At 40.6% G+C, this 102,723-nt stretch overlaps 1 protein-coding gene across 11 annotated transcripts; it reads left to right on the top strand.

Moving 5' to 3' along the window:
* The first annotated feature begins 29,178 nt into the window (after positions 1–29,178).
* Positions 29,179–102,481, top strand: TRAF3 (TNF receptor associated factor 3). Of its 11 annotated transcripts, none has more exons than XM_075753492.1 (14): positions 29,179–29,336; positions 29,624–29,755; positions 30,461–30,516; positions 45,758–45,900; positions 67,422–67,678; positions 70,777–70,828; positions 73,134–73,238; positions 74,146–74,313; positions 78,726–78,806; positions 81,565–81,639; positions 83,439–83,531; positions 88,001–88,141; positions 93,204–93,378; positions 94,600–102,481. In XM_075753492.1, exons 5-14 carry the CDS (start codon positions 67,437–67,439, stop codon positions 95,169–95,171), a joined length of 1,704 nt encoding a protein of 567 aa, XP_075609607.1. In that variant the 5' UTR covers positions 29,179–29,336; positions 29,624–29,755; positions 30,461–30,516; positions 45,758–45,900; positions 67,422–67,436; the 3' UTR covers positions 95,172–102,481. The 11 variants fall into 11 exon arrangements, with proteins under 11 accessions (XP_075609607.1, XP_075609608.1, XP_075609606.1 ...); XM_075753493.1 differs by lacking the exon at positions 45,758–45,900 and adding an exon at positions 33,934–34,091; XM_075753491.1 differs by lacking the exon at positions 45,758–45,900.
* The last annotated feature ends 242 nt before the right edge of the window (positions 102,482–102,723 follow it).

Here is a 102,723-nt window from a genome sequence, read left to right as displayed (position 1 = left end):
TGGCTTTTTACCCTTTTCTTGCCAAAAAATAGCTGTGCTGGCAAACGTCCCAGTGCTGATGCAGTCGTATCACTCGAAAAGGGCTTTGCTGGCATTATTTGCTCTCTCTCAAGAGCCAGTCTGAGATATTCCAGCCGAAGGACGTTGCAATAAGCTGCATTTCCGAAAGGGTGTTTGCTGGGAGATGTGATTTGTAGCTGGGGAAGGTGGGGATGCTCAGGAAGGAAAAGATATCCTTTTAAAAAACATGAATCAGCCACTTGCAATTTTACACGCATTTCTGTTACCAAAAAAAAAAGAAGAAACAAACCCCAGGTTTTTGGGGTGTTCCCCCACATACTTTTTGAGCCTCTGCAGTTACTGAGAGAGCCAGACAAGCGCAAGCAGGAGAGAGGGAGTAGTTTCATCTTCATGAGAATGGCTAAGTCACAGAGAGCAAGGGCTTTGTCAGAGGAGCTCCAGGAGGTCCCATGGTGGCAGTTTGGAGTCTGCTTGTCTTTATCTGACTGCCCCAGTCTTTGCTGGATGTTAGTGCTTGTGTAGCAGTGAATGGGAGTCCCTATCTCGGTTGTGAACAGCCCCCCTGGCATTAGTGGGACAGCAGGAAAAAATAGCAATGGTTACTCACCCACTTAGAGGTGTTCCATTTGAGGTGTGTGACACACACACATTTTGATGTGCTGTGCTCTTGTCCAGCACGCCAGAGTTGAGAACCTCCCACAGTAAGGAAGTCTGGGCAGCACATGTCCTGCTGCCCTGCCCTCAGCTCCTGCAGAGGGACAGCTGCAGGAAAGGGGGATGTGACTTGGGCTAATGGTTCCCGTGAGAGTGAGATTATGTGCTCATATTATCACTCTGTCTGCCTCTGATTTTAAACTCATGTGACCAAATTAGGCAAAATTTCAGGGACCTCAGAAGTATCAATCTCCTTCAGTTCCATGAATACGTAGACCTGTTATCACTCCTAGGACAGGGAAGGGGCAGCAACTCATCTTTCCCTGGGCATCTGGGAAGAATCCAGCCTTACCTTTAAGATGTTGTTTGTAGAAAACAAAACTTAATTTATTTTTCTGCGCACGGTTTTACTTGTTTCTTTGATTGATTGCACTTGTCTGTTTTACTGTATGAAGATCCCAAGTAGGGCTCCATGAGGCTGAGACTCAGGGTTTGTTTAAAGCCTGAGGGCAGGACAGCCAAGCCGACATCTGTGTTGGACTTCATCATGGCATGGCGTGTTGGGAGGTGAGGGGTGAACAGTGGAGCAGCTGCTCTTCAGATGTCCCCTATGGACAAGTCTTTCAAGAGAGCCCGTGGTGTAGCCTGAAGATGCTGACCAGCACTGATGGCCTGCAGCATGAACAGTCAGGTGACAAGTCCATTAAGTAGAAAGGTAACAACAACCTGGATGTGCCTGGGGAAGGACCCTAACAAGGTCAAATTTGGATGATGACAGGTTGGTGGAGATGGGGCTGTACTTTCCTTCTTGCATCTCAGAAGGAGGATGGGTGCGAGAGCTTGAGACATGGTTCATGCCAAGGTACCAAGATACCTCAGGATTGTTCTCAATCCAGCTACAAACCAGCATTGGCACTGACACAGTTTCACTGGTGCTGATGGTGCTCAGCAGGTATTTCAGGGCTGTGACACGAGCGTGAGGCAGGGCAGCGCGGACCGAGTCTCACGCAGACACATGTACTTCTGGCACGGAGCGGACGTGCCTCTGAGGCTGGCAGGGCTGGCACGGGTCTTCCAGGATCAGCTGCTTACTGAATCACAGGGACCAAGGCTGGGAAGGGATTTTTGAAATCCATCTGCCTGCCATCAGTGATACCAATGGTGCTATCGCTAGCAGCAGTGGTGTAGGATAGTGCTTTCTTTGTGGCCAGACGATCACAGGATATTCCAAGCCCCTCTATTACTGGTATAATGAAAAAAATGTGTGCCAAACTCTCTGGACTCTGAGCTCTCTATGGACTTTAGATCCTATTTCTGATCTGGGTCAGCCATCAATGTGTAGCACCTGGTAAGTGCTTCTGCTTGGAGCAAAGTCTGATCCCCATGAGCTGAAACAGTCCAGAGCATGTGTGTGCTACATGGAGCGTAACCACATTTACCTGAGCGCACTTCTGCAGGCTCTGAAGGTAGAACTCGTTTCTCTCCTTGCTTCAGGATATAGACAAAGGAGAGAGGGGCCAGGTCCATGGCCTCTGGATCCTGGAGGAATTGCTTGGCAGATGAGCAATGGACAAGGTACTCACATGGGAGCACCACTTCTGAGCTCTTGGCAACAGAGAGAAGGTGAGGGAGAAGTGGGGAGCTCTTTCCCCATGGTCTCAGGGAGCCATAGGGGAGGCCTCACCCTGAGGATGCTGGTATGGGCAATCGCCTAGGCATGGGCTCTTACCCCACCACAGGGCTTCACCCAAGCAAGAAGGATGAATTCCTTTTTAGATGCTGAAATTAAGAAAAAAAAACAAAAACAAAAAACAAATCCCTAAAGGTATTTTTTACATAGGAACTTTAAAGTAAGAAAAAAACCTCCATTCAAAAAAACAAATCCAGACATAAGCCCCAAGGTGGAAGTTACAATAGAAACTATTTTCCTTTAGTAACATTCATGGCAGAATTCACTTTACTGCAGTGTAATGTCACAGCACACAGTACATTGGCACAAATGATGTATTTTAGACAGAAATAAAACTTGTAGTTTGAATGCCTTATAAAGTCATCCCTTGTTTTTGTGCCAGTGGTTTTCTAATTTTTTATTTCATCTCCTACTTTCCTGAACAGAAATAGAAAAAAACCCAGCTTGATGGCAGAGGGAGGTGTATGTACCTTCATTCAAAGAGAAAACCCCATTACGTAGAGATAAAGAACACTCTGACCACCTGTGCAAAGTGGCAGCCTTTGCTAATGCTGAAAGGATGCTACCAATTTCAGCATCACACTACTTTTACTCCAAATAATTAAAATGTCTCTATTTTTCTCCTGTTTTCACTGGATATGTTAAAAGATACGCTCTGCATAAGTGGTTTTGCTGCTACTCTCATGTAAAAATCAGCTATTTTGTTTCCCTTGTAGCTCTGGGTGACTTACTCTTTTCTAGAGTAAGCAGGAAGCTTGAAAGGAAACTGTAATTATATATCCAGAAAAACATTCAGTGGAGAGAAAAGGGTCAGGTGTAGCATGTGAAATTGTCTGTATTTTTTACCACTTTCCCAACATCAGGCTGAAAATATGCCATGAAATTCACAGGCATTTTAAAATAAAAGGAAAAAAACCCCCATGACATGAAGATTTTTCTTGCCTTTGTTCAGACTCCGGTCAGGTCAGAGAACTGCCTATTTGCACTATTCATGCTAATTATTTTCCCTGAAACAAAACCCCCAGAAAACAATGTTGGGAATTTTTTTTTTCCTTTGGGCTGGCTTTTGTGGTGAGCATTGTGTGTGCCTCTACAGCACATTTTTCCATTTGTTTTCATGTATTTTCATAACTCCTACCAAAAAATAACTTTTGAAGGATAACTTTGAAAAAAACCCTACTTACTCCAACAGTATTTTTCACAGTACGAGTAATATGCACAACTCACCCACCGATGCAGTCCTGTGGCTCGAAAGGTGTTTGTTGTATTATCTCACTTAGATAATTATGTAGGCACTGGTGAACATTGCTTTGAAACAGTCAATAAAGTAAGGTGAAAACATGAATTATCTTTGTTTTCACACATTTTGGAATGCTGATAGAAAACTCAAGTAGCAGCGCCAAGAGAAGTGTTGTACGTGCGCATTTAGCCCTAAAGAGTCATCTCAGTTCAGCTCCGCGGAGCCTGTAGAAGGGGTTATGAGACCAGATGTTTTTCTCGTTCGTTAGATGGCACTGGCCGGCGTGAATTTCTGTGCAGAAAAATGTTGGGGTTGATGTAGCTACGAGACCGGTTTGTGATCTGAGCTCTGACCTTACCCCTGATGGTGCTGTGCGTGTGTCTGCGGGGCTGCAGAGCAGACCCTCGGGGTGCGAGCTGTAGAGAAGCCACAAAGCCAGGCGGCACAACGGCACATACCCATTAGCTGCCAGGAGAAGGGTGAATTCCTGGTCCCACTGAAGTTGGTAGGAGTTTTCTCATCAACTTCAGTGTGTTTTACTCTGACTGTCTGGTCCTTTGGCTCCAAAACACACATTTTTATCTCTTGAGCAAAAAGAGAGTTCCTGCAGCTGTCAGTAGTAATAAGCCTCTTCAAGTCAGTCACCGGGACGCGACTTCACTCATTTGTACACACAAAGCTGGTGTAATGCGGGGATGTCAGAAAGCGACCATGGCCAGCACCTGCAGACAGGCTGAAAAAGTCAATTCTCATTGACTTCAGAGCAGCAGTTCTGTATTGACTTCCAAAGAGTTTTCCCTGCATGAGAACGGTGGGGTTTCACTTGGAAAATGCTAGAGCCAGCTAAAGGAAAGTGCAATTATAGCTGCTGATTATAGATGAGGAGTGTCTGTCGGGATCCCCCTTCCTTTCCTCTCCAGCCCAGAGGAGTTGCTTGGACTGGAAAGCAACCAGCACGTAGTCCATGACATGGCTTTACACTTCAAGTGTCTTTTAAAGGTGGCCAGTTGTAACACTTCATAGAGAGATGCCACAAGATCTATTCTTTTTTATTATTATTATTTAAAAATAAGGCGAACGTGATTTTTCTTGGAACAATTGAGTATGGTGGCTTTTTAAGGAAATTAAACCCAGATTCTCTTTCTGCATTTTTGAATGATAACTAAACTAATGATGCTGGCAGTGAGAGAGCTGCTACTGAGTCAAAGGACGGCAAAGGTTCCTGTGCTTGCCAGCAAAGCTCCCCTGGGCTGGCTTGGCAAAAAGAGTTCCATATGGTCTCATACATCTATATGTATGTATGTGTGTGCACATATACACACACACACACACACATATACATAGATACATTCTTCATGTGTGTGCGTATATACCTATATGTAGACAGATGTTTTTCAAAACAAAAAACTTAAGGAAATAAATGGCTTATCAGATCCCAAAGGGCTCCGCTCATTCAAAAATATATTTATTTTGAAATATCTTTGTTATTTAAAAACATATTTCCTATGAGGTTAAGATTCAGAAGTATCGTCTCAATAGACTGTACTTTTAAGGAGTGTGGAGGGGATGGAGGGCAAGGTTAAGCTATCAGACATATCAATGATAGGCTATGTGAGCATCACGGCAAATATTTGAAGAGCGCATTGACTTTTATGCGGGGTGTCTGGTTTGGTGAAGGGTTACACCAGTATATTTGCACTGGTGCTATGATGAAAACCTGCCCCTCTGCCCATATTTTGAATGTGGGACAGAAAGAGGTCTATGAGCGTTTCTTGTCAATAGAGATGAATTCTGGTCTGAGAACAGGGATTTTTTTTCTAGCATGTGATGTTGGAGGGGGAGATTAGTTTACTAGTTATGTGCACTGTGGCCCTTTTACACTGGTTTGATGATAGTTTAAGGATAGTATTAGGATCATCTGTTAGTCAGACTTCAAGTTAATTAACCAGCCAACCCGCTCACACTGGAAGGTGCTCATGTATGATTATGAGTCACCCACTTGGGTAACTGATATTTGTTTATTTTTAGGCAGACTACGAGGCACCCAGACGCTACGGCAATGGGTTCCAGATCAGTACTTTAAATATATGAAATATACTGGTGATTTGGACCTTGCAGATGAGAGGAGTGTCTGCTTGCTCACAACCTCTCCCTTTGTAGATGATGAGGTCAGGCTCATCACATGAAGGCAAATTCCTTACCCTAAGTATAGTTAAGGCTCATTCCTGAAATATACAGAAAGCATTATTTTGGGATGGATCTGTATGTGCTCTTGCAACCCTTGATTGGCCCTATATTCCTAAGTGAAAAAGTTGGTCTTATCCATGTAAGAGTATAAATATGTATGGCGCTACATTAATAGCTTCTAAATTTGTTTTGTGCCTTTGTCCTTTATTCTTGAAGTGTGGTGCTGCTGGGTCCAGGAAAGCAGGAGAGCTTGGCAAAAGTGAGGTGCAGAAAGCGCAGTGGGATTTGGGAATAGAGACGGGGGGTCTTTGGGACTGTTGAAACAAGTTGCGTGTTTTTGCAGGTGATCGCACTATATAATTCCTTTAGTGAATCCATCAAGCTCCATTTCATGCTGAATTAAGCTCCTGCCCTTTGCCGCCCTAGAGCCACGCTTCTTGCTGCCACCTTTAAACACATTCATGGCCAGTTCAGACCCATTGATTCTTGTGCCAGTGCTGAATTTGCTTCAGGAACTTTTGTTATAGGGCATGTCCCAACTTGTTTCGTCAAGAGCAGGAGGAAAATTTTTCTCGTCCATGTTTCTGTATGAGGAATTTGGAAACAAAAGGAGGGCTTTGTCTAACTAGGAGTCTTCCAGGGTCCAGTGCCTCCTCCTCAAATGAAGTAAGTACCTTCCTTCATTTCACCTTCCTTTCCTCAATTTTTCTTCCTCCATCCTTTCCTCTTTCACACATTTCTCCCACTGTCCTCCTGTTTTGCTTCCTTTGGCACCTGGCATGTGCATCCCCTGTCACTTCCATCCCCATTCTTCTCCCTTTCCTCTCCACCATTGCTTTGATGCCCAGGCCTCCTGGATACTAGCTCCTTTGCCCACGGTGCTTCAGGTTCCCTTTGCGGCTCAGGTTGGGCTCCCTCGCCTCCTGGCCAGGCACTACTCTGCCAAGGGCCAGGCACAGCTTCACTAGTGCTGGTAGCTCAGGCCAGTGCTCAGCCCTCAACAGGGGCAAGATGTCACCCATCATGGCTCTTCAACTCCGTTTCAGTGAAACCATGGTGCTTGGGGTCCTTGGCTCACCCCTTCTTACTTGTTTCTCTCTTCAGGGTTTCCCTGACACTGTTGTGGTGCATCTCCCATGGGTGCCCTCAAGCCTTGCAGAGGGACCAGTGTCCATGTGGCTTTCCATCTCAGCCGTGAACCTCTGCTGTGGGTGGGCAAGGAGGAGCACCTGGGAGAGGGGGCTGAGAGACGAGCCCCCCGTCTTCTCCCTGTGGAAGGGCAGCAGCGGAACAAAAGGTGACACAATTTCTGTTGCTTGTTATTTGCTTTTGGTTTTGGGGGGATCGTGGGGTAGCGGGGCATAAATGTCACCGATTCCCCTGCAGAAGTGACTTTGGACTCTGGAGGGTGACGGGAAGAGACACAGCGGTAGTGAAATGCAGTCCTGGTAGCTTGTTCGTATTGCTGCATGCCTCGAGTCCCACGCATTTATAGGTGAATGTGAGAGGTGGAGCACATCTTACTCCATGGCCTGGTACACAGAAAGAAAATATGCTGGGAATAAGGTATCTTTCTCAAAAAGTGTCATTTTAATAAGAATTGCATTAAGCAAAGAGTTGACTTAATTTAGAATTCCCCTTTTGTGGATTTACGTCTCAATACTGTAATTTTAACATTGTTTTTGTTTAGTGTGTTTTGTGTAAGCAGTCACTTAATTCACAATGATTTTATCTCATTATTACGAAGCTGATTTTTACGAAGCTGATTTCCATATGTTCTGGTATTTGTTTAAGCATTGTAAGTACATAATCACAGTCTTCCCTTCGGTTTCCAGAGTGAAACCCCTGCATTTCGTTTTCCTGAAATGGGATCTTTTAAGATTTTTCCTTGAAATCATTTTGCTGTATACAAAGCAATGGTCACTTCTGCAATGAAATTTAATGGGCTTTCATGGTAATAGTTTCCAGCGCAATAGTACTGCGGCATGACTCCTGTGATTTTGGTAAATGCAGCGAGGAGAGAATATTTTTACATGGACTCTTTCTATATTGTGGTTACAATAGGATTTGGAAAAGAATTTTTGGCAATTATGGTGAAATTAAAGAGGGATCCTTTGTGCATGAGTTCAGACTCTGAGATAACTTCCCACAGCAGTTTTATCCCAGTTGTTGGTGGTGGGGAATGACATTAAGGAGGTTTAGTACTGGGTGATCGGAAAGGGATTTTCTGCAAGCCATGGAGGCCTGGCAGCGGCAGCGTGATGGGGGAAGTTTTTCTGCATGCCTCCTGGCTCTTGGCTCAAGCCAATGGCACAGATCTTATGCTATTACAAACACTCAATTAAATCACCACTGTATTTAATAAACAATTTAAAAATATCAAATGTAGCAAAACAAACATGGAGATGACAGAATCGGTTTTGTTTTTAGAGGTGGCGGAGAACAGAATGTCCTTTTCTTGGAAACGCTACACATCCAGGAGGAAAGCTGCTCCTTTGCAGCATGTGTCTTAGCTTCTCCAGACATTGCAAAGTCTCAGGCAACACTGGCCCACAGAAACCCGTGTGCCAATGTTTGTACCAGCGTGGGCTCCCCAGCTCTCCCAGGGATGTTCGTTCTATCTGTCACCTAAATAAAAACCACGCTTGCAATTCTTGCATATGAGGACTAAAAAGATTTGCTTAGAACCTAGGAAATAAGTAATTTGGATAGAGACAAAAAAAAAAAAAAAGTGCTTTTACTGACCTAGAAGCAGCTGTCCATTTTGAAAAGCAGGGCAAAAATCACACCTGGGCTTTGTCTTGAAATCTGTTACTTTAAACTTACCACCAAGAAGTAGTGTCCACCTAGACAACTGCAGCTAGGGGCTGGGTTTGGCTGGCTCTGTGAGAAAGGAAGACCAGCCTCCCCCTCCAGGTCTCAGGTTGCATTGATGTTTGGGTAGTTTGAAAACCTACTAATGACTTCTTATTTAATAAGGGAATAGACTGAACCTCACTTCAACATCCCAACCATCCCAAATACAGCAGAGTATTAAATAATTTCTCCAAAGTTAAGCTGCAGATGAGTCCTCCTTTGTTTCAGTGTCCTAATAAACCTGAAATTCTTAGAGAGTTGCCTGATTTTTGTTCTTTTTGGGCTGACAGATGTGTTTCTGAGCAGGCTTGAAGGCTTTCATGCGGGTTGCCCTATTGCCCTCATTTCATGCTCGTCTATCAGGTACTGGGGAGCCACCCTGCTGCTGTCTGTCCCCATTTGTTGGTGTGCTGGTAGAAATGCTGGTGCAAGGTGAGAAGCTTACAACAGAGATCCTGAGGGTCCATTTAGCATGCAGCATGGATGCAGCAACTCTGGAAAGCTGCCTTAACTTGCATGGGTGCTGTATCCCCAAAGGGTGTTGCAACAGCAGAGAAATTACGGGATGCCTCACTATATTTGTATTTGCTCCTTATTCTTTCTATGTTTGGCTCTAGCAGCTCTCTTGGGGGTACAGATTTTCTCTGCTAGAGTCATCCTCCAGGAAAGCTTTACAATTCTTCCACCCTGGCTTAGCAACTAAACATCTTGCAGTCTGGGAGAGTCCTGAGGTTTTTACATCTGTAAGGTAGAGCAGATCCTCCTGAATGGACTAGATAACCAGATGGATTAGATGAGCTCTCAAGGGACCTTCAGTCCCTTTTTTCTGTCATCACAGTCCTCAAAGAGATCCTCCAAGTGCTGGGACTTGTTGGACTGAGGGCTGCCTGAGGGGTTGGAAGCAAAGACACTTAAAATGGGTATTTCCACAGAAGGGCAAGAAATGACCCTGAGGACTAAATTACACTAGTGTCCATCTCTGTTTGCACTTAAACTCCCAGTATCACATGTGTCATCTCTGGGGGCGTGGGGAGAATCTAGAGAGACCAGTACACTTTGCCTTTAGATAGCACCCATTTAATTCTTGGGCTCTATACATTAAAAAAAATTGCATTAAAAAAATCTGTTAAGATTAGGTTCTATTTCAGTAATGATCTATTTTCATCAATGACTACTGGTTTCATTCTTGGGCCAATGTGCTCTTTGGCTACCTGCGTTCCTCAGTTTTAACAGTCCTTCAGCTCCCGAGGCTTCTCTTGAAGCAACACATGGGTTATTCAACAACATGACAGACTCAAAGCAAAAGCAAGGACCAAACGGATTCAGCTTATGAAAGTTTATGGGGAGTGGAGGCAAATATCTGTTTATCTCTGTTTCAGTTTTGTTGGCATAAAGTTAAGATGTATAAGATGTGCTGGAGTTTAAGATGTCAGTCCTTCAGGTGACTTCATGCAGGTGGGTCACTGCGTGATGCAGAAAGCCTGTCTGGCTTTTATTGCTCCTGTCCCTTCTCCCCCACCAGACCCAGCAGCACCCTCAGATGTCAGCTCCCTCGCCTGGACCCTGGGCCCAGGTCTGAATAGGACCCTCCTGCCAACCCAGGGAGGTGTTTTATCCTCCTTCCTTCACGGGGAAGGAAAGGGAGCAGTGGCAAGAGTAGAATAAAATTCAAATCTCTTCACTGGGATCTGGGCAAATAGTTGGTTCTCCAGCATCTCCAAGTTATTTTTGTTTAATAAAGTGCAGCAGAGGAGGCTTTCTCAGGAGGCTCTCTCGGCTTCACTCTGTACTTCAGGGTCAATATTTTAACAACTTATTTTTCCTCACATTTGTACTTTTACAGCAAGTATTTCTGCTGGCATGGCTGACGTGGCACTGGTCCCATTAAAATGCAGGGAGAGAGGAATTAACAGCTGGGACCCTCAGCCTGTCATGCAACACAATGAACAGAATGCCATAAACACGCGCACCAGGCACGGGCGGTGGGAGCTTCCTGGGGTGCTGCTACACCCACTGTGCACAGAGCACACGGGCAGCGAGGGGCAGCTCCAGACCCAGGTAAGTGGAAATCCACAATCTTGAAAATCCCTCCTTAGCTAAAACCTTACCAAAAGAAGCACCTTGGCTTTTGAAATGAAACTCCGCTGGATTGTTTGCGCGTGTGTGTGGGGGGGGGAGGTGTGCACTGGAGGCCTAAAGCCAAAGCCACGATGCTAGGACCGTGCCCATGTGTCTCCCTGCAGGGACGCCAGATGACAGGATTCAACCCACCTCCAACGTATAGGCAGCCATGCTCTCTTTCAAAGCAAGGTGAGGGGACCCCCTCGCTCTGCAACGTCTCTCCTGTCCCCCATTGTGCTGGGCTAAGGCTCTGCTCCGGCACAGCCACAACGGCCTTGCGAGCAGCCCAGTTGCTCAGACCCTCTCCAGGGGCTGGGAGAGACAGGGCTGGTTTCTCTCCTGCGTTAGTGCCTGGAGCACCGCGCTGCGGGACACAGTGGGCAGGGGGCTGCAGGGGGGCTGCTGCTGCCATGCTGGCAGAGGGAGGGTCTGCCTGCCCGCTGTCTGTCCGGGACAGCTGGCAGTACCAGCCTGCTTTTTTCCCTGGGGCCCTGCAATCCCTTCCCCAGTGTTTGAGGGGTAGACATTTGCTCATGCATCGAGCGGGGGCTGGGGATGGCCGTGGTGCCAGCCAGAGCAATAACTCCGCGGGGTCCCTGCCTGAGCCCCCGCAAAAGTGCAGAAGCAGGATACGTGTGGTGCTTGCTCCCTCCCAGCACCGGCCACAGGGGCTCTGCCACGGCCGAGCCCGGCACAAGGAGAGCTTGTCCTACAAGAGGTGACCATTCTCTGGGAGCTTGCACGCTGCGGCGGATTAGAGTGTGACGGCTGAATCAGCTTCCCAGCAGCGCTGTGCCCACCCTCCCTGGCATCCCTACAGCGGGGACGGAAGCTGAGGATGTGCGAGAGCTCCTCAATTGCGGCAGTTTTGACAGTCTGCTTCACTAAATTAAAGCAGGGCTGATTTGGGTGTAATAAAGCAGGATGAGAATGTGGAAATCAACACTTTAAGGTATTTGGGGTTACACAGGGTTGAACTGAGTCCCTCACACAAGATTTTTTAAAAAATAGAAGTGATGAAAGTATTAAAAATACATGGAATTGATTGGAACAAAAGGCCTATCGTCACAGGCTCCGGGTTCTGTTAAATTCACATGGCAAAGGAGGTCATTAATGAAGGATAAAATGATGAGTGAGTGGGGTTTCTGCCCAGTTGGCAGTAGGCGAGGCGGACAGACCTCTGGGGAAACCGTGACCATCAGGGGTGCCCTGCCCAGGCTCTTCTCAAATCCCAGAAATCACTAAGTTACTAAGATAGGTGTGTTCTACTTGATCTTGGAAAAATTATGTAGCCAGGGAAACTGAAGGAAAGGATCTGGCTGAAATTTTACTTTCCACTCGGTTGGGCTTCTACTTCTTATTTTCTTTCTTCCCTGTCCCTGTTTCCTCTTCTCTCCTCTGTATGCTTGTGCCCCTATTTCAAAGTCTGGATTAGGCAGCCAAGATTGCATTTTTGTCAGAGTACTGGGAGGGTGCTCAGAAAGGCTGAGAGGTGCCCTGAACAGCTGAATGCTGGTACAAATCATCTCAGAGGAAATGATAAGAGCGTGCGCTGTGCCCTTTCTTTCACAATGAGATGGAGAGGAAGAGTCAGCACCACAACAGCCGCTGTGTTTTCTGTCTCTGCGGCTCTTCCCTCTCGCTCTCCATTTGTGTGCTCGTCTTTTTTTTTTTTTTTCTCTGGAGGAACAAAAGAAAACAACATCTGCTCCAGCCCATTTAAAATAACCTTTTCCCTTTTTGCCAAAATGGACAGTTGTTGTCACCTCCAGTACCTTACAAGAGCCAGGCAAAGAGTGGCTTTCCCTGATAGCAGGTCATTCTGTAGGCAGGAAAAATAATGAAGCCTGTTTCTCTGCAGATCTATGTTCCTATCACGTAAAGGGCAGTATTGACTTTTAAGTTAATTATACTCAGATCTACTGTTATCTCTGCATAAAGCATAAATGATATCATGCTCTGCAACTTCCATGTTCTTCAGCCACTCTGCCTCCCTCGCCTCCCCACGACTGCTCCGCTGGCTTTAGCTGGCTGGCTTTCCTTCTCCTTTCCATCTTCCCTGCACATTACAGCTTCCCTGCTTTTCTGCTGCTCCAGGTTTCTCTTGAGATTGTCTTGTCATTTCCTCCTCCTTTTTAACCCATCCCTTCCCCTGACGTGACCGTTCTCTTTGCAGGGCCGTGCGAGCCACCGCTGTAACCGTGAATAACAGGAGGGCTGTGGTCAAGCAGTAACAACTCCCGGTACACAAGGAGCACCAGGGGAAGCGGGGCAACTCCTCACCCCACTCTCTCACAATTGGTGATCTCTCAAGGTCTTTCATATCCCCATTAGCCACAACAAACCCCCCAGAACTAGCTGTGCTCTGGAGATGGGACCCATCAGTGGTCCTCCACTGTTGACCATTTAGCCACTGGCCATAATCCAGCTAGGGAAGCTCTTTTTGCTGCTGCCTGCCATTGCACTGCAGGGACTACAGCTCTTTCACACAGCTCTGGACAGCACAGGGTTCATCCCAGCTCTCGATACAGGGGTGGGACAGTAGCTCTAACGCTGGAACCAGGGCCCATGCGGCACAGCAATCAAAGGTAGAAGTAGCTACAGCTACTCCTCCCTGGTACTCAATCAGCCCTCTGCACTGTGCAGTGCACTTCCTCGGTGGCTGCTATCTCCCATTATACATTTTTAATTGATTAATTTTTCATCCTTATCCTAAGGTCGCACATTCTTGGCAGTCATTGTCAGCACCCCGTGTTCATTTCATGTAAAGCTATATTTAGACATTTCCCGGATGACATATCCCTTATGTCCCATATCCTTATACGGCTCATGTTAAGTCAGACTTCAGACCTTTAGGCTAGGATTTGGTTAGTCCTTGTCTGGACCATAAGCTGTGCTGCTCAGGAGAAGCTTCTCAGTCGCACCAGCATGACTGCAGTTACACAGCTACGGGAGGTTTCCTGGGTTTTTTCACACTTTTTTTGGCATTGCATTAGCCTGCCCTCTTCCCTTTGCTGCCTGCCCTTGGCACACTATCCATGTGCGGCCAGGAGGGCTCCTGTGTTTGGCCTTTACCACAATGGCACCTGTACTTGGTCTGTGCAGCCAGGTTTTGGTAGCAGGGCGCTACAGGGGTGGCTTCTGTGAGAAGCTGCTAGAAGCTTATGTCCAACAGAGCCAATGCCAGCCTGCTCCAAGACGGACCCGCCGCAGGCCAAGAACGAGCCCATCAGCGATGGTGGTAGCGCCTCTGGGATAACATAGTTAAGAAAGAGGGGAAGAAACCACCTATACAATGGCAAACAGCAGCAGAAAGAGGAGTGAGATGTGAGAAGAACAACTCTGCAGACACCAAGGTCAGTGCAGAAGGAGGGGGAGGAGGTGCTCCAGGTGCCAGAGCAGAGATTCCCCTGCAGCCCGTGGTGAAGACCATGGTGAGGCAGGCTGTCCCCCTGCAGCCCATGGAAGATGGTGGTGGAGCAGATATCCACCTGCAGCCCCTGTAGGACCCCATGCCAGAGCAGGTGGATGCCCAAAGGAGGCTGTGACCCCACAGGAAGCCCACACTGGAGCAGGCTCCTGGCAGGACCTGTGGACCTGTGGAGAGAAGAGCCCATGCCAGAGCAGGTTTGCTGGCAGAGCTTGTGACCCTGTGGGGGACCCACGCTGGAGCAGTTGGTGAAGAACTGCAGCCCGTGGGAAGGACTCACGTTGGAGAAGTTGGTGGAGGACTGTGTCCCGTGGGAGGGACCCCAGGCTGGAGCAGGGGCAGAGTGTGAGGAGTCCTCCCCCTGAGGAGGAAGGAGCGGCAGAGACAACGTGTGATGAACTGGCCACAACACCCTGTGCCGAGGGGGAGGAGGGAGAGAATTTGGGAGTGAAGTTGAGCCCAGGAAGAAGGGAGGGGTGGGGGAAAGGTGTTTTTAAGATTTGGGTTTATTTCTCATTATCCTACTCTGATTTGATTGGTAATATATTAAATGATTTTTCCCAACTGGAGTCTGTTTTGCCCGTGATGGTAACTGGTGAGTGATCTCTCCCTGTCCTTATCTCGATCCAGGAGCCTTTCATTATATTTTCTCCCCCCTGTCCAGCTGAGGAAGGCAGTGACAGAGCAGCTTTGGGGTGCACCTGGCCTCCAGCCCGGGTCAACCCACCACAGCACCGCAGTGGCTGTTGCGTACTCACCGCATGTACACGCCAAAGCACTACGCTTCGTTTCCCTTACAACATTGCCCCCCCCTCCCCCGAGTATTTTAAAGCCAAATGATATTCTAGAAATTGGGTAACAGGAGCAAAAACATCTGAGGTCAACTTGGGAAGGTCCAAACCATGCTCTCTGCTTTCTGGCCACTAGTTTTTATAAATCTTGTAAGAATTTAATGAAGTTTGAAGAACTTTTCTGTTGAGATTGGCTAATGGGGGAAAGAAGATGGGGCAGGGAGAGATGTGCATTGCCCAGCTGATCTCCTAAGCCTTATTTCTATAGGAAATTGGGATACAATGGGAAAGGGAATAAGGAGTGTTAAAAATAACAGCCTTACTGAATCCTTTGCATATCCGATGCTTTTAGTATTTTCTCTCTTTTTCAGTACACTAAGAGGGATACGCAGGGCTGAGATACTCTGTCTGAAGCCTCGGACTTCATTTACCCAGTTGAAGTTGAGTTAGCACCTCCGAGCCTCTGGGGCTGTGTCTTGCATCAGAAACAACGCAGCTCGTTATCATCCCTGAACTCTGCTCCTATCAGTCGCTGTGCTAGGTGATGCTAGGTGACACGTGGAAGAAAACAGGATCTCTTCCAGAATATGTGAAAAGGTAGGTTTGACATAAGATTAAATCAATAAGAGGAAGATGGATGAGCATTCATTACCTGTATTTATCGAGGAGACCGTTTTAAGAGAAGGGAAAGTTTACCTTAGGACATTTGTTCCCCTCCCTTTTGTTGTACAGCTGCTTGTCAATCAGCTCTTTGGCTGCCACAGCTGGGAGCGTGTGCTTCAAGGTGAACTGTTGCTTATTTCAGTTTGCCTTAAAATGTTGCTTGGCAAACCAAGGTAGTTCAGGAGATGATTGATGAGCAATGAGACAAGCATGCAGCAGGGACAGGCTGGACAGCTGGGATGACTTCAGCCACAGTCCAGAGCTGATCCTATCATTTAAAGGGCAGGATTGGGTCGAAAGGAAAAAGGATGCTAAGGGAGAAAGGATGAATAAGGGAGAGAGAGAGACAGTTTCAAAGGCTAGGAAACAGGCTGTGATACGGTAGTCACCATAGTGATGATGAGGGAGGGAGGCAGCAGACAGGGCAAAACGAAAATCAGTCAATAGTAAAAACATTCAAGTTTCAAAAGGCAGCCTGCTGGCTTTGTGCATGTCTGGGGATCCTGAGGACTGGGCCAGCACCAGCTGGCTTCTCCATGCCTTTCTGCTGCTATCGGTTTTATTTTGCTAAGGGTACATTTAAAGTTATTATTTGGACCATCATGTAACAATGACAATGTTTTAGCTAAAGGATATTTTCTTTTGATACAAGTGACTCTTGGCTAAGCTTGACTAACTTTGTGGCAAGATTGATATGGGAAAAAATTCTCTGTGGCCCCTGCCCTGTCTTTTACTAGTTCCTTTGAATCGTGAGTGCATTTATTCGCTGGGAAGGGAGGACTGCCCTGCTGATGGGGTGATCAGAACACAGCTGTTGGAGTTGGTCATGTCTCTTGTCACAGCAGAATGGTTCACCTGAGCGGTCTTCATCTGCTCCAGTGCAATGTCTGACCCGTTAGTTCTTGCACTGAAGCAGATGAGTTATGCCACCAGCAACCCTGCCAGCCTTGCTAAGGGAAAGCAACAGTTTTCACCCCAGGAGTAGCTGAAGGACAAGGACCTAATTCCTTGCACCGCCACAGTTACAGTTGCGAGCAGTCATCTGAGCACAGCTTTAAATCCATCCCTTCCCATGGCACAGGCATCCTACTGCACGCTACCAGGCAGTGCCCTTCTCCTTTCAGAATTCAAACTGGAGCTAGATGCCTGAAACTTTGCCTTATTGTTTAGTCTGTTGTTGTTTTTGTTGTTTCTGTGTCAGCTGCTGGAGATGACACAAGAGGCAGGGGTTAGAGCGCTTGACAAAGAGACCCATTCACCTCCTGTCTATCAGCAGAGCATGCAGGCATAGCTGGAACTATGCTGGAAGAGAAGACTCTGCAGACCTTTCAAAGCTTTTCTCTGCTGCATGAAATAATTAGAGATTCTTAAGGGAGGAGAAAGGCGGAGAATAACTCGGTTCCAGATATTACAGCATCTATCTGTGTGTCTCAGCATCCCAGGCCATCCCTAATAATTTAGCTAGTCATGACTAGTCTTGTTCTGTCTTCGTCCCCTTAAAACTTTATTCCAGACAGCAAGGTTTCTCTGAACTATGGGAAAAGAGAAACATAAGCTTAGAGACAAAAATCAGTCTCATTCCAGTTATTACTGGAATACACCAAGGACATAAAAATTTGACACCGGTATATTAAGTGTGTTATTGCTATCACTTTGAAGGCTTCAGGATATGCTGTATTTACTCTGATCCTTTTACTTGCAAGTGTGTCTCTTATTAATGCTTAATGGTAAAATCATATGTAGGGGTTGTTTTGGATTTTTTTTCTTTCTTCAGAAATTACATGAATTTTAGATTTCCAAACCTGTTTTCCTTGACCTTCTTCAATGAGGAAAGGCCTCTGACTACGCTGTGAGAAGTTTAGGGATTTTGTGATTTTTGCCTAATTTTTTAAGGGCATAGGATGGATTTATTTCACATTCAATAAATATCCTCAGCAGACTACTCCTCCCATTCATTTGGGTTGTAAAACCAAGTCTAGCCTTGCAGGAAAGAGGGTGTCAAGCCTAATTAGCCCCCTTCCTTTGATATCTTTAGCAGACCAGAGCACATGTTAAAGTTCTTGATTCTTGGACCCTGCAGTTCTAGACAGCTTGCAGGTTTCTGGGCCCTCCTATAACTATTTAAAAATGTGCACATTCTGTGAAGTGTACTGTGTGATGGACAACCGAAATTCTGAATCTGAATTACGGACAAACATCCTGACCCTTACTTCTGCATTTATTTTTATGGTATTTCAATACTTTGTGTTATATGGCCCTTGTAGTGTTCAAGCACCAACAAGAGCTCAGATTGCAGCATGGCAGTCTTCAATAACCTGCCTTTTTGTTTGTTTGGTTGGTTGTTTTTTGGCAAATGTTTCACAATTATACTCCGGCATGGGGCACAGGCCTAGAGGTGAGAGGGAGAGAAAGGCAAAGGGAATTGTATAAGCAATAAGGAGGAGAAAGAGGAATTAACATGATTAAAAGATGGCTGGTCTTTGGTGCGAAGGCATTGACAGTGTATAAAGAGAACAGTACTTGGACGGAGAATCCAGAGATGGAGGTTATAGAGAGGCCATCAGAGAGACTGGGATGAGGATGAGATCCCTGAGCGATGGAGAGTGAAGTTAGAACAACGGGACAAATGAACAGCGTGAGAGGAAGCAGGGATGTGGAAAAGACTGAGACGCAAAAAGGTCCATTTTAAGGGGATGCCCATCAACATGTGCGATGATACCCCCATCAGTGCATGGAAAGGCAATCAGGCTGCTGAGCCTCCCTGTTCCGCTGACAATAAATAGCAGTGAAGCTGTGATGGCAGCAGATGTGCTCTCTGCTCCAGAGTACGTGGCGTTGTAGTACCGTGAGCAGATCCTCCATTAGGTCAAGCGGTAGAAGTCTGTGGAGTGAATATCGATAACACCCTCAGATTATAGATCAGAAGACTGCAAGTATGATTCCTGAATTGTTTTTCTTTTGCAGGCCACATGTTTTTCGCTTTTCATTCAAGGTGTTTGAAGCAGAGCATGGTAAACTCTCTTTGCATTCTGGGATTCCTTACCAGCTGAGTGTGCGAATACCCCATTTTCACCTACTTTCTATAGGATGTGGTTTGCGTAGCTCCAAGTACCTCTGTAAGGCTAAACTGAAATAGTGGTCTGGAAGGCAGGAGTCTCTGTTACTGCACACTTCACATTTAAACCCCAACGGTGATCCGTTACTCAGAGAGGTAGGAGATCCGGTGGAGAAAATGTGATCACATCATTAAAGGCTTCAGAATTAACATTCAGAAGCAGGGCAGAAGGGATATCAGTCAAACTGAAGTTGCACACACGGGCTTAATTTTAGTACTTTCTCAATTGCCCCATCACATTGTTCTTACTAGATTTTGATATAAATGCTGGAACTAGAAATGGAATGACAACTACGCTTAGCAGAACTCATATCAATTCACTGCAAAATATATTAGTTGTGACCAATAAAGTCACATTATTTCACTGGATTTACTCTGGGTTTACCCTAGTGTAACCCAGAACAGACTGTGGTCCAGTGGGTATGGGAAAAGTTATACTTTAAAGAAATAAACCTCACCTATTCCAAGTTTTATTAGCTTCTGTTTCTGTTGTGCCTTTCAGTTTTTATATTTGTCATATACTGGGGCTTGGCTAGATGAAAGTTTTAGTCTTCATTGTGTTATAGAGTTCTTGTAAAGAGTAGATGATATTCTTAAAAAGCCAAGAATAGACAATACGAGTAATTGTTTACAATTAACTTACTCCTGGCTCAATTTAGCCTTTAGCGTGACAAAGAATTTTATCCAAGAGCCTAGTGAATCTATATGATATTGCCAAATTGAATCATTTAGAAATCATGAGTCAGATCTTAAAAAAAAATATTATGACATGGACTTCTAATTATAATGTTTAGGAGTGAATACATGTTCAACTCATTTTGCTTTGCCTTCTGATTCCTGAGTCTTTGCAGGGTGCTCAGGTTATATATTTAAGCTTTCTATCTACAACCATGAGAGCAAGAAAATTACTGCTTTTTTGTTTAAATGAAAGAAAAATGAGTGTTTCTTGCATAATCACATCACTCTAAGAGCTGGTACTTTGAGGAAAAAGCCTCAAGTATCACAAAACTTATAAAAATTGTGAGAATTGGCAATTTGTAGCTCCTCAAAGGTGTGTGAGTTTTAGGTATGCCCTTCTTACAAATAGAGAACTTCCTTAAGTATATAAAAGATGCAAAGCTATACTTTAGTGGCAATACCATTAGAAATAACTTCTCCTTCTCCAGGGAAAGATGCAGATTGCCACCTTCTCTCCACAACCGCTGAAATGGGAGGCCCAGCTAAAGAAAAAAAAAGTTCTGATCTCAGCTGAGTCGACGATCTGTTACCACAGTACGGATTGGGAGTAACTCCAGGAAAGTTAGTGCAAATACCACAGCTTTCCACTTTGGATCTAAGATCAGAATGTTTCCTGATACCTCAGGGAAACTGGAGGAGGGAGGGATACTAGGTTTTGGGTTTATGACTGTGTATTATCTCTAACCACCCAGGAGAGGTCTGGGGCCTCCTTCTGCTCTAGATTATGTTGGTTTAATTCTGCAGCGATTGCACAAAGACAAATTAGCATACCTCAGATAAGTCTGAGGTCAAAGAACAATTTAGCTCTTTGCAACTTTTAGTTCAGTACAGAGATGACATTAGATTTTGTGCTGCATTTTAACTCACATCTGTCTGCAACAGGGGAGCCTTTAATTCAGGACGTGGAAGCACTTTTCTCAATGGCTGGAGCAGACACTGGAGACTGACCTCAGGGAAGTGGTACAGGATCAGATATGGGCTCTTATCTCTCTGGGATATAATCTAGGAAGAACAAAAAAGTGAAGAACCTGGGAACTGCTGTGGCATGACCTACTGAATGGTGAAGTCCCATTGTCCTATCTCCCTAGGGATCCTGAGAATTCAGCTATTCCATTTGAGAATGGACATGGCAGCCCCTTGTCCTCAACCCCAGCAATGACATTTGTCTGCTATTATTAAAGTGAGATGGTTGCACTCAGAATGTTCTGGGGTTTCTTTGGCTACATCTGCTAAAATTACAACAGTGCCTGGGCCTGCCCGCAGTTTGCCAACAGGTTCTGTTCTATTATTATCTCTTTTTATGAGCAAATATATGCTCATCTCTTTCTGCTTTGCAAAAAGTCCTTGTTTTCCACACTGCCAGCAGATTACTAGGTGTGTCCTGTAAGATGACCAGATGACTTCTCTGTACATCTTCCGGTGCTCCAGGGGTTCTTTATGGAGTTGCAGGCTAAGCATCTGAGTTTCAAAGGAGGTCTTTTTTGTCATGAGGGCAAAGTGTTACCACCTTCTGTCCACCTTTCTGCAGGAGGATGCCTGTGACTGATATACCATCCCATGGCTATGGGTGATGACCACCAGTGATAGCAGTAGCTCACTCATTTATTGTGGAAAATATTCAAACCAGTTTTGTCAGACACACTTCTTTCCAATCATCTGAAGGCTCCAAAGGAACTTTTCTAACACTTCTAGCTCAGATCTTTGCAGGGTCTGAGCTCATATTTCACCACTTCCACCATTCAGCATCTGGAAGAGCAGGAGGGGCTTCTTATACAGTGGACATGGCTCTTGTGTAGGTTGGTGCCAAGTGAACTTGTTTGTTATCTCCCCAGTATCAAAACAGCAGCCTCTACAGCAGAATAGTTGAAGACCCAATGTCCGACAGGTCTGTTTGGCTTCCTCTTGCTCCTCAGGCTTTAGTGTGGGTCTGCACCAGAAGTACCACATGATTAAGCAACTCAGTGTAGAGGAAGGGTTACCAAGGTAGCTCTCTTCCAAATGCTGTACCTGGAAGATCCACAGCTCATTACAACTATTTGGCAGCTAACTAGCACCGGCCTTCCTCAGACCGGGAGGCCTCCTCCTTGTCCTAGCACGAGCAGTTCTGCCATCCTACAGCTCTCAGGTTCATTGGAAGTCTTATCCTGATAGCCAGCTCACCTTTTTCCTTCTCGGCTTTTCTCCCCAGTCTATGTGCTCTTGAGTCATTACTCCTTTATGCTAATCATTGGAGCTAGGTTCTTTCTAGCGCTCTTTAATTACTGTCTAGCTTATATATAACCCCCTCATACTGTAATCATAGAGATAGTAAAGATTATGCAAATGCTGATTAGGGTGTAATGTGGCTTGCAGAGTATTCATCATAACTGGTGAGAGGGGAGAAGAGAAGCTTGATTCTTATGGGCTAGGCGGAAGTTGTCCTGAGAGCACTTAGATTTTATTTTTTTACTTGAAAACTCACCATATTTGATACAGAGAATACCAAAGCTCAGCAAGGAAAATATTTGAATATAATCCTGCTTCCCTGAAGGTCTCACCTATGCAATATGTGAGGGTTGCTAAAACAGTCGGTTGTTTGCATCACAAGACTCATCCTGATACCACTTGGAGCACTTTCTGTCACTTTCTTCATATATATAGGGCAGAAACCTCCCCAAACCCTGTTCTAAAAAATTATAGGTGAAAGTGAAATTACCCTAAATATCAGTCAGTGAATATGCTGATCTTCTTTCCTCTCCTAACACTGAAGACTCAGGTGGATAAGTTGAATCCAGCTAAGAGATATCTTTAGACAAAGAGCTGGGTAATTATTTTTTCTCTAAAGTTACCACATTTTATGCATATTATCATGAGGCAGAATGAATGGTATCTGGGAACCTGTAAATCTGCATTACTGGTTGCTATACAAGGTGATAAAACTGCCAAGAATAGTGGAAAAAACCTGTTGAGTAACAAGAGGCAGACCAACAAGGCGTGCAAGCTTTATGGTAAAAGCCAGAGAGACAGGACATTATACCTTCGTATAGGTGCGCATATGTTTTGGATCCAACACTTGTGGATCCACTAGAGGGCTGGATATATGTTAGACAAAAGCTGACAGGGAATTGTTAATGCCATGAAGGAAGTCCCAAAACTGTCTGTAAGAACCAGATTCAGAATGGAACAGCCTTCGGTAGGACAATAGTATCTCGTCATGCACGTAGAGCAAGATCCACGTGATTTAACACAGGGAAACAGGGTTAGTTATATCAGCTATAGCTCCCAAGGGAACAGCATTGACAAGAGAAGTGTTGTTTTCGTCTAGGCTTCTAGAACAACTGTTCTTTAGATGGTGATTGCTAGACTGGATCCTCTCCAGGAATCTGCTGGCATTATTGCATAGCAAACATTGAGGTTCCATCTTGCGGCAGCCTCTTTGGTACTGAAGCCTGGTAGGTTTGCCTGGGTCAGACTGTGTGTAAAGTCAGGACAGAATATTTCAGGGTTTGGAAATGCATCTTTTGCAGATGGTTCACTTATAACAAAAGAACACCCAGAGGCTCAACTTTCAAGAGTACTCTGAAATCTCCCTTTAGAACTTGCTAGAGCAGTGTCAATAAAAGGGGGGAAAATAAAGCCTCTCAGCTGGCACAACTGGAAACAAATCTGTTATGATGCTCTGATGGCACTGGAAGTAAGGCACACAGCTAAGCTGGAAGCCAGGAAAGTGATGAGACTCAGTGACCACCTCCCAGTCACCTCAAATGCTCAAATTATTCCCAAGCCTGACTCTCACAGGTTGGTTTGTGTTCCCATGACTACATGCAGAAAAGGTGAAAGTAAAAATAGTTACGTCACCCTGAAGAAACAGAGCTATTGATTACTGTGAAGAGCCAATAACAATTTCTACAATAACGAACAATTCTCAGCATTGAAAGTATGCTCTTCTGGTCCTTCTGCCAATATCAGGTGAGGCTTTTTCCTCTTATATGATTAGATTCTGAGATTCTTGATGGAGAAAAGATCCTAAGGATATTTTCAGAGATAGATGTAGCATCCAGAAAATGAGGGCATCTGGATAAATCAATACAGCTGTTATACTCATGTCAGCCTTTTACTTTGCCAGGTATTCAACAGAATCCTTGCAGTTGTTAGTCACAAACTAGTATAATAAGTGGCATTTTATGTCTGGGGAAAACTTTTGGACCAAATCCTTGTTCCTGATAAAGCTGCTTTGTGAGGCTCAAAAGGCACAAAGCAGCCTTTAAGATGCTTTTACCGGTTATATTCAGATTCAGCTGTCACAGGGAAATCTCCATATGGTGGAGAGGCTGGTCTTGCTGAGTCTGCACTCTTCCCATCACAGCTCTGATTTTGGAGCCATACTGAGAGACAGACGTAGAGCTGAAGCATTGCTGTGCTCTAGTAATTCCCTGCTGTGGAACTGTATCTTGTCTCTTTTTCCAGGTACAGCTTAGAGTTCACGTGAACTACTTTACAGGCCTCTTTGGAAATCCAGCGACATGCGCTCAAAAATTTCATTTGACTCCAAAGTCAATTTGGCAAGGCACAATGGAAGTCTTGATGGAAGGGGAGCCTGGGGACCTCAATATATTTTTAATAGTCTCAACAAGAGAGTAAGAAGGCCTTAAGATTACGGAGACACAGTTGTGGTATGCCATACTAATGCTTCTTGTCAATTGTGAAGCAGAGCTATAAGCTGACTTGGGAATTACAATTAGCTTGAAAGAAAGGAAAAATGTCACATAGCATACTCATAAAAGCATGTATAACTAACTTCTAGAAGGCTTGGGGAATGTTTCACCTCAAATGCTTGTCATTTAGAAAGCCATCACTTTCTAGGAATTTCAAGTAGAAAATCACCGCTTGGGCAGGGGAAATCTTTTTGTTCCTTAAGCAAGTGGGCTATCACATTAGACATTATTGCTTAGTAGCAGTTGAAATAACCCCCAGGGAATTTTTATCTTGTGTATAGGATGCAATAAATGAATGTGTATTCCTACGATATAGGTCCTCTTGGGCTGTGCTTCAGCCATAAAAAGGAATATAAATTTAATGATTTTATTACTCTGTTAATAAGCATCTTCAGTCCAAAGCATGGGATGAGGAAGCTGCAAGTCAAGAAGCTGCCTCAGTGCCAGAAATGCAGAAACTAGGTTCTGCTAAGTCTTGCTCAGATCCATCGATAGGTATCGATGAGGAATGAAATGCAACCACCTTCTGCAGAAACTGTGGAGAGGGCACGCACAAAGCACATGAATCACAACACTTAGAGTTAGCATTATGTACAGAAGCAGTGCCAGACTGCACCTGAAACAGCCGGGCTAATAAGGATGTACTGTATCATTACCAATTACAATAGTTCAGCTGAATGACTGTTAATTGCGATAAGCCAATCCACAGAAGAAACAATGGTTTGCTGCCCTCCCTCCCTCTCTCCTCCTCTCTCAGGTTTACTTCCAGCACTAAAAACAACCTGTTGATGCTGCTTTTGGGAAGATAGGACTGGAAATGATCCCTCTCTACAACTACACAATGGCCATTTTCTTTAGGAGGTCTCAGACGACACCTTTGCTCCAGCCCCTCATCACTGAAGGTCACAAAACATTTTCCGTATCAGGTAATAAACATAAAAGCTGCGGTAAAAGACCAAACCTCTCAAGCACACTATCACAGAGGCCTATAACCGGTACCCCTGCAACAAGATATTTGCCAAATAAATCTCCCAGAAGATTCTGAGAAAGTGGCAGGGAAAACAAAGGCAAAACAGTCCTTTGCCAGGCTCACCTGAGGGAAAAGGTTTAGTTGTGACCCAAATCTGGCAATCAATTCAGCTGTACGCCTGTGAGCAAGATGCACCACAAACCACCTGATGATTTAATGTCACCAGTGTCCTTTCTACATCCTGTTTCTGACTAATTTCCAGTGCTTCAGAGGCAGTTGAAAAAACTCTCACAAGCCAAATGCAGATGGGTAGAGGACCAGAAGAAGCCCTGAAGCTTGGGAATGGTCAAAGTACAACGTCAAAGGTCAGCAGCTCAGTCCCCTTTAAATTCCCCTTGGACACATGAAAGCATCATGCCCCGATTTAACATCGTGTAGGTGCTTGTGCCTAGAGTACTGTGCATTTGCTCCTGGAATGGTTAGGAAGCTTTTCAGTCTAAGTGTACTCATGATCAATTTATAACCATACCTCCCTCTGCTAGTATAATTCTTTAATTTAAATAGTTATCCTTCCTTGATATTTACTGTTTGAATGTATTCACAGCAAATCATCATGCTATTTTGGCTTCATTTGGCTAGCTAAGGAAGCCAAGCTTGCCTGCTTGCAGCTCCCATTCAACCGGATCTCTGCTCCCCCATCACCCCAGTATTCCTCTTCTGCACCTGTGGCGACCTGAGTCAATCTTTTCTCATCGTAAGTCACCAGAACTGGACATAATTTTCCAAACGAGGGTCCTTAGCTGTGCTGTGTAAAGCCATATTAATACTTCCCTATCTTTACTAAAAATACCCTGCTTCGTGCATCATAGGCCCACATAAGCCTTTTCCACAGCTATTCCCACTGGCAGCTCACAGTCATTTTGTCATGGACGAATTCACCCATGTAGTAAGGTCAGAGGAGCAGGCCTGAGGTGACCAGCATCACCACCTTTTTCCTTTCACTACAGAGCGTTTTAGACACAGGGTACTACTTCTAACCTTCAACAAATCCTTGCGTTAGCAATTGTAATTTCTTTTCCCAGCTTCTCTCAATATTTCTGGGTAAAAATCATCTTTGGGTTCCTCTGTCCTGTCAACCTCATGAATTTCCTCCATTTAAGTTTGCTGTTCTGTGATCCCAAGCCTGAGGCAAAGATCTACATTTGTCCCTCTCGCAGTTTAACATAAGCTGGATTAGTCTGTGATCACTCAGTTCAAGAGTAGTTTCAATACTATGGCCTTCTACAAGGTCCTTGCTGCTTATTGCTGCTTGCTTAATACTAGGCCTAAACCAGCATCCTCTTTCATGGACTCACTGTTTGCTTGAGAAATCGAGTTTCTACAACACTCAAGAACATTTAAGCCCTACCATTTCCCAGTGGCATTTTCCAGCCTGTATCTGAGAAATTGTAGTTTCCCATAATCACATGATACTCGTTCCTCTGTTATCTTCCCCATAGTTTTTGGAGATAACTATCCCTGTCCAAGTTTGTAATGGATTACCACTCTTCTCTCTGTGGATTTTCCTCTTAATTCTTTGCTCTCATGTAATTTTCCAATGTAATGCCCTATTATTTTATTTCTTCAAACCGTTTTACGAAAATACAGAGTTACTTCGTGGTCTTTACCATTATTTCTGTTGTAAGTAGCTACCCCTCTAACAACTATATTCTGAACGTTACAGCTAAGCAGTGGTGTGCAGCATGTAGCAGCAGCATGAAAATATTTCCTGTAACATGAAATTCCAAACCAGTTAAAGACAAGACATTGGTGACATATCTCGCTGTCATAATTGTATTAGAAATCTTTAATATCTTGTAGATATGGAAAAAGAAAAAAACACCAATGCTCTTGAAATGGTGGATAATGCATTAGATCAACACTTTATCCCTTCAGCTACAGACATTTTTACATGTGGAAAAGCTTCTGACATATTTTAGATGCTATAAGAATTTGCTTTCTCTTTCTGGGGGAAGAATACACTAGTAGAGCTGCTAGAGCTACAGGCACTGGAATCCTATTATGTGTTTTTTTTCTTTTCTTTTTTTTTTTTAGGGCAAAACAAGAGGACACATATACAACAGCAAAAAGAGTGGCAAAGAAGGAAATTGCAGGTTTGTCTCTGACAGAAACTTATTTGCAGCCCCGCCGCTGGAGAAATCCAGACTCGGTGCACAGTTCTATCAGCCGGTCCAGAGCTAAGCCATCTTCAACAACTGATGGGAACATTTAAGACATCGGTCTTAGATTGTCCTTCTGATCGCAGGTTCACGGCATCATTTCAAAAGGCGCAGTTGTCTTGACAGCTAAGCCAGCCTCTTACTGAGGACAGCAGCAAAAGGCGGGGGGGAGCAGCGGAGAGAGAAAGGGAAGCAGAGAAGTGGGATGAGGAAAAAACCAGCACAAACGGAGGGAATTAGCATTGCGAGCCAAGCCTCGTGTTTTAGGGGCTGGTGAGGACACAGCCGGAGCTAGAGATGTTTGGTTTTGCAGGGCAGGTTGGCGTGGGCGTTACAGAGATCCGGGGGATGAAGACCGAAGAGGGTCAAGATGGATTTCGGGACGCGGGGAGACGCTGTAAGCGGCAACTATGACGCAAAGCTTGTCCGTTCAGGATCACGCATCCAACTGTTCCTCCCTAGTGATCCCTCGATAAACAACGTCCAAAAAGGATGGTGACCTCATCCCACTGAAATTAGCCAAACACCACACATTTCTCCGTGTTCAGCTCCGCACATTCCTTACAGCTCCGGCTCTCCCGGCCCCCTGACCTACCGGCCCCATCGCTGCACCCGGCGCTCCGAAGCCCCCTGTGCGGCAATTCCTCCAACCGACCCCGGCCCGAGCCGCTGGCTGAGCCTCCCCCGGGGAGCTGGCTGAGCCCCCCGCGCCGCTTCTGCGCCAGAGCCGCCTCTCCCCCTCCCCTCCCAGCAGCCCGGTGAGGCCGCCGGGAGAAGACAAGCCGCAGAGCGCTGCCCCGCGTTAGAAGCGAAGCCGCCGGTACCGGCCGGGCATCTACCCTAATCAGGACATGCCGCGATACAAGCGGAGCCCGATACAGGCATTCATTTAACCTGGCCGCCCGGAGCGACAGGTTCCATCGAGTGCCAGCGTCGCCCCCCTTCCCTCGTTGCCGGCTGAGCCGCCTGACGGAGGACGGGTGCCTCTCGCACCTCCGGGACGCCGGGGAAGGGAACACCCCCCGCCCCACCGGCCGGTGACTCGGGATTGCCACCTACGGTCGGCTGCTTCCCGCCTGCAGCCGGGCCGGGCCCGTCTGAGGCGATCGGCCTCTCCGGCGGCTCTTTTCTGATCTTTTCCAGACTCTTCTCCCACTCCCCTCCCTCCCCCTCGCGGTTATTCCTCCCTCCCCTTTTGCCCAATGGCTTTTTTTTAAATAAAGCCTATTGTGTTCGAGGCGACCCCTTTGTGCGGAGTTGCTCGCACGTCCCTCGGGGCGCAGAGGGGAAGCAAGCGGCCCTCCGCCGCGCCGATCCCTCTTTCCCGGCGCCCCACGTCCCGGCGCCATCTCCCGCGCCCTTCCCCTCCTCAGCGCTCCCGCCCTTCCCCCAGTGCCCCAACGGTCGGGCCGGCGCACCAACGCCCGCCTTCAGGCCGAGCCCCCGCAGCGGCGGGGCCAGCCTCAGCACGGCTCCCTCGGCACCGCCCCCCCGCCCCGACCGGGACGCGCCGTCTCCTCACAGCCCACCCCGCACCCCCTTCGGCGCTTGCGGAGGGCCGGCGGGAGGGGCTCCGTCTGCCGGGCGGGGAGCGCGGGGCCCCTTCTACCCGGGTTGTGCCAGCGGCGGCCGGGGGGGGGGACGGGGGACGGACGGGCGGGTAAGGGCGGCATCAGGTGCAGCCGGGGCAGGCGGGCAGGGCAGGCCCGGCCCCCGGCTGCCGCCTGCGCGCTGAGCGGCTCGGCTGGGCCCGCCCCTCCGTGTGTGTGAGGCGGAGCCGAGAGAGCAGCGGGCTTCGCCGGGGATTTCCAGCCTGAGCGGGCGGGAGAGGAAGTGCGGGGCGGGGGGAGACGGCGCAGAGCGGCAGGGACTTTCCGTCGGGCTGGCGGTCGCCTTCGCCAGGCTCCAGCTGCCGCCCGCCGCCCCGCTCCCCTCACACGCTCGCAGGTAGGGCGTCCGCGGGGCTCGGCGCGGCCCGGGGAGCGGCGCGGTGCGGCGGCGAAGGGGGAGGTGGGGAGCGCTTCACCACCGCCGTGGCGGCGGCTCCCGCTCAGGGCTCCGGCACCCGCTCAGGGCTCCGGCACCGGCCGGGCTCGCCTGCCCGCACTCGGGCTCCCTAGGAGAGGGACGGGGCTGGGCGGGTGGCGAGAGCCGGCGGGAAGGGGGGGTGCTCCCGCGGAGCTGGCGGGGGGCAAGGCGGCGGCGCGGCGCTGATACGAGGCATCTGCTACCAGGCAGGGGCCGAGCGCGCTTCACCCGCAGCCTGTTGCCGGGACCTTGGCGGCGGCTGGTGCCCGGGGATAGATCAGCCTCCGGCGGGGGCGGCGTGGACTCTGCCTGCCCGGACGCACTCCAGGGCTTTGCAGGTGCCCCCTTCTCACTTACTTATTTCTGCCTCCCCTCTTCCCTCTCCCTTTCCTCTTGCTTTCTGCCCCCTCCGCCCCGCGGTGTGTGTGTGCGTGCGTGTCGGGGAGGGAAGGAGAGGCGAGGCCGGCCGGCAGGCCGGAGCGGAGCCGTGCGGCGGCGCTTGCGGCGTTTGATGTGTCGTTTGAATGCAGAAGCCTCGCTCCACTCCTGGCTCCCTCCATATGCAGTGCTGGGGGCGGGCCGACGGCCTTTAAAGGGGCACTGCCGGCAGCCGCCGTGCCTGGGTGCCGAGCGCGGGGTCCCCCCGCAACTTCGCACCTCCCGCGGCTGCCCTCTGCGGCGGCCCCGGCCCCGGCTCCGCTCTGCGCCGCGGTGCCGGTGCCTGCGCCGGCGGCCGCCCGGCTCCCGTGCAATGGGGACATCGGCGGTCGCCGCCGGGGAAAATCCTCTGCCGTTGGTACGGAGCTGCCTCTGATCGGTGCGGAAGGAGTTATATTTTTATAAAGTCTATCTGCCTACAACAGCCCTGCGCTATAAGCCCGTCTGCCTGGCGTGAGCGGAAAGAAAAGTGTTTTGTTTTCACGCCATTCATTTTATGCACTGTTTCGCAGCACCGCGTTTCAATATGTTAAATTAATTACCGTGTTGTAGGTTAGAAAAAATAACGAGTGTTTAAAAGTTTATACTGAGTCATTCCTCTGCAGATGAACCTATGACTGACTCATAATCTGAGAACTGCAGTGGCTTGTAAAATAGGAAGGTAAGGCATTTACATCTTGATTTATTTGTATCTTCAAGTGTCTGAGATCTGAATTACCTGCAGAAAAACAGGAGAAATGGTCTTAGTGCTAAGAGGCATAATCTCATGTTCTGCCGATCTGAGCTTGTGTGTGACGTGAAAGACTGTATGTGCACCTCTGTGTGGATCTTTACCATGCGTTAGGACGTTTTTCATCTTTTTCTGTTTCTGTAGTAGTAAAATGTGGGAAGTTCCAATGATACAATTTGAAATTTGCAGTCTCCTTGGGTCAGTGACTTCTCTAGCTTATTGAGATCTAACCGAGCCTTGTATATTGTAATTTGCGCGGTTTTTATTTCTTCAGTAGAAATGTGTATTTTTCCTTGCAGATTTGTCCCGTAGAATGCACGTAGCATTATTGTGCACTAATTGGAACTTGCGTTCATAGACCGAAAAGGATTTTAGTGTATGATGTGGAGGTGTACTAGCAATGTTTAGCTTAGACAAATGAAATAGTATAATGTGAAATAGTTAGTAAAAATCCGTGTTTAACATAGCTACTGTCTAGCTTAGAAGCCTGGCTTTAAAGGCTACATTGATTGTTAGAGTTAAAACTAAAGACATCATAGCATGTACTGTATGTTGTCCTTTAAAATGAACCATTTGGCTAAAAGTGTTTATAAATGGCAATCCATACACACTGATGGATTAACATAGATTGAAATGTTATTTATCGTGATTACGGAGAGGGCTTTTGTTTTAAGATGAGCAATACTTTAACATTTGGACTGAATCAGAGTTTTTTTTAATGGCTGAACTGGGAAACCCCTTGTCATAAAGCTTGATAACGGAAACATTGATGTATCATGAGTTTGGGCATTGCAAGCAGACAGCACTATGAGGTTATAAAAGTTGCTTTGTTCCAACATGAAAATGGTAGGTGTTTTACTGAAATATGACTTTATGAGAAGCTTCCAATAATAGCTGGACTTAGAATATAGAAAGGTAAAGTGCATTCAGTAGCAAAGCAAATGAATTCTAATCAAAAGAGGGTGCTAAATGCCTCAGTCTTTACGCTTTTCTGAAGTCCTTCTGCAATTAAGTTTGATGATACCAATTTTGAGAAGCCATTCTTGTATGGATTCAGAGAATTTGATCATCGTGTAAGCATATTTACTGTTGGTACCTTGGAAAACTGTGTAAGATGGCAGTAGCTAGCATCAGTGACAGAAAATTCTTTGTGAAGTCTTACAGCCCGTGCTAATACAGATTGTCTTCTAAATGATTTCAAGATCTTGTATTTTAGATCTTTGCTTTGTTCTTGTCTGTAATGAAAAGCTTAAGTGAGAGAAGAGGAACATGTTTTTTCGATACTGAAGTCCAGCTGTTCTGTTGGTAGATACAGCAATGCTGAAAATACGAAAAGCCAGAAATCTTAATTTTTAACTTTTGTTGTTTAACCACTGGAACATAAATACATTCATAAGTAGATGATCATAGTTCTTCTGCAGATGAAAAGGCAATTTAAAAATAGGAAGGACTTAAATCTACTCCAGTATCCTAAACTGGCTTTGTATGAATACATATTGCAAGGATAACATGTTTTGATCTGTGATATCTTAGATGATGCAACAACTGGATTTCATTAGGTTTTTTTATAATAGTAGTGTTTCTTAATTGAAGGTGCCGAATCTTATGATGTTTGAAGACTGCTCATTACACATTGGTTTCAGATGTCTGTGCTCTAGTGCACAGTTCCTTTAAAGAAATGCCAAGGCTTTTTTTTTTTTTTTTTTAATGCCTGTGGGTGGGTACACTCTGAATATGATGCTTGTATTTGAAACCTCCTGGCATTTTTGGCGTGTGGCTCAGGAGCACACCAAAAGTGGTGGGAGAGAGTGAAACTGGAGATTTCAAGATGTGGTATGGGGAAAAGAAGCCAAGGGAGGGAGAGTTGTGTATTTTTGTGTAAGAGAATAAAGGTGCGATTGTAGCACAAGAGATAGTGCTGTAGTCATGCTAGTTTTTATCCTGTACTTTTTAACCTGTGATGATGAAGTGGTGATTCAGAAACTACAGTAGTAAAGGGCTGGTGGAGAGAATATAACTAGTCTCGCAGCTCTGCCTGCTGGAAGTCCATATCCTCATAAGTGGATAGTTTAAAGTCAGTATATGTTTGTTTTGACAAATCACAAACACATTTCACTTTTTCTATGCTTTTTATTTAAGATAGAAGGAGAAAGGACTAGAGAATTAGGAGGAAAGGGGAGGGCAACTTACAATGAAAGGTCATTAGGTGCCTGCATAGTAGAAAGACGTGCTGTCTTCTTCTAATGGGGAAGAAGAGAAAAGGAAATAAAGACAAACCCCTAGAAAATCAGTAAGGTAAGTATACAGTAGAAAAATCTTAGAACTTAGGGAGAAAATAAGGCAAAAGGTTATTTGGTATTGGGAATTGTGACTATATCTATATTTATGTAGTCTTTGACTGTGTTTTTGTTTTCTTCTTGGTGATCTTTTCTACTGGAGCACTGACAGCAAAATATCATTGCCACTGTGACTTCAATTGCTACTGACTGTTGGCTTTGTAACTAGGTTAACAGGGTGAACGTCTCTAAAATTATATACAACAACTGTAGGTCACTAATCCTCTCCACCCCGCAAGAAACGTTAAGCCTTTGATTTCCATGCTGTTGTTCTTCCCTGCTGCTTTACTCTGCATGTGTAAAATGTGATTTTAGTAGAATTCCAAGTTCCGCAGTTTGTCTAGTCAAGAGCAGCCTCGGAAGTGAAGTCTCAATGTGTTCGTGGATGCAGAAGTTCTGTACTGGCCATGTGTGATGGCCTCCATCCCTGGCTCCCTCCTTGCACTGAAAATTGGGGTGTTGTGTACTTTGACATCAAGATTGAATTTTTGCAAATTGCAGGCATTAGAACTGCCATGGGCATAGCAAGAGTGCTTTCAGTTGGAATGTTTCATAGTTCCAGTATTATTTTATATAGTACCGTAAAATGATCATTTATGACATAGGTTTATCTGATGTATAGAGGAAACGTTCTGTAGATTATTTACAATGATAAAAATTGCTAATAATCCTGTAGTGTAGTTTAAATGCTTTGAAGTGAATATATTCTTTCACATATAGTATACAGAGCAAATGCTTCAGTCAAAAACATTAGTGAAAGAAGTCACAAAACTTCTATTTTACATGCTTCAATGATGACTACATGGAAGCTCATAATTAGCAAAAAATAACATTTGGAGTAATATTGAACTCTTGTCTGACTTTATGGTTTCTGCATTAATATGAAAACCATATTTTTGTAAATAAAGTAAGATATGTCCACTCAAGACAAGCTTGAAATACCATGAGTCTTTACAGCTTTCTTAGACGTCCAGCAAAAAAGAGTTATTTTGATTTGGTCTGTCTTGAAAAGCATGTTGCAGATGCTACTGTAAGAGAAGAAGTGCCTTCCTGGCTGCCACTTCATTCCCACAAGCTTTGACATCTATCAAGAAAGAGAAGATGGTCCATTGAAGATACCAGCTTAAAATCTGGGAGACCTGGAGGCTGGTTTTTCTCATTCCTGTAGATGTATGTACTGTAAGTCGTTCAGCGGGGGCCAAACTGTTAAGGGGCTTTGATGTTGCAGCGCTGAGTGATGTGACATCATGCTTAAGTCCCAGGGGCAGAAGGGGGATTCCAATCCAAGTTTCCTACTTCCCTTGGGAGTATTCTCATCATCAAGCCACAGGCCAGTTAAGAGTAGTGTCACTTCCTCCTCTTGAAACTCATCGCTATGCCAGGAATAATCAAAACTCAGTGTGCCTGAGAAACAGAGCAAGAGGAAGCATGATGGCTCAGTCAAGTGGTTAGGACAATTACCAGGATGAGAAAAGACATAGAGTCTGCTGATGCTTCTTCCACTGATCTTTTGTTTATTGTTTTCCGGTGTATTTGAACTTGATGTTGAGATGCTTGTTGAGGTGATCAGCCTTGTCAAGACAGATATTTCCTTGAGCATAGAAGATGTGTTGGGGAAGAGAAGAGGACTGATAACTTGGGTGCCGCTCAGGTTAGGTGGTAGCTGACTGGGAGTTCTGAGAATAAGTTTGATGCAGCTAGTGGCTTAGGGGTGTCTGGTCTCTGGCTCCATATACAGACCATTTTATTGGTCTGTAATAACATGGGAATAGTGGCACTTTCCTGCAGTCTGAGGACGTAAAAATGATGAGGACTGAGACCCAGCAGGGCAGTACGAGCATCATCTATTGATAAATGAACTGAATTGCAAGTGCTGGGTAAAGGCATCCTGTTCTGTCTCCTCTGCAGTGCTGTACCATTCTGCACCGTCAGCATCATGGGACAGGAAACAGTATTTGCTTCACACTCTTCCATTGTTGCGTACAGCAAATGTGCAGTGCTGTATGAAGCTGAGGGTACATGACAGAATTTGTCAGTGGTGGCTGCTCTGGTGCTTGTACTTGTTCCTATTGGATATTCTAGAAAAGTAACAATTTTTTCTTATTCTATGGAACAAGCTTACATTATAAATGTGCCTAAAATAACTTTCTGAAAGCAAAGCCCAGCTCATAAACCAAATTTTGGCAATGTGAATGGATTTCATTTTGTAAGCTCATCCATATACTTGAGAGAGGGAGATAATTAGGACAATTATTAGAGGTTTTTATATAATGGAGATGCTGTGTACCGTACCAGTTTGACTATGTCCTCTCTCTGTCCTTCCACAGAGAGGAACCTTCTGAGAGTAGGTTTCCTTGAGTGTTGTGGCTTCTACCTCTTTATTTAATGGCTCATCGATAGAAGTCTTGATTTTGCATAGGAAGTATAGCCTTACTGTTTTCATTCAACTTTACCTTGTTTTAATCTGCTTTAAACCATCCCAAGCGACTCCTCTTTCTGTGTATTATGCTCTTCAGTTACTAATGGAATCCTCTTGTCCGTGCTGTGCTTCTCTTCCATCTGCAGTTGTTTGGCCAAACAGTGTAAATGCTCTTAATTTCTCAAGCTGGTTTCTTTGATTCGTAGAAGTCACTTATTTTGAACTGCTTTTAGTCAGATCTCTTGTAATTCTAATTTGTAAATGTATTACTTTTATTCCAAGGTGGTTTCATCCTTGCATTTGAGCAAAGTGACTGTATTTTTCCCCTTCCATTTACATCACTTTTCTCTTGAAATACTTCTTTCCAGGCTTGTGCTTAGTTTCACACTTCTGGCTAATAATTGTTTTTCTGCAACTCCACTTTTCTTTGATCTCTCCATAGCTACCTGCTTCTTTGATTCCCTCCCCACCCCACCTCCCACTCCAGGTGAATTAACAGGCTCTTCTCTTCCAGGTCACTAAAGATGGTCTACAATGTACCCTACTACTGTCTGAAGTACTTGTGTCTTTAAATTTACACTTGGTCTTTCATTCCCTCCTTTTCACTGTCTTCTTTTCTGTTCAGCACAACATCCTTGAGAGAGGAGCATTGTGCTTTTGCCTGGGAATGCTTTTTATTGTTATGATTGTTGTGGTTGAACCTGATTAGGATACCAGTTCTACATTCAATAGATGCCAAAGGTAAAGTATTTGCGGTTGTAAAATGACACGTTCTCAAAATGCTACCATTTGGCTGACAGTTTGAGTAGAAGAATGTTGGATACCTAAATCAATGAAGGCTGCTGATTTGCATATGTGCATCTCTAGCAGTTTTGGAACCCTTTGCAGTAATATTTTCATTGCCTTCTAAAACTCAGCATTTTGGGGGGTTAAGGATTTGAACTGACTTCATGTGAAGTTAATAATACATAGTATCACTTGAAGTCAGCAGTGTCTTCTCTGTCTGTTTTCTGTCAGGAGTTGAATCATGTTTCTATCTACAGAACCTGAGCATGCTGTATTTCAGATTGGCAAATATGTCTTACTAACCCATGGTGTCAATACATAATGGAAATAGCAATGTTGTGTTCAGCTAGTAGATATTGCTGTTGTGTTGCTCATACTACGGCAAGGTTTTTTGTATCTGTGTTATAGCAAGGTATTTTGACACTTTTTTTGGAGCATGTGCAGAAGAATGCTCTTGGCAATCTCTAGGAAGATAAAACAAGTTTATTGTTATTTGTGTGTTGTGCTTCATCAGCTATTTTTCAATACCTGGGACCATAAATTTCCCTTATTCCTCTTTCCGTCTTACAAATTCCTGGAAACTTCACTTTCATTTTGAAAAGGATCATTACTGCAACTTTCAGTATTTTGGCCAGTAAGATTTTGAGGGAGTTTTGGGGGATTTACTCTGTTGGTTGTTTGTGTGGGGGTTGTTTTTTGTTGGGTTTTTTTAAGAAAGATTTAACAAATAAATATCCACCCACTGCATTCTGTATATTTTTTGCTGAGGAGATTCTCTCAAAATAAATGAGGAAGAAGCTTGGAATTGTCCAGTTTCTGTAAATAAAGCTGTTAGTACATATAGCCAAACTATGGATGCTGTATTTTTGCAGAATTATTTACTAAGACTTTTGGTGTTGGGTTTTGGGGTTTGGGTTTGGTTTTTTTTTAATATGAACTCTCAGTGTACTAGTTGACTGTTCTGAGATGAGGTAGGGCAGACTTTGAAAGTCCTTTGATCTATACATAAAAAGACAGTTATTCCAGAACAAGAGTGTCCATATACTGAGGTAATTGGAAAAGTTCAAAGTAGTTGAACCCTTATTTTCAATATTGTGATTTATATAAAAGAACAAGGACAAAATGCAGTGAGGAAAAAATACAACTTCTTATAGATCCGTTTCATACGTAAGTTCAGTCATGTTTGTTTGCATGAGAAACTGTTAATGAGATAAATAGTGGAAGTTGACAAGAGTTGTCATGCTACACGCTCTATTGGTGCTTACGATAATTTGCTATCCCATAGTATGTTTTGTAGCAGAAGTGCAACCTGAAGATGTCTTGGAATGCTTAACTTCATCTTAAGCAGATGTGGGTAGTAACTTCTGTTGCTATGGTTAAGGTCCAGATTTGTCAATATTCCTTATACTTTCGAGGTACTGACATCTCTGCTTTGCTTTCAGAGGCAAAGTTTAAATATGCCTAAGGTAGCCGTATTTTTAAGCTGACATTACTGCTTCACAATTACTGTTTTTTTTATTTTTTAAAAAAAGTATTTTTAACTAAAATCTTGTCTCCTGGATGAACAAATGACCTGTTGTACTTAATAAATTTGTATGTGAATGTAATGTCTATAGGGAAAAAAGGACTGTCTGATTGTTGTCTATGGAGAGATGATTTGGCTTCTCTTGTAGCTACTCTGTTTTTATAGAGTATTAAATAGGCCATGTGTTAAAAGTATCAGGTGTTAACACCTCTAAAATAAAGTGACACCTCTAAAATAAAGTGATTGTCATATTGAAGAAGGGGAAAAAAATTGGTGAGCTCTCCATTAGATGGTGCTGCTGGGATTGAAATATTTATATACCTAATGGAAGCAGGCTTCTGCCTAGAACTGTTTTCATGGCTGTATTTTTTTTTTTTTTTTAAGGGACTTCTCTTTATTAAAATACTTTTCAAGGCAGGGATACTTGCTAAGATTTTTTTCAGTTTGAAATGAATAGATAAGATGTTAAAAAGACAGGCTCTCTTCATGGGAAGGAGGTATGGAAGAAATAAATCATATGCTTTTTGCATGAGTGATGTAGATTTTAGCAGCTACCTCTGTTGTAGCTCTCACATAGCTGTTTACAGGTTGATTCTCTGTTACATTCATGCCCTGCTATCATGTAGGTGGGGATACTGCAGTGTTAAATTCAGTGTAGAGAAATACTTGATTTAAAAATCCAGAAATTAACTAGACTGGCCATTACAGCACTAACACCTTCATGAGACTAATCTTTGAATTCCTGTCTTCTTACTGTCCCTTGTCCACTAGCATTTCTTTTTAAAGGGAGGTGTTCAAACTTAGACACGCAATGCTAGTATTTCTTTGCCTGAGCCCTGACTGACTAGTGGTTTTAGAAAAACTTAAGGGAACAAAGGTGGTGCCTACACACAGAGGCACTGAATACCACCTTAAATGCTGTATGTGATCCCAGATGGTCTCAAGTGGATGCTCCAAAAGTGTGCAGTCTTCTGTATGGCCAAACTCTTACCTGCCAGTCCTGCACACATCTTGGATATTTTGGGGCATATAAAATTGTGCTAAACAGCCATGATTGGATACCTGACTCACTCTGCCGTAGTTGGAGTTGAGATGTGTATTAATTTTTTTTTTTAAAAGTGCATTAGCAAGTGTAATTGTTATATACTCCTTGCTGTTAGGACTCCTTCAAAGTGCTCAGGCAGTTGGACTAGATGATTATTGTAGGTCCCTTCTAACTGAACTATTCTATTCTACTCTAAAGATAGCAAGACAAGGTTGCTGAGGTCTTTGAATTCTCCTACACCACAGGGCTATAAGTAGAAAAAAAACCCCTCATTTTTAGAAATAGTGTTGGTCAAGAGCAGTAGAAGTTAGTCAGGTTGGGATCGTGAAGCCACAGCCCTCTTCTCACTACTGGTGGAAGTATTTTTGTGGGATTTAAAGAATCAAGGTAATTGTGACCAGCTAGCAAAAAAGTTTAGTAGCATTAAATAGCACTGAGCAAGAAATGGAACAGACAAAATCTGTCTTGAGAAACACATTTTTTTTGTTTTTAAGAAGTAGCAGCTTAGCAAAAATCTACTTCTTGAGGTTGGAAAGTTTAAATAATTTCAGATCCAGCAGTGGGAAGCCTACCTTAACAGACTTGGCCTGACTTTAACAGCTGTTAAAAGTGGTGTGCAGCAGCCAGTGGACTTCACGTGTAATTTTCTGTTTTCAACAACAGAAATATGGAAGTTTTTGCAAAAATCTTTGTTGACTTTCTAACCTTGGCCAAGGTTAAAATGTGAGATTGCCAGGTGTTGTTAGTTACCCAGAATCCGACAGGTTGAAGTAATAGGCAGAGGGATGATTCTCTTTGGCCTTAATCATCCATTTTGCAATAACTCAAATAGGAAAAGTTATCAGTTATGTGATCACTGGAGAAATGGACAAGCTGTTGTGTGAGGGAACTTGGCCATTAGTATTTTATCAGCTTGCTGATAATAACTTACAGCTTGCTAATAATGACCCTTAAAAGGGCAATTAAAAGATAGTGGTTATGATGTCATCCAGCCGTACAACTTCACATCGAATATGAATTTGGTATTCCTCAGTTATGTGATTGGCTTGCTAAGCGAGGCCAAAACTGAAGGTGGAAATGAATCGGGCAGAAGCAAAGTTGTGCTTGGTCACCTTGAATAGAAAGCCTTGATTCTAACATTGCCCTAGGATAGTGTATAGGCAGAAGGGTGACAGTATTCTGGGCTCTGTTATTAGATACTTCAGTGTTAGCAAAACCTAGCCATGCTTCTTACCTCCTACGTTGACATTCAGCTGGTTAGGAGACTACCTGTGTGTTTACCAGCCAAGACTTGGCAATTAACAGGATTTGTCGTTGTATTTTGCTGTGCTTAGATTCCAGATCAAAGAGTAACTGTTGTTCCTATGGCCAAAATGGCATCAACAGCATATCCCACAGGAATGTTGATCAGAGAGGGCATAGTAAGGACTGTCAGGGAAGAAGTGGCAATGTAGTGTATTAAGGATGTGTGTGTTTATTTTTAGGTGAAGAAGGTAATGAGGGGAGGTCTAGGAAATGATGAGAGCAGTACTGTTGTAGACCTACCAAAAATGGGTGGGGTGGTGAAACTTTGTTCTGTTGAAAAAAAAACCAACCCAAACACACTAAATGAACAAACATGAGATTTGCCATAAATGATTTTATTTGCACACGTATCTTTTGAGAAAGGTGCGTGGGATGTGCAGTCCTATGCAGGAATTTATTGGTGTGTGGGAAGGTTCTTGATAATAAATATGGATGCTTGTCTTGATTAAATGTTGACCAAGAGCGAAATGCGCTGGTTAAAAAAGATATAAGGAGGAGGCAGCTTGTGAAAGAATAACTTGAACGGATAAAATTCAGTATTTCTAGGAACTGAAGGAAGAACAGCAAAACAGAGAACAACAAAATAAAGACAACAAGAATTCTGAAAATTTGTAGGTAAGACGCCATAGGAAGCATGTTAGAGACTAAGAGGAATTCAGTAACGTTATCTTCATTTTAGGGAATTGGTAATTTTTACTTTCTTTTGCACTGACACATAGCAACAGATTTCTTTGGCTAAATCAGTACATAGCTAATGATCTGAAATTTGAGAAGAAATGGTATGAAATTAGGTAACTGTTAAATACGAGTACGAAAGAATGACACAAGTGTGTAGGGAGAAGACTGGAGTGTTTGAGCCATAAAATAATATCAAACTAACAAAGGAGGTAAAAGGATAACAAGAAAATGTTTTTCCTGATGGTCTTGAGCAGTAAGAAGGTATTGTTCCAGTAGCCAGTATGGATGGAAAAGTGACAAAAGTTGATGCCAAGAAAAATTAAGTGATTAATTCTTTCTTCTACTTTGGAAGAACCAACTGATGTAATGCATAACCCAGCTAGCTGTTAACTCTTTCACATCTGTTTGGGATAGTTGATTAAGGTTAGATGCAGTTGAAAATGCTTTTGTATTTGATCTTGTGATTTGTTTGCTATGATATGAGTGATGTGAAACTGAGTAATGGAATTTATTTTCCAGAAAAATTAGAATATATGTTTTGTTTATAAACATCTGCAAGATAAGAGAATGACGGTAAGGGGTACCAGAAATTTCTCCATAGTATTTTATCAAAATTCCTTTTGTGTCCTTATTAAGGATCTAGGGTACTGAGGAGAAACAGTCTGATTTAAAGGACACTGCTGAAAGGGTAGCATGCAATGGATTGGTAAAGTGAGCAGGAAGGTGCAGGTAACTGTCATCATCTTGGGTAATATTGCTTGGGCATCTATTTTGGCTCTGAGATAGTTAAAATTTTCCAGCAGTGACTTGAAGGATTGAATAATAGAGAACACATTTAGTACGTTTGCAAATGAATGCCAGACTGGGAACCCCTGTGAGTATTCTGGAGAACAGAACTCCGGTTCAAAATGAACGGGCCTTGATGGGGTCAGTGGCATCGGGTAGCTCACTGCTCTTAAGTTTTCACGTGGCCTACATTTTCCTCGCAACTAGGATGCAACTTTAGTTCCTCTTGTTCTCCTGATTTCAAATACTGAATCCAATTCAAGATGTCATTGAGCTTCAAAGTACTTGGTGTACAGCCTCCCATGTTATCTTAAATGAAATGCCTGAATCTAATGTTAAGGCTAAATACAATGTGTCAGTCTTGATGCTGTTAACAACACTGAAATGAGATCATGTATTTCCCCCACTCTTAGAGTACACCCAGACCCAGAACTCACAGTGTACCTTAGGTAGTGTTTAAACCACCAGTGAACGTGAATTTTATGTTTTGAACTGTGAAAACCAAGGAGTCATGGTGTTGTTTTGTTTGGGTTGGTGGGTGGGTTTTTTTGTTGGTGTTTTTTTGTTTGTTTTTGTTTTGTTGTTTTTTTTACTACCGCAAGCATAGTAAATTCTAAGGAAGATGTGGGAAGGCCAAATAAAGATGTACCAATATCTTAATGGCTGTGGTTAGGCACCAGGGCTCAGGCATCAGAGCCTATTGCCAAGTACTGCATACAATAAGTAAAATAGAAACAAGAGCATTTTAATAATACATGTTTCTGTATAGCCTTATTCCCTCTTAGAGCTCCCTGAGCCTGTATGATACTCTCCTTAAACTGCTCTTGTGTCTTTGTTCTTCTGGTCTCAGCTCATTTTCCTGTAAATAGAAACATTTTTAAGAAACCTTTAATGTTTGCGTACAAGTGACTTCTGAGATGCTGTTTTCTTACGGCCTCCAATGAAACCACCCTACATATCCAGATGCTCACTGCAGGAATAAAGAGGCCAGCATACAATGGCTGTAAATTAGTAAAGAAGAGTTCAGCTTCCATGGTTTTAAGCTAATGTAGGCAATTAATATGTTCTCAATAATTAGGATGATACTAAGTGGTGAGGGGGTCATTCTTTCTGCAGACACTGAGTGCTCAGTCCTCTTTGACAGTATCACAGTGGCAAAACTAGTTAGTCCAAATTAACTAACTTTGGAAAAGCAGGCAGGATGAGAATTGATACCTGGCTGATGTCTTTTCAGGATTTTGTTAACTGATAGAACTGACCTACTACCAATACTGAATGACAGAAATGCATAGGGAAAATAGATCTTGGAATGTTACACACTTTAAATCAGTAATACCATTGCCTGCAGTTTGCCCAAATGTAGTTGTTTCTGGTGGTTGCCTAAACACAGAAGGCTTCAGGGTGTCTCCAGTCCATACTCAGTCTTGTAGCTAGTTGGACTGGAGGTGCAATGTCTGGGAAGTCAGTATGTTAGTAGAGAACTCTTCAGTGTTCTTCAGCAGTGATACAGCAGGCTTTTTCTTTATCCACTTATGTTCACAAGCAGAGCATTGTAGAGGGACAGAGGTCTCCATTACAGAAAAAAGGATTCTTACAGGTGTGTAGTGTTCTGTCTGCCTTCATCCTTGCCTTTCTTCAGTTCTCCAGAGGACTAGATGGGAGCAGGACTATAGGCTAGAACCCAGCTCTTTGCTGCTGCAAGGTTTCTTTTTTAATCCATCCTTTGCCTCTGGTCTAGTGGAATTTTTTGGGTTTTTTTGTTTGTTTATTTTTTTTAAATGTGCATTGTGCAATTTGTGTTTTGGATTACTGTACCGAGGTCCTTCCTGGAACCACATGGAGATAGTGTTAGACAAGAACAACTGAAACCTCTATGGCATTATATTCCTATCTGAACTGAGGAAATTGTTCTGATGGAGTGACTCTAGCTTATGACAGTAGCTCCAAGGGTTCTGATCTCTGTAATAACAGATTAAACTTGCTCCAGCATGATTTCCAGATGTCTAACACTCTAGGAAGAGCTGTGCTTACTTTTGTGATTTGAAGTGCAGCACTTGCCTTAGGTGGAAAACCTAAGGCAGACCACAAAACCAATATTGTTCTGGCTGTGGTTTTTTGATAAGGCATACAGGGAGAGCAGCTCATGGAGGGTGAGGACTGGTATTCGGTATGTGGATGAAGATGATGAAGACTGTGGAAGCACAGCGCTGTCAGGACTGGCAGGGAAGCCGACAGTCTAGTTGTAGGTGAGGAGAAGTGTTTAGCTCTCTGGGGGAACTTAAAAAGCTGTGCCACTCTCTGCTTTCCGTGTGAGCTGGTGGACACCTTTGGGTCCTCAGGATGGTTCCCGGAGATTGTTTTGGCCGTTACAACATGGAGATGTTGCTATTTACTCGGGCAATGCAGCTGTAAAACTGGTCTTGGTCTGTGTGCTCCAGGGGTAGAATTTAGGCCTTCAAATGAATGAGTGCATCACCAGATAACAGAAACATGCTTTTTATTTTCTGTTTTGCATGCGCTTTTTTTTTTCTCTCCATAACTACAAGTTGATTCTGTCATGCAGTAGAGACAGCCCCCTTAACTAGGTTTCAATTTAAAGAGGGGCATACAGATACTGGAGTCAGAAGGCCTTTTCATTCATTCTTTTGTTATCATCAACTAAGATAAAACTCACGTAATCAGAAATATGGCTTTTGTTGGCAAATACGTAGGTAAGGTAAATTGTGAGAAGAAAGATGAGGTGTGAGGTCTTAATGTGCAGTATGGTAGAAAGAATGTTGTGGTAGGACAGAACCCTTCATAAAGGATTTGCATTGCCAAAAGTAAAATAAAACAATAAGGACCACAGAAACAGTTCATATATTGCATTATGGAGTCCTAACAGCAGGAGTTGGGAAAAGATGATGAATTTACTCTCTGAATTTGATCTTGTGAATACTTTTTTTTTTTTTTTCCCCTTTCCCCCTCCCCTTCCCTTCTCCCCAGTGCTTTGTGGCCTGTTAGGAAATTTGTATTACACTATCATGGTAAGAGAGTTGTATTTCTTCAGTACTAAAACAAATGTGGTCTTTGCGCTTTTGAGACTTTACATAGTAGGGTTTAGTTTATGATCAGTTTTATAATTTTAAGTCTGTTTTGGAGCTCACATAGTTTTGCATTTATGATCCACAACATTAATTCAAAATATTTATTAAATTTCCAACTTTCACAAACTTGTGTAATTAAAAACATGGACTTACTCTTAAGTCTCATTAAAAATATTTTAAAAGCAGCAGCTAAAATGTAAGTTATAATCTGAACAATCTGCATTTTTAAATTGACCATATTTTTAGCAGAATAAGGGGAATAATATTAGAGCTGTGAAATGTTTTGAATTTACTCTTTGACTTTATTCTTGATCTGCCTAATTGTTAATATAATCCTTAAGCTGTTACCAGCCCTCTGAAAATTGAGGGAAAGTTCTTTCATTCAAGGTACTTTACTTTGAGTAAACTGGACTTTATACTGTAGTTGTGTTGTAGCAACTTGATAGAAGAAGTACAGAACACCTTTTAGTTTGTTACTGACTGTGGAGGTTCTTGGCTCTCTTGTTAACTTTTATTTCACAGTAAAGTGAAAATGTAAGAATTAAGATGGTATTGTGCTTTCTTGTAAATCCATTCCAACTGTCTCACTAGTACTAATTTTTTACAAGAATAAAACTGGTAGCCTGAACTACTTCAGTTCCCAGTATCACAGTTCGGAAATGGCGATGGTGTGCTGGCCAGTATGTTTTAATACCATTTGGTGGTAGTGTTAAAACGGCCTGGGTTTTCAATGTTCGTATTTCCTTCCTTTTATATTGGAGTGTAAATCTTTCCTACGCCGAATAGGTTGAAGTGCGGTAGCTAGTAAAAAGGACCCGTGTTGTGAAATGGAGCATGCAGCTCGGGTGGTTTCTTTTCTTGGTTTTGGTTTAGGTTAACAGAAGTATCTTTACATCTCCAGTTTCTGGAAATTTAAGAACACTCTGAACCTCTGGCCAGTAAAAATTTTCCCATTATGTAAAGTATTCTTGCAGATTAGCTTGACTCACTAAGTGGTGGCAGTGGTGACTTCCTCCATGAAGTAAATAGACTTTTGCAATGAATTTTCTAGTGAACTAATAAGTCTCAGTGCAGCTTTTTGATTTGCTCTATGGTTTCATGCAACCTTAACCTACTATTTCTCTTGTCTGCCTTCAGGCTTGTGAGAATTGTTTCTGTATATTAATGGGAGATGCTTGAAACCGACTTTACTTGTTTGTTTCCCAGCAGGAAAGCCTGAGCGCTTAGGCTTTAACTGAATCAAGACCAGCTTTCAGCAGTGGGAGACAATATATTAATCCATTGGAAATACAGACTTCAGTCTTGTGTGTTACTGTGGTTTGTGTTGTGAATTTTTTTCATGTAAACAGGTAGGTAGTAACAATTCTTCTGCTGTATATATTTTTGTAATATCTGCATTTAGAAACCTCATGACAGTTGTGTGAGTTGGGGGTTTTTGGTTTTTTGGGGTTTTTTTTTGTAGAAGTATTTGTATTATTGCATGAAACTGTAAAGTACCTTGTTCTCCTTTGTGTTTTCACATCTTTAAGTTGATGGTATTAATTTTACAAATCATCTTTAGTGCTTGGACTTGCTTTAGTTGTGAATGAGGATGATGCTTGAAAAGTCAAACAAGTTTCGTTCTTATTCCTGTAAGAAAATCCTTTTAAAGCCTTGTTCTTTCTTGTTCTGTGTCACTATCAGAATGGACTATTTAGCAAGTTCTGTGCTCTTTGCCTGATGGTATTAAGTTGCCTGATAGTATATGGAGGCTTGTTTATTTATAAATTTTTGGTTCATTTTATCAGTTGTATTTGCAAGGAAGGTAAGCAAATTACTATTCATTAAATGCCTGAGGGAAAAGATTTTTTTTTTCTTTTTCTTTCTAATGCTTAAAAATATGATTAGAACTCATAGGTGGTAGCCAGCTTCCTCGGTCAGCCACAGCCTAATTTAGGAAACTATTATACCTCAGTTGCAAGGGGAGAAAACATCCTGAATCTTTTAGAACAGTACATTGAATGTGTTTGAGGTTGTGCTTTCCTTCCTTGTTCTACTCTACTTTTCCTGGAGTTTGAAAAGAAATTATGCTTCTATGAAAAAGTTAGTAGTCCTGTTTGCATTCACTTTAAGCTGTAAATTAGTAATGGATAAAAAAAGTGAAATGTGCTCCTTTCAACTTCTTGACATGAACATAGGAAATTCCTTAGTCCTTCAGGTGAGCGATAGGGATTGTGTCTTTGGAGGGAAGCAGCAGGTGATGCTCTGGGACTACTTGGTGGCCTGTTCCTTAGAGCAGGTGCAGCTTTGTAAAGCTGGAAGGTAGAGAGGCTCTGACAAAATTTTGTGTAGAAAAGGGGTAAAAATACGCTTTTTGCTACAATAACACTAGACAATACGTTAAACACTCTGACTAAGAACTTCTTGTAAGTAATCAGTTATGTGAATTAATGATGCTGTTTATACACAGAAGTTCATGTTCTTGTCACAAAAAGTTCTTTTTTGTAGGTTTATGTAACAGTATAACAAGTCCTTTCTAGGTTGTGATCTAGACATAGTAAGTGAAGGGTGCAGGAAGAGGAAATAGTCTGCTGGCATGATTGGATACTATCTTGGCCTTTTTTCTTTCTGACTTACCCTCCCATGAAGAATACACAAAACCTTGAACAATTTATGAAGCAGACCCATTATCTTTCTGTAAGATTTTCGTCCTTGGCCCCATCTTCTAACTTAGTGCTAGGTGGTGGGTTGTTTTTTTTCCCTAAGAAATACTGTGTCCATCCTTGATGATATGTGAATCCCAGACAGAAGGCAACTAGGCTGCATGTGGCTGTCTTAAAGACATTCTCAGTGTCCTGAAGCAAAACAAGTTAAAAAGTGGTGTTAGGGTGCTAGTTTTAGACTAACTGCAGAAACTGAAAATTATTTAAGGATCTTATTTTATCATTTATGTTGCTTTTAGGGGAAAGGGATATTTTTTGGTCCTCTTTCCCCCCAACTTTACCAAGATATAATTATGTTTTTGTGTTCCTTATTTCTAGTTATTTTTTCACTTTTGGCAGTTCCCAGCTTAAGACTGAAGTCCTATATACAAGGTAATATGTATACAAGTATATGAAGAGATGGGAACTTGGTAGGTGTCCAGGTAAGATCAGAGAAAGGAGACATTATATCTGTTCCTCATCAAAGGAGAATAGAAATGTACAGAAGTGCTCTAAGTCACACAGAAAGTCTCTGATAGCTCTTCTGAATTTTTTTCTCTTCTGTTTCAAAGCCAACAGGCCTTTTCCCTTTTCAGTTTCATCATCATATTTTTTTAAATGTGGTACGTGATGTTTGGCCCACAAACCAGGGAACAGATTTGAAACTGAAGATGACCTTTAGTGTTAAATAAATTATTTTTAGTAGAAAAAATCTTAAAATAAAACTATCTAAAACTTTGTTTGGGAGCCTAAACTGAGTGTATGTTGTCCACTACAGGAATTTCAATTTTAGTTAAGCCATGTTAGAACAGAAAAAAAATAATTGTAAAACAGCTGTTTTAGTGCATGGCAACTCGGGAGCCCCTGTGAATACTAAGCAAAGGATTGGTGCACAGCTGTGAGAAATTAATCTTTCTCCCATCTGTGGGTGGTAGTAGGTATATTCATTCTATCTACGAGTCTGTACCTATGTTGCCCATTACCTTTTCTTTAAAAGGCCAATGCAAACCTTGTTGAAACATGCCACTAGAAACAACTAGCCTTTTCACTGCTGTGAGCCAAAACCCCAAAGGATGCATCCAGCTCCCAACGCTCCCATTTCCTTTCTGCACATCCTCGTATGAGGTGCTCTGAATGCTGGCTGCTGCCCCTTCTCCTGGGGGGGCTGCAGCAGCAGGTAGGGAGGTGCTGAAGAGCTGTTGGAGGTTTCTGAGCTTTCCATGTCTTCGTCAGCGTATGTTCAGCCCTGCCTAATGTTCCAGTGAAGCCAAACCAGAAAAGACTGGGCAGGATCCTCCCCTAAGGAGGACACGGATCTCAAGGAATAATAGGTTGTTGATGGCAGGCAGCTGGGCTGCTGTGGGGTCAAAGATCTGGCCTTGAGCCTTGCTCTGCAGGTTGCAGAGGGAAGGAGGGGTGGAAAGCAGTGATGAGCCTATTGTTGCAAATGAGCCAACAACTGGCTGATTGACACTGAGGGCTCATCGTTGCTCCCTTTGCCTTAAATGCAGCTGTGGAGAATGAAGAAGCGAAAGGGGGAAGGGAGGGGAAAAAAAAAAAGCAGCACTAATCCAAGTATGAATTAAACCTCTAATGTCCAAAGAGGCTATGGGCATAAATTAAAAACCCATAAAATTCTATCCGAACACAAGAAAAAATTTAACTTTGAGGGTGCTCAAACACTGCCCAGAGTGGTAGTAGAATCATTCTCTGCAGATACTCAAAACCCTGTGGGACACTGTTCTGGGCAACTGGCTCTAGCTGACCCTGCTTGAGCAGCGGAGGTGGACTAGATGATCTCCAGAGGTCCCTTCCAATCTCAGCCCTTCTGTGAAAGCTTTAATATTCAGATGTATTCTTTAGCTGCTGTTGTGGAACACTTGGGAAATAATTACAAATGCCCCTGCTGGGCATTTGTCTCAAAAATGCTGCTGCTGTGTAATCACGGCAGTTTTAATTGTATAGGGAAAGCATCCAAGTGTTACAATAGTTAATTGACTAAACTCCCTGATTTAAGCAGCAAAAACCCCACCAGCACCTCTCCCCCCGCCCCGAAACCCAGAAAACCCCCAAATACCCCAAACCTTATATGACTTTTTTCTTTAGTTTTTTAACCCCCTAAAATATTAGTGATTATGAGAATAAAAGATAGCTTTAGTATGTCTTATAAACAACAAAGTCACTAAATATAAGAAACAAATTAAAATTTTTAAAAAATGGTTTATGCCCCCCCCCCCCAATTCCCTCTAGTTTTGCCACAAAGTAAAATCCAAAAATTAACCTATGAATAATGAAGGAAAAGAAAGGCAGGAACATGAGAGGGGGAACAGCAGGGAGAATCCTAAGAGATCCAACCAAACTCTGCAGTTTATTCCTTTCAGCCCACAACTAATAAGACATGAGATGATTTGAATGAACTTTTCTGTGTTTCTTTCCCGGACTCTTTCAGTCCTCTCCTGTCTGCGTTTTGCATAGCCCTCAGAAAGACTGCAGTGCAGTAATTGGCAAGGAGGGAATTACTAGGAGGGAAAACCAAGCTATGGTGGCTCCTCTTGCAGCATTGTGTTGCTGAGATCCGCATTTTGGAGCGGGAGGTAATGAATAGCTGCCTTCAGGTTCCCATTTCGGAGATCTGACTGCTTGCAAAAAAGGGTGTGGATAAGTTTTCATTAAGTGTCCCTAGTGTGTGCATGGCTTGCCGGACAGCTGTTAAGTTTGTTGATGCAGTGGTTTGTTTTTTCTTTGATATTAAACACTTGCAGTTTCTAGCTAATACTTTGTTTTTAATCCTCTGTGCTCAGACAGTGGAGAATAAGGTAAGGTACTTTTTGTTGTCTAACATATAAAGGATAATAGAAATAATTTCTGCATGTTGTAGCATGCAATAATAACTGTGTTTTGTTGGAAAGTAAAAGTTTTGATTACCTTTTTTATTGCTTGTAACTCATTGAAATTTGTTGTAATAAATTCCCCGAATTGTATATTAAAGTTGATAAACAGTTATTTGTACTTCATATGTATTAAAATATTCTTGGAGTCAGTTTTCACTTTGGTTATCTAATATAATAAGGAATTGTTTTCTAGAACACAGTTCTAGGAATGTTCCTCTTTATGTTAGTCTTAAGAGCAAAAAACCCAACCCTTTCTGTCTTATCCATGTCTTTGGATGTTTTTTTTAATGTCAGAATTTTAAGGCTATAGCACTGTCATAATGCTGCTGTGTATCTGTGGAGTGCACTTGTTCAGTAAGAATGAAACCTTAGAGGCGCCGGAATTCTCTGTGAATCAAAAGGGCTTGGTGGTGTGTTGGGAGCGAATAGGAACAGACAGTGACCAGGGCAATAATTGGTGTCTAAACTCAGGATGGGAGCTTAAAAGAGCTTTAGAACTTAAATTTCTTGCTGAGTTACCATATAAGTGTGTGGTACAGAAATTTGCATTTCATTCATAACATCTGAAAGAATTATGGGCTGATTTGCAATTTATATACTATTTTGATGGGGAAAGTGTTGTGCAGTTGCAGATCTCCTTTTCATATGAGTAAGAGTTTATTCCTGTAGTTTTCTGTAAATCTCAGAACTGGGCTATTTTTCCAGCCGCTTTGTTTCTAGAATGAGCCAGAGTGGGTTTTCCTTGGCCAGTGTGTTTCTTTTGCCAGTCTGTAACCACTTGTTAGCTTGTTACTTAATATGATTCTAGTCCAAAGGAGCATGGCTGCTCCTTTGTTAGTAGCAGCAGCCTTTCCTTTCCCCCTCCTGAGGACCAAAATTGAATTGTAGCACGTGACAAAGATCAAAACTTCAGAAAGCCCCAAGAAGGACTCATTTATAGCTGTGGAAGTTTGTGGTGTTTCTCCTGACTAGATATATGTTTTCTTGGTCTCATGTTACAAAGTCACCTCAGACATGATAATAGGAGTGAGAGCCCAGCACTTTTAGCGGCAGGTATGCAATTCTGTGACTGTCTGAACTTCCATAACCAGCTCTGTGTAACTGCTGAGGCTGATCCATCTTCGCAGCATTCTGTGCAGGATGACAGCTGGGAACGCACTGCCGAGGTGGGCCCTTGGCGCCGGTCTGCTTAGCGTCATCTGGGAACATCGCTGCTCTGGCACTGCGGAATAGCTGCTCAGATTTGTCAGAGTTCACTGGCACTGTTGGACTCTGTGGTAGGTGGATGCAAGTTTCATTAACAAGAGTTGAGAACGTAAAATTCTTACAAAAATGTGGCTTGACTGTACATATTGTAAGTGGTCAGATGAGGTTACTGCAGTGTGGTCACAAAATGTTGTCCTTGAAGTGTAAATATGAGAGAGACTGTGGGAAATTCAGATTTAGTGTACTGGTGGCCTGGGCAATGTTGTAGCATTTGTTGGGTTTCAACTATCAACTTCTAGGAATGCACATAGAGAATGATGGAGATTTGTATTAATTATACTTTCAGACTCATTTCCTCTTTTTCTTTGTGTCTGTAAAAATTCTAGGATCAAACAAGCTTCCCCAAACCAGGTTGCTTTCTTCTAATGATCTGTTTGGATACTGTCATAGGCTGTTGGTGTTTTTTAAGAAACATTCTACAGAACCATTAGTTACTTTCCCAGAATTGGACTACTGTTTCCAAATGAATTGAACAGACTGTTATCAAGAAAATGGCACTGCTGTGAAGATTTTGTACAGTCTGTAACGACAAGTAATATGTCTGGGTGGAGAAGCTTGTATGTGTGTGAAGGCAGGAAAAATTAGCCCTGATTTTTACTTTGTGCATGCCCTTCTATAGTGTTGTTTTGTTGAAAGTCCTTTGTGAACAGTAGTGGAGGAGTGGAAAACAGTACTTTAAAAATCTTACGTTTATATGTTACCTATAATGTTCTTTATGTTATTTTTAAAATTTATCATTAAAAATTACTTTGGTACTTCCTCAGTTTCATTAGACTAACTTTACAGATGCTGAGAAACATGTACAGGGTTTTTGAATGAAGGTAACATAATTTGAACTTTTCTTTCTTTAGGGCAAAGAAAGGAACTGGGCAGACTATAGCAAAGCTCCTCTTATTGGCAAGAGTAAAGACAACCCTAACAGAGCATTGAGAAAGCCTATTCTCCTTTCTCCTCAAGCTGCAGATCAAATGAGATTCAAATAAAACGAAGGAAATGTAAGCAATGAAAGAGTCTTCCAAATCTGGGGAAAGGAAGGGATGTTAGTGTGTGGGGAAAAAAAGAAGTATACAGATTTCATCAAGAGAGCTGTCGCACGAACTTTGGAAATCAAGAGCTCTTTTAAACTAACCAGTCCCCTTTTAATATTGTAACCTCTTCAGTTGTCTTTCAAGGAGAATTGTACGTGAGAAGTAAGATTTCCAGACTGATATGGAGTTTATCTGGTAGCAGAGAGCTACTGAAGAGGTTAGAAGAGGCAGTGAGTAAGAACAAAGGTTAGGCTGGGAAGAGGATGAGAACTATCAAGGATTTCAACCTTTATGCCATTCTGACAGCAGCTGTGATGCTGATGAGGTGTTTAAATGGAAAAAGGGGTTTGTAACCTGTTCTTAAGGGGGAACTTGTTCTAAAGGGTAGATTCTAAGAAAATATATATATATAATCAAAGCGTGTTATTGCTAGTTTGGAGACTCACCTTTTAATCTTCTAATGTTTGTAACTTGCGGGTTGCTTGACACTGCACTGTATTCTCGTCTTTGTCAAATTCTTTGGTGGCACTGCCACTGCTTTGTGTGGCTGTGATATGGTAAAATTCGTTCCTGATGTTTTTGCTGTTAATAAAACTTTTTTGACTGCTGGGAAAATCTCACATTTGTCAAGCAGGAAAATTCTGACAGTGTTGGATAAACTTTGAAGGAGAAAGATTTATTTGGAGTTATAGATTGACCTACTTTCTCTTCTAGTGGTTTTTTTGTCTTTTGTTTAAGTGCATGGCTGAACTGGTCTGTACTCTGGATTTCATGAGCTTGCTAGTTAATGGTTAGGACACAAATTGCTACTACATTTATTTTGTGATTTGATTTTTTGGGGGTGTTTTTTTGTTGTTGTTGGGGTTTTTTTTGTTTCCCCCCCTACTAAAGCATGAGTATTTGTATACAGGAGAAAGTTTTACCTCAGCATTGAAGTAGGTGGTTAGGACTCACGTGGAGTATCTTTCTGCTTACCTGCCATCTCAAACTTTTCTGGAAATCTCATTTTTGCCTTGTTTTCAATTCAATATCTAGTCATACGCATATTGTTTCCTCCTTGTGGGCATCAAAAATATAATACAACTTTTCTTGTGAGGATGAGTGTTTATTTTGATGACTTTAGTCTGAATTTCCATGTGCAAACACTTGGTTTCCATTGCATTGCTGCTATGATAAAAGATAGATGCCAGGAAAATATATTGCAAAAACTGGTGGTGTTGATTTTTGTTGTGCTTTGAGGTAAAACTTCAAAGTGGTAGCAGAGGGCTTGATTGAAACTATTGGTCAAAACTTAACAGATGAGAGAGAAAAAAGGAGGCTATATAAAGGATGGTATATAAGTACAAAAAGTTTGCATTACTAGAGATGAGTTTTTAGTTACATATTACATTCAGCTTAGGCCACTTTAAAAAAAAATAAATCTGGACATAATTTCAAAATTGGGTGATGACACGTCATTAAAGACTTAAAATCTTCATATGGGAATAGAAAATGGGGGTTGTCCTCATTCGGCTGAACTTAGATACTGTGGATTTGCCTTAATTGCTGGTGTTATTGGCCTCTATCCTGTGTAGGCACACTAATGAAATCCCTTACTTCAGTGAGACATAGAAGCTGTTTGGATTGATAACAAAATGTATACTTGTTCCAAAATGGGATAACGTTTATACTTATTTGCTGACAGCTATGCTGGTGATAGCTGTGATTAGAAAAACTCTGGTGTAGTCAATACCCAAGAGAATAAATTACTAAAACTATATAAAGAGAAAAATACAGTGTGTGTTTGTGTATACCTAGTTTCATAATTCTTTTTTTTTTTTTTTCTGAATAACTGTCTTGAGAAGTGGAAGATTAAAAAAAACACCAAAAATCCCTACCCCAAAACAACAACAAAAAACAGGGGAAAACAATTTTTTGACACTGTATGCTTAACCTACAAAACTTGCTGATTTGAGATAACACTAGGAATTTTCTGCTTTTGGCCTCAAAATAATTGTTTCTGGGGTTAGCAGAGGTATAGAGTAGAAACAGGAATCATGCATAACAGATGTTTTGGAGCTACCTTTTTTATTTTTTATTTTTCCTCCAACTGTTGTATGTTGCTAGAAAACTTTCAACTATGTCTACTGAAAGCAAATACTCCTAGGCTTGAATGAAATTATGACAGGATGTCTGTGCTGTAGGCATTGAGCCTGTTACTAGTGCGTTGTAGAGGCTGTTTAATGATGGAAAAGAATCCCAGGAACCGGATTGTGCCTGGCTTCATGGATGTATATTATGGCAATTTTTTATGTATTTTGGGACTTTATGCTACATTGTAGGAAGTGCATTTATATATGTTTTTAATTGGATTCAATTTGACACTTTCTTGGGATCTTCTAAAGCCAGCGCTACAGGAGCTTCCAGAACAATGTGAAGCAGTTAAAAGGAAAGATTCTTCACAGAAGCATTTATAATGTTAAGGTCGTAGTTCTCCTTATATATAGAGACGAGGGTACCTTGACCTCTCTTAACTGTTTGTCTATAATATTATACCTAGTGTTTTCAGATCCTGAAATTGCTTCATATAGATCATAAAGCATCGGGCTGCAGCTTAATTGGAAAGTATTATAAAGAAGAAAATCTCTTACGAGACTAAGAAGGGCGGGCAGGTGATTTCGTCTTAGCCAGGCTTCTAGGAGGAATCAGACTGGTGACAAATCTCACTAGAAGAAGAGTCTAAAAATAATACTTCCTACTGATGTAGAACACTTCAGGCCAGGGATACTGTAAAGGTGAGCAATATTGTGCTTATTTTACAGTTCAGGGGGAAACAAAGTGGTAAAGTCTTAAAATCATGTAGCCATTCAGTAGAATTGGTGGAAAAAAAATCCAAACCACTGCTGTAATATTGGAAGCTTCATTGCCTGGAGATGAGTTACTTGCAAAAAGTGTGGAATCGCTGTCTGTGCTCTGAATAGTCATTAGTGGTGCAGTGTCCTTTAAACTCTAATGTTAGGACTTAAGCCCCTTGCTCTAACAGTGAGTGTCCTCTCCATAATTTTAAATCTGGCATTTGCTACAATTGGAAGTTATTCTTCGCATTCTGCCCATCTAGGCTGTGCCTGCATGGATCTTTATAATGCAAGCAGATAGTGTTTATCAGCATAAATTCTCCAAGGAATGTCTGAGTATTCTCATTTAGTTTCTAGTGCAACACCTGGAGGCATTCAGGTTTGAATTTTCAAAAATAAAAATGTGTGTTTAAATGTTAGATTGCCATTAATACATTAACCAAAATTGCTCTATTCAGTATTTATTTGGTAGAGGTGAACATGATGTCATTAATATTAACTAGATGAACCCTCTGGCTTTAAGCATGCAAAAAGAAGTTTCAACTAAACCTGACAACTTTGTATTCCAAATCTGAAGACAGCAATCTTTCTAAGGCCTTGCGGGTGGTTGGACTTGATGATCTTAGAGGTCTTTTCCAACCTTAAAGATTCTGTGATTCTATCACAGGTGGGAAAGTCCCAGTTTTTAACATGTCCCTTAAGAAGCAGCAGGACTGTAGAATTCTACCAGAAGTTTCTTTGAAAGGTTGCTATCTCTTGTGTTAAACTTTTTTGCCTGTGTAACAGTGACAAATGCTTGCTTTTGGGGAGTGATGTGAAATTTAGTCAGAAAAATTTGTAAAGTACTTTTACAGTCTTCACATTAAGTATATTGTAGAAGGACAACTTCCTCGCTGATTTTTATTAATTCTTAAAATCCAGTGCAAGAGAGAGACATTCAAAGGGACCTGTTTGGTTTTTTTGTTGTGCTGGTTTTTTGTTGGTTTTTTTGTCCTTGGTAGTATCTTGTTTGAACTGATGCAGTAGAGATGGCTTGTTCTCAAGATGTCAACAATATCTATTGATCTGAGACCTCCAGAATAACAGTTGATATAAACCTGCAGGCAGCAAATACAAGACTTAAGGTTGGCAAGGCAAAATAATGAAGGGGTTTGATACATGGGAACATAATCACAATCTGAGATAGAAACTAGGAAATTGCATGCAGGTTCCAGGTAAAAGAATCTTTTAATGAGACTTTGCAGCTGGAAGAACGAATACTGTAATACACTAGAAGGAATTTGTCTTACATAGACTTGGCCTTCAGTAGCATATTCCCAAAGCCTACATTTACTACAAGAGGAAGCAAGAAGTTCCTTCCTTTCTTACATTGCTGGGAAACGTGTTTTGTGAATCTCAGTCTTCAGTTACAAAAACCCCAGCTTCTTCCATGAACACCTTTATAAAGGTAAAAAATGCTTGAGTTAGCAGTGAATGTGAAGTTCTGATTCTGAATATTCTGACAAGTCTGAATTAAGAGTCTATGTCTTCCCAAACCTTGTTTTTTCCTCTTGAAAACTCAACTTTGGTAATACATTTTTACTAGAGATGTAGAAACTGGAGTGCACTTTGGTATAACTTGAAATACTAGCACAAGTGTTTTGGTGTTAGGTTTTGTTTATGTGTTTGGGGTGTTTTTTCATTTTTCCTGTGCTTTTTTCTTCTAGATTCTGTTTACAAACATGTTTCAATTGTTTTTTTTCCTCTCTAATAGAAAAATCTTAACAACAAACCCAACCCCAGCCCCCCTTTCCCCAAACTTCAAGATGTTGGGTATTAAAAATACAATATAAACAATGAAGCATAAACACTGAAATCACTGAATTTAGACCTGCTATAACTTCCTTAAACAAGTGGGCAACGTTTTTGTCTTCTACCACATTCTGATAAATAATACAACACAGGCAAATGGTGAGAGAATTGCCCTTACACCTTTTTTCCTTTTTCTTCCTGAATAAGAAGCAATAATTTTAGATAAAGCTGAAGATGTCATCTACATTGGTGAAAAAATTTTCTTGAGATTAGTGAGATGTTGAGATCTGTGCATGAATGAATGTTCTCCAGGCAGTTTAATGTTAAATAAAATACTCTGATGATATTGTTAGTTTCCAGAATTTGATTAGTATTTAGAGGAGTGTGAAGAAGTAATTCTTTCTTACCTGTGTTCATAGTATGCAGTGGTCAATTGCATTAAATGGAAAAGAAAATGTTTTATATGGGTGAGTTAGTTTCCATAGGAGACAGGATAGATAGACTTTTTGAGCTTTGGACATAGGCTTAGAAAACTTACTTCAGTTAGAATGGAAAGAATTTCTTGTAGAAGTGAGATACTGTGATCTCAGTTTTTTGGAATGATTATTTCTAGTCCCACAGTACTTCATATCAACATTGAATTCAAAAAATGCAGAGCCATACTTGAAGTTGCATTCTGTTTCATTTACCAGCTTCGTCTATTCTCTGCTGTGTTCAGAATTTCCTGGGAGGATTATTTTGTTAAAGATGAGCTGCATTTTAAAATTAGATTAACTAATATTTTTGGGAATGTTGAGTGGACATTTTTTCTGTAATTATTTATAATAAGCCTCTTGAAGTGCTCTGGGATTTTTTTTTTTATTTGCTAGTCTCTGACACCTTTGCCTTCAGATACTTTTTGCTAATAATTGCGGAAGATGAGATGAAGAATTTTTAAGACAGGTAGTACCTCTTCTTAGATTTCAAGGCTGGATTCATTAAGAGTCAAGGACAGATGCACTCTGCCAGAAATTGATGGTGCAGAAAGTATTCTTCATGAATTTGCCAGTCAGCAGAGTAGATAGACTGTGATTTGAAGACTATCTGTTGCTGTTCTGCTTGACTTCGGAAATTCCATTAGATTAGAAACTGAGGATCTCTTTGATCAACAGGGTGGAAAAGAATAGCATCCATCATTAGGTCTTGGTTTAAAAAAAAAAAAAAATAAAAGACTGACAATAACTTTAAAAGACAGCAAGAATTTTTGATTCCTATTTGGTGATTTCAGAGGTGAACAGACTTTAGTGTTTTAAGTTGATGTAGTTTAAAAGCAAGTTGTTTGTAATAAATTACGCAGCAGATCTTTCTTGAAGACACACCTTGGGAGGAAGAGGGGACTTCTTTTAGGTCACGGGGGGATAAGACATCTTTTTCTAGGACTGTATGCTTTGGCCACAATGATTTGGACATGCCATCTGCCTTAGCCCTTGTTGATCCTTGTTAGGATTTGTCATGGGTAGTTCAAATTTACTGTTTCCAATCATAGCAGGCATAAGTGGGAAACATAGCGAATGACTTCTCTTTTGGGTGTATGTGATTTGATGTTGCCACTTCTAACACGTGAACCAATGACTTCTGTGCTGTGCAACAAAAGTGAAGGAATTGTTAGGCTTGCTGTGAAACAAGAAGTGGAGGAAATCTGGACTGATGGAAATAGCTTTCCATAAAAACAGAGTATTTGCAATGGAAATAGAAACTGGTTTTGCTAGTTCTCTCTTCAAAGCATTTATAAAACAGTTTTGTAAAAGGAAACTACCTTAAAATATTATGGCATTTCTCAGAATATTTGATATGAGTATTTTTCTTCTGTGGTACATTAGAACTTTTCCTCCATAAACAGAGTCGGAAGTTACGAAAAATACACAGTGTTGATCCGCTTCTTCCACGTGGGACTGGCATATGTATCTCAATCCTGGAGTTCCCCTGAACAGCAGAGGAAGAGATTAAAGTACACTTTGTCCTATGATCGTCTGATCATCTCTTGATCTTTCCTGTTCTTTAAATGCTTCTACTAAAAACCTTGTATAGAAATGTGGATCCCAATTGGGGGCTAATTTCATAGGTGAATTGCAATAACCTTGTATGTTTTGTCTTTTCTTTCCTGCACCCATAGACAAGAATTCAAAATGCAGAAGAAAATACACGCGGGAGCTTGGACAGCATGTCTCTTATCTGTGGTCTTGTGACCCAGGCTTTCAAAGCTTAAGAGATCTTTTGATTTCTGAAAGAGGCTTTTGATTTCTTGCAGTTCAAATGACTTTATACTGTTGTTTGGTAGCCCACTGAGATTACAGAGTAATTATTGAGAGCTGTAGATAGCAAGTGTAAGTCAAAATACAAACACTTTGTTTTTACTACTGCCTCAGGCTGAATTTTAAAGCAGTTTTGCCAGCCCATATGCCATGATTCAAAAGAATGCTGTTAACTTTCAAAAAAGTAATAGTTGAACATAGTGTCACATAGAAAGCAGCTTTCTTAAATTGCACTGAATTACTTTTCTGTTGTCTTTTTTTTAAAATAGTTATAATAGAATCCCTTTTTAAAGTTTTTCTTCTCATCAGTGCTGTATATGTTAGACTGCAAGTTAATTCTACTCAGTGTATTATTGGGTAGTTATTAAAACTGTCAGTCCCTGGGCTTTTGGATGCTCCAAAATAATACTATATTATATTTATAAATATTCCCATTCTCATCTTTTAATACTGATGTAATTGCTTTGCACATTTCTCCAATGCTTTGTTTTCTGTTTAGAATCCAGAAATTGTTACATGCAGGAGGAAGTGTATATTATAATTGTTTCCATGAAACCATAGTCTAGCAGGCTTACGAAATTGAGTTTCCTGTACTGGGATGCTGGTTTGTTTAATCCTGTAAGACACTTCACATGAATGTGTAGTCTCATTGTTGAAAGAAATAGAGCCAAGGAAAGCGATAAAAAAATAAAAGAATAAAACAATGTAAAACTTACTTTACTGTTAATTTTCTGCTATTCAGTCATCTTGCAAACTAGAACGTGGGAAATACACAATGTTTGCGATCCAAGTGACGTGCACGGTTGTTCTTTTGCAAGAATGTCAAGATTCCATTTTTTGTTATACTTCTGATTTTCTAGTTCAGATAGGAAAAGAAGAAATAGCCTGTACCAGCTAAGCCAAAAATAGTTTTGCTGTTTGTTCAATAACTTTTACAGACTAGAGACCTTAAAGATTGTGATGACATCTGGTTTAGTTGCTTGAGAACGTAGCAGTTCATCTATTGGAACAGACCTTTTTTCTACATAAGATTATCATGCCACAATTACGGTAATAAAAACTCCTCGCAGAAGAGTGTTAAGCATTGGAACGGGTTGCTTGGAGAGGTTGAAGTATCTTCATCCTTGCAGTTTGTGAAAACTCAGCCTTGGACAACCTGATCTAACATTGAAGTTGGTGTTGCACTGAACAGGAGGTTGGGCTAGATAAATCCAGAGGTCCCTTCCAACCTCAGCATCTCTGGGATACTGCACTAATAAGTGACTCTGAAGAGCTTGCAAATGGCAGCAGCTTCTTGTGCACAGAATACTGTCTTCTGTGTTTTCAAATGCTTCTGTCCTACTTGCTTATAACCAAGCTGTGATATTTCCTATTGATCCGCATCTCTTCTATTATGCGTATCTCAAGGTCTTCTTCACAGTTGGTTTGCATTAGTTTATGCAAGGAAGGTGGATGCTAATGGAAGTACAGGGCAAAATTTAAAGTAGTTAAAATAACTGACTTATTTTAACACAAGGAACAATAAGTTTAAAATATCAATGCTGCTTTTATATTTGTATAGGAATTAGACTTAGTATTTTAATGTCTTGCATAACAGAAGATAAGGAATGGTCTCCTCTTCTTCACTGTGTAGTTATATCTAGCACTGGTGACCAGCAACCTTTCCCCATCCTTCTGCCCCCCTCAGAATTTCTTCTTAAAGTGTATGCTGGAAATACTTCAGCACTGGTTGGTTGATCCTATATACACTGTACATAAACAGTCAATAGTGCATCAAGTGTGACAAGTGCATGGTGACAGGGGAAAAAAAGTATCAGTAGTTCCCCCATACAAACAAGAGGAGTGAAAGTGCCAAGACTTCTGACCTCACATGAGGCAAAATCAATGAATAGTCATCTGCTTACAAACTCCAGTGCTGCTTCAGTCACTGCCTAGGTATTTTTATGGAGTGATTCAAGCTATTTGCATTTTATTTCTCAGTTGTTCTTCTGTGTCCCTGTCCAGACTCAATGGTGGGGCTTTTACCAGAATGCCAGGCTGAGGGGTGGCGGGATGTTGTGAGAACAGACCTCTGCAGCAAAACACCCTCGTGCTTAAGAGCTCTAGAGTCAAGATTCCCATGGCAGCCTCCCTGCTCAGCTTTATTTATTTTTTTTTTTTTTGACGTGTGTGCACTGAGTAAATTGATAATACGTTGTGACCAATATACTGCTTTCAGCTTGCATTGTTGTTTTAACCAGTCATCAAGGTATGACAGTGTATGTTGCATATTATAATCGCACTCAGAAGTAGAAGCAGAACTGAGTCAGAAGACTTGTCTAAAAGATGGTGAAAGATGTATGTTCTTTTCAGTAAGTATGTGCTAGGAATTTATTAGAAGCTATAAAATGCTGAAATATAAGACAAAGGGAAAGTTCAGATTGTTTTAATAATTTAATTTTAAGACAAAGACTTCTGTGTGATAACTTGAAGCAATAATTCTTGGTGATAGAAAGCACATGGGCTGGGAAGACTGAAAAGCTGGAAATACCACTCCAGGTACCTGATGATTTGGTTCTCTGAGGCTATCTTGTGAAGTACAGCAGAAAATTCTATGAGGAGTGAAACTGATGAAGTCTAGTTTCCTACTGTATCTGTGCTCTACATCACTTTTTTTTACCCTTAGCCCCCCCTCCTCAATAAAAAAAAAAAAAAACCCAAAAAAAAGACCTCCAGCCCACCCTCCACCATTATAATATTGGAGGAGACTAAACCCATGAAGTTTCCCTGGACAAAAGTGAGCAGGTGGTCTTGGCTGGTTTGGACGTGACTATGTACTGACTGGCCAACTGATGGACCACACAAAGGTGGTGATGATTGAGGTTGCACTTTTACAGCCTCTTGCTCAATGGGGCACTACATTAAATTTCTTCTTCTATTCCCCACATAGCTGGTCATTTTTGTGAAATCTATCTGTGCAGTTGGTTCCCAAGTGTTTTTGAGAGCCTGGAAGGAGAGACAGAACAATCACAAGCCCTATCTTAAAAAAAAAAAAAAAAAAAAACAACAAAACCCAAAAAAATCCCCAAAACAAATCCTATGCTACCAAAAAAATGACCTAGTTAGGATGAGACACTGAAGTTTGTGTGGTTTGATGCTTTTTAGATAAGAATATATAAACTGTTTTTTGAAGAGGAACAGTTGAATCATCTCATTGGTCACTTTTCTGCTGTGATCTTTAGCTCCCTGTCCAACTTCAGATTTCTTTTTCAGAGCTTAATTTAGATACGCTGCTGTTCCATTTGAGTAACTTCTGTTCTTAGCGCAAATTGTAATTTGATAGAAAAGCCTTTCTGTCCGAAGTAATAACCAAATTATATTGTGTCTTCTGTTACCCTCTTCTCTGGTAGTGTAACTAAAACATTTATTTAAAATAATTTCTTGACTTTTTTGAATTTTAAAACTTTGGCAAAAGCCTAGTTGCTTTGTATTGTCAATATATTGAAACTGTTTTCATGCAGAACTTGCTAGGTGCCAAATCCTGTGGTCCTTTTTGCAATGAATTCTTTTTGGGGGGGTGTTTTAGATTACATAGGAGTTAATTAATTTTTTCCTGGTTTTTTAATGCAAATTTATTTTCAATTTTTAGAGAAACTTTATTGTATTTCTATGTTGCAAATCGGCTTTATTCCCAAAGAGCAAATAAAAAAATATAAGTGGTATAATACAGCATGCTAATGGAGACTTCTAGGATGTTTGCCCTATTTCAGTGAGAACAGCATCCTTGCTTAAACGAGAAAGCAAAATGCTTTTTGTTTGGGAACTCCCATGCTTTCTAATTCTTGGAACATCTTTGTCAGTAAATTCACTTTTGCTTCCAGTTTCTAACCCTCTGTTCTAATGTTAGTATGAGTTACGTGACAACAAGTTGTTCTGACGTTTATTACAGTAAATACAGTGTGAAATACTAACTGAGGTCCAGCCTCAGATACTCGAGTGCCACTTGTATTGAACGAGAATAGTGACAAAAATGGAGCTCAGTAGAGCTGACAGACTGGAGCAAGCATTGTCACCCGTCTGATGACCAGAACAGTCTCCACTTCTGTTACTCTGCTGAACAGCATTTGCTGGCTGCAGGAGAGGTGGCTGAAAGCATCAACAGTGGACAGAACCGACCTCGGTGACTTTGCCTCTTTTTATGTACTTGTCTGTCCTAAAGGTGATTGTCCAAGATTTAACGGTTTTAAGACACCTAAAAGTCATATTCTTTTATTGCGATGATTTTTCCCAGGGATAAGGAACTGGAGCTTAAGAAATAGCTAGAGGTGAATTAGGAGTTAAGATTTAGCTTGCTGAACAAGAACCAGAGTCTTTCACTTGATGGCAGCTTGCCATGCCTTTAGGAATGGGAGGCCCCCACCAGAACTAGCCATCTTGAATGTTCTAGCCAGACTCCTCTCCTTGCTCTCTGGAAGTGTGTTATCTTCACTGCTGTAAGCACATAGTATCTTACTGAGGTGTGACTTCAAAATTGCTTCTTGTTGGCAGTTGGAAACATGATTGTGAGGTTATAATCTGAGTCCTGCTGCTAAAGGTTCCTGAAAAGGAAGAGACGACATTGCAGATGTCACCCTGTAGTGGTATGTAAACCATAATAGAAAGCTGTTTGCAAAAGGGTGGCAGCTGAAATGTTTGTGTTATCTACACTTGCGTTCACCACTGATCCCATATACAGGTGTAGGCGCACATGACTCGTATGCGGGAGGGCATAGCTCAGTGCCCTCAGTAGTTTGATAGACATCATGTTTTCCCACCCCCTTGTTAAATGCACCTCTAGTTATAAGAAAAGAGGTTTTGGTGTTCTTTTAAGCTCAGTTCTCTGTTGTATTTTATTGCAGTACTTCATGAATGGCTTCCTGGGTTTGCTGCATAAGAAAATTCTCGCTGTTCAGAGTATTGTGGAAGAGAATTCCTCACCAAGCTGGCTGCTCTGGTGCTGCACTTGCTTAGCTTTTCTGATCTGACATACTTCTTCATAAAGCAGAAACATAAAACCTGAGGCACACAAATCTGACTGTTAGGCATACTGCATAGTAAATTTTATTTATCAGTGTGCTTTCTGGTTGTTTTCTGTGACAAGATAGCTAATAAGTCAATTCCAAAAGTGGAGTCCTGTGGAGCGCTGTGCAGTTTATTTTGGTATGAAATCTCTCTTGACAGCTGACAGTCCAGCCCCTGAGCAGTTTCGTGTATCTATGAAACTCTCACCTGCTGCTCATTTGGCATTCGGTACTCTTTCTCAGTTAAATCTTGAATGTTCTCCTTCTTACCCCTGACTGCCTCCTTGTGACTAGTTATTCAGTTTTCATGAAGAAATCGTGCTATTGGAACATTTCACATCTCTAATCATCTTTAGCTTCTTTTTGTTTGGAAGAAACTTAATGGAGAAGGAGACATGCAGTAGTTTTGATGTATCACTTACAAGTTCAGGAGCTTTGTGCTCTCTCAACTTGCCAGTTCTCCCCTCAGCTTTTTTTTTAGTGCCTTCCTTTCTGAATTTCTTCTCTGGGTCAGAATCAGGCCATGCCTTGTTTTGCTCTGGCATTTTAAGTAAAATCACATTCCCTGTGTTGTTCTTACAAGTCAATGTGCTTAAGTTGGCTTTTGACTTCAAGAGTTGACAGAATGGTAGAGGTATTGAATGTGCAGTTACAGAGGGAAAAGACGCACTAATATGTATCTACAAATTACAAATCTGAGAACTGAAAACTTTTACAGATTCCTTAACTACAAGCTGCAAATGAAGCTTTCCCCCCCCCGTTGCACACAAGAGGCAAATCCATAGGTAGCTAAGTTTCACCAGTCCGGATGCTTATGGAGCTGCACTTTTTTTTTTCCCCCCCTCTCTTGCTTATCTCCTTTCCTCTTACAACTGCAACCAAGTGCCAGGTCCTGAGCTCATGGCTGGGTTTCCCCCTGTCCTGCCACAGATGTTCAGCAATGGCAGTCATGCCTTTGGCAATCTCTAAAGCGAGACTACTTTCGTCAACTGCTTTCCTTTCTCACTCGCAGCACTTCTTTTAACGTCCTTGCCTCTCATACGCTCTTGTTGTCAGCATCACATCTCATTTCTTATGTGCTGGTTACAATCTCTTGAATTGCCTCTTCAGTGTCCTCATTATCTGTTTCTTTTGGGGTTTTTTATGCTTACTGCTGAAGCTCTAATTCAGTCTTTGCTTACTTCCATGGTCTGAAATAATCTGAATTTCTTCATTAATGAGAGGTGCAAGTTACTTTCAGTTCAGCACTGATTTTTTTTTTTTAATTTATTTTCTTCCCCATATTCTTCTGCCAAGGCATTAGACTCTGCAGTCTTTGAAGAGTAGACAAGGAATAGTCAGGAATTAATTCAAATTATGGACCAGAATTTATTTCCCTTTCAGTTACTGTTTTGTTTGGCGTTGTTGTTGTTGTTGTTTTGTTTGTTTTGGTTTGGGTTTTTTTTAATTTTTTGGTAAGAGCCAATCATTGGGTCTATATATCAAGATATGAGGATGGTTTCCTTGGGCTCTCTCTGATGGAGATACAGAGAGGCTGTTCCCTGGGGCAAGGGGGCAATGAAGTGTGGATTCTTCATGCAGCGTCTCTACCCTTGCTCAGCTGGTGTTGGTAAAGACATGAAATGTTATCAGTGATAACTTGCAATGGTTTGTCTTTTGTTTCTAGAAATAACAGTTGGTATCAGAAATGAGAGAAATTTCCTTGTTCCCTTTCTGTTTAGTCTCCATGGAGAATTCTATACCAAAAGTATAGATGCAGAAATGATTTACAAGAAAACACATTCAATTACAAGTACTTGCTTTGGGCTTAGTGAGGGAAGATAAGAGATCACAAAAAGCATGTCCAAGAAGCTTTATGTATTTGGGATGTGAGGCATTTGACTCCCTTTGTGTTAGTGGTGAACATACTTTTGTAATTGAGAATTGAATTGGGCCTCATTTCTTCATTCTGTTTCTTAAAGTTGAATTATAACTGTAGCGGCTGAGGCAGCTGTAAAGCAGTGGAACAGGTTTATATTTCGCGTGTCAGTTAACATGGAGGGAGAATTGAAGTATGCCTTTCTCTTGTAAATAGCCAGGCGTTTCTCTTTATGTAAATAGGTGGTGTGTCCTCCAACTGTGCTTTCTCCTTCATTTGCTGAGGTTTTTTAAGACCACTTATGCTTGTTTGACTGCAAGATAAGCAAGGAAATTATTGAAAACAGGTTTTAAAATCTAACCTGGAGTATTCTTCCTCTGTTGCTCTGCTAATGCTTTGCATGCTGACCTAGAAGAATCCCCGTCCAAGATACTAGGTACTGTAATTCAGTCTTCAACTGTATTAATTATTTTCTCAGCTGCCTGTCAGTTGTGCTTAGTCCTGGTGAAGTAGTCGAGCGGCCATGTTATGTATGCCTTTCTCCTCTGTCAATTAGACTTGTATCACCTTTTCTCTTCACGTGGAGATTGTGTGATAAAAAGGTTGGAAAGTATTTAATAAGTAAAAACCTGTTGTCTTGTTCTAAAACAGACTTAAAGCAGTGTGTCTTACACTTTGCTACTGCATGAGATAGAAGTTGGTAGTGGATCTGCGGAGATTTCAGATACCCTGTATAGGATACTGATGGTTGTGTGCTTTTTACAGTAGCATGTGAGTAGTGGTGTGTGTGTGGTACAGTACCAGTGCACCATCTCCACCACACCCCTTGCTGCTTCCTCTAATGGTATAACTTCAATATTAAGGGCATTTTTCAGAGAGAGAGGGAAGAATACAAATTCTCTTCTTTGTTCCTAGAGTGATGCCCATCATTAACTAACACTTTGCTTTCAGTAATAGATTTTAATTCTTGACCTTCTAGAGCCTTTGAAAAACGTAGAATATTTTACAGAATTGCTATGCTTAGTATACTTGGGCAGTTATGTATGTATTATGTTCACATGATGTGTGGAGACACATCTGTTTTTAGTGCTTTCTGGGTTTATGTAGTCTATCAGAAATGCTGTATTTGTTTTATTTAAATGGAAAGAGAGGTCTTCATTTCTCAGAAGTTTTCTCATTTTTGCTTCACAGAAACTATCTTAGAGCATGGACACCAGTAAGAAGACAGAACCCCCTTTATCTGTAGAAATGGTACAACAAAGGGCCAATCCTGATCGCAGTCCTTCAGCATCGATTTATGTTCCGGAGCAAGGTGGCTACAAAGAGAAATTTGTAAATGCTGTGGAAGATAAATATAAATGTGAAAAATGTCACCTCATCTTATGCAATCCTAAACAGACTGAATGTGGACACAGATTCTGTGAGACCTGCATGAATGCCTTGCTAAGGTATGTTGTTTGTTGTGATAGAACGTGTTGATGCATTTAAATCTTGTGAACCGCTGAAAATAGCGTGGACGCTGTTGTAGTTTTAGGAATACATTACGCCAATGCCCTGGCTCAAAGCAGCCTTCTGCTTGTGGCTTGCTTGCTTATTTGTTACCCATATGCTGGTGCAAACATTTGTGTTCTACTCTGGGTCAGAATGAGACAACTAAACTTTCCATCAATGTTGTGGAAACAGTTATTAAAGCGGTTTAATCCCGTGTAGTGATGTGTTAGGTAAGAATTTCATTGCCTGTGGAGCCTAGACTGAGTAGCTATTTCAGGTGACTGCTAAGATTTGGTGTTTTGCTAAGTTGACTAAGTTTCTAAGTTTCAGGTGACTGCTAAGTTTTGGTGTAAAATACACTCAGTAAATCATGGTTGTGCAAGGAAGCGAGCCTGCAGCGGCTCCTTAGAGTGATAGTACCTAACCTTGCTGTGGACCCAGCCTTGCAGATGAGTTGTGGGACCCTTGGATAAATGTAACTGCTTGTGGAGCTTCCTCTCCCTGTAACCCTTCTAGCTCTATGTCTTGGGGCTTTATGTTTTGTGGGTTCTGGTAGGGTCAGGAAGGCTGGCTTCTCTATTACTGAGATGGTTGGGCCAGAGTGCGAAGTGCATGAGTGAATGTTACAGGCATAAAACGAATGCTGAGAGATGCAATCTTCCCCAGTCTAGGTAAGAATAAAAATGCGATCATTCAAGGAGTATCTAGCTTTTAAGAAATATCTGTGCATCAGTAAAGTATATTTCTTTGCCTCTCAACTTTGATGCATTGCTACTGATTGTATTCAGCAGTGTGATTTCAAAACTTGGTCTAATGTTTGGACACCATTCTGCAAGCTTTAATCTCCTGGGGTAAATAAGCAGTCAATACTTCCATTTACCACTGGGAGAGCAGAGGTATAGAAGAGATCGAGCTTGCTCGATGTTGCACACTGGACTATTAACAGAGAGAGGATTTGACTTTGAAAGGTCTTGGTGATCTGCTTATTTTTGGTGACCATCCTGGCTCTAGTATTAGTTTATATTTCTCTTGGAAATGCTGTAATCTCAGTAGATATAAATCAAGACTACATGCAGCATGGCAGAAGAGATTGGAGGATATTACATTACTCTGTCTCGTGATAAAGAGTAACCTCTGCACTGGGCAAATACAAGGGTCCGTAGCTCACTAACCCGCTCCTGTAGGTTTTGTGCTACAGCATGCCAAATTTAAAACAACATCAAAAAAACCCCACCAACTTTTCTTTCAATACACATTTTTCAGGTGAGGCGTAGTTTGTATTTAAAAAATGCAGTTATTTCTTTCTGAATATATGTTTTTGGAAGACTCTTACATGGTTAATAACAGTGACTGCAGAAAAGCAAACACCTGCCACGCTTGGATGTGTGCAGATGGACAGAGCAGATCCTTAACAATCTAAGCAGTAACAATTCTGGCATTGCTGGAATCTGGGCAGTTTTCCTTCCCTGCTGTGAGACATGCACATGTGCTTATTACAGTGCAGCTAGAATATGTGTAATTTTACCTTCCTGACTTTCCCACCAGTCTGTTATTGAAAAGGACACATGGGTAAGACCATCTACTACTTTGCTCTTTCATTCATGTTATTTCACTATATTTTAAGTGCTTGTTGCAAACAAATTCTTTATTAAAATTAAATTTACAGCTCCTTTTTTTTTTTTTTTTGAGAAATAAAGTGTGCCATAAAACTGGAAGCAAAATAAGTTTACGTTGTTTCTGTATTTGGCACAAAAAATTTTCATTTAGTGTTGATATGCTGCCACGCGCACACACTGATTACGTGCTAGCAGGTTCTGTTCCAGGGTTATTTGAGGACAAAGAATTGTGAGTCAGTGTAGCTAACACAGTAAAGATGTCTGCTCAGTATGCAGCAGTAGTTTAAAAGAGCAAGCGGGATGCTTGAGTGAATTCAGTAAAAGCAAGGAAAGCATGACATTGTATTAAACACTATATGCCCTCAAGTAGATTAGTTCCCCCCCCCCTTTTTTTTAACTTAAGAAAAATATTACAGATATTGAAGCTGCAAGGTAGTTAAGATGCTCAGAAATATGACGAGACACAGAATGGTCAGTTTAAAGAGTAGAAGCCAGTGAGACGATTTGAAATAATATACTGATTATATAACATCATCGAACTTACTCAGCCTCTTACATTGATTTGCACTGCTGCTAGCAGCCACAACTCATGTAGCCTGTCAATGAGTTGCTTTACAAAAGAATTTACCTAGCTTTTACCTAGTGCTTTTCATCCATAGATCTCAGTGCTTTACAAGGGAGATCAGTATGACTATCCCCATTTTACATGGGGAAGGGGAGCTAAAAAGGAACAAAGGGATTTACACTACAACACCTAGGAGGTCAGAGCCAGAGGCAGCTGTTGGAACCCAGGTTTCCTACATTCCAGTTCAATGTCTGTCCACGGGCTGCTCTGCTCCTCAACCTACCTGTTGTCCAAGAGGTCACAAGTTTGCTAATTAGATTACCAAAACAGCTATGTGGCAATAGTTCAGATAAAGGGAAGAGCAAGGATCTGTAACCGTTGCTAAAACCAGAACAGACTTGAAGGAGATGGACATAAATACTTTTTACCCTAAAAGGATGTATAATTGACTGTCAGAGAAAGTAAAGTTTAATTAGGTGTTGTTTGAAAGAGGACTGGATAATTGAAGAGACAATATTTTGCCGGTTTGCACAGATAGATTGAGAAGTGACGAAAATTGTGGATCAGGTTCGGCCTGTAAAATAGGGAATGAATTTTGCCGCCTTGAAGAAAACCACTCAGCAGTTGGCTGGAGGCGTGGTGGTGGTGCTGGTGGTCTTTTTTTCCTCGGGAATGTCAGATACTGTCCATTGAAAACTCAGTGTTCAAATTTTTTGAAATGACATCACATTATTTAATTATAATAAACTTTTCACTTTTAATTATTTTAAGATATATTGAATAACCATAACCAAGTGCCTCATAAATGGAAATTTTTGTACTGCAAAAATTCAGATGAGTTAAAATAGTTTTTCTCCTTTTCTTTTCTCTCCAGTTCTTCTAGTCCAAAATGCACCGCGTGTCAAGAAAGCATAGTAAAAGATAAGGTATTTTTAAAATTGTTTCTTATTCAAGAGAATTGAATTGTGTGGCTTACATAAGATGTTATTGCTTTATGGTAATTATTTCGTAAGCCTAATAAGCTACCTGAGGAAGATAGTTTTGTTACAAAACCTAGCCCATGTATTTTATATAGCAAGACAGCTCATTTTTACTGTTAACCACATGGTAGAAAACAACATGTCAGCTTCATCCCTAATGGTCCAGCCAGGTGTCACATCTTGTTTTCATGGTTGGGAACTGCAGCAACACATAGCAGTTGTTCTCCCATCAACTGGGGGGATGATAAGAAATACTGCATCTTCTGTAGATGAAGAGAGACGACAGACCGAGGCAAACCTTACTCCTGATTTGGGTCCAGACCTGTGCCTACTGTTTCACTCATCTGTTTTTACAATGTGGTGTTCTGTGAACCACACTGGAAGCAGAACAGTGTAGAGTTACGGTAACTGTCATAGAATCAGATTCTTTTTGTGTAGGTAAGTTTTTTTCATTGATACCCTCTTCACTGTTTTTCACAGCAAACCTTTGTGTTGCCTTTGAATGGTTGAGGGTAGAGAAAATTCTTTTTGACTTAGTACGTGGTTTATGCAGTTTTTACATGAGATTTTTCTAAAGTGTTTAGTAAATTCTTTCTGTTAGTAGTCTTTCCTGCCTAAATAAATACTTGTAATAGTAACTATTTTCAAGAAGAGTTTAACAGGTACATTAATCTCTCCTTGTCTTAACTCAAAATAGTTCTCTGATCAGTGCTCAGTGTAATTCATTTTTGACATGGGTGGGCTCTGCAGGAGCTCAGACTGATAATCACAATGCCTATTTTACTTGTTGTTTTAACTCTGACTTTCTAGCTCCCAATATACGTAAATGTGTACATTTGTTATGAAACTTCAAATATCTCTAAAACAGGAGGAGGAAGAGGAGAAGGGCAGCGTATATTAAATACATGTTAGACTAACTCTGCAAGTCAGTGATTTTCATGAAACTGGAAACCTTTCTCTTACCATAGAATGTTGATGTCCAAAATCCCTGGAGAGCTTTTATACAGTCTTGGAAAAACTGTATAAAAATCTTCTTACCTTAACTTCAGTCAGCAAAACTGTACCTAGTAACCCTGTGAATTCCTTTGGAAAAAAAATACTACAGTATTGGCAAATTGATTATTTAAATGAGATTTGTTGATCCATTAAACTTCATGTGCATCTGAAGAGTAAACAGAAATCAGTGACCTGTGTCAGATGAGATTGGATGAGAACGGTTGGAGCGTTTCCTTCTTCACTGATACTGGGGATAGATTCATAGTTACTGCAGACAGATCTGGTCATAATTCTTTGTTGTTGTTAAATGTTAGTATGCAGAACTGTTCTGTAATTGCAGTATCCCTGCAGTGTGTACGGTATCACAGAACTCCATTTGTCAGAGAGGTAGTCACAGGTTGGGCTTGGTTCTTTGGTATTTCTTAATGGTCATGAAAGCAATTGCAAAATAACCAGAAGGTTTTATCCCTTTGTCTTGGATTTCAAAATAGTAGTAATGGGTCTTCAGTCCTCATCCCTGGTTCCTGCTGTTAGCAATGGGGCTTCTTGAGAGTGCAGTTACATTGTCTCTTTATCTTTTATGGAGTATCACCCATAAAAGGTGAAAAATCCAAATCCCAAGCTCTCTATTTCTAACTTCTTGCAGTTCTATTATAGAGAGAAAATGCTGGAAATGCTTATAAACATTAAAATGGAGAGATGGTTAAAGCTGCTTATCTGTAAAATAATAAACCTTTTCCAGTCTTAAGACCTTAGAAAGTGTCTTTAATTCTGTGTTACCGCTGAAGTGCAAGTAGGTTCTAATTAACCAGTCTAGTCATTGTGGGACTTCCGTGAAACCCTTCCTCTCTGAACTCCTGTGCTTTGGCTCTTTTTTGTCTTATGGTATTGTGCCTAATACACCAGCTTCCCAAACAAAGTAGGGAGTTCTAGATTATGTAGGCCTATTATTGACAAGCAAATAGCAAAAAATGTAGCCCTTTCTTGTACCTTTCCTTTTATTGTATTTATAGTAGAAGTGAAACAGTAGTAGACCATCTGTCCAAATAGTCTCTTTCATTGGGCTATTTCATAGTGGAGGAATCTCTGATGTGCACATTCAATAAAAATTGAATGATAGGATTTTATTTCTGGCACATAAAGCTAGAATTAAATGACACTGCTGTAGCCAAATTGCATGGCTTCTACTTTATTTGAACTGGCATATTCTTGACTGGTTTCAAATTTCTAAAATGAAATTATTTTTGATTTTTAGGTATTTAAAGATAACTGTTGCAGGAGAGAACTACTTGCCCTTCAAATATACTGCAGAAATGAAAACAAGGGCTGTAAAGAACAACTGTCTTTGGGTCAATTACTGGTAAGTAATCTAACGTAGTCATAAGCTTCCTTTTGAGTTAAAGAATGAGAAGAAATCTTGCAAATAAAAACCTCGGTCCATTTCTTGACTTATATGAGTGATTAATCTGATTTATAAATGTCGTAATAGAGTGAAACTGTTTTGAAACTCAGCTTTTCAATGAGCTATAAGGAATTGTAGTTAAGAGTCATGTGACTGTGTGACACTAAAGCTCAGAAATGTAAATGCATGAAGCAAACGAGAACTAGATGGAGAACCAAAATTGGGAAAAATCTTAATGTATACTTTACAAATGTGAGAAATTTGAATTCTTTTTTTGGTCTGGTGTTTTGTTTGGTTTTTTTATTTGCCAGTCTTAATCCTCTTATGTAAGTGGTGGTTTATGCATGGAGTTAAAGCTTTGGCTTCTCCAAACTTGTACAAAATAATTTGTAACTTTGTTTCATGAAGGCATAACATAGCAGTAATCCAGTAATTTAACAGTTGGAAGGGATGGCTACACGCAGTCTGCAGTGAGATGTGTGTAGGTACTTAAACTTGTTTTGAATGAGCAAGCTCAGGTACTTAACTTAAAGCAGCATCTATGTTTATGCAGAATAACGTACCTTGAAAAAGAACACTTACCTTTTTGTTTAAATAGCCTGTGTGGAATTTTGGATTGTAGTAGATTGCTTTTAGTGTAAAAGTAGCTTGTGTACATCTATAGTACAATTAAATCTGCTGTCTAGGTAAATGGAGTGTAAAGTCAGAAATGTGTTCCTGAGTAGATTTGTTAGTGTTTGCTCTTGCACAATATGGTGCACAAAATAACTTTGCTTGCTTTAGTTCTGAAGTTATTTACTCTGGATGTGGATACAAGACATGCACAAAACTTAGTTGGCTTGACTTTTTTTTTTTAATCTTTCAGATGCATTTGAAAACTGATTGTCAATTTGAAGAACTTTCGTGTCCTCATGCTGATTGCAAAGAAAAAATACTGAGAAAAGATTTGCCAGACCATGTAGAGAAGACCTGTAGATACCGGGAGACAACCTGTAAATACTGTAAAAGCCAAGTCCCAATGATTATGTTGCAGGTGCAGTATTTTCTTGTGTATATAGAACAAGATTCCATACATGAATGTGGAGTAATAACTCTTCTTGTGCTTCTGTGTAGCTGCCAGTAGAGCCTTGGCCTCTCAGCCAGCTTTAGTAAGTCAAAAAAGAAAATAAGCTCACTTTCAAAACATGTATCTTTGCTGCAAAAACACTAGCTACTGCACTGACTGGGAAACATTTCCTTTTTTCTGATGTTCAGATACTGCATCTAAAAAATTTTCAGACCCACTGCATAATATTGACACTAAAGTAATTTTTGCTATGCTTTTTTATTTTGCTTAAATTGATAGCAATAATGCAACCACCATCAAAGCAATTAAATGTGCAGAAAAAGTATAAGCATAACAATTGACTGGAGAAGCAATATCTTTCTATATAATCCTTCTTGGGTACTGTGTCATCTGTTAGGAGGGGAAAGGAGGAAACAATTAAAACCAAATTGTGTCTTGGCATAACCGACAATGGTACATGATAGGTCAAGGCAGTTACTGCTGTTCTTGGCATACAGGTAGGTTGTCTGATAAGCAGCATGTTGTGGGTCAGAAGTATAGAGCAAAGGTTGAGAAAGTCAAACTTACTTTACACATGGAATTGTAACTGGACTGTGTTTGCATTATTTCACATTGAACCATATTGTGCCGAATCTCTCTTGCTGTAATTTTAACTTTTTAAAAAAAAAAAAAAATGTTTACATCATTTCGATAGTTTGAAGCTCTCAGACATTGGACCCTCTTAGTATAATAAGAGTGATGTGAGACTTCACCTGACAAACAATAGACAAGAACACAAATGAAAATGAAGTTCTCAATGATAAGAAGCATTCTTTGCTCAGAGATGTCATTACAAAAGGCATAGGTAGAATCTCACCAAGCTCTGTTTTAGTTATAGCTTACAATTGAGTGTGTACTTGCAAGGGCTGGTACTTTAATAATTGTGCATTACGTAGCATAAGGTGGCTGAGATGTGAAAATACATAGAAAAAATTGTTTACACTGTGTCTAATCTTGCACATTCTGATGCAGAAGCGAAGCTGTGTTTAGTTGGATCATGGATGCTGTTCTCACAGAATTCTCGTTAGGCTGGGAATTGACATGAGGCAGAGAGTGACATTAAAAATGTGTAGTGACTTTAACAGACAAAATCAGTGAGTATTAAATATGTCTCATTGTACAAGCTGGATTTCCATATCTAAGCAACATGCTCACAGATTCCTTGTAGCAGTTGCTTTTTATAGGAGTAATATAGTTAAATTTTTGAGAGTCTGAAATCATCCTTACATCTTGAGGAACATAGAACGATGTTTTATTTTAAAAGCTCTCTCTTCTATCAGATACTGATGGATTTGACATTTATGAAATCTTTGAACTAGCGGTAGCTTTCAAGATAGAAGCTGAAACAAGTTTTAGTCTACCAGATTTTTAATTCACAGTGAAACCTATTTTAGACATACATGTTGAAAACAGGAATGGCATACTACTCTGAAGTACGGAAAAGAGTGTTTGTAAATAAAGTAATTGTTCTCCAAAATCTGAACTGGTGGAATTCTGAGTTGCTTTAAGAGGTAATAGAATTAGCTTATCCAGAGAACCAAAGAGGTTTGTTAAAATGCAGTTTTATGTTGAGATGTCACTCCTTTAGTTGTATTAAAGTTGGTACCACTATTCACCTGCACTTAAGTTCTAAACAAATCTGCAGTTGTAAATGAGAGCATTTCCAAGGAGTGTTACATGTTCTCATGTTATCATTGACTTAAATGTTTCAGTACATAGAAAAAGGACAGTTTTGCTTCCATGCTGCTTTAAGGGTGCAGAAAGCTCCAGAATTAGAAGATTAACAATTGGCTGCTATTTTTAAATTTTTTTTGCCTAGATTTTTAAAAGTTCAGTGATAATCGAAATGTAGATGGCTTTATTTGTTGTGGCCTGATAAAATGTTACCTCATTGTACTTTGGTAATGAGAATCAGAAGCTTAATTGGACTATACATTTGAATGAAAGGCTCCTTTTGACTTCTCATTTGAATTTTGTCACCCAGAGCTTGAGTTCATCTCTAGCTTCTCTAGCCTAAAATCTTCTCTAATGTAATAATGACTGAAGCAGGCCTCAGTGACTTGAACTGAAAATGGAGACAGAGGGAGTGTACCGAGAAAAAGGTATGCAAATGGAAACAAAAATAATTTTACCGGATTATGTATGGTTCATGTCTTCATAGAATCCTATGACCCATGGGGTAGGAAATCCCCGTTGTTGGAGGCAAACTCTTAAGTTAACAGTGTTAGTACACATTTTTTTAAATGGCATTTGTCTTGCCTGCACTGTCACTAGGTGAGTTAACTTCTTAATTTCTTTTGTTTAAACCATCTAAAAAGTTGGGGGTTTTTTTGTCCCAAAGCTACCTTTTTCCATCCTGTAACTCCTGACAGATAAAGGTGGTGCATAGTTAAAACAGAAATTAGTAGCCTGAAATGCTTCTGAATTATTAAATTTTTCTGTGAATAGTCCACTGAACTATTTGGAAGTGCTTCTCCTATCAAATTGATACTTGGGCAGCAGTAGTATGGTGCAGATGTGGAAGGACAGCATTACTTGGTGCCTGGGCTCTTCACTCCTGCCCTGGCCACAAACACGCTGTCCCAGGCAGAGCCTCCAAGGCAATCTGGACTCGACTCAGTAGTCCGAAATACCACTGAGCTGACTGGGACAGCCACCAGACATTGTCATCTTGCTCCCTTGTCACTACTCGGGAACCAGACATGTTCCCAGTGTGGCACTGGCTTCTCAGGGAAGCCGTATTGATATCCTGTGTTCCCTTCACCTGTGCCAGGTGCCCTGCACGGGCTGTTACCCGCGTTACATGCTGCACTTGGCTTTGTGTGCTCGACTGTGAATTTAGCTGGTCGGTGGGAAGAGGATTTTGCCACTGGAATGGGATTACTCTGGTGCATCCTGAAGTCATTGAAAAGGCTCCGCTTGGTTTCAGTGGGTAGGCCCTGGGATGCAGAATGACGACTGAGAAGTTGCATGTTGCCTCTTTATCCTGAACTGAGAGTCAGTGTCATAGCCTTTGCCAGATAATTTGGGTAGGTTAGAGAAGAGACTAAGTGAAAGTTAGCGAATGAATGTTAGAAGGGAGTATTATTTTTCTAGTTTTGTAGTTGATAAACCATTAAAGAAGCTTATAGGGCAGTAGGCTCCCAAAGCTGTGCGGTAGCGTGTGATGTCTCTCTCCAACGTGATTACAGATGTGTTCAGAAGGAGGGGGCCCAGGTCCAGTCCTTGAGTCTGAGCAGAAATGGCCCTATGGGCCAGAGTACCACAGTCACCCTGACAGCGGCTACTCCGGGGAGAGATGTCAGTCCGTTAGCGTTGCTCCTGGTTGGGAATCCATGTCCTGTTGGGATGGGACTGAAGCTGGCTCCTCAGCCCCATGTTTTGGGAGGCTGTCCCAGCTCTCTGGCTAAGGAGCAGCTTAGGTTTCCTTGCTTTCTGTCGCAGTGACTGTCTACATCATTACTGGGCAAAAAGAGCATGCTATTTGTTCTTCCTTTTCTAACAGGCTTATAAATCTAGACCTTTGTTTCCTTTGCTTTTCTTAAGTTCCAGAAATGAAACAGTTTGTTTCAAGTTGAATGGGACATGTCACTTGACATGAAACGAAAATTTTTTTTTTTATTTTTCATTTTGTTGATTAAAAACTAAGAAATGTAAATTCAATTAGCTTGGGCCTTATTTTCTTCCCTCCCTGTGGTGATACGGTTTAACAGCTATAGTGAAGTATCTGTCATCATCTTAGTTCAGATCAAAATGCCTGCCCAGCATCATGATAATATTTCAGCATTTCTTTGAACTTTGGGTGTATAACAGTGAGACTTAGTACCAGGTGATTGGGAATCAAAATTAGAAAAGAATTGGAAGGGGAATATCCGTACATAGGAAAGGCAGATTCTCTGAGAGTGGGCAGTGTACACTTCTGAAGAGCTTTTGCATGCACTGAATACTCTTACTAAAAAGGACATCTGCAATCATTTTGCTTGCTCTTTGATGGCCATTTTTGTGAGTAATTCTTGGGGAACAAAACTTGACCTTTGTTATTGTTTCATTGCTCTAAGTAAAAACAATAAAATGGGAAACAGATAGATTTCCTCTGTGTGGGAAAACACAAGAAAACTCTTGGTTTTGCTTCAGAATATCGACACATCTATTCAAAGTGTAAACTGATGTTTGAGCAATTGCAGTTCTGTAACTCTACACAATTGGGGTAAACATTGGGGGAAAAAAAATATTGTGTGTGGCTTTTAATTACTGTAGGATGCTTTCATTTGCAGGTAAGTCCTCTCTTTAATTTCAGAGTAAGAGTTGATTTGTGATTTCTTTTGCTTTTTCCCCTATAGAAACATGAAGATACAGACTGCCCGTGTGTCATGGTTTCATGTCCTTATAAATGTAGTGTTAAAACACTCATGAGGAGCGAGGTAAGAAGTCATGCCCAGTGTTGTGCTGAAAAATTAAATGTTTTTTTAGTAAGATCTCGCAAGAATTTTGCCAGAAGCCATTTCCTTATTAAAATGTGAGATCTAAGGAAAAGCTTTTTCTACCACACAGTTAAGTGTGATAACACTCAAATATTTTTCATCATTTCTTGAAAAACTATTTAAAAATAAATAATTTCTTAGTTTTGTGTCATTATTACACTTGGCTTGCCCAAGATTAGAGCATGTCTTTCCTGCTTTCATTTTTACTAGCTCTCCCCCTGCCCTTCCCTCATTTGAAGCATTTGTTGAGCACAATAGAGCAGCATCTTGGGGTAGTTAGCTTATATTAAAATAAAAAGAGAGAATTAAAATTTAGTGCACATTGACAAAAGTTAATAAAGACTAGAGGGAAAAAAAGTCATACAAATGTGTAGAATCATTCCATGGAAAAGCTTAAATTATGATTAAATCTCTTCAATTTGGGAAAAAATAATAACTGACAGTTGAAGAATTAGTGTAAGATACAGGGTAAAATAAGTACAACATTCCAACAGCCAAATGCAACAATACGTAAGAATTTCTCTTAATGTATAGAAGCTTGCAGTAATACATAGACCAGATTAATAAAATAATTAAACCCTGTCCTGTTTGAACAGATCCATTGTCTTGTACATTAAAAGAAATAAGTAGCATCTGCCAAAGTCAATGTGTGGGGTTTTTTCCTAAAAATAGAACTTACTCACCAAGGATGGGGAAGAGCTTTGTTAAATGTTCAGCACTCTGTAAGCCTCACTTCAGGATAGTTAAGTTTCTGATCTCAGGATAAGCTTTTCTCTTTTCACTGATACTTCCTGAGTTGGATTTGTACTATTTTTTCAGTTACACTTATAAATTCTTAATCATGTCATAGTGCACAAGGCACATAAGGCACCTACCTGCCAAACACAGGGGCAGTCTTTTCCCTCCGGATAATGATATATAAAATATATGACAGCTCAATTTCTCTTAATAGGTACAGTATCTGCTAAGAAAAGAAAATATGTATACTGAGCCAATTCTATCAGTGCTTACTTCCAAGTTGAGATCCTGGTTCTGGAGCACTTAGGCGTATTCTTAAATCTTGATTTCAGCAGTTACCTTGAAGAGGTATATCTGAGTGCTAATAAGAATTGACCCATTAAAGCCTGGGTTGCTACACATATAGTCAGAATTGGGTTCTGAAACCATTGGTAGAAACAGAACTTTACACAGTCATCTTGCCCTGCATCATCTGTTGCTGTATGTTGCTTAATTTTTTTCTGATACTGTGAAAATGTATATATTACTTAGCTGCATGGTTAGGGACAAGGACTCTAATGCAGAAAATGGGAAAATGCCTGCCTAACAGTTTGAGAAAATTCTGTAGTGTACAACAAGTGAATATCTTACTGTAGAATAAAAGGCAATTTTTCATGTTTAATTCGTAACTCTTTGGCAGACTTCTAGTTTTGAGAAGTTGAAAATGTGGCATTCTTGTAAAGCCTGTTATACCACATGTCTCTTTCTTATTTGGTCTTTTTTTTTTCTTTTTCTGAACCACATGTCTTTTGAAACTATACTGTGAATTTCTACAGATAGTGTTTAGAACATAATAGGTGTATATTGGAGATGAGTGACCGCTTGCATCTCGGTATCAGATTTTAAAGACTGTCCTGTCTGTTCCAGAGCGACACGTTCAAAGCAGAATTGGTTTACCACTTCTTTCCATGGAGGTGGATGAGCTGAGTCATGTGAGGCTTATGGTGTGGGAATTTCAAATGAGATTTTGAAACCCAAGAGAGTGATGCCAGCTGAGGAGCTAGACTCTAGCTCCTGTCTGCTTTGTGGGAAATACAAACTGCAGATCCTGGTTTTTGAAGAGAGAGTATTTGTTGCACTAGCCTTTCCAAAAATGGCTCTTTGCTCCAACTTTTAGGCAGTTTGCATCCAGCTGCTGCCCTCTGTGCTGCAATGGCTGCTGTCTGCATATGTGCATATGCTTCTGTGAATTGGTTTATTTTTAAATGAAAAGTGGTCTGTGCTCATAATATTCCAATATCTTGGCTTAAATCTCAATCTGTGAAAAATGCAGGCATTTTACTAATCAGTTTTAATCCTGTGTGCTGCATTTTTTTTAAACTTAACTGTCTATTCTAAAACTCTTTGTCTGTTTCATGCAGTACTTGTTTAGTCTTTTTTGTGTAATTTAACTGTTAAATTTAGGCACGGAGAATTGCATGTTATGTTTTGAAAAATTGGTTCCCCGTGAAATTGGGATTAGAAAAAATGTGCTTTGCTACAGTGAAACTGATCTTAAGACTTGCTCAGAACTCCAGAAAAAAAAAAAAATCACTTGTTGAGAAAAGATTAGTAATTCGCTAAAGTCAAATGAAATCATATAAATAATTGTAGAGTGTGTTCTTTTTGTTTGGTTGTTTTTTTGTTATTTTGGTTTTTTTTGTTTTTTTTTAATTGGCTTGCCTATTGAAATAGTCTTTAGCAGAAGTTTCACTGTATATTAAATGTATCACACTGTATACTGTATTGGCATGTGCGTGTGGTTTACATATGTGTAAATATAGTATTTGCACTTTAGGTCAGACTGGAGAAAATATACACACGTGTATTGTATGTTCTGCAAATGGCACACGATACAAACCTGATAACTTGTGCCCTTTATGTTTTGAGCATTATCATGCAAACGTCTTTTGCCAAAACTCACATTTTTTTCCTATTGCAGTTGAATGCACATTTGTCAGAATGTATTAATGCCCCAAGTACCTGTAGTTTTAAGCGTTATGGCTGCACTTTTCAGGTCAGTATATAACAATTATACTTCCCAATTGATGAAAGTCTGCAAATAGAACCTAACTCTTTGACGTGAAAGTTCTGGACTTCTCTAGTCTTGGTTAAGAAAAAGTCATCCAGTTGCACCGAGTGATTATGCAGCAGGTGTTTGGTTTTGCATTTTAAAAATAAAAAATATAAAAAGCCCACACGTTCCTGCAGTGGTTTGGGAGTTCAGTTATTAGGTACATCTTGTTGAAATAGGAAAATGATACATTTGAAGAATTTTTTAATTTAGACTAAGAGGAAAGTCACTTTTGTGCTTCAGAAAATAGACTAGTAACTTCACTTGTTTCTACGAAGTATTTATTTTCTTGAGCTAAGTATGTTTATATTTTCTCTCATTTGTGTGTTAATATTTTTATTAAGGTTAAACATAGGTTAGCACACTTAAAACGTATTTTTATGTGCATTCATATGTCTGTGTGCACATGGGTGTATAATCAAAGCATAGCATGATTTTTTTTTTTTTTTTTTAAAAGGGGGTTAGATTTTAATCCTGGCAATCCTGCAATATTTAAAAAAAAATTTAAAAAGCCAAACCTCAGAGTTTAGCCTAGTAGTATCATTCCAGTCTCTTCCAATATTCTGCTTCCTTTACCACATATCTTGGGGAATTTGGATGCTGATATAATGAAGAGATTAGTCAGGAAATTTCAGAAACTGCTGACAGGAAAAAAAATGAGTTTATCAGATAGTGTGATTCATGTCTTAGGCCATGATAACTTAAAGAGACAAGAACTGTAAGCAGCAACACTTCTCAATAAACTATTTCCTGCAGGTATTTCCAGGTTCTTAAATAACGAGCATTCATCATTTTAAGTGTTAACAGTAATGCTCTTAGTGGTAGAACTGATCAATGCTGTAACCCTGCCCACCGTTATGTCGTATGTATTGCCATTCATTTTATGTATGTATATGTGTGCATATATGTACATATATCCACATATATATTTTTAGTATTTTATATAGAGTACATACTTTGAGGATCATTGAAACCCTTTTAGTTGCTTTGCAGCATATCTACCATCAAAGCTAATATACTCTGCATTGCAGAGCACTTACTGTGTAAGTAGGTGTAATGCAACACAATACAAATAAAGTAATATGGTCTGCATCTTATGTACTCTGTATATGATCTATGTGTGTTCTGTAAACTTTCTATATAGTGGATATTTGTAACAGCATTTATAGGTTGTGCAGAGGCAGCATATCCAAGTATCATAGAGCAATCTTAGGATGACAAACTAGGCATTGTAATATCTCTCAAAGTAGTTTATAAAGCTGGCAGTTTCCAGTGATGATGAATTTATCTTAAATATTTGTCTTTAATACTCAACTGAGGGAGAATTTAATGCTTATAAAACTGTTCATGAAATACAACAGAAGTTTTAAATTACGGTTTGGGGAATTGGACATTTTAGGTTTTGTATGACTCAAGAGTTTTATTGTGCTTTATTTTGTGTAAAGCTACACAGAAGACTCTAAAATACAATTCATTTCGTAAATTTTGTTCATCTTTATTATTTCTGACGTATCAAGCACACTGGATGGAGATATATGGCAGTTGTATAAAACACTTCCTATATTAAATGTATTCCTGACTTTTGTAAATTCCCAAGTAGATTTCCCTTCTCTCTACAGTTCTGCAACATGCATCCGTGAACCAAAATATGTAGTGTTGGTTCGATGTCTTGATATACTCTTTCTTTGTAGGTTTAAAAGAAGTGGAATTGGCTAAAATGTATAAATTCTTTGTTGTCACAGGGAACAAACCAACAAATTAAAGCACATGAAGCCAGCTCAGCAGTGCAGCATGTTAACTTATTGAAAGAGTGGAGCAATGCTCTAGAAAATAAGGTATATCTTCTACTCACTTCTAATTTTCATTGATTTCTTTAAATCATATAAAAGTACTGGAAGAAACGCTTTTTTCCCCTCTGTTTAACAGCTGTTCAACAGTACAGCTAAAGCACTAGTAGGCTCCAGAAGCAATCAAGCCATTTAGCATATGTGGTACCTTTGTTACAATAAAATGCTGTGAGAAACTTGGCTTCGCAACCCCATATACAATTTTCCTCATTGGTAACTTAATTAAAACATTTTCTTCACATAGATAAACAGCACAGTAGTAAATTTCCTCTCTGAGCTGCCTTTTTACAAAAGGGAGGGTTCAGAAAGCTATGGCAGCGCTGTGAGCTATGTTTTTGTTACTTCGGTATTTTTCCAGAGATAACCAACCACTTTTTTACATGGTATTTCTGATAATATTTTTTTATTTATTTTTGTTCTTGCTCTCCAAACTTAATGACCTGCAAAGGTTAATTAAATTAAATATACTGTAACTCATGGGCACGATGATTTCTGCTTTAGTGCTAGACCAGAATGAAGTTCATGTTGCAGTGCTTTCTTGGGACTCCTGGTTTTAGATTGTTTGGGATTTGGGAGATGCTGGAAATTGTATTGGTATCAGCTACAATCTTGTGAGTCATTTGAATGACTTAAACATCTGTTTTGCAAGTAAGATTTAAGGCTTTGATTTAAAAATACGTATCAGAATAAATTGCTGTTTTTCTTAAATCTTTGAAAAAGTTTTACATAGCCACTAAATTAATGCTTCTGCTTTTTTTGGGGGGGGGGGGGAATCCGAGAATTCCTAAACTATTCTACAAATGCAGGCAGGAGAGTCAGGAGCCCCTTCAGATTTTTCTAGAATGAGATAAATAAGAGTAACAATTCCAGTGTAAGCTCAGTGGCAGTTATGGTATGTGTGGCTTGTGACTTCTGTCATCTCACAGCAGACCGCCAGCTTGAGTTTAGCAAACTCTGTCTAGAAAGCATATTCCCTTCTTGGCCTCCAGTGATCTCTCATGCATGGGTTTCCAGCAAGGTCCTGCAGCTGCAGGAAGCAGTTTGTTTTAAAGCAGAAGTTAACAGGGACAGCAAATGGTGGTTTTCGTCCCTGGACTGCTTGTTTTTGAACATGAAGCCCTATAAGGAAACCATTGAACCTGGGAGAGGTCTAGTGTAGTTTTATTAGATAGAATTTTTACTACAAGTGTTAAGTCTTAGTCTGATGATCAATAACAATACTTCAGTTTGCTTTTGTACTTGAATCTCTTTGTTAATGTAGGAACTGTACATTTTTCAATTTTAACAGATACAAATTCATATCCTTCATTCTTTTTTCATTAGTCTGATTAAAACTATACAATTTATTTTACATCATAGGAAAAGATGATGTTCCCTGTGACTTCCAGAATAGATCATGTTCTGCCTTTTGTCAGTGTCCTGAGAGGTGCTTTGTCATTTAAAAAATGCCCAGCAGTTCTATGTTTGTCTCTTATAGAGCTAAGAGAATATACACTTTACTACTCTTTTATGTTCAAATTTTGTTTTAACTTTCATTTAGGACATAACTGCTTATCATTGTTTGTCCTTTTTTTTTTCTTTCTTTCTTTTCACTTCCTGCTTTGTAGACTTCTTCCTATTCATAATAAAGAGTTGAATCACTGGAAATCCCAAGACCGTGCCAAGTTACCAGAATAGCTAACCGCATATCATATGTCAGTGACTTTATTCTAGACAAGGGTAACAAAATGATTTGTAACTTCATTGTTGTTCTCTTCTTTGAGAAAAAGTTAATCGATGCACTGAGGAACAACAGTGCAAAGTGAACTTAGCTGAGGAGTATCACAGAAATCTTGGCCCTGCTGAAGTCAGTGGAAGTCTTGTTGGTTTCTGTAGGGTCAAGCTTTTATTTGGGGTACTCGCTGTGATAAGCATAGAGGGGAAAGGAGAAGTCGCCTTCTCCCAGTCGCCATGTTCTTTAACAGTGCTTGTGGAGTATGCAAACCGAAAGTCTTCGGAGCTGCAAAGCTTGCGCTAAGTTACGAGTTTGGTATTTGAATGGTGCTGTTGGCAGAGTAGTAAGAGAAGGTCAGATGTAAAATCTTGAATCAAAACTTTGTGGGGCGAATTAAAATTTGGTGTTTTGTTCACTCTGTGATGGGACAGACTTGTAGACTGAACTCCCACGGGTTTTGTGATGTTGGAAATAATGACTTGAACGTAATTTTGTGGCTTTGTCACATTCTTCAAGAAATGTGTTACAAACGCATTTTTCTTTTTTCATATATGACTTAAATATGGGACTTGTCTGTTTTAATCCAGTTCTTTGTGGTGTAAGGGTTTCTTACATTCTTTTTTAGTAAGCAATAGCTTAATTTGAAAAACTGCTGAATAAGAGCATGCATTATCCTAGCAATATTTCAAATATGACAAGGAAGTAAAGGAAGCTAATTGATGTAGTTTGGAAAAAGATGGCGTGTTTCCTTTACCCTGTTTTTTTAACTCGAGTTCCAAAGACTTACGACAAATGCAATTAGGAAACTATATTTAGTGTTAAAGAGTTCTTATTCACAAACTACCACCAAACTACAATTACTGACTTAGCGAAACAGTTCTGTATGATTAAGGGCTGCAGGACATAATTCTATTTTTCTTGTGTTCTGTAGAACTGCGTGGAAAATACCAGTACAAGACAGGCCCATGTTTTATAACTTGTACAAAAATGGAAATGTAATGCTAGTGACACAAAGTGTAACTGCCTTATGATTGGGAGGCCTGGGGAGGAAATAATGAGAAAAGGGGAATGTAAAGATCACAATTAACTAAAGGACTCTGATTCATTAAGGAAAAGGAGAATGCCAAAAATTGAAGTGGCTACCCAGCAGATCTGAAATATGTGGGAGGCAGGGGTACTAGTTTAAATTTGAATTTGTTCTTGAAAATTTTCTCTAGTACTTAGGCATGCATTCCTTCAGCCTCAAGATTGTGTCTCTCTCTGCACTGGCAAAATTAGCTTTGTCTCATTTCTGTTGAGCCTCTTCTGCCAGCTTTTCCGTCTATAAAAGGCAGAACTAATGTGTCTGTGTATATGCACACATGCCATGCTGTATTGAAAAGCAGATATGCCTGTATATTATGGTGTAGCTATATTTTGGGGCCCCTGTCTGAACCTGCTGAATGCCTGTGGACTTTGGCAGTCCTTTGTCTAGTTGGGGCTAGTATAGAGATTGAAATTATTTGCCTTTTTAAACAGGCTAGCTTCTTGAGTCTAGGAATGCAGTGACACGTAAGTGATTCGACTGTGTCTGATTAGAAGGCAGTTAGGGTGGTAGAATTCTACAGTGATACCCACATCAGAGGTAAAAATGGCTTGACCTCAAACTAGCGTCTGTATTGGGGGTGGTGGTGGAGATTTTTTTGGGAACGTGAAGCATCCAAGTAATTGGTCTTAATGTGGAACGTTCATCAAGATTTTCTTGGGTCAGAAATGGTGCTGCTTGTTACCCGTATAAAGATCTATCTGTGGAACTAGTCAAGCATGTCCAAATGTCATTTTGTGTCAAGTGTTTTTCTTCTACATTTTTGCAGCTGATAATCTTGCCTGGGGAAAAATGAGATTCTTTTTTAAAAAGCAACCCACCACCACAAAGCAAGCCCCTTCCCCAAACCACATTGATGAACAGAGCACAAAATAGTGTGATGGAGAACATTTACTGTATTACTTTCATCCCCAAGGAGATACAATATATGATATTCTTCTAACAAGGCTCATGTTTTAAAATCAGAATGAGTCACTAATGAATGAATTCATAAAATGTCAATACAGAGAGAGAATATAATCTGCAGTCTGTAGCTCTTTAGTCTTTTCTACTAGTAGGCACCATTGGTTTTTTTTCTTCAAATGCATGGATCCCTTCTGTATTCACTCATTTCAGGAGTTTCCATCACCATCACGTTCTGTGAAGCCGAGCCAATCGCATGCAGATGATGTTTTTTCCTTAAATTTGCTATAGATCAGGATAGATTGGAGTAGGTGGGGAAGAGTAATGTTTCCCTTTCCTGACTAGCTTTTCTCTAGTATCCCTTCTGTGCAGGGCTCGAGTTCTCAACGCTGATCTAGAGCTAAATAGGTTCTTTCTTCCGAACTCCAAGCAACTCCCAAGTCAGTTAGTGGAAACCAGGAAACCCAGCTGTTAAATAACAAACTGAATAAAGAAAAGATTATGCTTAGACACAAGTCTTTTTGCTGTTTATGTATCCAATCTGCACTTTCATTAGCCAAAGTTATACCAATACCGTGCAGTGGAAGTGCAAAAGTAGCTATCAGAAGGTTGGGGTTTATTTATTTATTTGCAAGAGACGGAGAGAGGTTTGACTAGGATCTCATCCCTTTTGTGTGTGTAAGATAGTTTAAAACTAACAAAGTTATAGGTATTTTTAATACACTTTGGCAGGAGTAATTGTAGAATTTTTTCCAGGTGGCCTTGCTCCAGAATGAAAGTTTGGAAAAGAACAAGAGTATACAAACTTTACATAATCAGATTTGTAGCTTTGAAATAGAAATTGAAAGACAGAAGGAAATGCTGCGGAATAATGAATCTAAAATTCTTCATTTACAGGTAAGAAATTTAGAATCTCCCCATTAAAGCAGAAATGGTAGTAGCTTCTGTTCTGTGCCTTTACACTTGTGAAGTGAGGTGTTCTAATTAAAAAAGGGGGGGAAGAGTTTACCTTCTTATCAAGCTATTCTGATGATTCCCCCCCCCCCCCCTTCTGGTCAGTAGCTGGTTTGTTGTGTTTGTTGGACTAAGATACTTCTCTAAAACACTGCAGGTGCCAAGCCTATGTTAAAACAAAACCCCATGTTTTAAAAGGGAAAAGACTAAAAACAAAATTATAAATCTTATCTGAAAAATAATAATAATAATTTTTTCTTCTCTGCAAAAAAATAACTGCTTGAAGAACTACTGTCAAACTGGAGGACAAGATTAGCACCTTAAAACTGTCATATGTATGATGTATATTTATTTTCTACTTGCTGGTATTTTAAAAAATATTAATCATGAGTGAGATCAGTCTGGTGCAGAATTAATCCAAATGTAGTACAATGCATTTGAATACACTTTTTAAAACCCATGTTTCTGTTGTCCTTCTGAGGAAGACGTATCTAATTATTGCTTTGCCAGTAGGTCTGAGTTTCTTACTCTGTGGTCTGAATCATCTGGCCACAAGCCAGTGTCAAACTAGAAATTCTCTGGATGCGCTAGCGTGGTGCTTAGCTCGAGCTGAAATTCTTTGCTTTGCATTCAGAGCTGACTTGGAATGTGGATGCTGGGAATTTGCGTTAGCTTGCGTGATACTAACTCCAATTAAGGAAACCTCAGGAGATAGTTAGCAAGCTATTGTGAAGGTATCACTTACATGTTATTTTAGTATGTCTGCTGCTAGAATATCAGATACCTGCTTTAGCATCCAGCTTAAAGGAATGTAAATAAAAGTATCTTTTTCACTTACTATTCACTTCACACATTAAACTGCAAATGTTGATACTCAAGAAAGATATAAGTGTCCAAACTAGAGTATGGCTAAAATTCAAAGGGTAGCACATTCAAGAGCTCGGAACCTTGAGACCCTCTGAATGTTGGTTTATAAGGAAACCTTTAAGTTTGGCAACAGCAACATTTCTCCTTATAGCACTTATTTCTTTCCATGTTCTGTCTGTGTAGTAACTACTTTAGCCTGCCTTAGTCATTGTTATTTGTTCTGATGATAGTCTGGGATGTGGCTGCATGCTTACACAATATTGCATTCTGACACTGGGAAGCTAATCCTTTTATGTATTGATATTGCTGATTGAATCTACCAGGAGGTAAGTTAATTTGTAAGCCTGGGGTTTTTACACATGCTGTCTCAATAACCAGTGATGAGAGAAGAAATGGAAAAAAAACATAGAGCAGAGTTTTTTATGATTGTCTTGATGACAGATTGCAATATCTTTGATTTCCTCAAGCTCTAAGAGTGTTAGCAAAATCAATTTTCAAATAGTTTATGTTTAGAAAAAAACCCCCCACCATAACAAACCAAATATGGTTGGCAGATTGCAACAGGTGGCTTTTTGGTGGTGTTAAGTACTGGAGAGGATGTGTTTTGCTTGGGTTTTTTCCCTCCCTCCTCATTTTTCCTACTTTTTGCAAGCTATTTTAGTTGTTATTATAGAGCAAACTGATATACAGCTATTTCAACTTTATCCCTCCACATACTTCCTAGCTCAGTCAGGTTAAGGGCATCCTGGAAACAGAGCTCAATTTGTTTTTCCCTGGACAGTATGATTTAGCCTCCTTCTGTTGCCTACTAGGAGTTGAAGGAATTAGGTACCTGTTGTGAGCCATTCTTTTCCTGGGTTGCGTTGAGCAGCCACGGCTATACAAGAGCCACAGCTATTGCGAGGGTAGAACTAGCCAGTTTGGCTCTGGACGAGCATTATTTGCTTAGTCCCCCAAGGTCCTGTGCATGCTAGTAATTTCTAGTACAGTTTCAGTATTAGTTGTTGTGTAACCTTCTTTGGCTTGGGAACAGCTGTTTCACTGAGCACAACTGGCATCACCTGCATGGTGAGGCATTGAACACAACTCGTATAAATGCATCAAAGGTGTCTGGGCACTGGCTGGAACCTCAGCCTTGAGATGTTTTGGTTCAGATTGATTTTTCTATATACTAGAATATAGAAAAGGTCTCTAGGGAAAGTGTTTTTTACCAAGAGAGTATGTGATACTTTTTCAACTGCTGTCTTGTGGAAAGAAGCTTTCACATCCAGTATCCAGTCTTTCTTACAAGTATATGGAAGCATATTAGTAAGTTAAGTCTTAAGCTGAGTGTGGACCTGAAGTACTTCAAGGCAAAAGAAACAGTGACCTTATGAGTATAAAATTATTTGATTGGTAATACATTCCTTCAAAGGAGGAGGATATATGATTTGTTTTCCCCGACAAGTAGTACGTTTGGTTCCTTTTCTAGTCTGTTCTTCGGCTTTTCAGTTTTGCTCTGTCAGTTGCAATGGAAAGGTCCATTAGGAGCATCTGAGAGAACTGCAAATATAACTTTCTTCAGTTCCTCATGACATTTTCTAAATTTTTTTAGTAATAATAGTGCTAGAATTCTGGAAATTGTTTATTAGAAGTACCAAACAAAACCTAGATGAAAATCAACATCAAGAAGAGCCCTCAATGGTTTGCGAGGCATGTAACTCTGGATTAATGATCTGGAGAGGTCAGTTGCTGGAATAAAGAGTGCATGCAGAAAATTGATATCTACTTGAAAATTTATGAGTACAGTGTGAGACATCTGTGTGCTTTCTAATGGAATAATTAGAGAGAGTGAAATCTCCACTGCTGCGTTACATTCAGATTTAGTACATCAGTATCTCCCAGCATGAGGGAGGTTGACTCCCTGTAGGGTAAAAAGATAGAGGTCCCACTGCTTTTTAAAAACGGAATACAGGTCTATCTCTGATAATTCTGTATCTCTTGAATTGTCATGAAGTGGTAGAGGAGATAAAATACTACATGTTTGCTGACGTGTAGTAGAAGCATAGTAGAAGAATTGGTTGTGCGTGTACAAAGGTAGAATGTTGCACACAGGTTGATGGAGAGAAGCTGGTCCCTAGCATCAACTTCTAGTAAACTTCTCCTAAAAGAAGAGTAACTTGCAATTCTTCTGCATCTTTACCACTTTCCCAATGTATTTAAAAATGTATTTATTAATTTTGTTTGATACTGTGTTAGTGCCAAGAGGTCCCAGTTGGAAATTAGAGCATCTCTGTGTGAGGCATGGTACAAATCCACGACCATGTTACTGTTCTTGCCTTGGAGAGTTCCTGTTTTGTGTGAGTAGGCGAAAAAGATCGGACTTGGGCACACCTTGAGTTTACTTTTGCGTGTTAACTGTGAACTTATGGCCAAATTTTGTGGCTCTGCTATTACAATGTTCATTCAGGCCATTCCATGGTGTGTTTCCTTTTCTCTATATAGCTAAAGCCCTTCCCTGTTTTATTTTCTGATTACCATCAGTCCAAGTGAGAGGGTGTGACTGCTGTGGTAGCTGATGATTAGTACATCCAGGCCAGTTGCTTCATCTATTTAATGGGACCATGCCTCTGCATTTGTGATTCAGTTACACAGCTTTCCTTTGTAAAGTTGTAATTTTGCAAGGGAGATGCATAAGCTTATTTTAAAACACCAACACAGAAATAAATAGTTAATCTTGAAATATGTTAGATTACTCAGTGGTTTTGAGACACAACAAAATAAACCACTCTTAAACATGATTTGCTAGCTGGCTTATCAAATTGACAGCCTTCAATTAATTGTTACAGACTTTCAGTATAACTGAAACCACATGATTAAAAGCAAATGCCTAAAAGGGGAAATGAAGGTTGCATGAGGCAGAAGGGTTTTCCCCATCAGTGGGGAACATTGAATCCACATGGCTAACCAGAAGGCAAATGCAAAATAATTTTATTTTCTTGGTTTGTACTCAACTGCTACTTTTTTTCTTCAAGAAGTGAAAAATCATTTTTACACATGTTGGCACTATACAGTTAGATTTGGAATTTAACTGTAGGTGGTAGCAAAAGTAGTTTTTTGTCTCAAATATTTGTGTTATTTGAAATTCACAACTGAATATGGGGTTCTGGCTAAAATTCCTGCTAGTCCAAATTAGCTGTGATAACATAAAGTGCTTTGTATTTCTTGTATCAGATTTGAGGTAGACTGGGAAATATGTTCTCCTTTATGTTTGTGATACACTGAGGTGCTTGCAATGTCCCTCTTTTGGAGAATACCAACCTTTCTATGTATTTTTTTTTTCTTGAGTATTATATCTTATGCCTTTTCAAAACCAACTGGGTTGTTTTCCTTTGTTTTCTTAAAAAGATTCAACCAGCAAGCACCTTCAGGACACATGGCTTACTCAATTTAGGAAGTAAGGATGGGAATTTTAAAAGTGCTTAAGGGGTCAGAAGTGGTAGTTTTGCTTACACTCAGGAGGGCTTCTGCTATGGTTATGGGCACATAACAACTTAGGCTTTGGTAACTGGTTTATGTGAGCTTGGAGCTTGCTAATGCCGTGTATCTGCACATATACATACTCCTGCTCTATGTGTGCAAGAGTACTGGTGGTTTTTCTGGAGGGGTAAGTTATTTTGCTGTTACCCAATGATAAATGCATGCACCTGAGCAACCACTTGATTCACACCATCGGAAGTTGTTGTGGTGCCCATACTTTGGTGCTTAAGTACTCTGACACGAAACCCAACAAATACCAGCACATAATATCAATATAGAGATGTTGAGAACGTTGTTCTTGCATTGAAAGGTTTTTAAAAACAATTTGAGACAAGAGCACACTAACAATTCCTTTTTTTTTTTTTTAAATAATTGTGTTGATAATTCCGGTAGTGCTCTAATAATAATACCTATGCAGCACTAAAGATTTTTATAAGTGTTTTATAAATATTTGGGTTATTCCTCTAAATTTTCAAGGTTTGTGCTATTAAAATATTTGACCTAAATGAAACTTGTTTGTGTTGGAAATACATCTTATTATTGATATGTAGTCCTTGTTTAATTTGCACAAATTAATGTCTTTTTGTTATTTTAACTCATAACTTACTGTTTTATAAAGCGAGTGATAGACAGTCAAGCAGAGAAACTGAAAGAACTGGACAAAGAAATCCGTCCCTTCCGACAGAACTGGGAGGAGGCTGACAGCATGAAGAGCAGTGTGGAATCCCTCCAGAACAGAGTGACTGAGCTGGAAAGTGTTGATAAAACTGCAGGGCAAGGAGCTCGAAATACAAGTAAGTGTAAGCGCAATGGACCGAAGTACTCAGCAGTGCTGTCAAGAGAAAAATTACGTCACTTTGAATAGCACTGCCATTGTGAATTTTATGTGGAAGCATCAATAATGATGATTCTTCTGATTTTTTTTTAATAGGAAACTGTGTAATCCCTTTTATGATGTGGCATTGCTTCCATGCTGTTTCTTAGGCTTGATTCTTGTCTTTTGTTTTCTTGACTCTTGTCTTGGTTACAATGTTAGTTCATTATAAATAGTTTCTCAACTGATCTTTGACAGCTAATAGCTTTCAGCAGCTTCTTTAAATATAGTCTTGGTATGTTGACATGTCTTTTATTACTCTTCTCCCCCATGAATGGATCAACACGGTTATCTACCTGAAACCACCTGTCCTGATGTCTGTTAGAGGTATATTTGATCTAAAGAAAACTGAGATGTACTTAAGAATATGGTTATTGTGGTGCTTGCTGAATAAAGTGAAAACTGGAGTTTAGCAAGATAGTGTAGATCATATCTAAGTGTTTAAATGGTTAGGGCAAAGAACTTAATGGTTAAATAGATCCGTATAAACCAAACCTGACTTAGAAATTCATCTGCTTCTCAGTGTTATATGTTGCCAGTGTGCAAGGAGAAAGAGTAACCTTTTCATGTGAGGGAAAAAGGGACATTAAAACCAGCCCTCCCTCTGAACTAAGTGACCAGATAATGCAGAGCTAAGCTTGAATTTTCTGTTCTTTTATGATGAACTTCAGACAAGGTAACAGCATCACGCTTCTGAGACAAGTAGTGTCTGAGAAGAATATTTTGAGTGATCAGCAGTGCTTCTGAATTTCAGAGGGATTATGTAGGATGTGTGACCACTTCCAAGGTCTTCCCTGCTGATAGCAATCTACACATAACGCTGCCAAGTCTCCTCTCAAAAAATGGGAGCCTCTGTATTTGTATTGCTTAGTGACCAGGCAAAATTTATGTTGGATGATTTGAATGTTTGACTTTTATTGCATGTGTGATTAACACCCATGTTTGTAGAAGTCCCAGTTAACCTAGATACTAGCTGTCAAACAATTGTCTATGGAAATGGCTTCATCAGTGACCGAATGCATTTTGGTTCTTGGGGAAGAAAATGTTTTCATATACAACTGCAGCATTGGCAACTGATTTTTACAGTCTTTAGGAAAAAAACCACGCTTCTCTCACCCTCGTCCTTTCTGATTTCTAACAGGCCTGCTAGAGACACAGCTGAGCAGACATGATCAGATGCTGAGCGTTCATGATATTCGGCTGGCTGACATGGACCTCCGATTCCAAGTTTTAGAAACTGCCAGTTACAACGGAGTATTAATTTGGAAAATTCGAGATTATAAACGTCGGAAGCAAGAGGCAGTCATGGGGAAGACTCTGTCCTTGTACAGCCAACCCTTTTATACTGGATACTTTGGCTACAAGATGTGTGCCAGAGTTTACCTTAATGGAGATGGCATGGGAAAGGGGACGCACTTGTCGCTGTTCTTTGTCATAATGCGTGGAGAATACGATGCTTTGCTTCCTTGGCCGTTTAAACAGAAAGTGACTCTCATGCTAATGGATCAGGGACCGTCTCGACGCCACTTAGGAGATGCTTTCAAGCCAGATCCAAACAGCAGCAGTTTCAAGAAGCCAACTGGAGAAATGAACATTGCATCTGGCTGCCCAGTCTTTGTGGCTCAAACTGTTCTAGAGAATGGAACGTATATTAAAGATGATACTATTTTTATTAAAGTCATAGTGGATACATCGGATCTACCAGACCCCTGACATACAACGGGGGAGGCGGATTAAACAGAAGACAACTCCGTTTGGGGGTTTTATATCAGTTTGTCTTCAATCAGAGGTCCTAAAGCTCACAGAACCACCTTGTGGAACAGACGGAAGAGTTTGAAGGCATAACTGCATAGGGTCCAATTGCGAAAGTAGCAACACATTAAGAAATCATACCATGGTATATTTTTTAATAGAACTAGCAACACTTAAGCTCTGAAGAATCACTTATCCCTCATGAGGATAATGATTATGGTCAGAGAGGATTTTTTTTTTTAACTTATTAATGATCTAGTCAATTGGAGGTGAAAAGACATATACAGTATGTGCTGAATAAATTACTGACTTTTATTTCTTTAAGCTAGAATACAAAAACAAAAAAAAAACTTCACACGTGGGCTAGCTGGAAATTGTCAGCATGTTAAAAGAAGAAATGATGAAGTAATGTTGCAATTATGATATTATTTGAAAAACTGAGGTGCAATCTTGTCTGAAATATAGTATATTGTCTTTTTAAGGCCTCATCTGGTCTCTGTTTTAATAATTACTTTGTCAGAAGATCTTGGAAAAGTATCCATGTCTTCTCAAAAGTATTTGAATCAAAATCATATTTTTATTTAAAGTTCTATTGTTACAGAAAACATTTTATTTTAAAACTGTTGATAGACTGATATTTCTTGGAAGAAAAATAGAAGATATCAAACACTGGTTATCACTTGTGATAGGAAAAAAAACTATTCAATTCTGTTATTTCTCTTTAGAAATGTAAACCTACAATATATGTCGTAGTTAATGACACTATTTCAAAATTAAGGAAAAATCACTCATGGATGCTGTGCATCATTATCAGATTTATAATTGTTTTCACCCTAAAATAGGGCATTTGTTGAACTTTGGAGTTCTAAACGGAATCCTGTACATTTTTTAAAGTTCTGCCCCATGCTTTCCAATCAAGCTATATATGTTGCACATTATGCTGTCAGCAGTATATAGTATTTTCAGTATTGGGGAGGAGGATTAGTGCTGAAAAAAGCCTCTGTGTTTGTTCTGTAGTAGCAGCCATTGCTTCTTAAGGACAAATCAGCAATGTCTTAATACAGTGATGGTGGCTTGCATGCATACATGTGCCTTAGATGTGCTGTGCTGCTTATAAACCATAGCTTTTTATTCAGATTAATTCTGATATCTGAAATGGTAGTTTAATTGGACTTCAGGCATAATGTTTAGCCTTGTCTTCAGAGCCCTTGTACCTTGTGATGTACAAAATAGAAGCCAAAGCCCATTTCTTTAGCTTCTGGGGCTTCTGTGACTTGGCCATGGTGGAATCCATCTCATTCAGGTGCCAAAACGTTATGCTCAGTGCTCCTATGGAGCTTGGACTGTACAGTCTCCATGGCCACTGTGAAGGCGGGCGACATTTTTCCTCTAATGCCTGTGGCTGTAAGGTGGCATCACTTGAAACGGACCCATCTGAGAACTCTGTGGGGCTGTGAATGTGTACACTCATGACAGCTTTTCATGACAGACAAGCATCCTAACAGGGAATGCACGGGCTTCTTTCTGGTGACAGCCTGAACTGTAGTGGAAAGCATTTGCTAGCCCTGAAACATGCTGATTGCAACCTGCTGTGTTCATCTGCTTCTCTTTAATAGCCTGTGACAAGCAAGTCTAGCGACATAGCCTGGCTGCAGTGCTCTTTAAAATCCAAGAGCTGCTTAAGCAGAGCAGACTTGCACCACTGTGTTTTTAGCCTTCGTGGGCTTGAAAGAAAACCTTGCATCTCAGCCTTTAATGTCAGTTTGTATTGGTTTTCTGCTTTTTGAGGCATAGTCACAATTTCTGTCTAAGGTGCAGTTGAATTCATGCCTTTGTATTTCAGCTTGTCTTTGCCGTTGTCTTTTTTGGCTGTGCCTTCACACACAGTGCCTGCAAGAAGTATTTATGAATATACAGTGCATGCTAAGTGGTCTTCATGGGTTTTCCAGGCACCTGCTAGAATACTGCCTGCTGCTGACCGTCGCAACTGTCAGCAGCAACTTGTCTTCCTTTTCTTGCCTTCCATTGTCCAGGTACTGTACTCCCTTTATGGTACGTAGCTGTCAACAGGTGCAAGCTCAAATATGGAGGCATGTGCTAGCATCTGATTTCTAGCACGGAAGGAGGACGTTCTGCACAAGAGAAGTATCTATAGATATACCCGCATCTATATCTCTAGATATAATTATACAGCACTTGCAGTTTTATGCAGGCTGCGTAAGCAAACCCATCACTTACGCTTTAGGGCGAAGGTTCGCTCAACTTGTGTCATTTCAATAATTGTGAATGTAGGCAGCTGAGCTTTTGTGTTTGTGCATTACAGAATTTTACTGAAAACAGGATTCCCAAGTGGAAATGTCCAAAGGACTCTCCTCCCATTGCTAATGCATGTCTTGTAAACTTAAAAGAAACCGTTTGGCCATCTCAAAACAGTTTATATCCTGTTTCGATCTGGGACTTGGAGGAGATTTCTAGCATAAGCAGGGCCCAGCATATTCTGCAGATTTGTGACTACAGTTTCCAACTCCTGTGACAGAATTGCGCTTCTAAATCCAGGCTCTTTAAAAGAGGAGGAAAAAAGTGTTTCCAGCCTTTGTGATTGAAAGAGGACTTTGAAACATGCGAAAAGTGTAAACTAATAGGGAAGTCTTCCTGAGTCTGCACACAGCCTAAACTAGTAGCTTTAAGAGATCTGAATATCTCCTCTTAGTGGGATATTGACTCAGAAACTTCATAGAGAAGTTTAAATATGAACACTGCTAACTATATTAATGCCGATCACTGTAGCAGAAACATCAGTCACTGTTGTATTTCACAGATCTCTATGCTGCTTTTCACATCTCCCAAGTGCCAAAAGCACCAGCTGCCAGAATCTTCAGCTTCACTTGGGCAGCTTTTATAATGCAGTAATGTGCTATCAATATAAAAATATTTTTGCATATATGCTTTTTATCACAGTTAATAAAATGGAGGCCTACTGCACTTATTTTTTAAAACTACATGAAGCTGCCAGAGAATTTCCAGTTTGCCAACCCTGCGTACTGTGAAATCCAGGATCTTGCTACACAAATGTAAACACCGCCTGCTGTGGAATACCTGAAGCCTTGACTGTAACACCCCTTTCTCCGCAGAACTCGCGGGCCATCTCTGTAGAGTTCTTACTGTGTACATAGAAATCGGTTTCCTCTGCTTTCCAGCAAGGAGTATGTAGCATTTTGTGAAAACAAGGCCACTGTATATTCTCTAAATTGAAAGGAAAAGATACCTGGTGCTTTACTCAACACTTTAAATTATTTAAACTTTTTCTCTTATCACTGAAATGCCCTTTATCCTTTTTCCTGTATGTTCCTGACCCAGATATCCAAAGTTTTCTAGGGAGTGTCTGTTTAAAGTGATTCAGGGGGCAACAGTCTGCCCCCACGTATACTCTGGAATCCCGGCCAACTCCTGTGGTGTGCTGTTACAGCAGGGGGTCCCAGACTATTTGCATTACTTTGAACAGAGTTTCTTCAAGGGAACCTTTTTTTTCCTCTGCTTAGTAATTCTTAGCAGCACACAGCTGAAGTCTCTCGCTGGTATTCTTTCTTAACGATGGCGCTCAGAGTTACCTACAAGCCTCTTCTGTTTCCAGCTTTCTCTAGGGAGATTCCAGTGTGTGACAATCTGGATGTTGCCCTTTTTGTACGCTCTTCAGCACAGGGTGAGTGCACCTGTTACCTAGAAAGTCTTGAATTCTAAACAGGATGAAACTATACGAGTGTTTAAAGACCAACGTGCGATTATGATGCATGACCATGCCTGCATTACTTCTCTGATCTAATTAAAGGGGTCTTGTTTCAGTTACTGTCTACATGGTACACCTTCAACTGCTGACTTACAATATGCAACGTTGATTTCAGCCTTGTACTGTAAATGTTGTTCTTCACAAAGAGAATGTGCAATAGGAAAAGGGGAGGATGGGTGGCATAATTTTGATGGGGGGAAAAAAAAATGTGGGTAACATGCTAGCTTTCTTATAAATACGAAATACAGTTTATTTCCTTTTCCCGTGGGTTTTCCTGCTTGGAAAAGGAAAGTTGAAGATATGTGCCTGTTTCTGTGCCTGGTGAATTTCTCAAATGCAAAGATAATAGAGATTTGTGTTAGTTGTAATTTAAGTGTTGAACCCATGAACGTTAGGTTGTGATTGTATCGCTCGTGTTTCTCGGCTTGCCACGATTATGGCTTGTTGAGATGGAGTTTAAAAGCTACCACCTATTTGTATCTGTATTCCATCACGTGGGATAGGCATTTCACCAACAATGCAGGGTTTCTGTTGTTTTGTTTTGTTTTTAAAACACTGGTGCTGTTTGGTCCAAGACAGAGAAGCACGTAGGGAGTGACAAGAAGAGTTGGCTGCACCACAGAAGATGAAAAGCGTGATGGCAGTATTGATGCCTTGATATGATTTAACTATGCAAATATACAAATAGGTGAGGGGGGGGAATTCTTGGGTTGCATATCTAATCTCTTAGTTTTTGCTCTGTAAATTACTCGTATGTGTGTAGGTACATACATATTACACACAGACATGCATGCACATATATATGCAAAGTCTTTTCTTTACGTAGAAGTGATGAAACAAAACCCTTTCCTCCAAGTTATACTTGATCAAGTGGTGCAAATATAACTTGCTGCTGCTAAGGGAGGATCTTGGCTAAGGGCAAACTTTGGATTCACATCTTCCAGGTTTGAAGACCTGTATATAGCAAACAGTTTGTTTAGCCTTTCTGAAGACCTTGGAATGTCATCTAGGACGCATGTCCTTCCTCGTACTCCGCTAATTTGGAGATTCCTGTATTTTAAACAAACATAGTGATGGGCAACTTGTTAATTGCAAATTCTGTCCTTTAATTTGGGAACAAAAGGTAATGAAAAGCAGCTGGACCTCTTGCTGGAATTCCTATCCTGTCAGTCAATACCTCTGTATTCTGGTTGACCTAGAAATCATAGCTACCGCAATAAAAGTGATTGGTTCAGGAATTCAGTCTGAGAGTAGTTTGTAGTGCTGTGTACAGTGTAGTAAGCACTTTGCATCTGCAAACATGTTCTTCTAGCAAGTGCTAGTTGTCTTTTCTAGAAGAAGAAAATCAAGGATGAGGTGTGAAGTGACGTACCCAGAGTCATGAAAGGAATCTCCTGGAGCCGGGACTGAATGAGAGGTTCCAGTTCCCTAGTGTTATCCTCAAATCACTATGTTTTACTCTTTAAATAAGTTTGTCCCTTTAGAGGAACCAAAAAACAAGTTGACATACCTTAAAGACCCACATCAGGACAGTAAGGGCTATAATTAAACATACAAGCTGTCTTGATTTGGGGTTGTATGGTAGCCCAGATGTTGCTCACTACGTGCCAGTGCTTTGCACAGCCTGCAGAGCGGAAGGCCAGCGCAATGTGTCCGTGTGAGTAATAGCAGCAAATCTGTGTCCTGCTGTTTGTTCAGAATCGCCCAACAAAATAATTCTCATTTGATGCTCCTCTTAACTGAGGAGGGAGAATGCCATTTTAAAGTGAATTAATCTTTGTTCTACCAGCCTGTAGCGTGACTGACCATTTCTTTCTTGTGGGGCTTTTTCCCATTTTCTTTTCTTTACACCAAAATAAGGAGGGCTTAATTGTTCTTTCCTGCCTCTTAATCCAGGCCTTTGCTGAGAAACACCAGATAGGAAGGTTGTGGAAAACTTTGGACTGCTGATTCAGGGACATCCTCTTAAGATTTAGAAGAGTAGAGATATACAACACATAAGGGATCTGACTATTCCTATTTCTCTTCTAATTTATGGTCAAGACTGCAGCTTCTGTCTTCCATTTCATGATCTTAGTGTAGATAGTAGGCTGTGTTTGTTTAGTTTTTTTCCCTCCAAGTTAGGATTAGTTCCTTAGGGTTCCAATAAGTTCTAAATTTCACAGAGAAGCACCTGAACCAAAATCCTGGATCCAAACATCCCAGACTTGATGTGGAATTCAAATCTGGATCCCAACTCTGTGGCTTACTAACCTACCCATTTAGGGAAGGGTTTGTTGTCTCTACGTGGTGTTTGTGTTTTTGGTCCTTTGGAACTAAGCTTTTAATTTGGTTGCCAGTTCTGCAAGGACTTTTTAACTTCTTAGCAATGCCGGTGTTCACACGCTCCATTGCTGGCAGTGTGATGCGTAGTGATAAAATTTGACTCTGTCTAAGGGTTACTGAGATAAACCAGCATTATCATTCGTAAAGGTCATTTTCTTGCGTAGTGTTCTGAGCTTTGGATTTGAATATAGCTCACATCTGAAAGGACACATCTTCCAACTATGACCTGCGTCACTGGCAGAGAGTTGTATAATCTGTACTTGTGGAATGGGAAGGTACAAGCTTCCATCGTTGCTGATGCATCATGTGATTCACCTATTTTGTTTTTCTTATAGCTGTTGTTTGATTTAATATATTATTTTTCAGTTTTATAGGGGGGAAAAAAAAACAACAGGGGAAGTTCAGGATTTTTTCTACAAGGTATAAAACTCCAATGATTTAGTGGTGACTAGAGAGCTGTGAAAAATACCCCATTAGGAGATGATGGGCTAAATGTAGGTCCATTTCTCTTAGACAAGTAGGATAACCTTTAAGACGCATGGAACAACGTAATAATCGGGAAAACTCAAGCTGACATTTGTTTCCAAGAAATTCTGTAAGAAATATCTATGGAAAAGACATCAGTGATCAAGAATGATGTACAAATTAACGTGTTTGAAACTTGTGTATCCATTTCTTTAATCTCATACTCTTCAGTGAACGGTACACTTGTGTTCAGTTTTATGATCAAAAACAAAGACCAAAGAAGGCCAACCTCATTTGATTGTGTATATTCTGCCTGTCTTAATATCAATAGCTGTAAGGATACAGTGCAAGTGATCTGGTAACCAGTGGTTCTCGTCCTTTTCTTTTAGGGGGAAAAAACAACTTTGAAATGTATAATTTATTGCTCAGCAATAACCATGTTGTTAAAATAATAATAATAAGAATAATAAAAAAAAAGGAATTAGCAACATGTCTTAATTTCCCAATAGCATTATTATATGTTGTATTTCAGTTTATTGTATATTGTGTTTTTGTATTTATTTGTGTTTGGAGGTCTTGCTATGTCTTTTTGTGTTTAAATGCTAATAAACAAGGACAGTGTGTAAGAGTTAGAATGCAAAACTCTGAAATGCTAAACTGTGTTATTAAAGGAAAAATAAATCTAAGTAGGAAATCATATTTTTTAAAAAAACCTGGTGTGTTGAATTTGAATGGCTGCTGTTGACTTGCAGATGGCCAAGGTGCATCCTTTCTCCTCTCTGAACCCACGGTACGTTGGCCGTTCAGTACTTTATGCTTACGCACCTGGTGGACCTTAATTGTGGCATTTCCCTTCCTCCTCACAGGAAATTTGCCATAACTTTTATCAGAGTCCTAGTTTCCATGTGATAATTCTGCTAGAATAAACGAGGCGATGGT

Source organism: Balearica regulorum, chromosome 5 (assembly GCF_011004875.1).
Source record: "Balearica regulorum gibbericeps isolate bBalReg1 chromosome 5, bBalReg1.pri, whole genome shotgun sequence".
Taxonomy (NCBI): domain Eukaryota; kingdom Metazoa; phylum Chordata; class Aves; order Gruiformes; family Gruidae; genus Balearica; species Balearica regulorum.
This window is presented reverse-complemented; position numbering and strand designations above follow the sequence as displayed.

Bases quoted from the DNA above. Each gene is read 5' to 3' on its own strand.
- TRAF3 (XM_075753494.1), top strand. From the start codon at position 67,437: ATGGACACCAGTAAGAAGACAGAACCCCCTTTATCTGTAGAAATGGTA. The intron at 67,679-70,776 runs GTATGTTGTTTG...TTTTCTCTCCAG, and splicing joins TGCATGAATGCCTTGCTAAG to TTCTTCTAGTCCAAAATGCA. The intron at 88,142-93,203 runs GTAAGAAATTTA...TGTTTTATAAAG, and splicing joins CTAAAATTCTTCATTTACAG to CGAGTGATAGACAGTCAAGC.